Source organism: Crocuta crocuta, unplaced genomic scaffold (assembly GCF_008692635.1).
Source record: "Crocuta crocuta isolate KB4526 unplaced genomic scaffold, BGI_CrCroc_1.0 scaffold3, whole genome shotgun sequence".
NCBI lineage: Eukaryota > Metazoa > Chordata > Mammalia > Carnivora > Hyaenidae > Crocuta > Crocuta crocuta.
In genome coordinates, this window is record NW_027529934.1 from 12,531,426 (window position 1) to 12,637,712 (window position 106,287).

At 38.4% G+C, this 106,287-nt stretch overlaps 1 protein-coding gene and 1 long non-coding RNA gene across 4 annotated transcripts; one reads left to right on the plus strand and one right to left on the minus strand.

Annotated features, from left to right (window-relative positions):
- Nucleotides 1–11,866: 11,866 nt before the first annotated feature.
- On the minus strand, nt 11,867–97,103 carry TDRD5 (tudor domain containing 5). Of its 3 annotated transcripts, none has more exons than XM_077763123.1 (17): nt 96,872–97,103; nt 95,363–95,770; nt 93,138–93,334; nt 80,317–80,400; nt 77,938–77,994; nt 59,840–59,993; nt 49,592–49,800; nt 47,841–48,061; nt 42,562–42,774; nt 41,977–42,043; nt 37,569–37,769; nt 36,909–37,067; nt 33,509–33,667; nt 28,238–28,420; nt 27,372–27,515; nt 19,740–19,875; nt 11,867–12,356 (listed from the first exon to the last, which is right to left on the minus strand). In XM_077763123.1, the coding sequence occupies exons 1-17, from the start codon at nt 97,101–97,103 to the stop codon at nt 12,112–12,114; spliced, it is 3,069 nt and encodes a 1,022-aa protein (XP_077619249.1). In that variant the 3' UTR covers nt 11,867–12,111. The 3 variants fall into 3 exon arrangements, with proteins under 3 accessions (XP_077619249.1, XP_077619248.1, XP_077619250.1); XM_077763122.1 differs by having other exon boundaries at nt 19,740–19,950; XM_077763124.1 differs by lacking the exon at nt 33,509–33,667 and having other exon boundaries at nt 19,740–19,950.
- A 776-nt stretch (nt 97,104–97,879) lies between these two features.
- LOC144230813 (uncharacterized) lies at nt 97,880–104,091 on the plus strand. The gene is made up of 3 exons (XR_013334889.1): nt 97,880–98,265; nt 99,380–99,501; nt 103,825–104,091. It is a non-coding gene; the product is annotated as an uncharacterized LOC144230813 (long non-coding RNA).
- Nucleotides 104,092–106,287: the final 2,196 nt, after the last annotated feature.

Consider the following 106,287-nt stretch of genomic DNA (forward strand, 5'->3'; position numbering starts at 1 on the left):
CGTCATCGGAGACTGACGCCACCCGCTTCCCGCGCTGCTGCAATTTATCTCTGGGAGCCGGGCTCCGGGGTCACAGGGAGGTTAGAGCAGATGCTCTCACTGCTCCTGCTTCAGATTCGCTGGGGTTTCCCCTTAGGGGTTATCAAAGTAGGAAACAAAACAAAACCCTAGGGGGAGATGATCGGCCACACGGGGCATTTGGAGGCTGCCTTGTTTCCTCTGGAAAGGGGCAAACGTGGCCAGTCGGGCCGATTCCCTTTCATTTTACCAGACGGGCAGGAACCTCACTGTAAAGTCCTTCTGGGTAGGAGTTCTGTTGTTTATCCTCGCAGCCTTGGAGTTTTGCATGAGGCCCAGCATATATAAAATAAACGAGGTTTTTGTTAAATGGAAGGCAGTGCTGACGGCGCAGGGACACGGTGACTGCCGAGCAGACAGGCGCGGACAGGCCTGTGCCTTGACGCAGAGCGTCCCGGCATGAAAGAGGGCTGTTGCATGTGGGGTGCGGGTGTGCTCCCCACCTCCGCCGTCCCCTCCTCAGGCTCCACACCCTCCCAGGCTCTTGAAGGATCTGCACTAAGACAGGCTGAAGCGGAGGGGATGTAATGCAGTGCAAAGGGACACGGGCTTTTGCAATCATCCAGTCCTTCAACAAATATTTACCAACAGGAATTGATCACGGACCTGTGTGCTCTCGTTTCAGCCTCCCGGGATACAATCATGAACGAAACAGACAAAAATACCTGCCTTGCGGGAAGTTTACAATCTGGTTGATGGACGTAAACAAAACAGAATGAAAAGGTATAGCCGAGGTTAGAAGTTAGGTGCTACCGGGGAAAAGTAGGGCAGGGTAAAGGGAGCCCTCAGGAGGGTGGGCATTAAGTGGTCACTTTCAAAATGACCACGTTGAGAAGATGCAGACACCGGAGGGAGAGCAGTCAAGGCAGAGCCCAAGGTGGGAGCTGCCCGCTGGTGTTAGAGGAAAGCACGGCCAGCCCCGGGGGACTTGCAGGGAGCCGGGGGGCAGCAGTGTGGGAGATGAGGTCAGAGAGGCAACCGGGCGAGGGGCCTATCACGTGGGGCCTTGCGGGTGCTGTTGGCCGACTTAGCAAATAAAAGCAGGGACTCCCACTTAACTTGAATTTCAGATTCACAGTGAATATTTTGAAAGTATAATTATGTCCCAAATATTGCATGAGACATACTTATACTAAAGAAACTATTCACTGTTTATCTGACAACCAGACTGAACGGGGCATCCGGCTTCTTTTCCGGCAAAACCACCACTTGCGCGCCATTGTAGGGACTTGGAGTAAACCTGGGAGCCCTTGGAGGGTCTTGAGCAGAAGAAGGATTCCAATTAGACTGAGAGTTTGAAGGGTTCCCTCCGGCTATTTTGTGGGGAACAGATGTAAGAGTAATGTAGGAAGCAGGGAAACTAGATGAAGCTGGTGAAGTAACCCAGGCTAAACCCCACGATTGCGGCCAGGTGGTGGGAAGGGCTGCAGATACACTTTGAAAGTATACCCAGTGGGACTTCCTGGCTCATTGGGCACAGGGCAGGAAAGAGAAGAGTTGGTGACAGCTCCAAGGATTTTGGTCTGTGTAGTTAGAGCTGCAACAACTAGTTTACGGAAGGCTCTGTAGATGGCGTGATTTGGGGTACAGGTGGAACAAAGACCGTGAGTGCCATTTTGGACCTGTTAAGTTTGAAATGGCATTTGGGTATCTCGAGTGGAAAGGTCACGTAGGAATTTGAGTATGGAGCTCAGGAGAGAGCTCTGAGCTGGAGGTCTGAACGTGGGCATCGTCAGAGTGTAGATGGTCATTAAAGCCAGGAGCCTGGAGGAATCCAACACGTTCCTTAATGCTGCCCTTCAGCAGTAAGAGGTCAGGGAAAAGGGGAGGAGCCAGAAAAGGAGGCGCGCGGAGGACTGACCAGCGAGTAGGAGGGAACCCTAGAGAAGGTGAGGCCCCTGGACATGTCACATGCTACTGACAGGTCAGACGAGCCGAGGGCTGCGGGCTGAGGACTGACTAGTGAACTCAGCAATACGGAGATCGCTGGCTGCCTTCACAGGAGCCCTGCGGGCAGAGCGTGCAGGGAGAGCTGGAGCGGGTCTGGGACGGAATAGGGGAAGCGTAATAGAAGACACTATAGAGTTCCCGAAGCAATTTACTAGACATGACTTTGGGTAAAATACTTCATCTTCTGAGCTACAAGTGTCTCCTCTTGGAAAAAAAAGAAATAGTAATAAGGATGCTGTGAAAATTAAAATATGTAAAGGGCGCAGCATATAATAAGTACTTAGTAAATTGATACCGACATTGTTATGACACAGTATTAATTCCTGTCACAGTGTAGTAAGATAATCTTTCTGTGCCTCAATTTCCTTGTCTGTAAAGTGGAGGTAATAGTAATACCTACCCCACAGTGTTGTTGTAACAATTAAATGAGATAATCTACAGGCCACTTGGAAGCAAATAGCTTTAGTGCTGCTCAGAAGTGAACAGGGTACAGAACTTACAAAATAATTTCTGGTCTCGGATACTACTCTCCTTGTGGTAATGTGATCTAATCATTGACTATTTTTTGTTGTTTGTTTTTGTTTTTTAAGAAAGAGAGAGCGAGCATGTGCAAACTAGGGAGAGGGAGAGAGGGAGGGAGAGAGAGAAAAAGAGAGAGGGAGAGAACATCTCAATCAGGCTCCATGCTCAGTGCGGAGACCAATGCAGGGCTCGATTCCACAACCCTGGGATCATGACCGGAGCAGAAATCAAGAGTAGGACGCTCAACCGAGACGCCCCTGAACTCATTAACTATTGATGGCAGCTGCATCTGCTGTTTTGCGGTGTGTAAAGCCCGCCGCAAGTGACGGTTATTATAACTGACTCAAGATCACGTTGTGAATTCAAGCCACTCTACACCACTGATCGTTGAGCGCGAAGTCACAAAGGTTAACACTTGTTTTCCATCTCCCCGGAGAACCTGGAAACCAGTCTTATAACACAGGATGCAGAAGTCATGCAGGCATTCTTAATCATTCCTGAGAATCCGAGGAACCTTCTCCTGAACACACACACACACACACACACACACACACACAATTTAATGCCTGGAATAAGAAAATCCCTTTAAAGGCTCAAAATGTGCCTAAATCATAAGAATTTTGCTTTTTTTTTCTACAACAGAAACTTATAAAGGAGTTAAGAACCTGGAAAGCCCAAAATAAAGATGGAAAGGTGAATTTTTTTTCTTTACAATTTTTTTCACTGGAGCAACAGAGAAGAAGTAGCTATTGCATCTAAATATGAGCAAAGGCCTGTTGTGTGTCCCCACCGCCTTCAAGGAATAAAAATAACCATACAGTATTAACTTTAGTATTAAAGTGTAAGTTGTGTAAAAAGGCAGCTTCCTGTAAGGCCAAGTTGGAGAAATTTTAAACTGTGGGAAAGGAAGATGACCCTATGAGAATTCCTCCAAAACCCTTATTTTACTCCCCTCCCCCAATTCACTTATGTCACTTAGCTTGTTTTTTCCAGCAAAAAGGCCGGTTGGACGAAGTGAGCTCCTAGCTCCAACTCAACAATTCTCCATACAGTGCTGTGAAACAAAGTATTCTTTGTTTATACTTTGTTTATACTTTTTGTTTCACAAAAAGAATTTCAAGGAAAGGATTTGGCCCACAAAATGCCTGTCCTCGAACACCACCTGGTGGTGAGGAGAAGGCAGGACCTGCTCTGTAACGAATGCTTTGACTGGGGCGCCGGGGTGGCTTAGTCGGTTAAGCGTCCGACTTTTGCTTAGGTCATGATCTCGCGGTTCGTGGGTTCGAGCCCCGCGTCGGCCTCTGTGCTGACTGCCAGCTCAGAGCCTGGAGCCTATTTCAGAGTCTGTGTCTCCCTCTCTCTCTGACCCTCCCCTGCTCACGCTGTCTCTCTCTCTCTCTCTCTCCTACAAATAAATAAACATTAAAAAAAAACGCTTTGACTATTACAATTTTTTTTTTAATACAGCGTTGGTGAAATATTCCCTTCACCAAATCTACTCTGATAGTAATTCAAGTAGAGAGATCCTAGGTTTATAATCCCTAGGTGAAAACTCTCCCGAGGTTTTCACACACTACCTCTGCCCTGTTTCCGCAGCTGCTCCTGAAAGCTGGGCTGTGTGGAATCTAGAAGGAAAGCTCTCAGCCAGTGCCCCTGTGACTACCAGACCACCCTGGCATCCTACAGACTCCTTCCAAAGACAGCAGGAATTTCAGTTTTATTCAGGTTTCCTGTCAAGGCTCCAAGGTAAACCGACCAATGTCTGGTTAACAATAAAAGGAGAGCGCCCCCCCACCCCCCCCACCTGCTCCACTGTTGGGCGTGCTGCCTGGACACTCTCCAGGCGTCATGACCTTCGGTCCTCGCTGAGAGGGGGAGGTCACCACAATTCACTCACGCACCACCACTCACATTAAACCTCTACGATACTTAGAGGGACAGTGCCATCACAGGACATTAAAGAACACAATAGTCAACTGAAGATCAGTGCGCGGGCAGTGGGGAGTTGCTCATCAGTGGGGTTAAAACTGCAGTAGAAGTTCTAGAGATCCCCTGTACAATGCTGTGCCCTGTCTTGTGTTCTTGAAAATCTGTTGAGAGGGTAAAACCCCATGCTGTGTTCTTACTACCATCCAATAAAATGTGAACAATCACGGTAGTTGTCAACTGCTTCCCACCCCGGGCTGTCCAGGCAGCTCGCTGGGTCAGGGATGCCGGGTGGACGGTGGGCTCCCCGGGCCAGAGGGCAGGGCCTTTGGGGGATGATGGGATGCAAGCAAGTTTCAAGCGCCCCTCCAGGCCACTACCATACAAGGCCAGGCCTGCACACTGCGGCCCTCCCAGCTGCCTTGGCGGTGCTTGGTAACGCGGAGTCAGCATTTTGGCAGTGTGAATCCAGAATTTAACTTTTACCGGCCAACAAATTTAAAGCGAGAGGTAGTTTCCCTGCTCATTTCTTTAGTTGCCTTAGTGATTTTTTTTTAAATCACATTTTCTCACACTACACCGAATTCAAGAGCTTCACAACATTAATCTTCAAAGCCAACATATTCTTTGAAAGAATTGATGGCAGAAAAGCCACCACTAAACCAAAGGCAGAGGGATTCCTGGTAAGGAGAGCAGTCTTCAATTTCTTTCATTTTGCTTTAGCCTCTGGAGTCACGATCTGGCGGTGCCGCCACAGGCCTGCCGCACCCTACGTTACAACTTAATTTAGCCCCAAGCCGAGAAGCCACCAGAAAGTCCACAAAATGCAGTTTGCATCCAAACTACTACATTAACCCTAAAGAGCACTTTTAAATGAATTTTTCATCACAAAACTGGGGTCTGTGGAGCTGAAGGATTGTGACGTCAGAGGTACACTTCCAGGAACAAAGAGCGATAAACTAAAACGAGACAATTTGATAAATCAAACTTTTCTGGAAGGAGGCCAAGAGGCTCATTGCTAAGAAGCTGCAAATTATCAAACTTTTTTGCCATTTTCCTCCACAAACCAAACCAAAAAAATAACCCAGTATGGTTTGTACAGAAGATTAACCTAAGCAAAATATTTGGTCTTTCTACTCTGTTCTCTTACCTGAGCAATGTGTTCTTTATTCAATTCTAAATGCAAAGTTCAAATAGGATGTCTATTCATGTTTGATTAAACTCTTCCCAAATGAAGCCTTCTGTTTCACAGGCATTCAGAACATAGCATTGCAGAAAAAAAGATCAAGATTTTGGTGAACCTTATTTATATCCCATTCCATCCTGTTTACTCATTCACCCAACAAAACTTACTGAACATCTACCCCATGCCAGGAAACACATGGTGGTGGCTTAACCTAAGGTGATGGCAGTAGATATGCAGAAAAATAGGTGAGCTACTGAGATACTTAGCAGGTAGAAATGGACAGAATTTGACAACGGATCAGATGTGGGGGTGAAGGGCCAGGGGTAGTCAAGGATGATTCTACTCCTAGGTTTTTATCTGAGGCAACTAGTGCACGGTGCAGGGAACACTGGAGGGGGAAGGGGGTGATCTTTCCGACTTCTCCTGTTCAAGACAGTGTAGTAGGGTAGGTTACAGCAGTCATGGACTCCTAGAAATTAGGAAACAATTCTGTATGAATGCGTACTTTCTCAGGAAACAGCCCTCAAGATTTGATGTTTTAAGGTTAACAACCCCATAAAAGGTCAGGGATCACTGGTCCATTCTATAGAACTTGGTAATTCTTAAGATATTCATGTCAAAAAGATGATTCTACCAAGCTGCTCAAGCAAATGGTTTTTAATAAGGCTATGTCTCAAAAGCCTTCCATGCTTATGACCCAGTACAAGGACAAAGTAGTGCCAGTGAGCATGGACTTCTTTCAATTTAGCCACAAGACTCGACAGAAATTCCACAGAACTCTAGATCTGATACCACATTAAAAAAAAATTTTTTTTTAATGTTTTTATTTATTTCTGACAGAGAGACAGCATGAGCAGGGAAGGGTCAGAGAGAGAGGGAGACACAGAATCTGAAGCAGGCTCTAGGCTCTGAGCTGTCAGCAAAGAGCTGGATGCGGGGCTTGAACCCATGAACCGGGAGATCATGACCTGAGTTGAAGTAAGACGCTTAACTGACTGAGCCACCCAGGCACCCTGATACCACATGTTGAATGATTTTCTGAATCTGAAAAGATCCTAAGCAAAGCCAATACAGAATGCAAGTTTACTGACAATTAACTACACTGATGTCTGCGACACCTAATTTGGTTCTTATTGAAAAACTCATCATTTCTCTTAAGTCAAACTGTTGAGGCAACTTTGCTGAGCCACATGAATCTGGATAAAGTCCAGGTAATTGGACCAATTCCAAGTAAAACAACATAAAGACCAAAGAGTTTTTGTGGAGTTCCGTTTCTGAATCTAAAAAGTTTAGCAGAAATAAATCTACATCAATTGTAGAAAAAGTTGTTGAAGATCACACTCTACCTCATCATAAACAGATGTTCCAGTGCCGAAAGCATAAGGTATAAAAGGGATGCTATCACTTAATTAGAGCCGAATGTTCCATCTCCCTCCCCTCAAGTTGCTTAACTATCCAACTCCAGATCAGTACAGGAATGTCATTACCTTTAAAATTCAGAAAATAAAGGATAAACTTTAGGCTCTGGCCATATATGTTCACTTAAGTTCCATCTAAGCAAAGGGGAAGAAATAGAGAACAGGGGATACACTTTGCCTAACAGTCAACATCCTAAATGGTACACAGAAAGTCTTATTTGGCCAACAGGTATTTTCCTATATATGGGATTAGAAGACATTTTCATAAGAATAAATGAGGGACAATTGCAATAACTGGATACTTCTGTCAAGGAGTCATTTGGTCCAGTAAGAAACTGACTTTGGTTCCTACATATGGTCCCATCAAATGATAGATTTAAGGATAAGTTTGTACTAAACCACCTGAATGGAGCTTCAGAATAGAAATCATCTGCTCCAGACGGAAGACCTACCCTAGCAAAGGCTCTGAATGTGGAATCAGGAAATCAGGAAAGCAACTGAGAGAGCACTGAATGACAGCTGCAAGTTGAGACTAAATTGGTATCCAGTGCATGGAACAGTCTCAGAGGAGAATTTAAGAACCTGGAACACGGCCTACAAGGGTTTGACATGTTGCTATTAACAAGAGAAATAAAACAAGTCTGAAATGTGGCTGTCAGACACTTAAGAAGGGGCTCTAATGTGAATGAATTTCCAACTTCGTGGAATAAAAGTATCTGCAACATGGCAATGGTCATGAATAAAAAGGTCATGCCAAAAATGAAGACAAATATTTTAATCAAGAAAAGTGTCAAATCTCGGTTTTCATAACTATATACACAACCTTTGTATTGCAGTCAACAAAGTCCTCTGGGTCACACATTTAAATGAAATTTTCATTCCTGCAGATTCATGACAACAAAAACTAGTTAAAAAAAACCTAGACATTTTTTGGCAAAACAAATTCCAACTTCATATAGAATAAACCCAACAAAATGCTGTTACAATCTTCAAAGAGCAGGCCGATCATAATTCCTTAATCCCAGTGACTTCCCAATGGTTCTATAACAACAGTTTAGGTAGCAGAGAAAGAGTCAGAAGTTTGGTTTCCTCATCAAATTATTTATGTAAATTGAGCTAAGAAGTAATAATCAAGTAAACATTGTTTCTCATATTTTTCCACAAATTAAAAAAATTTTAACAGAAATGTAAAACAGAGTTTATATCAAACAGAAAGCTAAAAGCATTTCCTGAAAACTATGCTTATAACCAAGAAAATTTAGCTGTGTATAAATTCTCCAGTCAGTTTTGAAGTGGGTCGATTTCCTGTGAAAAGTGGCAGACAAGCGATTGTGATTCCAAATGTTAGAGAAGACCTTCACTGAGAAGTTAATAATTTGTCTACATGCTTAAAAAATAGCAGAATTTAAAGTATTCTGGTTCCAAGAGGCTAATAACACCGGAACTTTGCTAGGGTGACGGATGACAGAGACAAATGACACCTGTTAGGAAAAGGGCTCTGTTCAAAGACTAGAGCCAGATTGAGGTGATATGAACTTCACTGTCATCTTGGAAAACACCAAGATCTGAATGGGCTTTAGGAAATGAAAACTTTTTAATGTCTTAGTACTGGCTCTTGTAACATTACGAGTAACGTTGTCCATGGCATTGTATATATAAATAAAATGAATATAATTCTGAAAAGGGATCAAAAGTTTGTTAGAAAAGCCTTGCTACACGTGTATAAATATCAATAGGAAGCTTCAGAATGATAGCTCTGTAAGATGTTGGTTTCTCATGGTTACCGCCGTGCTCCCCACCCCATTTAGATTCTTTAGCCATAGAATTGGCCCACTCTTATTTAAGCTATCCACATTCAAGAATACAAGATCTTGTAAATCAATTATTCTCCCCTCCAACACCAGGGGTTTGCCCAGCTATCAGAACCGCTATTCTAGGGGCACCTGGGTGGCTCAGCCAGTTAAGTATCTGACTTCAGCTCAGGTCATGATCTTGTGGTTTGTGGGTTCAAGCCCCGCATCGGGCTCTGTGAGGACAGTTGGGAGCCTGGAACCTGCTTCAGATTCTGTGTCTCCCTCTCTCTCTCTGCCCCTCCCCTGATCACGTACTCTCTCGCTCACTGTCTCTCTCTCTCTCTCAAAAATAGACACCAGAAAACAAAGAATCACCATTCTTTTGGACTTGTCTACCAAACTTTGTCTTCTGGAACCAAATCATTTAAACTACAAAACACAGAGTTGCTCTATTTTCCTTTGGAAAAGGCACTGAACCTAGAAGTCAGCAGATGAGGGAATTTGAGGCATGTGACCATAGACAAGTCAGTCTTTCTAGGCTTCAAATTTCTTCATCTAAGATCAAGATCTAGATCAAAACTCTACAATTCTAAGTCTCCAGGTTAGACAGTCTGACAGTAGGCAGAAGCCTCTAGTTAGCCTCAAACCTTAAGATGGGCAACTGGCATCTCAAATGTGTGCAAGTTAGAGGGCCAGTGCAGGCATGGCTGACTGTGGCTAGGAGGGCCCCTCTTCTGAGATCCCATGGTGTGTTTTTAGATGGGAGACAGCTATTGGCTACGAGCCACTGGTTTTAAAACATGAGCGGCCATTAGTACTACTCCCTCTTCCATCCCTGAAGAGTTTATAACCAAGATTTTCCTTTATGTTCTTATACTCATTTCCTCTCACACATCTCAGGCTCCCACATCCCAGTCAACACTTTTTGGGGACCTCCATCACTTCTAATAGATCTTTAATGACAAAAGTATGGGGGAGTCTGCTCTAAGTATAACACGTGTCAACCAATCTTTAGACAATAAAATATAACCAACTGAACCCTAAACTACAGAGCATCTACCTATCTTTTTAACATTTCTTATTGCTATCCCTGCCCGTATACATAAATCTATTTACTCATGTTCAAATGATCTACTAAATTTTGTTGATGTGTTAGGCTACTTTAGTTCACTACCAAGTAAAATCTACCTTATGGGATAAATTGGCAGATTGGCCGTCCTAGTCAAAGTCAAGTAGTCAAAATATGTACAAGCCTCTCAGAGGCTCATTCTTCACTCTGCTCACTCAGGATGTTAACTATTAATTTCCAAATGGGCTTCTTACAGAGTATATTAACAGTCACTCGTTAGTTAGAGATGCCTCTGTCTAAATACTTATCTGGCCAGTTGCAAAAGGATGGGAGTATGAAAGAGCCTTAGCACAGTGATTCCGTAATCACCATCAGGTCACCCAGTACTGGCAGAGTCCCTCCCGGTAGCTCAGCGTCATTACACAGAGTTACAGTGTAACTGACCAAGCGTGTAACCAAATGTGTAAATATTGCTTCTACCAGATTGACCTCACCCCAAGCCCAATGACTGCCCATCTGGAGAAGTGAAGTATATTATTCAAACTCAGTTTCTTCTTCTTCTTCTTTAAAGGAAGAATTCTAAGAAGTATAATTCCAAAATGAATTTTCTTATTTAGAAACAAGCTGTGGGTAATTACCTAAACCTACAATGAAAATCAGAACTTTTCCAGTTTGTATCACAGTTGAGTACGAAATCATAGTTAACTGCTCATTGACCCTCTGTGTAACTTTTCAACTGTCTTCTCCAATAAAGATGTCTGATTTAAAATCACAAAAGCCCAAATGGGAACTTGTTCTTTCTACTGGGCCAACTGTCAGTGATGTTTCCAGATGATTATTATTTTTTTGTCAATTAGAATATCACTCCTATATAATGGAATTAAAGATGAATCTGGATTTTCAAATTTTATTGCATTAAATATGTTTTCTCTAAGGTTTTTAAACCAAAAGACATCAGTATTTAGAGACTTCAGGTTTAACTTTGTTTCATGATTCTTAATCCTAAGAAGTTTCAGCCAGTAATAGTCTACATTTAAATGCACTTTATATTTACTCTCATCTCATTCTCTTCCTCAGTGGACATCTGGCTGATTAAGTAGTTGAGGAGAAGAGAAATCCTGTACTGTAGAGAGAGAGAAAGGAAGTAGGGGCCAGATCTGCCATTTAATGCTGAAATACGAGGCCAGAAAGAGGGTCTGGAAAGGTGAAAATCTAGTTTTATGTAGCACACCAGTAATTCACAGCTCTTTCTCAAATTTTAATTCTAAGAAATGCTTCTGTATTGGATTTTTTAAAATTTGGGGATAAGTCTAGTATTTTACCACAAAGAATTTAAATTAGCATCACATTCTTTAATTTCACCTTTCAGTCTCTTGTTTTTTTTTTTTAATAGTTCATTCTATGAGCTTAACAATGTCCTATCGTGTTTCCCACAACTTGACTTCAGAGAGCATCGCGTTATACAAACGCTTCAACAGCATCCCTGCCCAACGCCTGCCCCACGCAACAGAGAAAGGTCAGTCCACTAAGTGTGAGCAACCAGTCTCTGGAATGTTGTTAGGAGTCTTCAGGAAACTGCCTGTACTGAACGACAGCTTAATTTTTTTTTAATGTGAAAGTTCTGACATGACCAAAGCCTCAGGATGCAGATTTCTCACTGAGCCTAGCATTTCAAAGAAATGATAATGGTAAGAACTGGAGCCCTGGATTATCTCCATGATCTAGAAAATTTCGAATGAGAAAAAAAAAAAAAAGCAGCCTTACAATTCAGACATCCTTCTTCTGGAGATAAGAATTTGAGATCATTTTTGTCTTACTAAACATGGATCACAAAACATTAGTGTTTCAGTTTTCATTTATCAGTCATGATATATACAAGAAAAACATGTATAGAAACACAGAAAAAAACAAAAATTCCCTTAAACTACATTAAACTGAGGTGAACAAAACTATACAGAAGAAACAATAAAAATTAAAATTAACATGAAATATCAATACTTACACAACAAAGTGGACTGTTAGCATAATAAAGCTAACATACAGTCACACATATAGGCACAGGCATCAACTATCAAAATACTGTTTTGTTTCAATCCGCCTTATTTTGGCCTTGGGAAATCACCGCACCCTAAAGCACCTGGTTTACTGGTTTCTCCCCCACTTGCACCCTCACGCTTCTGTCCCTTTCACACTGGGGTACCAATGTAGGAGGCTCCTGGAGGTGGCTAGCCGCGCAGCCGCTCCTAAGGCAGCAGTGGCCGTGCTCCGGGGGACGTAGAGCTTCTGGGAGGTCTGGTGCTCGGGAGACAAAAGCAAAGACAGCCGGTCCATGGCTCCATGACCCTCGTCTCTGAACACTGTAATGGCACGGCTCCCAGAGAGCTCGTTCTTTAGGCTCTCCGGAGAGCTCTCCACTGAAAAAGAAAGGAAACATGAGTCCTCTCAAGGGGTTCCCATGCTCACCGCCTTCATTCTCCCATTCTAGGTCTTTATTAATGTGTCTTACAGTCATATTGTGTTACAGGGTAACATCTGTTACAATCAGAGAAGATGAACCTTGGAAACCAGTCAACAAATGAGAGAAAAAAAAAAAAAAGAGGATGGGGATTCCTGCAGAGATGAAATAAATCCTTGTCAGAATGAGGGAAGGCAAAGAGAGGCGAACAAATGTAGTTATAGCAGTAAAGGGAAATTTTCTCTCTAGGACATGACAAAAGTAAACTGGATATGATTCCAACTCCAGGGAGGAGTCCTTAAGCTCCCCTACTTCCCTCCGGCAATGAGCACAACTGTGTCCCACGACTGTTTTCTATTGCCCAAGGGACTCCAATCTGAGTCCGTGCCAGTGTAAAAACAAAATTGACCAAGATGTTTGTAAGAAGTTCCAAAAACCAGTTATCAGCCATAAAAAAAATTCCTTAGGAATTAGTCTTAACTAAGAAGAAAGAACCTTTCAAACGAAAAAATTTTCTGGGAACTCCGATGCCAAAGGGTCTGAATAGCCAGGGAAGGGATGCCAGGCGTTGTCACGCGCGTACTGCAGGCCAGTGCGACCGTTTAGCACCTGTCTCCAATGGCAGAAGGCACTCTCAGGCCAGCATCTACGCAAACATGCCGCTTCCTTCAAGAAAGCTCTGCTTCAGTTAAAAAAAAAAAAAAATCTAGGTGAGCTAAACAATGTCTATCATCACAAGCACTTCACAGACTGGCACCAGTAGGATTACATTTTGAAAAGCACCACCCTAGGCCTTAAAAACACAGATTTCAGAAAATCTAGAGAAAACACAGGCATAATCCAATACTTGGTTCATCTGTGCTTCTTAGCATCTAACACAGAAAGAAGCATGTGGTATATGTTCTGTGTGTACATTTGCGGTGAGTTATGTTCAGGGAGAATCTGAAAGTAAAACTCTGATCATAAAGCCATAATTAACGCCTGCTAGAGGGAAGAGCAGGTACATTCTGAGAAAACAAGTGGTTTCACACAAGGTTTTGGTGAGCTCCGATTTTAAAAGGCATAACATACGAAAGCAAGGACACATGACCAAAACCTTGAAGAGGAGCAGAAACTTCTGTTTCCAGACATGAGGTTAATTCAACCGGGATTGAAAAAAACAATCTCTTCTGCCTTAAACAGCTGGAAAACTGGAGAAAATGTATGAAACAGCTGCCTCTATGTGCTGAACAGCAAGCAGGCCGGACTGTAACCCCTGAGAGGAGCAAGCTCCACGAGGGCCTCGGCTCGCTGGGGCCCGGCTCGCTGCGAAGATGATTTCAGGGTTTCGGTGCAAGAAGGGAGAATCCAAACTGAGCCTGCAGATCTTACTGGCAAGACAGAGTTTGGAATTCATGGAGGCCAAGCTGCCTAGAATTTGAGGGAGGAAAGTACCAGAGAAGCAGCAGCTGGAAATCTGCTGAGAGGCCCCTTTGAGTCAGGCTGACTGGAGATCTGGCTCGGGCAGGTGAGGAGACCACAAGGCCAAGGAGGAACCTTCCTGAAAGGAGCAGGCAGAACAATCACTGTAGCTTCTGGGACAAAGTGGCTCTGGTGGTTCCCACCAGACAGAGTGTGAGGAAATCCTAACATACAGGACATCAAGTCCTCTCTCCACCCGCAGAATGGTACTGCCTAAATAGCAGGGCCAGCAGACTAAAGACTTTTTAGGCCTGCCTCATGCAACCTAAAAGAAATGTAAAAGGGGCGCCTGGATGGTTCAGTTGGTTAAGCGTCTGACTTCGGCTCAGGTCATGATCTCGCGGTTCATGAGTTCCAGCCCCACAGCGGGCTCTGTGCTGACAGCTCAGAGCCTGGAGCCTGCTTCAGATTCTGTGTCTCCCTCTCTCTCTGCCCCTCCCCTGCTCACACTCTGTCTCTCTGTCTCTCAAAAATAAATAAATAAATATTAAAAAAAAAAAGAAATGCAAAATAGTAAAACCAATTTCAGGTGATTAAATTGCATCTCCCCCAACATCCCTCCCTGTGGATGGGTGGATAGAGAAAGAGAGAGAGATAGATACACACAAGGAAGGAAGGAGAAAAGGAGGAGGAAAGGGGAGGGGAGGAAAGAGAAGAAAAAGAGGCCTAGCTAATAATGTAAAATTCAGTGTCTGCCATGCAATAAAAAATGACCAGATATGCAGAGAAGACAGAAAAACAGGACCTGTTATCATCAGGAGAAAAAGCAACGGGTAGAAGCCGACTCAGCAATGACACACGGCAGAAATGGTGCCCATGCCAGAATCACAAGGAAAAACTATTAAAATAGCTGTTCTAAGAATACTCCAGGTGTACAAGAAGGCAGAGAAAATATGAGTATGATAAACCAAACCACGAGATGAAAAATATAATTTCCGATATGAAAAATATACTAGGTGGGAAAAGAATAATCACTGAACAAGAAAAGGTGAGCATTCGTAAGAGACAGTAATAGAAACTATCCAAAGACTAGGAAAAAGAAGTATACCAGTACCTGTAAAAAAGTGACCTATCGCATGTGTAATGTGTAAAATCGGAGTTAAAAAAAGAAAAGGATAGGAGGTGACAGGAAAAAATATTTGAAGAATGATTGAAATTTTTTCAGATTTAATGGAAACTATAAACTTGAAGATCCAAGAACTCAATGAAATCCACGCAGAAGAAATACAAAAAGAACACACCAATCCACCTTACAATCAGATTGCTGACAATCAGTGATGTGAGAGAAAATCTTAAAAGCATCCAGAGAAAATAACACATTACAAAGGAACACAAAAATGACAACAGACTTGACATCACAGTGACAAGCAGAGTGACATCTTTTACTGCAGTGAAAACTCTACCAACCCATGACTTTATATCCAGAAAAAAACTTAAAGAAATGAAGTGAAATGAAATTAAAATAAAGGCTTTGTTTAATGTGAAAGAACTTAGAGAAGACATCAGTAGCAGACCAGCACCACAAGATATGTAAGTTCTTCAAGCAAAAAAGAAACTAATGTTAGACAGAAACCTGGATCTACAAAGGCGATGGTAAACAACAGTCTGTGGGCCAAATCCAGGCTACCTACCACCTGTTTTCTAATAAAGTTTTACTGGAAAACAGCTATGCTCCTTCATTTGTATATTATCTACGGCTGCTTTGCTTTCCTAGAAACTCACAAACTACCAAAACTGAAAGAGGAAGAAATAGGAAATTTGAACAGATCTATAGCCAGCAAAGAAACTGAATCAGTAATCAAATATCTCCCAACAAACAGGGCGCCTGGGTGGCTCAGTAGAGTAAGCACTGACTTCAGCTCAGGTCACGATCTCCCAGTTTATGAGTTCGAGCCTGTGTCAGGCTCTGTGCTGACAGTGCAGAACCTGGAGCCTGCTTCAAGTTGTGTCTCCTGCTCTCTCTGCCCCTCTCCCTCTCATGCTGTGTGTGTGTTTCTCTCTCAAAAATAAACATTTTTTAAAAATTAAAAAAAAGTTCCCAATAAACAAAGGGTCCAGGGCCAGATGGCTTCCCAAGGGAATGCTACCATTTAAAGAAGAGTTAATACTTGTCTTCTCAAACTGTTCCAAAACAACGAGAAATGAAGGAAAATGTCCAAACTCATTCTATGAATCATACCTTGACAAACACCTCCCACTAAAAAGGAGAACTACAGGTCAATCTCTCTGATGAACCTGGATGCACAAATTCTCTACAAGATACTAGCAAATTCAATCCACAGTATACATTAAAATAAATTTTCACCGCTCCCAAGTGGGGTTTATTCCTGGGCTATAGGGCTGGTTCAATATTCACAAATCAATCAATATGATACTTCACATTAATAAAAGAAAGGAGAAGAACTATATGATCCTATCAATAAATGCAGAAAAAGCATTCAACAAAACACAGCATCCATTCTTGATAAACACCCTCAACAAGCAGGGATAGATATAACATAGCTCCACATAAAACCCATCTACAGAATACCCACATCTAGTATCACCTCCAATGGGGAAAGACTGAAAGCTTTCCCTCCACGTTCCAGAATGAGACAGGGTAGTCCGCTCTCACCATTACTATTCATCACAGTGCTGTAGGTCTTTGCCTCAGCAACAACACAACAGAAAGAAATAAAAGGCATCCAAATCATCAAAGAAGCCGAACTTTCTCTATTTGCAAGTGACATGAAACCCTATGTAGAAAACTCAAAAGACTCTGCCAAAAAATTGCTAGAATACATGAATTCAGCAAAGTCACAGGATATAAAATCAATATGCAGAAATCTGTTGCATTTCTATACAGCAATAATGAAGCAGTAGAAAAAGAAATTAAGATACCTGGGAATCTAACCAAAGAGGTAAAAGATCTGTACTCTGAAAACTATAGAACACTAAGGAAGAAACTGAAAAGGATACAAAGAAGTGGAAAAACATTCTGTGCTCATGGACTGGAAGAACAAACATTGTTAAAATGTCTGTACTACCCTAGGCAATCCACACATTTAAGGCAATCCCTATCAAAATACCAACAGCATTTTTCACAAAGCTAGAACAAACAACAGTAATATTTATATGGAAACACCAAAAGCCCTGAATAGCCAAAGCAATACTGAAAAAGAAAAGCAAAGCTGAAGACATCACAATTTTGGACTTCAAATTATACCACAAAGCTGCAGTAATCAAAACAGTATGGTACTGGCACAAAAATAGACACATATATCAACAGAACAGAATAGAAAACCCAGAAATGAGCCCACAATTATATGGTCAATTAATTTTCAACAAAGCAGGAAAGAATATTATCAGGAAAAGACAGGCTCTTCAACAGTGTTGGAAAAACTGGATAGCAATATGCAAAACACTGAAACTGCTCACTCTCTTACATCACACACAAAAATAAATTCAAAATGGATGAGAGACCTAAATATGAGACCTGAAACCATAAAAATCCTGGAGAACACAGGCAGTTACCTCTCTGACATCAACCATAGCTCTAGACATGTCTCCAGAGGCAAGGGAAACAAAAGCAAAAATAAACTATTGGGACTTTATCAAAATAAAAAGCTTCTACACAGCAAAGGAAACAATCAAAAAACTAAAAGGCAGCCTGCTGAATGGGAGAAGGCACCTGCAAAGTGATGGGGAGTAAGGAGGGCACTTGTGATGAGCACTGGATGACGTATGCAAGTGTCTAATCACTACATTGTACACCTGAAATATTTCAATGTATGAAAAAAAAATCTCAATAAATTTGTGTAAATTTACATTAATCCTAAAATTCATATGGAAAGGGACTCCTGGGTGGCTCAGTCAGTTAAGTGTCCCACTCTTGATTTCAACTCAGGTTATGATCTCATGGTTCATGGGTTCAAGTCCCACATTGGGCTCTGTACTGACAGCGCAGAGCCTGCCTGCAATTCGGTCTCCCTCTCTCTTCCCCTCCCCCATTTGTGCACGTGCAGCACAACCTCTCTCTCAAAATAAACAAACATTAAAAAAATAATAATGGGGTGCCTGGGTGGCTTAGTCGGTTAAGCGTCCAACTTTCGCTTNTAATTAATAAAATTCATGTGGAAAATGACCTAAAATAGCCAAAACAATTTGATAAAGAACAAAACTGTATGATTTCAAGACTTATAATGCCACACTAATCAAGGCAATGGTACAAAGACATATAGACTACTAAAACATAACAGAAATTTAGAAACAGACCTTCACATATACAGCCTGCTGACTTTTGACAAAGATATCAAGGCAGTTTAAAAGTGAAAGGACAGCCTTTTCTTTTTCTTTTTTAAAGTTTATTTATTTTGAGAGACAGACAGACAGCTGGGAAGGGGCAGAGAGAGAGAGGAGAAGAGAATCCCAAGCAGGCTCAGCACCACCAGCTCAGAGCCCAATGCAGGGCTCGAACTCACAAATCATGAGGTCATGACCTGAGCTGAAATCAAGAGTCTGATGCTTAACTGCCTGAGCCACCCAGACACCCCAGAAAGGACAGCCTTTTCAACAAATGGTGCTAGAAATGAGTATTTATATACAATCAAAATAAACATTAATTCTTACATCACATAATAATAACAGAAACAGTAACTCAAAAATTAACAAACTGGATCACAGATCTAATTATAAGACCTAAAACTATAGAACTTTCATATGAAAAAGAGAAAATCAGTTACTTAGGTTAAAAAAGATTTCTAAACAGGACACAAAAAGGTCAAACTTTATACTAAGAAAAAAATCCATCAGACTTCATCAAAATGAAAACTCTTGCTCTTCCAAAGATGCTGATAAGGAAATTACACACTTGAAAATATTTGTGATATTTATATGTGAAAAAAGCTTTTGTGTCAAGTATAAAGAATTTTTACATATCAATGAAAAGATGATACTCTAATAAAAATGAGCAAATATTTGAACCTGCACCTCACTGAAACAGATATATAGACTGCATATAAGCACATGAAAAGATGGTCAACATCATTGGCAAAGAGGGAAATATAAATTAAAATCACAATAAGAGACCACTACACACGCACTAGAATGGCAAAATTTTAAGACTGATAGTATCATGTGTTGACAAGGAGACAGAGCAATCGGAACTTTCATATATTACTGGTGTGAATAAAAAACGGTACAGCCACTTTGGAAAACATTTTGGGAGGCTTCAAGAAGTTAATCACCCAGCAACTCCACCCCTTGGCATGTACTGAACATGTGCACACAAAGAGCTGTATGTGAACGTTCACAGCTTTCTTCCTAACAGCCCAAATCTGGAAACAATGCAGATGTCTGTCATCTGATGAACAAATAACAGTATATCCACACAAAAGGGTGCTACTTAGCAGTCAATCAGAACAAACTTTTGACAATGGCAACAATATAAATGAATCTCTAAAACATCCTGCTAAGTGAAAAAGGTCAGACTCAAAAACTAAATACTATATGACCCTCTTTCTATGACATTCTACAAAAAGGAAAGTAACATGTCAGAACCAGCAAGCAAGGGGAGTGAATGACTGCAGACGGAAAGACGGATGCAAGGAACTGGTGGAACTGCTCTATATCATGATGGTGGTGGTGGTTACAAGACGGGATACTATGTCAAAACTCACAAAACTGTACCCTTAAAAAGTGGCAAATTTCAGGGTCTGTAAAACTGACTCCCCCCACCAAACAGTTAAAAAAAAAAAAAGAGGAGTGGCAAAATAAAAGGGAAAACGGAGGCCCAGAATAACCTAAGGACTTGAGACAAACGCTAAAATCAGCAATTTTTCAAGTTATGTTCTGAAAAGATAAATGACAAACTACTGTATTTGTCAATTATATGAAAACCTACCTGAACCAGAGTGCTTTTCTGGGGAACCCGTCCCCATGGGGGTTGCGTTGAGGGCTGCCAGAGGCAGCTGGGTCAGCTCTGCCTGCATCTGAGCACTGCTGGACTCAAACTGGCTCCCTTCTTCTGACTGTTGTGACTGGAAAAGAGAGATGTAGAACTCTTCCAATTTGGGCAGTGTGGAAGGGTCCGAAGAACTCTCTGAACTTGGCTGCTGCAGTATGGGAAAAGTAGGGCAAAGGCAGGAAAAGTCATTGTTAGTATAACAGGAAGAATTAACCCTTTTTTGGATCCTTATGTGCAAGACAAATATTTTTCATATCGAATAAATAAAACAACTTACTTTTAAGATCCTAGACTCTCTCTACAAGAAATAAGTCCTTTTCTTACTTAATGACCATCAATTCAAGAAACATTTACTGAACACATATTATAAGCAAACATGGTAGTGAATGCTGCCACACAGAGCTAAGGAAGAGAGGCAGGAAATGAGAGCAGGCACACAGTGGGCACTCACTGTCAGGCCCAGCGTGAAATTATTTGCATGTGCTTCTTCATCTAAACCACAGTACAAGGCACTAGCTTAGGTGTTAGGTCTTCCTTACTATGGGTCCTTTCACTTAACATAATGCTTTTCACAAGAGGCTAAGTTATCCAGTGTCAACAAGGAGACAAAGCAGAGATAAGAACTCAGCCCCGTGCATGTTCTCTCTGCCCCACCTTCCCACCTCCCAGTAAGGTAGGGTCACCTGTCCCTAAGCTCACAGGCCTCAGTTAGGAAATAGTGTATGTGCTGCAGCTAGCCACGAATAGAGCCATTACCTGCATAGAGCATAAAGTAGTTAAAGGGAGGCTCCTCAGAAGAGACAAAATGAAGCATTAAGAATCAGGGTTCTAGAGAAAGAGATGAACATCCCATACGGAGAATAAATGTGGGCTTCAGCGAAGGGAATGTCAAATTTGAACCAGGAGATCCTGCATCCTACCATACAGTCATTGCTGAAGTAGGTACCATCTATGGTAACTTAGCGCTTATCTTCTGTGATGTTAACTGGCATTAATATGACTAAAAGTGAGTCCTATCCAGTCTAGGCTGTAACAAACTGACCTACAGTCTGGGTTCTGCCTTCAGTAAACTGAAGCCCTAATTGTACAGCCTGAAAATGTAGCTGTGTGTGTTCTTCAGGCTCCTGTGTAGTAGACATTTAGTATCAGTTAACATTCCTGTTTTGTTCCAGGACAGGAAAAAGCCTTGCTCATTTTCAAACATGGCTGGCATGAATGTGGCTTATAAAACTATGCGATATACTAACGGCTATGTGTGTAATCTTTCTTTGACAGCAAAAATGAAACTCAAATTCCAGATAGCTACTGGCCACACAATACACAATATGCTAAAGGTCTAGATTCAAAATTTTGCTTGGTTTATGCAATTCACATGTGGGCTTAGTTATCCTGTAAGTTTATGCTCACTTAGAATGAGGCTGAGCATTAGGGAGTTCTTTCAAGAAGCCTCCAAGGATAGGTAAATAATATTAATATGACAAACTTTCAGAGCTGGAAAGATCACTATCTGAATCAGTCTTTGCAGACGGGCAAACTGAGACTCGAAAAGGTAACTTGTTCAAACTGGTAAATTTTAGTTTGTGATAAGGCTAAACCCTTAACTGCAGACCACCCACCAAGTGATTTCTACACTATGTCCTGCTGCCTTTTTTTAAGTTTATTTGAGAGAGAGAAAGCACATGCGCAAGAGAGTGTGTGCACATGTGCAAGTGGGAGAGGGGCAGAGAGAGAGAGACAGACAGAGAGAGAGAGGGAGAGAGAGAATGAATCCCAAGTGGCTCCTCACTGAAGGCATGGAGCCGGATGCGGGGCTCAAACTAATAAACTGGAAGATCATGACCTGAGTCAAAATCAACAGTCAGGCATTCAACCAACTGAGCCACCCAGGTGCCCCCGTGCCTGCTGCCTATTTTTAAGAGCTTAACAAAAATCAAAATCAGAAACAAGTTTTTAAAGTTATATTCTTTTTCTTTCCTCATAAGTGTGGTTTTTGAAGAAAGATACACTGTTAAAGCATATTTAGGATGCACTGTGATAGCTTCTCATTATGAAAAAAAACAAAAAACAAAAAACACGTGAACGAATGCTTTCTAAATTTGTACAGCACTCTGAGATCAAGTTAAGCACTTAGGGACAATGCAATGAAGATTCCTTCTCCACAGAGTGTTGCCCAGCCTTCCTGTTCAAAGTGTGGTCCGTCAAACAGGAGATGCGGCTGTGCCTGGGAGCCTATCAGATACGTACACCCTGTGTCTCTGGACCAATGCCGCCCAATCAGAACCCACATTTTTACCAGACTCTCCAGGCATGTGTAGGCACATTATAGTTTCAGAAGCATTGTTTTACCAAATTTTGCTCTCTGTAGTTAATGACTGACTTCATCATCATCTAAAAATATACCTCATGGAACTAGAGATTAATGATAGACTTTCTTTTTTTTTAATATTTTTATTTATTTCTAGGAGAGAGAGAGAGAGGGGCAGCGTGAGCAGGGGAGGGTCAGAGAGAGAGGGAGACACAGACTCTGAAATAGGCTCCAGGCTCCGCGCTGGCAGTCAGCACACAGCCCGACGTGGGGCTCGAACCCACGAACCGCGAGATCATGACCTAAGCTAAAGTCGGACGCTTAACCAACTAAGCCACCCAGGCGCCCCTAATGATAGACTTTCAAGAAACATGTTCATGATTAACATATGCAATCAAAAGCATAGCCCCAAACCACAATAACATACAATGTCACATCCACAAGGATGGTCATGATAGATACAGATATAACAAGTACTGGCAAAGAAGTGGACAAATGGACACTCTTCTGCTGATGGGAATGCCTCTTTGAGCAAGTCTGGCAATTCTTCAAAATGTTAAACAGACTTAGGATATGACCCAGGAATTCCACTCCTAGATATATACCTCATAAAATTTAAAACACATGTCCACATAAAAATATGTATATGAATGTCAGAGCAGCATTATCCATAATAGCAAAACCCTGAAAACTCAAATGTCAATCAGCTGGTGAATAAACAAAATGTGGTCTATCCTTACAATGGATTATTCAGCCATAAAAAGAAATAAAGTACTGATATATGATCAACCTTGAGAATATTATTCTAAGAAGCCAGACACAAAAGGCCATGGATGTACTGCACTGACTCCAATTAAATGACATTTCCCTAAGAATAAGCAAAATCAATAGAGAGAAAGCAGATGAGTGGTTAACCGGCAGGTGAGAGAGAGGGTATCAGCAAGGGCTGCAGGGCTTCCGTGGGGGATAATGAACACGTTCTAAAATTGCTTGTGGTAATGAATGCACAGTAACTCTCAAAGACTAGTGAATATATTAAATGGCTATTAAACTGCACACTTTCCACAAAATGGAATAAGAATCATATCTTATAAAGCTGAGAAGACAGAGGATGTAGTCTGAGCCCTACCAAGGGTCTCACCTGAGATTCCCCCCGAAGGATCATGCTCTAGAGTAAGAGCCACATCTCAGGAGTAAGGGCAAAAGTGAGATACAGCAGTCCTAACAAAGCCAGAAACCAAACCTCAATGTGCCTATTCAGGTAACTGGCTGGTATCTTCTACACACAGGACAACTTAATACACCTTGGAGGAAGATAACTCATCCAGGGCCTCTATAATTTTTTATCCATAATATCCAATGTTCATTTAAAAAAAAACAAACATGAGGTGTGCTTCCCCACTATCCCCCACCCCCATGCCAAAAACAGGATCACAGAACAAGACCAAATATTGGGGGGGGGGAGAATATACCCAAAGGTGATTCAGATATTGACATTATGTGAAAAAAAAAAACTTTAAAATAACTATGATTAACATGATCCTGAATGTAGAGGAAATGAAAGAAAAAATATGATGAAAATGTGGAGAATTTAAACAGAGGACTGGAATTATTCTAAAAAAGAATCAAATGGACATTCTAAAACTGAAAAATAGTATTTGAAATTAAGACTTCAATGTGTGGGTTTAGTCACAGAATGTATCCCACAGGTGACAGGATTAGTATTGTTTAAGAATCAATCAAAAATCTCTAAACTGAGATGCAGGAAAAAAGAGAAAAAGTATGTAAACATCAGAAAAGACCCCAGAGGCAGGTGAGACTCAGCTCAAACGCCAGCCTGTGTATAAGTGATGCCAGCAGGAGAGCCGTGATGAGGGGAAGCAGGATCTGATTAAATAGGCCAGAATTTCCTAAAACTGAAGGGCATCAACCTTCTTATTTAGTAAGCTCAGTGAACCACAAGCAGGGTAAATCCAAAGGAAATTACATCTAGATATATCATTACCCAAATGCTTAAAGCAAAAGACAGAAAAATCTTCAAAGAAGCCGGAGAAAAAATGACATCACCATCAACGGAACAATGATAGGTGACAGCGGACAATGCAACAGAAGCCAGAACATAATGGTATGGCATTTTCAAAAGGTTGAAGGAAAAAAAAAATTGCCACCCTAGAAGTCAATACTCAGGGAAAATATCCATCAAAAAGGAAGATTAAATTTGGAAATCTGGAAAATTAAACAACATATTCCTGAATAGTCAAGCATCAAAAAAGAAACCATAGAAAACTAGAAAATACCTCGAGACAATTAAAAACAGCATACCAAAATTTACGGGATACAGCAAGAGGAGAACTAAAAGGAAGGTTTATAGCAATAAGTGGCTACATAAAAAAAAAAGAACAATCACACACAACTTAACTTTACACCTTCAGGAACTAAAAAACAACAACAACAAAACAAACAAAGCAAACAAACAAAAAAAACTAAGACCAAAGTTAGAAGGCATGAAATAATAGAAATCAGAGTGAAACTCTATGAAATAATGAAAAGGAAAAAAATATCAATGAAACTAACAGCTAGATTTTTGAAGCTATAAACAAAATTTGCAAACCTTCAGCTAGACTAATAAAAAAAAGAGAACACTCAAATATCAAAATAGAAGAAACATCAAATTTGATGCCACAGAAATAAAAAATGATCTTACTACAATTATGTACAAACTGGATAACTTGGAAGAAATGAATAAATTCCTACAAACATACGACCTACCAAGACTGAATCACAAAGAACTGAAAACTGAATATGTCAATAACAAGTAAGACTGAATTTGTAACCAAACTCCGCCCCTCTCCCCTAAAAGGGATCAGGTAACTTCACTGGTGAATTCTACCAAACATTTAAAGAATTCACTTTCTCAATCTTTCTCAAACTCTTACAAAAAAGTGGAGAACAATTCCAAGCTCATTTTATGAGGTCAGCATTAACTTGATATCAAAGCAAGACAAGACATTATTAGAAAATTAAACTACAGGGGCGCCTGGGTGGCTTAGTCGGTTAAGCGTCCGACTTTTGCTTAGGTCATGATCTCACGGTTCGAGGGTTCGAGCCCTGCGTCGGGCTCTGTGCTGACTGCCAGCTCAGAGCCTGGAGCCTGTTTCAGTCTGTGACTCCCTCTCTGACCCTCCCCTGCTCACGCTGTCTCTTTCTCTCTCTCCTAGAAATAAATAAAACATTTAAAAAAAAAAGAAAATTAAACTACAGGCCAATGACCCTGATGAGTAAAGACATAAAATTTCTCAACAAAATACTAAAACTCTAAATACTACATTAAAAGAATGTGTCATCACCAAATGGGATTTTTCCCTGAGATGCAACATAAAAATCAACTGTGATATACCACATTAACAGAATGAAGTATAAAAATCACATAATCATCTCAATACATGCAGAAAAAAGCACTTGACAGATTTCAATCTTTTCATGATAAAAATTCACAACTGGGACTACAAAAAAATTACAACATAGTAAAGGCCATATATGAAAAGCTCACAGCTACTATCCTAATTTCCTCTAATGCTTTTCTTCTAAGATCAAGAAAAAGGCAAGGAAGTCCACTCTCACCACATCTATTCAACACAATACTAAAGTCCCAGGCAGAGAAATTAGGCAACACAAGAAATAAAGACAACCAAATCACAAAGGAAAATATAAAATAATCTTTATTTACAGATGATATCATCCTATATACAGAAAATAATAAAGACTCCAAAAAACTGTTAGAACTAATCAACAAATTCAGTAAAGTTGGAGAATATAAAATCAACAAACAAATATCAGTTGCATTTCTATATGGCAACAACAAATTCTTTGAAAAGGAAATTAAGGGGCACCTGGCTGGCTCAGTTGGTACAGCTTGCAAGTCTTGATCTTGGGGTTGTGAGTTTGAGCCCCAAGGTGGGTGTAGAGATTACTTGAAAAGAAAATTAAGAAAACAACCTATTTGCAATAGCATCAAAAAGAATAAAATACCAAAGAATAAATTCAACTAAGGAGGTGAAAGATCGGCACACTGAAATCGGCACTGACGGAAGAAGACATAAATAAATGGAAAATACATCAGATGTTCATGAATTGGAAGATTATTAAAATTTCCATACTACCCAAAGTGATTTACAGGTTCAAAGCAATTCCTATCAAAATGTCAATGGCATTTTTTTCTAAAAACTGAAAAACAACCCTAAAATTCATATGAAACTACAAAGGACCTCAGAAGTGGGGATGGTGAAAGGAAGAGACCACCCTTCCTGATTTCAAAATATATTATAAAGTTAACAGTAGTAAAAACATTATGGCACTGGAGTGCCTGGGTGGCTCAGTCGGTTAAGCATCCTACCAGCTCAGGTTATGATCTCATGGTTTGTGAGTTCAAGCCCAATGTCGGGCTCTTGTCCTGACAGCTCAGAGCCGGGAGCCTGCTTAGGATTCTCTGTCTCCCTCTCTCTCTGCCCCACACCTGCTTGCGCACTGTATCTATCTCTCCAAAATGAATAAACGTTTAAAAAAATTTTTTAAAACACAAACATTATGGGACTGGCTTAAAGCAGACATACAGACCAACAGAATAAAATCCAAAGCCCATAAATAAAAATTATGTCAATTAATCTATTTTTTTTTTTTTAGAGAGAAAGAGAAAGAGTGAGCAGGGGAGGGGCAGAGGGAGAAGTAGAGAGAGAATCTTAAGCAGGCACCATGCCCAACACTGAGCCAGATCTCGCGACCATGAGACCATGACCTGAGCTGAAATCAAGAGTGGGACACTTAACCAACTGAGCCACCCAGGTGCCCCTCAACTGATCTTTGGTAATGGTGTCAAGACTACACATTGGGGAAAAAATGGATTTTGTTCCTGAATTAGTGCTGTCTGTCACAGCAACGAGGAAAACAAACAAACAAACAAAGAAAACAGACTAGATGATAGGACAGAGAGAGAGCTTAATATTTCCGGCTAAGTTATATGAAAATATCTGTTTTCTGTATCTCTAACATAGAGGTTAATCAATCTTGCAATTCTAGGCTTATGATTTTCTTTTTAAGAAATAAATATGTTAAATTGACTGAAATTATTTTTAATCAATATACATTTTGTGTATATGTATTCCACCAAATGCTCAGAGTGGGATCATTAGCCAGAATTTTACTTTCAAAAAGTGAAAGCACTTCCCCAAGAGATTCTGCCAAAGTAACATTTACTTTAAGACGTTTACCTTTTGAATTCTGGTTGTGCCAGTATTTTTTTCCTGAGCACTCAGTTCCTCTTGCTTTTGAGCTTCTACTTTCATTCCATTCACAAGGCCTGAAGGCTGCCATGAATCATCCCATGTATCTTTGGGTTTAGAAAAGCACCAATCCTATAGAGAAAAAAACGAAACAATAAATTAAGATATAGTCCACATGATCCAAACAGAGAATAACTTGGGCAAGGTAAAGACAAAGAGGCAAAGTTGATTAAACAAGAAAAAGTGTTTATTAAGTTTCTGAATCAGTGTGACTTTCCTCCCTTATTTTATTGGCCCACACCCGATATCCTGAATTCCTTGGAACACACAGATCTCATAGAAATAAATACAACTCTCGTTTGTAGTATTTTCTTCAATACTGTTTTCATGGCCAGATGACTTCTCATGATCATCTAGTATTTAAATGGCACAAATAATAAAGAACAATTTAACTATAGATATTTCTTCTAATAACCAGTAGGAAATAAATTTTAAGTATATAGTAAGGCCCAATATTAGCTAATATTCTCAATGTGGAGATCCAGAGATTATATTACAAGACAAATGTAATAAAAATAAAATTAGGGAAAACAGTTATTTATAGATCCTAAGGCCAAAGGTTTCTGTGATAAAACAAAAATCCTAACAGCCAAAAGGCAGATGGAACAATAAGCCCATGATCTACTCTCCCCTGTTCCAAGCTGTCCTCTTCCCTATCACTACCATCTTGAGGAAAAAATGAATTCTTGGGAATTATCATCTGACAGATGCTTTTGAGCGTATAGCTTTCTTGAGGAAATTTACATTTCTGTTTTACAGTAATGATTTGCTTTCTGTTGTCCCAAGGATCTAACCTTCTGTGGCATTTCTTTACATGGCGGATGTGGCTTCTTTCCACTAAGAGTTGAGGTAAGTGAGTAGGAGGCAGCATCGCCCCCTTTACCCATTTTAGCCTGCAAAGGCAGCCAGTTCTCATCCCAAACGTCATCACCAATAGTCACTGATTCTAGGCATGGCATTCCAGTGGGGATCTCATCCTAGAATGGATCAGAAAACAAAGTAAAACTTTAATTTACAGTTGCTATACAAGTACATTTTAAAATTTAGGTTTACAATTTTTTTTCCTGACTCCAGGTAAAGACGGCAGTTTGCATACACAACTTATTACTGTCTCTCTCCCAAAACATCCCCAAAACACACAGATTTAAGTCTAAAGAGAACAGAAGAAGAGACAATACCACCTACATTCTAGATACGGGAAAGCAGACAAGTGACAACTTACTAAACAGTCCTGAGAAAGTAGAATCTTGAGGTTGTAGGCAGGAAAAACTGAGAAGCAACCCAAATTTATACCACAGATACTACAAACCCTCAGGCATTGCTAGACAAGGTTTTTGGAAGTGAGAATAGAAAGTGGGAATGAAAATTTGAGCTATGTCACAGAATAGAAGATTGGTATAGAAAGATCAAATGCATTTCTATATACCAGCAATGAGCATGCAAAACTAAAATTTAAAACACATCATTTACAATCATTCCAAATAAAATGAAATAATTAGGTCATACTTAAGGCATGTACAGGACCTATATATTGAAAATTACAAAATGCTGATATAAAGAAAGAAGAATCAAATGTAGAAACATGTTTGTATAAGACTCAACATTGTAAAGATGTCAATTCTTCTCCACTGATGAGTAAGTTTAATGTAATTCCTAGCAAAATCACAGCAAGGTATTTTGTTGAAGTAGACAACTTATTCTAAAATTTATATGGAAAGGCACAGACCTTAAAATAGCTAAAAAATCTTGACAAGGAAAAATAAAGTAGTATGAATCACTCTAGCAGATATTAAAGCGTACTACATAGCTACAGGGATCAGGTAGTATTGGCAGAGAGAGACACACATGGATCAATAAAACAGAACAGAGAACCCAGAAACAGACCAATGCAAATACGCTCAACTGACTTTTTACAAAGGTACATAAACAATTCAATGGAGAAAGGTAGTCTTTTAATCCAATGTTGTTAGAGCAATTGTATATGTGATGCTGAAGTGAGCACTGAGAGCAACTGGATATCAACAGGTGCAATAATAACAGTAATAATAATAATAATAATAATAATAATAATAATAAAGCTTTGACTGGGGTGCCTGGGTGGGTCAGGCAATTGAGCGTCCAACTTTGGTTTTGGTCATGATCTTATGGTTCATGAGTTAAGCCCCACAGGGGGGATCTCAGCTGTCAGTGCAGAGCCCACTTCAGATCCTCTGTACCCCTCTCTCTCTGTCCTTCTCCCACTTGTGGTTTTTCTCTCTCTCTCAAAAATAACCAAGTGTGTGTGTGTGTAACTCCATATATATGCCTTGACTGAAACTTCACATTTTATACAAAAATTAAGGGAACTGATTTATAAGCTACTGAGTAAGTTTTCAGTCTTCACACCAAAATCACAATCCATCAAAAGAAAATCTGATGTGGCACCTGAGTGGCTCAGTCAACTGCATGTTCAACTTTGGCTCAGGTCATAATCTCATGATTTGTGAGTTTAAGCCCTGTGTTGGGCTCTGTACTGACAGCTCAGAGCCTGAAGCCTGCTTTAAATTTTGTGTCTCTCTCTGCCCCTCCCCTGCTCATGCTCCTCTCTCTCACTCAAAAATAAACACTGAGGGGTGCCTGGGTGGCTCAGTCGGTTACGTGGCCGACTTCAGCTCAGATCATGATCTCACAGTCTATGGGTTCGTGCCCCGCATCAGGCTCTGTGCTGTCAACTCAGAGTCTGGAGCCTGCTTTTGATTCTGGGTCTCCCTCTCTCTCTGCTCTTCCCCTGCTTGCTCTCTGTCTCAAAAATAATAAACATTTTTAAAAAAACAAATTGAAAAACAAATCTGATGAAAAGAAAAACAAAGCTGGAAAAATCACAATCCAATTTCAAGTTATACTACAAAACTATGATAATCAAAACTTTATAGTACTGACACAAAAAGAAGCACATAAAACAATGCAATAGAATAGGAAGCCCAGAAATAAACCCACATTTATATGGTCATTTAATCTTTAACAAAGGAGGAAAGAATACACAGTGGGAAAAAAGCCTCTTTGACAAATGGTGTTGGGAAAACTGGACAGCTATATGCAAAAGAATGAAACTGGACCAACACAAATATAAATTCAAAATGGATTAAAGGCCTAAATGGGAGACCTGACACTATAAAAATTATAGAATAGAGCACAGATAGAAATTTCTTTGACACTGGACATAACACATTTTTTCTAGATATTGTCTCCTGAGACAAAGTAAACAAAAGCAAAAATAAACTATTAAGACTACAGCAAAATAAAAATCTCCTACATAGCAAAGGAAACAATAAACAAAACTAAAAGACAACCTACTGAATGGAAGAAGGTATCTGCAAATGACATCTCTGATGAAGGGTTAGCATCCAGAATATATAAAGAACTTATACAACCCAACACTCAAAAAACAAATAATCCAAATTAAAAATGGGCAGAAGACATGAAGACACTTCTCCAAACATGACATAGAGATGGCCAACAGACACATGAAAAGATGTTCAACACTCTTCACCATCAGGGAAATGCAAATCAAAACCACAATGAGGTACCACCTCATACTTGTCAGAATGACTAAAATCAAAAATACAAGAAACAAGTATTTGAGAGGATATGGAGAAAGAGGAGCCTTTGTGCACTGTTGGCAGGAACACAAAATGATGCAGCCACTCTGGATAGAGGGCATGGAGGTTCCTCAAAAGTTAAAAATGGAACTACCCTATGATCCAGTAATCGCACTACTGGGTACTTACCCAAAAACATTCATTCAAAGGGATACATGCACCTGTATGTTAACTGCAGCTTTATATGGAAGCAGCCCAAGTGTCAATCAATAGATGAATGGATAAAGAGGTATGTGTGTATATATATGTATGTATACATATATATATATATAAAATATATATATGTGTATGTGTATGTGTGTGTGTGCATGTGTGTATATATACACACATTGGAATTCTCAAAATTAAAAACTTTTGCTGTATAAAAGACACCATTAAGAGAATATATGACATGTTACAAGAAGGAGAATATATCTGAAAGTCACATATCTGACAAAGCACTTGTATTCAGGATATTTAAAGCATTCTCAAAATTTACTAGCAAGAAAATAAATGACCCAACAAAAAATGGGCAGAACACTTGGACATTTCCCCAAGAACCATGTATTATGGATGGCAAGTAAGCACATGAAAAGATATTCAACAACAGTCATTAGGGAAATGCGAATTAAAATCACACTGTGACACTACTACATATTTGAATAGTGTAAAATAAAAATTATTGATAATACCTAGTGTTCTCAAGATAGGAACAGTTTGGGTACACTTACCATATGATTCCTGATTATGTATGTACAGAAATCTGTACACAAATATTTATAGATGCTCTATTCATAATTACTCAAAACTGAAACAACCCAAATATTCTTCAATGAGGGAGAATGGATATACAAATTATGGTATAACCCTTCAATAAACTACTACTCATCCATCCAAAGAAACAAACTATTGATACATGCAACAATTTTGATAAATCCCAAAGGTACCATTCTAAATTGAAGAAGCCAGTCTCAAAAAGTTACATACTGTATGATCCCACTTATACGACACTCTTAGAAATGTAAAACTATAGTGATGGAAAACAAATCAATGATTTCTAAGAGTTGAGGATGTGGGAAGACTGATTATAAAGGGGCAGCACCAGGGAGGTTTTTCTGGTGATTGAAGCATCCTGTATCCTGATTATAATGGCGGTTACACAAATTTATACATGTACTAAAGATGATAGGACAATACACCAGAAGAATGTCAATTTTACTCTATGCTGATTTAAAAAGAAAGAAATCCTAACACTAGAGAAAATAAATGTCATTCTGGAAAGGAAAAGTTGCCACAGCATACTATCTGACTCTCAATAGCATTCACAGTCATAATAATGTAAATACTGATCTAATGGAAAGTATGCTATAACGACATTAGTAAAATGGACAGGGAGGGGACAGAAAGGATACATATGTGTGTGTGTGGTGGGGTGAAGGGAATAAAGAGAACTTAAATCCTCATCATTCATAGAGGGATATAACACTGAAAACTTCAGAAATAACAACATAAGCATGTTATTTAATGAAAGAAATAAAAGTAAATTCCAAAAGCAGCAACTAAAATAGATGACGTGGTTGCTCTGTGAAATACAAAATGTAGAGGAAGGGATTATAGGTCACTCTAAGCTATGTGTACATAAACAGATGATTAAACTAAAAATAAGGGGGGGGGGGGCGCCTGGGTGGCTCAGGTCATGATCTCATGGTTCATGGGTTCAAGCCTCACGTTGGGCTCTGTGCTGACAGCTAGCTCACAGCCTGGAGACTGCTTCAGATTCTGTATCTCCCTCTCTCTCTGACCCTCCCCTGCTCATGCTCTCTCTCTCTCTCTCTCAGAAATGAATTTTAAAAAAATAAAAAATAATAAAGGGAACCTGGTGGTTCAGTTGGTTGAGTGTCCAACTCTTGATTTCAGCTCAGGTCATGATCTCATGATCTGTGGGATGGGGCCTGTGTCAGGGTCTGTGCTGACAGCATGGAACCTGCTTGGGATTCTCTCACCCCCCTTCTCTTTGTCTTTCCTTCGCTCACGCTAGTGCATACATGTGCACGCATGCGCTCTCTGAAAATAAACATTTAAAAAAATAAGAAAATAAAAATAGAATACATCCTCCAAAAAAGCTGTCAACACTTTTCCTCTTGGGTTTTCCTAATACTGTTTCTCAATACTAGTTTCAGATCATTACATAATTCTTGAAGACCGCCCAAAGCAACAAGATAGAAATGAACACATCAAAGCCAGAGAATGCCTTTCCTTTTTTATGGTCAAGGCTATGTTGCTTCAACCTTGGTGTTGGTGACTGTTGTAGAGAAAATGTAATTCATGTGTGAAAGGTGCTCTGACGGCACTGAAAGCAGAATGTCAAGAGTTCTTTTATTCTGATCCACTTCACTTATAAATTAACTATAGTAATCATATTATCAAAAAGTTCCTTCTTTCTCCTACCTCATTTTCTTCTTTCAGATCCTTTAGGTCTGGCAAGGACCACTGTGGATCTTCTTCACAGCTCTTATCTTGCATTTTCAAAGAACTGAATTCAGAATCCTTTAATGGCTCCTTTATCTCAGATTTAAGGTGACTGAAAGCCTTTTCATCATTAATATTCTGTTGCGAAATATGAAAGAGAAATTATTTTCTATAATAACTATTTTAGAAATTATTAGGGGTGCCTGGGTGGCTCAGTCAGTTAAGCATCTGACTTCAGCTCAGGTCATGATCTCCTAGTCTGTGAGTTCGAGCCCCACGTTGGGCTCTGTGCTGACAGGTCCAAACCTGGAGCCTGTTCGGATTTTGTGTGTGTGTGTGTGTGTGTGTGTGTGCGCGCGTGCGCCTCCCTCTTTGCACCTCCCCCACTTGCACTCTGCCTCTCTCAAAAATAATAAATAATTAAAATAACATTTAAAAAATTAACAAAAAAAGAAATTATTTTCTACAGGGACACCTGGGTGGCTCAGTCAGATAAGCATCTGACTTTGGCTCAGGTCATGACCTCACAGTTTGTGGGTTCAAGACCCGTGTGAGGCACTATACTGACAGCTCAGAGCCTGGAGCCTGAGTCAAATTCTGTGCCTCACTCTCTGCCCCTCTCCCACTCATGTTCTCTGTCTCATAAACAAATAAATGTTAAAAAATTTTTTTTAAATTATTTTCTACACTAATGCAGTTTCTAAAATCTGCATGCCTATACATTCTAGGAGAAATTTTTCACTATGGGTCACACAAATGCTACAATATTTTCTAACTTCATCCACGATCCTACATCTTCCTATCCTGCTAAACTAGTTCAAGCCAACAAGCATTTATTGAGCACACATTATGAAATGTATACAGGGTAGCTCTGTGCATATAGAGACGAGTGAATGCAGCAGGTCCCAGCTCTTAAGGAACTCAAATTACAGCAGGAAGACACACAATCAGACAATCAATGTACAACCTTCAGTGTGGAACCATCACAGAGATATGACCAAAATAATCCTGGGGATTAAGATGCCTGAGAATTGGGGCGCCTGGGTGGCTTAGTCGGTTAAGTGTCCGACTTTTGCTTAGGTCATGACCTCGCGGTTCGTGGGTTCGAGCCCCGCGTCGGGCTCTGTGCTGACTGCCAGCTCAGAGCCTGGAGCCTGTTTCAGTCTGTGACTCCCTCTCTCTCTGACCCTCCCCTGCTCACGCTGTCTCTCTCTCTCCTAGAAATAAATAAAAACATTAAAAAAAAAAAAAAGATGCCTGAGAAGATGCAATGAAAGAGGTAACACAAACTGTCAGGATGCTTAAAAGAAGAGTAGGGATTACAAGGAACCAAGTAGATGGAAGTGGGGAGGGATGGTGGGCAGGTGGCTGGGGAGGGAAATGGGGAGGGTGGCACATGGGAATCTTGACATGTTAAAATATAGGCTGGGGTGGGATATGAGAATTTTAAGTCTTATCTGTTGTGCAGAAAAGATGGCCTTATTTCATTTTCAGGACTGAACTATGATTATTTGAAGACATCAATACAATAATGACAGGACAGTCTAAAAATTGTAAAGGTCGTATTCAAGTCACTATTTAAGAATCAGGAAATATAATTGTTCTAATCAAGTAATAAATATTAAGAAAAATTCAGCATTCAGAAAGTGTTATGAGCCAAACGAGCCTAATAATTTTAACATAAACTAGAAACCTAAAACTCTTACACTGTTTCAAACATGGAGCAATAAACATTCATACATATTTTTCAGAACAGGTTAACCTCTCAGAGGCCAAAGTGGCCTTCCCTTCTTATCTAATAGTTAGTAAATGTCTACTAAAAACATAAGATTATATCCACAATTTTATTTTATAACTCAAATATACAAATCATATTTAAGCAAAATAATATTTTCATATTTTATTCAAAGAAAATAAAAAGGCTTGCTGTGCTCAAAACAACATGTTTGGCTCTCAAATTGAACACACCCTGTATTTTAGGCCCAATACTTGTTGTCATGAGGAATATTAAGACTCAGAGGACATGTTTATTTGTTCAAAAATCATTTAAGTTCTTACTATGTGCTTCACTTTACTTACAACTAAAACAGAGATACTAAAATACCAAGCTGGTAAAGTGATCATGAAGACTAAATTAACCAATACATGTGAGTGCTTAGAAGAGCCCCTCCCAAGTAGTACAAGTTCAATAAGTGTTACTGTTGTTAATTTTTAAAAAAAGTTTTATTTCTACTGTTGGCTGGAATAATACAAAATTATAACAGCAGTAGTAATAATACTAATATTGTTATTACTGTGGATGAGAGTCAGCAAGGTTTACAGAGAAAGTGAGAAATAAAGTGTGAAGAGTCTCAAGTGTGCAGAGGGAAGAACAGAAACTGGCTGAGTGCAGGTCAACTCACAACTGCACCAACTGCACCAAGGCAGCAACAGCACTTCACACATGTAAGAAATCATACTGGAGACAGCGCAACTGAAGCAAAGATTTCTATTTTTTTTTTTTTTTTTTTTTTTTTTTTTTTTTTTTTTTNGAGAGCAGGGGAGAGGAAGAAAGACAGAGAGAGAGAGAGAAAAAGAAAGAGAATTCCAAGCAGGCTCCACACCATCAGCATAGAGCCCCACACAGGGCTTGAACTCATGAACCAGCAGATCATAACCTGAGCTGAAATCAGGAGTTACTCAAATCAAGAGACACTCCACCAACCGAACCACTCAAGCATTCCTGAAGCAAAGGTTGAAACCAGCAAAAAATGAGAAACAAGGTACTGTTAAGATCACTGCATAAAGTTTCCAAACTTCCCTAGGTTTGGAAAACCTCAGATTCCTCATCTATAAAATAAGGATGGGGCGCCTGGGTGACTCAGTCAGTTAATTGTCCAACTCTTGATTTCGCCTTAGGTTATTATCTCATGTCATGAAGCCTGCTTGGGATTCTCTCCCTCCCTCTCTCTCTCCCTCCAACCCCCCAAATAAATAAATACTTTGAAAAATTTTATTTTTATTTTTTATTTTTGAGAGAGACAGTGAGACCGTATGTGAGTGAGAGAGGGTCAGAGAGAGAACAGACACAGAATCCGCAGCAGGCTCCAGGCTCTGAGCTGTCAGCACAGAGCCTGACACAGAGCTGGAATCCATAAACCACAAGATCATGACCTGAGCTGAAGTTGGGTCCTTAACTGACTGAGCCACCCAGGCACCCCCAAAAAATAAACTTTAAAATAAGGACAATTATGGTAATTTTATTACAGGGATTTTGTAAGGATTAAATAATATGTTATGCTGAAAAGTGCTTTTTATAGTGTTTGGCATATAGTAGGTACTCGTTAAATGCTAATAATAGTAAAAAGAATAATAATAATATTTGCAAAAAACCTCTTACCAGGGTATATAATTCACTCTCCTTTGATTGTGGACTTATCTCTCGGTCTTCATTAAGATAGTGCTGCTGGGAAGGGTAACCCAGTTCTGTCAGGACCACGTCCTCTGGTCCTGCACCAGACTTGGTATATAAAGCTAAAGGGTTGAGTTCTCTGAAACCCTGGGATTAAAAAAAGGAAGAGTTTAATTACTTAGAGAAAAAAACGAAAAAGTTAGCACCTCGTAATTTTCAAATGTTGGGGAAATGTATTATCTCCAAAGCCTTAACAGTTAAAAAGTTTTCCATACTGACAATTTTTCCTAGTCACAAAAATTACCAACATCAATCTTAACAGTGATGCAGACATCACTATCAATATTTGTAAAATAAGAGAGTGTTGTCTTGTTTAAAATGACCTCCAAGAAATAGTCTGAGGTAAGATTGAATCCTCAAATCAATTATTTAAAATAAAAGTACTCGCATTTAAAGAATAATAAAGCCAATGTAGCTTTTTGTGGTTATTTGAAAATTAAGAGTGCTCTGCATTAAGGGGGCAGGAATCTCACAGATGTTTCTAAGATTAAAGAATATATCAAATAACCTCCTGCATTAAATTCTCTTACATCGTCAAGGGCTGAGATTAAATAAAATATATTACAAAATACATCCCGCCTGCTCCACCTTAGAAGGGACATTTTCTCGGCATACAATAGCATGGCCCTCTGTTCTCAAGACATGATGGAAGTAGATGTCTTCATTTGAGGATGTATCACATAGAAAAATGTTAAGGATTCCATCTACATATTCATCCACTACCCCCACTAATGGCTTCAAACCACACAACTTCTGGAACTGCAAAATAGCTCTGGATGTCCAGTGTTCCTGAAAGAGAATTGAGACATGAGATGTGGATGACAAATTCAAACATGAATTATAGTAAGCATATACAAAAATAAATTTCTGAAGAACTGGAGATTTTAGTGGAAAAATAAAACCACAGCAGTACTAGAATAACACACTTCAGGACAGTAATGAGTTGGGGATGAAAAAAGTAAGAATAAAGGAAAAATTATGAAAAACGTGACTGTAGAAAATCTTTCAGCATTTATGTGGTGAAATGCTTTTGTTTTCAGAAATGGTTAAATTAAATTATTGAACTAACCGTCCCAAAGAAACAACTAAAATTTCTAGATAAAGTATTTTTTAAATATGTCCATAAGTATCAAAGAACTATCAAGAGTAACAAATTATCAGGACAAAATTGAAGGGAAAGTGGGAACTATTTTGCCTCAAAAAGGAAAAGAAATAAACTAGCCTTCACATGGATTTGTAGTTCAATTTTCACATCACCTGGACGGTACACAAATTCTCAGGTGTTCATTTAATTTAACACGATTCCAGACTTGTAGTATTCCCTAGGCACCTGGCAGGAGCAAATGCAGATCTCCCTAGACGTAGGAGGCCTCAGCCCATATTATTCAAACATTCTTACAAATAATTTTTCAAAGACAATGAATACAAAGGCATACAAAGAAACAAATCACAAATAAGAACAAGGAGAAACAACATAAACCTTCAAAACTTTTAGATATCTGATTTTCTAGGCAATTATAAAACAACTAGACTTACTACACTTAAAGTAACAACAAAAAAGATTTGAAAGCTTTTGCAGGGATCAGCAATCTATAAAAATTCATCTAGCAAAACTACATGTCAAAGAGAACTTTTACAAAGTAACAACATAACCAAAACTTAAAACCTAACAAGTTGATTCAATAGCAGAAAAGGTAGAATTAAATATTAAATCAGTAAAGTGGAAGATAATTTGGGGAAAAAAATACCCAGAATGCAACATGAAAAGACAGAAATATGTAAAATGCAGACGAGAGGTTAAAAAGTATGGAAGATAAATTGAGAAAGTTTAACATATGTTCAATTGTGGTCCCAGAAAAAGAGATGCAAAAACAGACAGATGCAATGTAAATATGAATAATGGGGAAAAAGACAGTAAATAATTGAAGAGATAATGGCTGGGAATTTTCCAGATTTAATAAAAAGTAACAAAACACTGATAAAAGGGAATTCAACGAACTACAAAGTAGGTTGAATAAGAATAAATGCACACATAAAGATACTAACACTGAAACCACAAGCAACCAACAGGAAATCTTAAAAGAGCTAGAAACAAAAAGGACACTGCCTTCAAAGGAACATCCACAGACTGACCACTGACCTTGCCAATAAGGTAATGGAGACCAGAAGCCACTGTGATGAGACTGTCAATGCACTAAACGTATTAGCTGCCAACCTAAAATTCTATACCTAGTGAATTATCTTCCAAAGGAAAGTGCAAAATTAAGTTTCCAGGTAAACATAACTAAGTTTGCCATCAACAAATCCTCACAAAATGAAATCTTAAAGAATACAGTTCATGGGGCGCCTGGGTGGCTCAGTCGGTTAAGCGTACGACTTCGGCTCAGGTCATGATCTCACAGTNTGTTCCCAAAGGGTCTGAGTGGCAAGAATGAAGAGCCAAGAAACTGAGAAATATATGACTAAATCTAAATGCACATTATTTTATGTGGTCAGTTTCTGGAGGGGTTAAAAATAGTAGTAATAATTATACAACAAGAACAGATTGGCAGAGGAGGTTAAAGAAGAAAGTGTTCTAGGGGCGCCTGGGTGGCTCAGTTGGTTCAGCATCCGACTTAGGCTCAGGTCATGATCTCACAGTTCGTGGATTCGAGCCCTGTGTCAGGCTCTGTGCTGACAGCTTAGCTTAGAGCCTGGAGCCTGTTTCAGATTCTGTGTCTCCCTCTCTCTCTGACCCTCCCCTGCTCATGCTGTCTCTCTCTCTCTCAAAAACAAATAAAACATTTTTAAAAAAATTTTTTTAAAAAGAAAGCGTTCTAATGTTCTTGCGTCTTTACATACAGATGTGTTTATGTCCTAGAGGAATCCCTAAAATATAGTGTGTTACTTAGCGGAATGATTTAAAAGCTTTTCAAAATGATGCATACAAGGCGAGAAAAGGAAAGAATAGTTAAGCCAGTGATTTTTCACCAGGGTCCCCAGGTTCTCCCAGCACCTGCAGAGTTTAGTGATCCTATAGACTTTGGCACATTGCCTGCCCTGACTTTGGAACACCCATTCTGAGGCTCCCTCCCTTCCAGCATTTCTCCCTTAACTCTCAGCTGCTTGGCCAGTCCCAGTTCCAAATGATGTCTTCTAAATCTTCATGCCAGCAAGGCTATGAACTGGGGAGTGACCCCAGGATAGAAGCTGAAAATTTCCTCATCTTACCTACTGCACCTTGACCTCCAAGAGTGGCTTTGGATTTTGTGTATGGGAGGAGTCACCCTGCCACACTACTCTACTGCTACTCTGCCATTACCAAGTGCATTAACTATTTTTGAAACCAGAAAAAAGATGTAGAAATACAGTGAGATTCATTCATTTAGTTACAAACATTTATTAAGCACCTACCATGAAATGACCATTCATGAAAGCCCCAGAGGTTCAGTGGTGAAGAGACAATGTCCCTCATCTCAGGAGCTTACACTGTGTATGTGAACAAATTAAGACAATACCAGATGGCATTATAAAAATAAACTGACAAAGAACGAATAAAGTGGAAATGTGTACTTTCAATTGGCACCATGGTCAAGGGAGTTCTTCTTGGGGAAATAACATCTGGGCTTAAATCTGAATGACAAAAAAGGAACCAACTGTGATAATTCTTTAAACAAGCTATTCCAATGATCAGAATTGGCAAAAGCCCTACGGTCAGAAGAATTTCAAGAAGGAAATGAGAAAACAAAAAGAGAAACAAAAATGGAAGCCATCTGGACAATATGAGAATAATGACCACTGCCTATAAGTGGGTCAAATTTAGCCCTGAGCTTCCTGACGGTAGTAGTAAAGAGAAACCTGGTCAAGACTAACATGCACCCTAGAAAACAATCCTGAATACTGACTTGCACAAAAGTCATAACTGCATACATTATTTTCAATACCCTAATATCAGAACAGACTAAATGTCTAACAATAAAGGGATAGTTAATGTAGGATAGACACTTACCTAAGAGATTACTATGAATCTATTTAAATTGAGAACAATAGCAACATATAAATTTATGTTATAATAGTGCTGAGTGAAGAATATGATTACTATTTTATGTAACCCTGGAAACCCTACAAAAACCCTGACCCCCCAACATCCAATTAACTAAGCTGAAAGAAACACACATCAAATTTCTAAATTCAATGTGTTTGAATGGTATAGTAATAGGTCATGTTTTCTTCTTTCCTCTTCATTGTGTTTTCTAGATTAAAAAAAATTTAAGGAATAAGCAAATGATAAGGTAAACAGACAAATGTGGTGTAAGAAGTGTGTATGCCACACATATGTAAGAGTTCTGAGGGAAAAACACAATAGTCCTAATTACACTAACAAGTGTATCTCTGTGGACGAAGACGCCTCCGGCTTCATCCCCCTCCAGTCGTCTCGCACAACTATGTTACTAGAGAATTCCTCAAAAACCCGCGTAACTGAGTATGGCAGTTCCCCAGTACACCCTTCAGTTGCTCCCCCACATCTACAGGACAACACGCAGACCCCCCAACACAGACACGCATGCCCAGCGCAGGGCCCTATTTCTCCGGCACCGCCTGCCATCCGCCAACTCCGGCTCACGTGCTGCCACAGAAGCAAATGGATCCACTTCCCATTTCTCAAATTTGAGATGTTTCATGTTACTTTTCCCTTTGTCTGGAATGTTCTTTTTGTGTCCAGTAATAGTCCTCTCTTCCTTCACAGTTCCACCCCAGTGCCTGCTCTACCACAGGGTCATCCCTGACCAGCCTCAACAGAGAAGCAAGCACAGTCCTCCCTCTGCACGTCTGGCACTTGCCACTACACATCCCTCCAGCCAAGGTGACACAGACAGGACTTCTGCTCCACGTCCATCTCCCAGACTATCTACAACGATTTCTTTTAGGGCCTACTGCAGGTTTTGTTTCTGTATCCTGAGATCCTCGAACCGTCCTCAGCACCAAATGCTTGCTGGTTAAATGGGAACAAGCATACCTGTACTGGTCTCACCCAAGCCAAGGAGCAAGGGATGGCCTGAGCCGGGAGCTTTGTGTAGCAGCACCTGCAAGAGACGACCACATACCCCAATGTTCCATCATGGTTTAAAACTGCATTTATGGACTCTCTAATCCACTATGGATTTTAGTTGTTTACAGCACTTCCAAGTATGTTATTCATGCATTTTTAAATGAATGTCTTATACTTTAAAGCAATCTAAGAAATAAAATTTTAAAACATAATAGTCCTTGAAACCTATACAATTAAAATATAGGTATAAGTAGACCAATCTTCATGCCATACAAATGCAACTCTCAGCATCACCCAAAGAATCATTTTCTTAATAAGAGAATGAAATTTAGAGTCTCATGGTCCATTCAGATTCAGTCATGAGAAAGAAGACATAAGAGATTATAATCCCAACATGAAACTAAGGGACCATATGGCAAGTCCATATGCACTTAAAAAAAAAAAAAAAAAAAGAGGGCTGGAAGAAAAGAAGGCATAAGAGCAATCCTAACCCCATGTAGCTTCAGCATTATGATTCAAAACTTAATAACTTAACCAGATTTGTTAACTCACTTGAGAAATCTTAGGGAGGACTTATGAACAGTTCCAATATTTCCAAAGTCTGGATAGAATACTTCAACCTCCTGTTTCCCAAGGACTTGATGGATAATGACCCGATACCACCACTTATCCTCAGAAATCCTGACACAGCAAAGATGTCCTGGTTGGATAAAATACTCTGGCATGGCATATCGATCAGAAACCAGCTGATTGGAGTAGCAGCGCCTGTAGAATTCCATAAAACAGGGAATTTCAGAAGGGGAGAAAATATTTCTATTGATGCATCAGGAGCAAGAAAGTCTTGGCAAAAAGCAAGGGAAAAAATCCTCACTTTTTCTGATTTGTTAATATTTATTAATACCAATTAATTTTATTTTCCTCTTTCTTACCCAATACCCTTCTCTTCATCAACAAACTTCTTCACGTGGAAAGTTATAGACTCATTTTATCTCATATTCTCTGAAAATTCAATCCAACTTTATTCCTCAGCACTTCCTAAAGTAGCCCCTTAATTCCCAAATCCAACAGCCTGTCTCTCCAGCTTTCAATACACTCGCTTTCTCTGCAACATGACCCTGATTCTATTCTCTTTCAAACTCGATTCTACTTGGCTTCCAAGACACTATTTTCTCCTACTTCTTCCCTGTCAATAACTGGCTCTCTAATATTGGCTCTCTAATTGCCTTTAAAGTCTAGGTTCTCTGGGATCTTATATTTAGGAAGTATAAAATAAGAGCTGGCTTTGGAACCAGTAATATGAGCTCAAATCCTAACTCCATCATTTGCTAGCTGTGTGACTTTATCTTTCTGTGCTTCGGTTTACTTGTTGAGCATGAAGAGGACAATAAAACTTTAGCAAAAATATGTGAATGTTAAGCACAGAATCCAATTACAGTAAGTACCCAGTAACTATTAGTATTCTTGCTGAACATCATCTCATCCATTTTCACGTCTTCACACCACTATAGATAAAATGATTCTCCATCTTGATCTTTAAACTCTGAATCACTTCTGAACTTTAAAACTGTTTCCAGCTATACACAGAAGATGCTAATTGTTGCCCAATTTTCATTCTCTTCTCTTTTTCTCCTAGTAATAGAATCCCAAATTTTAACTGAGTATATAGCCATTCAGGTTTGCCAGGCTCCTTCACATCTAGATGTGAATATTAAGTTCTGAGCAATGAGCTGTGAGAAAAAGTAAAGTGTGCATGATTAGGATAGTAAATTTTATGTGTATCTTACCACAATTTAAAAAAGTAAAAGTATGGAAATTCTAGCTCATGTCTTTCAAAGAAAATGGCACATCTCCAACCTCCTACTTACTTCTCATTCTCCTTCCCACTGGCTGGAATGAGGACCTCATGGATGTGGTGGCGAGCTACATCTGGGATAGCAAGACAGATATCACTGAGTCCCTAACACCAGGGAGCTACACTATCCCGCCTGTACTGCTTACATATGGACTACTATGGGAAGAAGAAATAAACTTATCTTTTTTTAAGATATTGTGGGTAACTTATGTCTCTGTAACAGTGGTTAAACCTAATCCTAACTACTACTGTCCACTTAACACTCAATTCACTACTTCATGGTCACCTTATAGGCACCAGGTGTAAACTTGTAACCCCAGCTCAAATCTACCCAATCTCTAAAGTCAACAAGGCTTCATATTCTCCTTCTTTTCTCCCTCATCCTTCTTGTTACCAAGACCTGGCAACTACTTCCCCAAATTCTCTCCAATTTCTTTCTTTCCACTCTCTCTCTTACCAAGACTAGCATATTAATGGATGCTCTCCTGTTCACTCACCCAACTTCCACACTGCAACTAGAGTTATCCTGCTAAAATACAAACCTGTTAATGCCCCTACCTTCTTAAACCTTCACAGTCTCTGCCCTGTCTACAGAGTAAGTCAGAATTCCTGCCCAAGGTGTTCATACTCCTGCTCTCCCCTAATATTCCAGTTTCACATTCAGTCACTGTCCACTCAACCTCACGCAGTGGTGACTTCATTCCCTATTTGCTGCTCCCAGAACACCATGCTACTCTGCTGTCAATACTGGCCTTGGTGACAGGGATTGGATCCACACATACCCACTCACACTTTCTTGACTGGCAAATTCTTACTTGTTTTTTAAGCCTAGCTCAAGAATCTCTTTTGTGAAGCTTTGTTCCACTGTACACAGGCAGAATTACTGCTTCATGCAATACCCCACTTCTCCCCTACCTATCTCCCCAGATAGTCATGGTGTTCACAAAGGTGAAGACCCTGTCTGTCTTCTCCTCAAACGGCTCATGTCTCAAAATCCCAAGCACACAGATGTGGTATTAGTAACAACAGCAGCCAACAGGTGAACTAGACTCCATTCTAAGTGCTTGAATCTTCCCAACTCTGTGAGGCAGGTACAAGTATTACCCCTACTTTGGAGATACGGAGACTAGGCCCAGAGTTAAAGTAACTTCAAAGCCAAAGAGCCAGTAAGTGTGCTTTAAAATATGTACTAAATCTTATAGGCATACTGGAATGGAATATATGATAATATTTTTACTAAGTGATTATTATGTGACTTACATTTTGCCAGGCATTCTTGGATGAAAGAGGAGTATATAATGCAGTAAATTTAAAAAATGGAATCGTCTTGGAGAGATACATAATAAATACATTATTCTTATATATGACATCAATGTAAAAAACAGACACTATTGTTCATGAATAAATCTAAAATGACTGCAAATGTACATGGTGTTTTACATGATGTTTACTAAAAAGGACATCATTTTTCAGAGAAAAGAGTTTAATTATAGTAGTAGTTCTCCAAGTGCAGTTCACATACCCCTGGGACCCTGATGCCCTTTTAACAAGTCCATAAGGTCAAGGCTATTTTAATATTTTAGTGTTATTATGAAAATAGTTGTTTGCCCTTTTCATTGCATTAACATTTGCACTGAAAAAAACTGTAAAAGCGAGGTGTCTTAGCCAAATCAAGGCAGTGTCACTAAACTTTACTAACAGTCACTTATTTGTCACTGCCATGTACTCACATTAAATAAAAGAAAAAGAAGGAAAAAATAAAGGCCAATGTCACTTAAGAATGTCCTTGATAAACCAATAAAAATTAAGTTTATTACATCTCAGCCACTGAGTAACCTCTTTTCAATATTCTATGTCTTAAGAAAACCAGTTATGCATTTGAGTTAAGAACTGAACTAACTGCTTTTTTTGTGTGTGGCTCACTTTTACTTGGAAGAGGAACTAGACTTTTTTTTCATGGAACATCATTTTTGTTTGAAAGGGCTACTATCAAACTATATTTATTCAGACTTGAGTGTATGGCACACATTTTCTCAAAAATGAAGTGAGCGTGTCACTTCAAGAAAAATACTGACAGTATTTGTCATCAATGTTAAAATTCAAGGCCTTCAAGTGATAATTTGGATTTTGGAAATGTCACATCTACCACGAGTTTGACAGCCTGCTAATAGGTAATACTTCTCTGATGAGATCAGTGGTGATATTAATTACTGTGATTTTTTTATACTGTGTGATGAAATGTGTCCACATCTGGAAGATGTACATAACCCCATGAATCAGTATTTTCCAAATGATCAATGCATGATGTTTTGAAATTATAAATGAAGGTAAAAGATCCTTTCAAGGCTGGTTACTCTAAGTGCCTTATGCTTGCTTTAATGTTCTGCTATTGCTATCTTAAAATACTTAATAATTTTTAAACTTGGAGACTGCATTTTAGTTTTGCACTGGAACCTGCAATAGCATAACCAATCCTGGGTCTGTTCAAGGTACAAAGGAAAACTGGTGAATTTTAACAGCAGGGTATGAAAAGTTCAAATCCCACATTGCAACCAACTTTAAGAAACTACCACTTTTCAAGTTTTGGAATGTTCACAAATTTTCTTAAATATCAAAGATGATTCACAAATTTCTAAAAAGGCTATTAAAATACTCCTTTTCCCATGAGGACAAAGGGGAACCCGCTTGCACTGTAGATGGGAATGCAAACTGGTACAGCCACTCTAGAAAACAGTATGTAGGTTCCTCAGAAAGTTAAAAATAGAACCACCCTACGATCCAGCACTTGCACTACTAGGTATTTACCCAAAGGATACAAAAATACAGATTCAAAGGAGTACACGTACCCTGATATTTATAGCAGCATTATCAGCAAGAGCCAAACTATGGAGAGAGCCCAAATGTCCACTGACTGATAAACAGATAAAGAAGATGTGGTATATATATGCAATGGAATATTGTTCATCCATCAAAAAGAATGAAATCTTGCCTTTTACAATGATGTGGATGGAGCAAAAATATATTACACTAAGCAAAATAAGTACGTCACAGAAAGACAAACACCATATGATTTCACTATGTGGAATTTAAGAAACAAAACAGATGATCATATGGGAAGGGAGAAAAAAAGAGAGAACTGAACAAGAGATTCTTAAATACAGAGAACTGAGGGTTAATAGAGGGATGTGGGTGGGGGATGGGTTCTATGGGGGATGGGTATTAATAAGGGCACTTGTTATGAGCGCTGGGTGTTGTATGTTAAGTGATGAATCGGTGAATTCTACTCCTGAAACCAATATTGCACTGTATGTTTAACTAACTAAAATTCAACTGACATTCAACTCTTCACTTTGGCTCAGGTCATGATCCCAGAGCCATGGGATTAAATCCTACACTGGGCTCTGTGCTGAGCATGGAGCCTGCTCAAGATTTATTCTCTCTCTCTCTCTCTCTCTCTCTCTCCACCCCCTCTCCCTCTCCCCTCTGCCCTTCTCTCTCCCCCACTCACATGTTCTCTAAAATATTTTTTTTTGTAAAAGAAAGAAAATACTCCTTTTCCCAACTATGTATCTGTGTGGTCAAATGTTTTCATACACTTCAACCAAAACAACGTAGCTCAAGACATTAAAGATAAAAGCAGACATTAAAATCAAACTTTCCTTTAAAAAAAAAAAAAAATCAAACTTTCCTATATTAAGACAGATATTAAAGAGATCAGCAAAAATGTAAAATAATGCCACTATTCTAATTTCCAGAAAATAGTTACTTTTCATAGAAATATATTTATGTTCACCCAAATGGACTGTTTTTTTAAACAAAAAATATTTTTTACATGTTGCAGTTTTAATTTCTAAGATAAATATCAGTAAAGAAAAGTTCTCAAGTCCTTAATTTCTAAAAGCTCTAAAAGTAAAATGTTGAGAAGTACTGATTTAGAATGAGATACATGAAAAATACATTGAAAACAACAGATTCCTACCGCATCTCAATCATCATATCTTCAAGTAACTCTGATGAATCCCTGCTATAGATTCGGATGTAGAACTGACTAGGAGAGATGATATACTCCACAAAGACCCCCACGAGGGTGCTGGTATCTAATGGTGGCAGTCTGCATAATTTCTTGTCCCGTACAGCATCTGGTGGGATATCATGGTTTGCAATTGCCAGGTTGAGCTGTGACCTGTTAACTTCTACTTGCTACAAGTTAAAAAAGAAATAAAAGAAATCTTTGGGTGAAATTTCAAACTCTATGACATTCTCAAAATATACTTCATGAGTCATCTTTTTCAGAATCACCTGGGAAATTGTAAAAATAAAGCTTCTTAGGCTTATTCTAGACTGATTCAGAATACCTAGAAGTGGGACCCACAATTATGTATTTTAGAAATTCCCTAGAGGGCGCCTGGGTGGCTCAATCAGTTGAGTGTCTGACCCGGTTTTGGCCCAGGTCATGATCTCATGGTTCGTGACATCGAGCTCCACGCTGAGTGTGGAGCCTGCTTAAGATTTCTCTCTTTCTCCCCCTCTCCCCNGTAAAAGTATGCTATACAACTGCCCCATTCAAAATTGAAAATATGGTACTTTAAATATTCAGACTGAACAAAGACAGACTGTCATCCTACCCAACCCTACCAACAAAGGTAACTCTAAAGAACAGATTAAATATCACACTAATCTTCCAACAAAAATAGGGTTTCTCAGGGTACCTGGGTGGCTCAGTAGGTTGAGTGTCCAACTCTTCATTTCAGCTCAGGTCATGATCTTATAGTTGTGGGATGGAGGCCCACATTGGGCTCAGTGCTGAGCGTGGAGGTTGCTTGGGATTCTCTTTCCCCACCCCCTACCCCACCCCCTGCTCCTCCCCTATTCACATGCTCATTTGNATTCTAAAATCTATTATTTTCCTTTAGACTTTTCTCTCATCCTCTAGAAAATATGTAGCAGGCTCCTGAAACAAAAATGTTTTCCTTCCATCCAAGAAGCCAGGTATAGATGATAGAAGAAAGAAGAGTAAGCAATTAATTTCTTAATAAAAACAAAATAAATGACAGGAGAGGAGAACACAAAAAGGGAGAACTGTGTGTGGAAATGTAATGAAAAAGAAAAACCAAATGCACCCTATAATTGAGGACAGGAACAGGGGCAATTTGCAGCAATTACGGAGACATACAGCTAAAATAAAGCTCCTCAAATCTTCCCCCCTGAAGCCCTCAAGGGTTTCCTGGCCCACATTCTCAAAAATATGGACAGATCATTGGCTGTATTATCTTGAGAAAACTGGCAAATCTTCAAACCCATCTTAAAACATTAAAATTTGACTTGAACAAAAATTAGTTATACAAAAGATTCAAAACCGGAATAAATGCTATAAGGTAACTTCAGACCAAAGCTCTGCTCTCTTCTAAGAAATCATATATCTAGAAATAAAACTTTCCAAAACAGAATTTTAGGGTAAATATTCATTTAGAGGCGCCTGGGTGGCTCAGTCGGTTAAGTGTCTAACTTCAGCTCAGGTCATGATCTCACGGTTCATGAGTTCGAGCCTCACATCAGGGTCTTTGCTATCAGCACAGAGCCCACTTTAGATCCTCCGTCCTCCTCTCTCTCTGCCCCTCCCCTGCTTTCTCTCTCTCTCTCAAAAATAAGTAAAACATAAAAAAAAGAAATATCCATTTAGTTATTTTCCATAATGCTGATCTCCAATGTACAGTCTTTACACCTACTCACCAGCTGTAAAGGCTTTACTACCAGATTAGGCTTTTTGTAAATCTTCCATTCTTGCTCTTTAGGGTTTTTAGGAGGACAATCCCAGGCAGTCTCCTTGAAAACAGCGGTAGACAGTGAATTTCTAGGGGGACTGGAGACACAAGTTTCGACTTCTATTTTCTTTTCTGATTGAACTAAACATGAATTTCTGACCAATGAAATGGGTCCATCTGAAATAATCAACAGAGTAGCCTGTGGATAGCTATTACAAAAATTTGTATAACATATGTATAACTGTTACAAAGCACATTCTATAGGTCAGGCACTGGGCAAATAATGACAAATGAGAGCTATGAACCTGACTTTGTAGACCTTTCAGTATGGAAAGATAAAAAGAAGTTCTAGACAAGAACAAATCTTAAATCACTTACATTGGCAGGAAAAGGGCAAGTCTGATAAAGTTTCTTGAACTTTGGTTAAAGGGTTTTTTCAACATCTTGATTTCAGTTTATTTCTTGTTCAACTTTAGCAGTGAATGGGCATTGTTACTTAATGTATAATGTATGTGACTACTTAATATTCCATAAAACGATGTATTAATTTTTAGGGGATTACTAAATCAGTCACATATTTTGTTCAAATTTACATGTGCATGGTAATTTTAAGGCACTGACGCATTAAAACAGACCCGAGATAGACCTAAAACCATAGTGGCTCCTAAAGAAAAACTAGTAGGTGCATAAAGATGTAGGTACAAGAATGTTTATCACTGGATCTTTTATAATGATAAAAAATGAATACAATCTCTGTCAACAGGAGACTAATTAAATAAATTATGATACAGTCACATGAAAGAATTATATGTATTTAAAAAGGATGAAATAAACTTACATATGCTGATATGGAAAAGCATCCATAATATATGAAGTATAGAAAGAACTTACACAATATTTCTATAACACTGTTTTATGCAAGAAAATTCTACATGTGATAAATAACTATGGTGTATACAAGAGATCCAGAAAAAGGACCTATTAAAACAATTACTAGTTGCCAATCTAACTTACTAGAACTGCTTAAGCAAGTAAATATTGCTTTTATAATTTTTAAAAAATCTATGCTTACATACACATTGAAAAAAATTTGGAAGACCAATAAAAATTCTAACAGCATTTTTCAGGGAAGTAAAATGATGGGAAATGTTCATTTTCAACTTTTCACATTATTAAAATAATGTGAGTTATTTAATATTTTATTAAGTTATTTAATATATTATTTATTAAATAACTCACATTATTTGAAAATCAGAAAAATCAACAAAGATACATTTACACTTTGGAAAAACATTACCATTATCAAAACCACTTTTAGAAACTTATAAAAACACAAGGAGAAGTTGACTCTTGAACACTGTGGTATTTAGGGGCATCAACTCCCAATGCAGTTAAAAATCTGCATATAACTTTTGATTCCCCCAAAACTTAACTATTAACAGCCTACTGCTGACCAGAAGCCTTACTGATAATAGTTGATTAACATATATTTTGTATGTTATATGTATTATATACTATATTCTTATAATAAAGTAAGCTAGAGAAAAGAAAATGTTAAGAAAATCATAAGGAAGAGAAATTACATTTACTATTAAACTGATTTTGCCATAAAAAATCCACATATAAGCTGACCTATACAATTCAAACCCATGTTATTTAAGGGTCAACTGTATCTTATAGTACTATAATTTGTCAACATGTTACCATTGAGGGAACAGAATAAAGAATACATGGCATCTCTCTGTATTTGCTCTTAATAACGGTATATAAGCCTAGAATACTCTCAATAAAAATCCCCAAAAAACAAAAATGAAGTGCCCTAAATGCAGCGTGGTATCCTGAAGTGGATCTAGACACAGAAAAAAAAAATTGTTAGAAAACTGATAAAACCTAAATAAAATCTAGAGTTTAGCTAATAATAATATATCAAAGTTAATTTCCTAGTTTTGATAAATGTATCATAGTAATGTAAGATGTTAACAATAAGAGAAATGGATGAAAGGCACATGAGAACTCTGTAATTTCTTTGCAACCTTTCTGTAAACCTAAGATAATTTTTTATTTGTTCTAGGTTTGAAAAGTTTGTTTACAAACAAACACAAGGCTAGGTTCCAATGCACACTCATTTATTAACAATGTCCTTGTATTTCTAAAAAGCCTTCTGATGCACAACCAGAGTTAACAACCACTGATCTAGCACTTCCCCATCAGATCACTATTTCAGAAAACTGGTGTCTTCTGAGTTATCCAAAAACCTGGATAATGAAGAAAGTATATTTTAAAAAGTTAGATAGACAGTCTTCATTAATAATACCGGTTAGCCTTATTACAAAAATATCATCAGAAAGAAGGTCATCGTATACAAAATGTTTTCAAGGCTATTGTGTAATCTGTCTGGTTGATATGCTTACAATAAAGGATATTACACAATCAGGATTTATTTTCCTTGTCCTTATAGGGACAATTAAAAAATCACATTTGCATCTCCCAGAATACTCCAGGCTCATACACACTTAAGCTACAGACAAAAAATCTGGAAGACTGGGGCACCCACTATGCAGAGTACTCTGGGAACTACCAACCCGCACTCATTTCAGCTCCAGCTGTCCCTCCAGGACACCCTCTGTGTGAAGAGCACCAGGATCCCCTAGTGTGCACCCATTTCAGTTCCAGCCATCCCACCAGAGTGATCCCAGAACACAGCGCCTTGGGACAGCCTGTGCCCGCTAAAGCTCCAGCCAGCCCACCAAAGCTGCCAGACACCACAGTCTACACCGGATATTCCTACACAAGGCAATTCCTTCAAGTCTAGGAGAGGTAGTTGTTCCACCTCATTCACAGAAAAACAGAGAGAGTCAAATAAAATGAGGAGACAGAATAATATACTCCCAAATCAATATACTCCTTTTGAGACAAAACCTCAAAAAGGAACTGAACAAAATGGAGATAAGCAAACTATCTTATAAGGAGTTCAAGATAATGATCATAAAGATGCTCACCTGACTTCAGAGAAGTCCATGAACTCAGTGAAACTTCAACAAAGAGATAATGTAAAAAAGAACCAATCAGAGCTGAAGGATACAGTAAATGAAATGCAAAATACACTAGAGGGAATCAACAGATCAGAGGATGTAAAAGAATGGATCAGTGATCTGGAAAACAGTATTAGAAAGCACCCACACTAGACAGAAAAATTTTTTTCAAATGAGGATAAGTTTAAGAGATCTCTGGGACAATATCAAGCATTCTGACATTCGTATTATTAGGGATCCCAGAGAGAGAGAGAGAAAGAGAGAGAGAGAGAGAGAGAGAGAGAAAGAAAGAAAGAGAAAAAGAGAGAGACAGAGAGAGAGAGAGAGAGACAGAGAGAGAGAGTGCAAGGAAAAAAAATTGAAAAAAATAGTAGCTGAAAACTTCCCTGACCTGGGAAAGAAAACAGACATCCAAGTCCAGGTTTCACAGAGAACCCCAAACAAGGACCCAAGGAGGTCCACACGAACACACATATTAGTTAAAATGTCAAAAATTAAAGATAAAAAGAGAATCTAAAAAGCAGCAAAAGAAAAGCAACAAGTCACGTACAAGGGAAACCCCATTAGGTATATCAGTTCTGATGGGAATGGCATGATATATTCAAACTGATGAAAGGAATGAAAACCAATAATCAAGAATACTCTACCCAGCAAGGTTATCATTCAGAATTTAACTAGAACTAGTTTCTCAGCAAACAAAAGTTAAAGGAGTTCATTATCACTAAAAGACTTTCAAGCAACGTTAAAGGGACTTCGTTAAGTGGAAAATAAAAGGCCATAATTAGAAGAAAATTATAAAAAGAAAAAATTTCACAAGTAAAAGCAAACATACAGTAAAGATAGTAAATCAATCTCTTATATAACTAGTATGAAGGTTAAAAGATACAAGTAGTAAAATCAATTTTATCTAAAAAATTAGTTAAGGGCCTCATGAAATAAAAAGATATAAAATATGACATCATATACACAAAATTTGGAGGGGCTAGTAAAATCTTATGTTTTTAGAATGTGTTCAAACTTAGTTTACCATCAATTGAAAATATAAAATAGACTGCTACATACACAGGATATTATATATGAACCTGATGGTAATCACTAACCAAACACCGCTACCAGATACACAAAAGGTAAGAAGAAAGGAATCCAAGCATAACATTGAAGGAGGTCATCAATCACAAGGAAAGATGGAGAAGAAAAACAGAGAACTATAAAAACAACAAAAACAATGAGAAAACAAAAACAAAATGGCAGTAAGTACATACTTACCAATAATTACTTTAAATGTAAATGCACTAAATGCTCCAATCAAAAGACAAGGGTGACTGAATGGATTTAAAAAAAAAAAAAAAAGACACGTCTATAGCTGCCTACAAGAGACTTACTTTAAGCCTAAAGACATGCAGACTGAAAGTGAAGGCCTGGAAAAACTTCCATGCAAATGGAAGCAAAACAAAAACAAAAACAAAAAACTTAAAAAGCCAGTGTGTAATCATCAGATAACATGGACTTTAAAATAGACTGTAATCTGGCAAATAAAGCTAGTGTATAATGTTAAAGGGATCAATCCAACAAGAAAACATAGCCACTGTAAGTATCTACACACCCAACAAAGAAGCACCTAAATACATTAAGCAAGTATTAAAAGGCACAAAGGGAGAAACTGATATTAACACAGTAATATTAGGGGACTTTAACATTTCACTTACAGCAATGGACAGATCATTCAAACACAAAATCAATAAGGAAACATTGGCTTTGAACAACACATTAAACCAGATAGACTTAAGAAATATACACAGAAGATTCCATCCAAAAACAGCAGAATACATTCTTTTCAAGTTATTTTCATTCTCTAGATCACGTGTTAAGCCACAAAATAAGACTCAATAAGTTTAAGAAAACTAAAATCATAAAAAGCATCTTTTCCAAACACAACAGTATGAAACTAGAAATCAATTACAAGCAAAACTGCAAAAAAACACCAACATGCACAGGCCAAACAACATGCTATAAAACAACCAAGAAATCAATGAAGAAATTAAAGAGTAAACAGAGAAAAATGAAAATGAAAATACAATGGTCCAAAATTTTTGGGTAGCAGGAAAAGCAGCTCTAACAGGGAAGTTTATAGGGGTACAGTCCTCTCTCAAGAAACAAGAAAAAATTGAAGTAAACAATTATTCTTACATCTAAAGGAACTAGAAAAAGAAGAACAAACAATGCCCAAAGTTAGAAGAAGAAAGGAAATAATAAAGGTGAGAACAGAAATAAATGAAATGGAGACTAAAAAATAACAGAGTAGATGAATAATGAAACTGGGTGGCTCAGTCAGTGGTTGTGTCCAACTTCAGCTCAGGTCATGATCTCATGGTTTGTTAAGTTGGAGCCCATCAGTCTCTGTGCTGACAGCTCAGAGCCTGGAGCCCACTTTGGATTCTTGTCTCCCTTTTTCTCTGCTCCCCTGCTCATACTCTCTCTCCTTCAAAAATAAACATTAAACATAATAATAATGAAACCAAGAGCTCTTCTTTGAAAAGAGAAACAAAATTGATAAATCTTTAGCCAGATTCCCAAAGGGAAAAAAAAGAGGTTTCAAACAAGTAATATCAGAATGAAACACAAAATAACCAACACCACAGAAATACAAATGATTATAATACTTCTACAATAAAATTATATGCCAACAAACTGGACAACCCAGAAGACATGGATAAATTCCTGGGAACATACAATCTTCCAAAACTAAATCAGGAAGAAACAGAAAGTATGAACAGACCAATTTCTAGTAACAAAATTGAATAGGTAATTAAAACACTCCCAACAAACAAAAGTCCAGGACCAGATGGCTTCACAGGTGAATTCTATCAAACATATAAAGAATTAACATCCACTCTTTCAAACTATGCCAAAAAATAAAAGAGGAAGGAAAGCTTCCATATTCATTCAATGAGCAAGCATTGCCCTGAAACCAAAAGCAAAGACATTACAAAAAGAAAGAAAGAAAGGAAAAGAAAACTACAGGTCAATAACCCTAATGAACATATAATGCAAAAATATTCAACAAAATATTAAAAAACCAAATTCAACAATATATTAAAAGGATCATTCACCATTGTTCAATATCCACAAATCAATCAACTTTATACATCACATTAACAAAATGAAAGCTAAAAACCACATGGTCATCTCGATACAGAAAATACATTTGACAAAATCTGACATCTGTTCATGATAAATTCTCAACAAAGTGGAAATAGAGGGAACATAATTCAATAAAATAAAGGCCATATATGACAAACACACAGCTAATATCATAATCAATGGTGGAATATTGAAAGCTTTTCTTCTCAGGAATAAGACAAGAATGTCCACTCTTGCCATTTTTATTTAACACAATAATGGACGTCTCAGCTATAGCAATCAGAAAAGAAAAAGGCATCCAAATTGATAAGGAAGAAATAAAACTGTCTCTACTTGCAGATGACATGATACTATATATACAATACCTTTAAAACTCCACCAAAAATCTATTAGAATAAATGAATTCAGTAAAGTTGCAGGATAGAAAATTAATATAAGGAAATTTGTTGCATTTCTGTACAGTAATAATGAAGTAGCTGAAAGAAATTAAGAAAACAACCCCATTTACAATTGCACCAAAAAGAAGAAAACACCTTGGAATAAATGTAACCAAGTGAAAGACCTATACTGGGAAAACGATAAAACACTGATGTAAGAAAAGGAAGATGACACAAATAAAAAGATATACCATATTTATGAATTAGAAGAACCAATATTGCTAAAATGTCCATACTGCCCAAAGCAATTTACAAATTCAATCCAATTCCTATCAAAATACCAATAGGACTTTTCACAGAACTAAAGAAACAATTCTAAAATTAATGCACAACCACAAAAGACTCTAAATAGNAAATAAATGAAATGGAGACTAAAAAATAACAGAGTAGATGAATAATGAAACTGGGTGGCTCAGTCAGTGGTTGTGTCCAACTTCAGCTCAGGTCATGATCTCATGGTTTGTTAAGTTGGAGCCCGTCAGTCTCTGTGCTGACAGCTCAGAGCCTGGAGGCCACTTTGGATTCTTGTCTCCCTTTTTCTCTGCTCCCCTGCTCATACTCTCTCTCCTTCAAAAATAAACATTAAACATAATAATAATGAAACCAAGAGCTCTTCTTTGAAAAGAGAAACAAAATTGATAAATCTTTAGCCAGATTCCCAAAGGGAAAAAAAAGAGGTTTCAAACAAGTAATATCAGAATGAAACACAAAATAACCAACACCACAGAAATACAAATGATTATAATACTTCTACAATAAAATTATATGCCAACAAACTGGACAACCCAGAAGACATGGATAAATTCCTGGGAACATACAATCTTCCAAAACTAAATCAGGAAGAAACAGAAAGTATGAACAGACCAATTTCTAGTAACAAAATTGAATAGGTAATTAAAACACTCCCAACAAACAAAAGTCCAGGACCAGATGGCTTCACAGGTGAATTCTATCAAACATATAAAGAATTAACATCCACTCTTTCAAACTATGCCAAAAAATAAAAGAGGAAGGAAAGCTTCCATATTCATTCAATGAGCAAGCATTGCCCTAAAACCAAAAGCAAAGACATTACAAAAAGAAAGAAAGAAAGAAAGAAAGAAAGGAAAAGAAAACTACAGGTCAATAACCCTAATGAACATATAATGCAAAAATATTCAACAAAATATTAAAAAACCAAATTCAACAATATATTAAAAGGATCATTCACCATTGTTCAATATCCACAAATCAATCAACTTTATACATCACATTAACAAAATGAAAGCTAAAAACCACATGGTCATCTCGATACAGAAAATACATTTGACAAAATCTGACATCTGTTCATGATAAATTCTCAACAAAGTGGAAATAGAGGGAACATAATTCAATATAATAAAGGCCATATATGACAAACACACAGCTAATATCATAATCAATGGTGGAATATTGAAAGCTTTTCTTCTCAGGAATAAGACAAGAATGTCCACTCTTGCCATTTTTATTTAACACAATAATGGACGTCTCAGCTATAGCAATCAGAAAAGAAAAAGGCATCCAAATTGATAAGGAAGAAATAAAACTGTCTCTACTTGCAGATGACATGATACTATATATACAATACCTTTAAAACTCCACCAAAAATCTATTAGAATAAATGAATTCAGTAAAGTTGCAGGATAGAAAATTAATATAAGGAAATTTGTTGCATTTCTGTACAGTAATAATGAAGTAGCTGAAAGAAATTAAGAAAACAACCCCATTTACAATTGCACCAAAAAGAAGAAAACACCTTGGAATAAATGTAACCAAGTGAAAGACCTATACTGGGAAAACGATAAAACACTGATGTAAGAAAAGGAAGATGACACAAATAAAAAGATATACCATATTTATGAATTAGAAGAACCAATATTGCTAAAATGTCCATACTGCCCAAAGCAATTTACAAATTCAATCCAATTCCTATCAAAATACCAATAGGACTTTTCACAGAACTAAAGAAACAATTCTAAAATTAATGCACAACCACAAAAGACTCTAAATAGCCAAAGCAATCTTGAAAAAGAACAAAGCCAGAGGTATCACAATCCCAGATTTCAAGACATACTGTAAAGCTATGGTAATCAAAAGAGTATGGTACCAGCACAAAACCAGACACATAGATCAACAGAACAGAGAGCCTAGAAATAAACCCATGCTTACATGGTCAATTAATCATGGACATAGGGAGCGCAACAATACCCAATACGGAAAAGACAGTCTCTTCAATAAACTGAATAGCTACATGCAAAAGAATGAAAATGGACCACTTTCTTATGCCACATCCAAAAATAAACTCAGGACAGATTAAACACCTAAATATGAGACCTGAAACCATAAAGCTCCTCAAAAAAAACATATGTAGTAATCTCTTGCACATCAGCTTTACCAATGTATTTATGTATAGTGTTTTCTCAAGCAAGAGAAACAAAGGCACAAATAAAATATTGGGACTACATCAAACTAAAATCTTTTGCATAACAAAGGAGACCATCAGCAAAACGAAAAGGCAATCTCCTGGATGGGAGAATATATTTGCAAATGATATACCAAAAGGGATTCATATCCAAAATATATAGATAACTTCGACAATTCAATACCAAGAAAACACAAGTCCAAATAAAAATGGGCAGAAGATCTTAAGAGACATTTTCTCCAAATATGACATACAGTTGGCAAAAGACACATAAAAAATAGACTGAACATCACTAATCATCAGAGAAGTGCAAAAACAAAACCACAGTGAGAAATCACCTTATACCTTTCAGAATGGCTAATATCAAGATAAGAAACAGACAAGTGTTGGCAAGGATGTGGAGAAAAGGGAGCCCTGTACACTGTTGGTAGGAATGTAAATTGGTGCAACCATTGTGAAAAACACTATAAAGTTTCCTTAAAAAAAAATTAAAAATAAAAATAACGTATGATCCAGTATTCCACTACTGGGTATTTACTCTCCCGCAAAAATGAAAGCACCAGTTTAAGAAGATATATGCAACCCTATGTTTGCTGCAGTATTATTTATAATCACCAAGTTATAGAAGCAACCCAAGTTCCACTGATAGATGAATGGATAAAAATGCAGTATATAAACAATTGAATATTACTCAGCTATGAAAAGAATGAAATCTTGACATTTGCGACAACAGGGATGAACCTAGAGGGTAATACACTAAGTAAGACAAGTCAGAAAAAGACAAATACTGTATGATTTCACTTATATGTGGAATCTAAACACCAAAACAAACAAAATGGAAACAGAATCATAAATACAGAGAACTGGTAGTTGCCAGAGGGGAGGGTAATGGGGGGGAAGGGCAAATTAGGTGATGGGTACTAAGAGGTACATACCTCCAGTTATAAATAAGTCACAGGAATGAAATAGAATAGGGAATACAGTCAATAATACTGTGATAACACTGTATAGTGACAGATGGTAACACACTCATCGAGGTGAGCACAGCAAAATGTATGGAATTGTCAAATCACTATGTTGTACCCCTGAAACTAATATAAATGGATGTTAACTATACTTCAATTTTTTAAAAACTCAGGTTTGCATCATATTGTGATTCAACTCACCTGGTGGTGGCGGCTTCGTATCAGCATCAAACACCAGTAAGTCTTGTTCTCCTTCCCTGAACTCAACATGCAGAATGTCACTAAGAGCTCCAACGAGTTCTGTCACATTTAAGAAGCCCAATTTTTTTGGTGAAAGTTGCTCTTTAAAGATCATCTGTCACAAAAGAAATGGAAATAACATAAAACATTAAAGGAATACAACATATACAGATACATACACAGATTACGATACCTTAATTTTGATTTAGTCAAATTAAATTTGTAAGGGTCAGCAATCTCAGGTATTACAGTAAAGGATGGTTTCCATACAGGTATAATCCAAACCCAGACACCTAAACCATAAAGCCTCTAGGCCAGTTTCAATTTCCTTTTAAAGTATATGGTGGGGCACCTGAGTGGCTCTGTCCATTAAGCCCCTGAATCCTGATTTTGGCTCAGGTCATGATCTCAGTTTCATGAGTTCAAGCCCCATGTTGGGCTCTGCACTGGCAGTGCAGAGCCCGCTTGGGATTCTCTTTCCCTCTCCCTCTTCCCTTCCCCTGCTTGCTCTCTGTCTCTCTCAAAATAAATAAATAAAGCATGTGGGACACTGAAGCAAAAATCGGAACATTTTTACCTCTTGTTCTTAACAATGTCTGATTATAAAGCAAAAGACTTAATGGGGGGGTAAGCAAAATACAAAGGTCACAATAAAACTTGGTATTTCTCTGTTTTCAAAGAAAGTATTCACTATCAATTTCAACATGCAATAAAGTAATATGATTTTAAAATATTTCCTTAAAATTCTATGATTTCACCCTAGAAGTTGAGATGAATAAGCAAGTATCAGTGTATCTCCCACAGTGTTTGATTTTCTTGCCTTAGAAAAGAAAAATTATACCAAATATAGAAAAATATATATATATAGGATATATACTAATATGTTTGATTTAAACTGCACAGTGAATTGGAAGTTTGCCCTTTTTAGTAAGATCTCCCATGAAAATGTTCAAATTCTTGAAGCACCGGGGTGGCTCAGTCAATTGAGCATCTGACTCTTGGTTTCAGCTTGGGTGTTGATCTCATGGTTCCTGAGTTCGAGCCCCATACAGGGCTCTGCACAGTGCAGAGCCTGCTTGGGATTCTCTCTCCCTCTGCCCCTCCCCTCTCTCCTCTGTTTGCAGCCTCTCTCTAAAGAGAAAAAAAAATGTTCAAATTGTCAATCTTCTGTCTCCCTAACCAAGGTAAAGAAGTTGAGCTAATCATAGTTCCTTTTCTGTCCCTCCAACTTCAAGTAGGAAATACTCTTGCTCTGATTTAATCACCTAGGGGAAAATCAATAGGAACACAGAAAGCAAACACCCTAAAATAACAGACCTCCAACAGAGGATGGGACTGTATAGCTTCTTGTTGATGGAGGCTGAGACCCAACTCCACTCTTTTTGACTTCTCCCAAGACATTTGAAAAATCAGGGCCCAGCATCAGCCAAGTCATGGTTTTAAAGGGTCATTAATATCACCTCATAGCCAATTGTGAATATACCAAGGGAGAGAAGCTTGGTACAAGGCAGGGGACACATGATGGTGAATGACACTTGTATCTCTACCTTTTTTTTTAAGTTTATTTATTGGGCGGGGGGGTGCGTGCACAGGGGAGGGGCAGAGAGAGGTAGAGAGAGAATCCCAAGCAGGCTCTGCACTGTCAGCACAGAGCTGAACACAGGGCTTGAACTAACAAACCATGACATCGTGACCTAAGCCCAAAAGTGTGGACTTTTGTCCAACACTTAAAACTGACTGAGCCACCCACAAGCCCCTTATGTCTCTACTTCTTTGCACATCACATTATGGCTTCTTTATCTTTTATGTTCATTAGTCTCTTTGATGGTTTCTTTGCCTTGTCTGTTAAGTACCTAGTACTATGAACATGCAAGTCAGTCAAACACAAGACTAGGATGGAAAGGATTTTATTAAAATTTTAATACATGATATTTAGAAGATTTAAAAAAGTAAACAACAAAAACTAAGTTTCTGGCCCACTCCCAACCCTCAGTGGCCCAGGAGATCACTTCCCTAGAGATAACCCTTATTACCAGTTTCTTGCACAAACCAACAGCAACAGTTTCTTAGGCAGCTTTCTAGAAATTGTCAAAATGTGAATACACATCATGCTTCAACATATTTATTGTAACCATTTTTGTTTTCAGTTAATACAGAGATAATTTCACATCAGTACATAAAAAGTTGAGTTTTGCTTTGTGATTCTGAAAATCAGTTTAAGTTAAGTTGGTTCTGTCCACTGATTTGGTAGGTCAGATATATTTTTTCCTAATACCTTTGTTATGCCTCCAGGTTTATACAGACTTCCAACCACAAACAAGGAAGTCATTGATGTATCTCTACTCCTACTTTCCTTCATTCCTCTCTTCCATCTCCAATTTTAGCTATAATATTTCTTCCTTAGAATTTATATTTATGCCTTCAAATATATAAGTATTTCCTATTACCTGATTTCATTTTTGCACCATATGGATTTTGTAGATGATATACTCATAGTACAAACGCTATATTCTGTAAACTGGCAGCTGGATCCAAAAGTTTGGTCAGGCTCCTGCTCCATGACTGTAAGTGATGTTGTGTTTATAAAGAGGCACATAACTTTAGTTGCCATCTTTTTTGGTGGTGTTAGTAGCCATTCCTGGTCAATTCCTAGATCCACTATTTTACTAAGAAAAATTATATAGTGAAATTCTGTCAACTCTTTTTTGTTATTTAGGTGGAACATTTTAGAGACATATGCTCCGCTCATCTGCTGCTTGGTTACCCAGTCATACCAGATTATTTAGCAAAGCCAGGATAAGTGATTGGCTCTATTATTTTTCTAGAAAATAAATTGGTTCTCTATCTTCCTCCAAGATAACCAGTTAGTTTTTAATATCAGAGGAACTCAAAGAATTAAACATATTTGATGGGCTTCAAACCACTGCAAATATTATCCTTATTGAAACCTGAAATAATTCTTCAAGTGGACTCCTAAGCCATCCTGATGTGAACCTAGTCTTTAAAAAACTTCCTTGCTAGTCTGGAATGATAAGACATTACAGATTCTGCTTATGCAACTAGACTATACATACAATAAATATTATTCCATAATTAATCCCACATATTCCATAATTATTAAATTCTATGCACTACACAACAGTCTCAAACTGAATAGTACTAACATTACTACCATCAATATGATTAATAAAAGCAATTAAACTTTTTTGCTTATGCTGACCCCTTCTCGACCATTTTGTGTAACTGTTTTTCACCTACACTGTCAGAATATAGTCATTATATACTGTATTATATCCTTTCTAACCCTCATGTGGTCTTAGTTTTATAAGTAACACAGAATATTAGTTCTTTTGTTGGTATCACTCAACAATTCTGGTTACCTGAAGTTCATTCTCCAGTAGACTCCTTGAGAAGGACTCATTAGAACAACAGATCTTGAATTCTCACATAGTGATAATAGCTTCTCTGGCCCTCTACAGTTCAAGGTCAATTTTGCTAGCTATAAAGTCCTTGACCTACATTTTCTTTCTTTGAGTAAAGGAAATATGTTACTCCCTTTTCTTCTAGTATAAAGCACTGCCTATACCTATAAAATACCTATAACTTAAATTCTGTCTTCCTTTTAAGTCACTTGCTCTTTTGTTTAGATGCCCAAAGGGCTGTTCTTTAAGTCCAATAATCCTGGTGTGGGTCATTCTGGTCAACATTCTCAGATATGTCATGTGTTCTTTCAATATATAGCTTCAAATCTTCCATTTCAGTAAACTTCACTCAAATTACAGTTTTCAGCATGTGTTCTGTTCCATCCTTTGGTTTTATTATTTATATATTGGCTCTTCTTTACATGTTTTCAAAATCTGTTACTTTCTCTTAAATATTTTTCTTTGTTCTTTTTTTTCCCTAGCATTTTTCTTATGAAAATTTTCAAACACAACTAAAGACGAAAGAGTTAGACAGTGAACATCTACCACCTAGATGATGTAATTATTAGTATTCCACTAAATTTGCTTTATCATCTATCCATCCATCCACCTACCAATCCATCTTATCTCTTTTACACATTTCAAAGTAACCTGCAAACATCAATACCCTTCACCCCAAAATAAGTTAGCATGTACATAATTAGCTGAGTTCAAGATCTGTTTATTTTTTAAGGTAAAAATTTACATACAGTGAAATGTTTAAAAGTTAAGCTTACAATTAAATTAGCTTTGAAAAAGTGAAACAGTGCTCAAGATCTAGAACATTTCCATCAGCCCAGTAAGTTCTCCCTTCCCCAGAAACAAACAACATTTTCACTGCAGAATAACTGTGGCTATTCTAGCACTTCAAATGGAACACATCCTATAGAACTCTTGTGTGAGATTTCATTCAACAGCAAGTGTTTCTCAGATTCATCCATGTTGGTTCATGTGTCAGTAGTTTAACTTTTTAAAAAATTTTTAATGTTTACTTTTGAGAGACAAAACACAAGAGGGGGAGGGACAGTGAGAGAGGGAGATACAAAATCTGAAGCAAGAGTAGCTTACCTCTTAATGCTGAATAAGTATTTCATTATAAGAATATATCATAATATCTTTATTCAGTATCCCATTGATGAGTAGTAGTGTTTCCAATTTGGGCTATTAAGTACACAGCTGTTATATTATATACAAGTCTTTGGGGGAGGGGGGAGGCACAGGCTTTGATTTCTCTTGGGTAAACATCTAAGAGTATAGTTCCAGGTCAACATTTCCAAAGGAAATTGGAACATTTTCCAAAGTAATTGTACTGTTTTATACTTGTACCAAAAATGTATGAGAATTTACCATCATTTGTGCTTTGTGCTATTAATCACTCACATATCTGCATCTGTAAAGTGTTCAAATCTTTTTGCAATTCAATGGAGTTGTCTGGCTTTCTGTAATGGAGCTATAGAAGGCTCTTTATGTATTCTAGATTGAAGGTTGTTTTTTTTTTGATGTATGATTTTAAGCATTTATTCCCAGTCTGTAGTCTGTACCTTCTAATTTTTAAATAAACTCTCCTAAAGAGAGTTTTAATAAACGCTCATTATCAATTTTCCTTTAAACAATTATTGTTATGTCCTAAGAAAGAAACTCTATCCCCAAATTGTGATTATCTATTTTCTTCTAGATGTTTTAACTTTTTCATTTGGGTCTATGCTGTATCACAAATTAATTTTTGTACATGGTATGAAGTAGGGGTTGAGGTTTATTTTTTTTCCTTTACGGATATTCAGATGTTCCAGAATCATTTGCTGAGCAGACTTCCCTATCTGCATTTAATTCCTTTGACACCTCTGTCAAAAATCACTTGAGTGCATGTGAGTAGATCTCTTCAAGTATACTCATATATAACAAATCCGTGGGTTTTTCAAGATTTACACATAGCCTGCAGGAATTATGACAGGGAATGTAATGAATCTAGCAATAACAATAGTGAGACTTCTCAGTAACAAACGCATTACAGCTATTTAAATTCTTCTTTGTAGTAGAGGCTAAAGTTTGGGATTGTGATGCCTCCCACTTCGGTTTTCTTTCAATATTCCTTTGGCTATTCCGGGTCTTTTGTGGTTCCATACATATTTTAGGATTGTTTGTTCTAGCTTTGAGAAGAATGCCGGTGCAATTTTGATTGGGATTGCATTGAACGTGTAGATTGCTGGGTAGTATTGACATTTTAACAGTATTTATTCGTCCAATCCGTGAGCATGGAATGTTTTTCCATTTCTTTGTGTCTTCTTCAATTTCCTCCATAAGTTTTCTATAGTTTTCAGCATACAGATCTTTTACATCTTTGGTTAGGTAATCAACAGAATGCAAGAACATATTTGCAAATGACATATCAGATAAAGGGTTAGCATCCAAAATCTATAAAGAACTTACCAAACTCAACACCCAAAAAACCAAATAATCCAGTGAAGAAATAGGCAGAAGACATGAATAGACACTTTTCCAAAGAAGACATCAAGATGGCCAACAGACACATGAAAAGATGTTCAATGGCACTCATCATCAGGGAAATACAAATCAAAACCACACTGAGATACCATCTCACACTGATCGAGTGGCTAAAACTAATGATAACTCAGGAAACAACAGATGCTGGCAAGGATGTAGAGATATGGGCATGCTCTTGCACTGTTGGTGGGAATACAAACTGGTGCAGCTGCTCTGGAAAAGAGTGTGGAGGTTCCTCAAAAAAATTAAAAATAGAATTACCCTACGACCCAACAATAGCACTACTAGGAATTTACCCAAGGCATACAGGAGTGCTGTTGCATAGGAGCACATGTAACCCAATGTTTATAGCAGCACTTTCAATAGCCAAATTATGGAAGGAGACTAAATGTCCATCAACTGATGAGTGGATAAAGAAGATGTGGTTTATCTATACAATGGAATACTATTTGGCAATGACAAAGAATGAAATCATGCCATTTGCAGCAACGTGGATAGAACTGGAGGGTATTATGTTAAGTGAAATAAGTCAGTCAAAGAAGATAGATATCATATGTTTTCACTCACATGTGGAACTTGAGAAACTTAACAGAAGACCATGGGGGAAGGAAAGGGGAAAAAATAGTTACAAACAGAGAGGGAGGGAGGCAAATCCTAAGAGACTCTTAAATACAGAGAAAGAACTGAGGGCTGATGGTGGTGTGGGGCAGAAGAGAGGGGAAAATGGGTGATGGGCATTGAGCAGGGCACTTGTTGGGATGAGCACTGGGTGTTGTATGTAAGCGATGAACCATGGCAATCTACCCCCAAAACGAAGAATACACTGTACAAACTGTATGTTAGCCAATTTGACAATAAAGTATATTTTAAAAATTTTTAAATAAAAATAAATTCTTTTAACATTTTTCTTAGCAACGTTTAGTAGTTTTCAGTGTAGAGGTCTATGTTTCTTAATCTTATTTTCAAGTAATTTAAGTTGATGCTATTGTAAATAGGAATTTCTAAATTTCATTTTCCAATTGTTTTCTGCTTTTATGGGGAAATGTAACAGATTTTTTTAATTTTAAACTTTGTATCTTTGGTCTCAGTAAATTCACTTATTAGTTCTAGTAGATTTTTCTTGGGTTCCTGGATATAGTCTATATAAACAATCATGTTTTCAGCACGCAAATAAAGACAGTTTTATTTCTCCTCTTCAGGTTCAATTTGTACCTTTTACAGAATTTGTCCATTTCATCTAAGTTGTCAAATGACTGGCACAATTTATAATATTCCCTTATTGTCATTTTAGTATCTGTAGGATACTAAATCTATAATAGCAAAATCTCTCATGAAAGAGATTACTACAATCTGTGTAGTAATTTATTACTATAGAAAATAGATTTACTACAATCTGTGTTTTCTCTTTCTCTCCGTAAGTAGTCAGTGGTTCATCAATTTTGGTGAACTTTTAAAGAATCAACATTTGGCTTTCTTAACTTTTTCTTAATTGCTAATTTATTGATTTCTATCTTTAGCTTTATCATTTCCTTCCTCCTACTTGTTTTGAGCTTACTTTGCCCCCCTTTCTCTAGTCTTCTTAAGGCAAACCCCTAGGTCAATGATGATTTTATACATTTCTCCTTTTCTAATTTAGGCAGTTCAGAGCTATAAATTCCCATGTGAGGACTGCTTTGGTTGCATGATAGGTTCCATTTTCATTATTGTTCAGCTGGAAATATTTTCTAACTTCCCTTGTGATTTCTTCTAATAATTATTTAGAAGAATGCTGCTTAATTTCCAAACTATCTGAAGGGCTAAATAAATTCTTAATTTATTGATCTGTAATTTAATTTCTTAATAAGAGAATATACTCTAAGATTCCAATATTTTGAAATTTGTGAAGAATTCATTCTATCGTGGCAAATGTCCCATGAATACTTGGATAGAATGTGTATTCTGCAATTGCTAAGTCTAGTGTTCTATAAAATAGATCAAAATGGTAGAGAAGGTATTTCAGAATTTCTATGTCCTTATTGTTTTTTTTACTATGCCATCAACTGCTGGAAAAAAAATCTATTTGTGGAATTCATTATTCTGTCCATTTTTGGATCATTTATTTTAAAATAATAGGTAAACACACATTTAACTGTTGCATCTTCCTAAATTGATCTTTTACACTTATGAAAAGGTCCTCTGATAATACACATTGCCTTTAACTCCATTTTATCTGGTTTTCTTAAAAATTTTATTTTTTTAAGTAATCTCTACACCCATCATGGGACTCAAACTCACAACCCTGAGATCAAGGGTTGCACACTCCACCAAGTGAGCCAGCCAGGTGCTCTATGTGATTTTTTTTTTAATCAATTCAGTTCTTTTATGCTTACTGCATGTACCTGTATGTCTTACTCATCTTTTACTTTCAGTCTCTGTCTTTTCATTTACAGTGTGTTTCTTGTGGATGGCAGCTAGTTGTACCTTTTCTTTTCATTCTACCTTATAATTTCATTGATCCTAATATTTAGTCTACTTATTTATGAAATTAATATAATTGGATTTACAGCTACAATTTTTCTATTTAATTTTTCTGATACCATCTGAATTCTGTTCTTTTCAAACTTTGGTCCTTCACTGTCTTTCAAACAAGACAGGTGAACAGTAAGCCCTATCTTCCTCTGGGTTTACAGAGTATTTTTATATAATTCCATTTAAATTTGTCTACTGGTTTTATAGCTGTAACCCTGCATTTTTATGGCTGTTTTATATCGCCTTAATTTTTCAGTACTATCGTAATACCTCATATAAATTATAAAGAATCTTGAAACCTATAGCTCCGTCCACTCCATTCATTATGCTAAAGTTTTCACATGTATTACATCTACAGGTTACAAACCCAATTATAGAATAAGTTTTGCTTTAAGCATCATGTATTTAATTGATGAAAGAAAAGTCACATATACCCTGAGCTCTTCAATTCTTCCTGTAGATTTAAGTGCAATCTAGCATCATTTCACTCATCCTGAAGAAAGTTCTTCAGAATTTCTTATAGGACAAGATTGCTTATTATTAATTTTCAATTTTTGATTATTTGAAAATGTCTTTATTTTACTTTCTTTCTTAAAAGATTTATCACTGGATGGGCATCTGGGTCTCTTGCTCAGTCAGTTAAGCATCTCACTCTTGATTTTGGCTCAGGTCATGATCTTACAGTTGTGAAATCCAGCCCTATGTCAGACTCCACACTGAGGGTGGAGCCTGCTTAAGATTCTTTCTCTCTACCCCTCCCTTGAGTGCTCTCTCTCTCAATAAATTTTTTAAAATTAAAAAAGATATTATCACTAGATATAAAATATTGGCCTAACATTTTTCCTTTGAGCTCTTTAAAGATCTATTCCTACTGTCTTCTAGCTGTTACTGTTTCTAATTGAGCAGTCAGCCATCATTTGTTTCATTGTTCCTCTATGTGCATTTCTTAGGCTGCTTTCAGGATTTTCTTTGAAAATCATTTTTCTCTGGCTTCTTTCAGAACTTTATTACCTCTGGTTTTCTGCAGGTGGACTAGGATGTGCCTGTGTAAGGTTTTCTTTGTATTCACCATGTGGAATTATCTAGGCTTCTTAAATCTGTAAACTTCAATAAAATCTGGAGTATTTCCAGGCATATTTTCAAATATTTTTCTCTTTCATTCTCTTGTCACCAATTACACATATGTTACACCACTTGATATTGTTCCAGTAGTCTCTAGGACTCTTTTTTTTTTTAATCTTTACTTTCTCTGTCCTTCAGATTGAATTATTTCTATTGATCTGTCTTGAAGTTCACTGATGGTTTCTTCTGCCATTTCGAATTTAAGATACTGCAGTGAATTTTTTCTAAAATTTTTCCTAAAATTGATATTTCCAATTTTAGAATTTTTCTCCATTAAGATATGTTGTCTGTTCATTCAATATGAACATATATAATTTTAAAAATAGGTAAAAATGTTAGATATCATATTAGTGTACCAGGGATGCTATAACAAAATGCCACAGAATGGGGGGCTTAAACAACAGACATTTATATTTTCTGGGAAGTGCAAGATCAAAGCATCAGCAAGTGTGGTTTCCCCTGAGGCCTCTCCTTGGCTTGCTGACTGCTGCTTTTTCACGGCGCCCTCTTATGGACTTTACTCTGTGCTCATGCACTCCTGGTATCTCTTCCTCTTCGTAAAAGGACACCAGTCTGATTGGATTAGAGCCTCACCTTATGACTTCATTTAACTTTATTTTCTTATTTTAAAAAAAGTTTTTTAAGTTTTCATCAATATTTAATTGTGTAGAAGACAGTGCATGGTTACATGGGAAAATTCAAAAAGATTGTTTTTATCAACTGATTACACATATAAATTTCAGTAAGTTGTTAATTTATACTCCATTTCATAACTATTCAACTTAAAAACATCTTGTAAAGAATACTCAAGATGGTGAAAAATATTACCAATAAATATAACACACTTAAAAATTTTTGGTTTTTTTGTCTTATTGAATGAAGCCACTATAAAATAATTTGCAATTCATATTAGCATTAGCTTCAAAACCTTCCATTCAGCTTTTGTTTTGTCATTACCAAAGGTTTTTGTGTTTTTCAACTAGAAGAATCTTTGAAAAAGTTTAGTGGAGTAATCATAAAATAACTTTGATGTATTAAAATACATTGAAATTCTCCACTAGGAATTCACTCTTACAGGGTAAATAAAATCACTTAATATTCATATCAATGGCAATAAAGTATTTTTTTTAATTTACGTCTAAGTTAGTTACAATATAGTGCAATAATGATTTCAGGAGTAGAATACAGTGATTCATCCCCGACATATAACGCCCAGTGCTCACCCCAGTAAAGTGTCTTCCTTAATGCTCCTTGTCCATTTAGCCCATCCCACCACCCATAACCCCTCCAGCAACCCTCAGTTTGTTCTTTATATTTAAGAGTGTCTTGTCCCCCTCCTGGTTTTTATATTATTTTTGCTTCCCTTCCCTTATGTTCATCTGTTTTGTATCTTAAATTCCACATAAGAATGAAATCCTATGATACTGGTCTTTCTCTAATTTTGCTTAGCATAATACACTATAGTTCCATCCACATTGTGGCAAATGGCAAGACTTCATTGTTTTTTATTGCTGAGTAATACTCCGTGTGTGTGTGTGTGTGTGTGTGTGTGCATGCGTGCGCACTCACGCACGCGTGCACGAGTATCATCTTTACCATTCATCTCTCAATACACATTTGGGCTCTTTCCATACTTTGGCCATTGTCAATAGCACTGCTATAAACATTGGGGTGCATGTGTCCCTTCAAAACAGCACACTGGTATCCTTTGTATAAATGCCTGGTAGTGCAATGGCTGGGTCATAGAGTAGTTCTATTTATAATTTTTTGAGGAACCTCCATACCGTTTTCCAGAGTGGCTACACCAGTTTGCATTCCCACCAAGAGTGCAAAAGGGTTCCTCTTTCTCTGCAACCTTGCCGAAATCTGTTGCTGCCTGAGTTGCAGAATTTTAGCCATTCTGACTGGTGTGACGTGGTATCTCAGTGTGGTTTTGATTTATATTTTCCTGATGATGAGTGACTTTGAGCATCATTTCATGTGTCTGTTGGTCATCTGGATGTCTTCTTTGGAAAAGTGTCTATTCATGTCTTTTGCCCATTTCTCCACTGGATTATTTGTTTTTGGGTACTGAGTTTGAGAACTTCTTTACAGATTTTGGACACTAACCCTTTATCTGGTATGTCACTTGGCAAAATATTTAGTTTTGCTGATTGTTTCCTTCACAGTGCAGAAGCTTTTTATCTTGATGAGTTCCCCAATAGTTCATTCTTGCTTTTATTTCCCTTGCCTCTGAAGACATGTTGCTGCAGCCAAGGTCACAAAGTTTTTTGCCTGATTTCTTCTCTAGGATTTTGATGGCTTCCTTCCTTACATTTAGGTCTTTCATCCATTTCAAGGTTATTTTTGTGTATGGTGTAAGGAAATGGTCCAAGTTCATTTTTTTGCATGTCACTGTCCAGTTTTCCCAATACCATTTGCTAAAGAGACTGTCTTTATTCCATTGGATATTCCTTCCTGTGTCAAAGATTCATTGGCCATATAGTTGTGGGTCCATTTCTGGGTTCTCTATTCTGTTCGATTGATCTAAGTGTCTGTTTTTGTGCCAGTACCATACGGTCTTGATGATTAGAGCTTTGTAATACATCCTGAAGTCCAGAATTGTGATGCCTACAGTTTTGGTTTTCTTTTTCAAGACTGCTTTAGCTATGCAGGGTCTTTTCTGGTTCCATACAAATTTTAGGACTGTTTGTTCTGGCTCTGGGAAGAATGCTGGTATTATTTTGATAGGGACTGCATTGAATATGTAGATTGCTTTAACAATATTTGTTCTTCTAATCCATGAGCATGGAATATTTTTCTATTTTTTTGTGTGTGTGTCTTCTATTTATTTCATAAGCCTTCTATAGTTTTCAGTAAATAGACTTTTCATCTCTTTGGTTAGGTTTATTCCTAGGTATTTTATGGGTTTTGGTGCAACTGTAAATGGGATGGATTCCTTGATTTCTCTTTCTGCTGCTTCATTATTGGTGTATAGAAATGCAACCAATTTCTGTGCATTGATTTTACATCCTATGACTTTGCCGAATTCATGGATTCAGTTCTAGCAATTTTTTACTGGAATCTTTTGAGTTTTCCATATAGAGTATCATGTCAGCTGCGAAGAATGAAAAGTTTTATTAGACTTCTTCCATGATTTGGATGCCTTTTATTTCTTTGTATTGTCTGATTGCTGAGGCTAGGACTTCCAGTACTATGTTGAATAACAGTGGCGAGAGTGGACATCACTGTTGTGTTCCCGACCTTTGCGGGGAAAGCTCTAAGGTTTTCCCCACTGAGGATGATATTAGCAGTGGGTCTTTCATACATGGCTCTGATGATTTCGAGGTATGATCTTTCTATCCCTACTTTCTTGAGAGTTTTTATCAAGAAAGGATGCTATATTTTGTCAAATACTTTCTCCACATCTATTGAGAGGATCTTGAGGTTCTTATTCTTTTTTATTAATGTGATGTATCACATTGATTGACTGCCAGATACTGAACCAGCCCTGCAACCAAGGTATAAATCCCATATGACTGTGGTGAATAATTCTTTAATGTATTGTTGGATCTGGTTGGCTAGTATCCTGTTGAGAATTTTTGCATCCATGTTCATCAGGGAAATTGGTCTGTAGTTCTTTTTAGTGGGATCTTTGTCTGGTTTTGGAATCAAGGTAATGTTGGCAACATGTATTTCTTTATGACCTTTAATGTGACTATAAAAGTTCCTTTAAAATGCTTTTTCTTACTTCAACATCTGCATTACCAGTGTTTCCACTGATTACGTTTTCTCTTCACCAAGGATCACATTTCTTGTTTCTTAATATATTTAGTAATTTGGTTTGTATCCTGAACATCATGAGTGATATAAAGACTTGGGAATCATTAATATTCCTTTTAAGACTACTGCTTTTTGCTTTGTTTTAGCAGGGAATTACTTTGGCTGACCTTAAACTCAAAGTTTGCCTCTTTGTAATAGTCAACAGCTGAAATATATTCAACTCTTTTAGCCTTAGTAGGCTGCTCTGAGTCTACCCAACTATGTGCAGTTGAACTGAGGCTAGAGATTTGGGCAGAATTTATGTGCAGAATTTGGTGCACCTTCTCAGGAGCTCTCTCCATCCTAAACATTTTCATTTATACATAAACACTATCCTTTGGTTCCTCAAGCCAGTAAAAACTTCTGATTTTTTGTCCAAATTCCAAACACTGGATGAGGACCACCATCAGGCCAAAATCTAGGCAAACAAAAGGTGCCAAAACAAAAACAGGGTGGGAACCTTCCCTCTTCCAGATGCAGACTCCTGTCCAGTTTCTGCCTACTTTTAGTGTATGTGCTGCCAAAGCGAGCACTTCTGCCTACTTTTCGATATGAATCTAGTAACTTCAGATAGTGGTTTTCTATACTATGTCCACAATTTATAATACCTTCAAGATTGTTTCAATATAGGCTACTCAGACATAATATTGTCTTATATATTTGCATACCTGAGTTTCTCACTAGATTTCAAAACCTTTACAGACTTTTTTATGCCTGGATGCCCAGTGCTTCCTTCATTTCCTTTCAATTTGCAAAAAAATGTTTAATGTTTTTTTAAAATTTATTTCTGAGAGAGATAGCGTGAGCAGGACAGGGTCAGAGAGAGAGGGAGATACAGAATCTGAAGCAGGCTCCAGGCTCTGAGCTAGCTGTCAGCACAGAGCCCAATGCAGGGCTCGAACCCACAAACCGTGAGATCATGACCTGAGCTGAAGTTGGACGTTTAACTGGCTGAGCCAGCCAGGTGCCCCTCCTTTCGATTTTTAAAATGTTCCTCACAGTTACTTGTTTTTCTGAGAGCGTTATCTGTTGTACTCTTTGCTCCTGCCATCTTTGCAGTTTAGTCTTCATTTTGTAAATGCCTTTTTCTTTCATTTCTCATTCTTTCCACTCTATTATCACCTTATTTCCAAATTCATGTATTTTGGATTTATGTTTTGTATCATGTTTTATATTACTTTCTTAATGTGTCTTTTTGAAAAAGAAGATTCCGTTTTTATCTGTACTAGGGGCGTGTGTTTCTGACATGCTTGCACTACCTATAAATATACTCTTCTTCTCCTTATTCTTTTTCTTAACACAATAAAGAGGTTTGACCCTGATCCTTTTCTGTTGAGTATTTTATGTGAAATTCATTCCCCTAATCTGTAGAACATCACTCTAGAGGGCTTTTCTGCTACACAGAGTTCTTTTTTCTACTATTTTCATATACTGTTAAAAAACATAGCACTGTACTACAACCATTGTAGATGTTCCTCAAAAAATTAAAAATAGAAATACCAGATGATTCAATAATCCCACTATTGGGTAATTTATCCAAAGAAAATGAAAACACTAATTTATGCACCCCTATATTTATTGCAGCATTATTTACAATATCCAAGATATGGAAGCAACTAAGAGTCCATCAGTAGATGAATGGATAAGGAAGATGTGGTACACACACACACACATATACACAGAGAGGACTATTATACAACCATAACAAAGGATGGGATCTTGCCACTTGCAACAACATGGATGGATCTAGAGGATATTATGTTAAGTGAAATAAACCATACTTCGAAACAAATACCATATAATTTCACTCATGTGAATCTAAAAAAAATGAACAAACAAAAAAGCAGAATCAGACTTGTAAACACAGAGAACAAACTAATGGCTTCCAGAAGGCAAGGGATGGGGAGGAGAGGACAAAAAGGTAAAGGGAAGTGGGAGATATAGGCTTCCAGTTATGGAATGAATAAATCACGGGGATAAAGGCACAGCACAAGAAATACAGTCAGTGATATTCTAGTAGTGTACTATGATGTCAGACAGCAGCTACACTTTGAGTAAACACAGCATTATATTTAAACTTATCAAGTTGCTATGCAGTACACCTGAAACTAATGCAACATTGTCAACTACATTCAAATTTAAAAATTAACAGAAATATACATATAGTAGGTTGTTTTTGAAGTGTCCTGGCTCTTTTCCCTGAATCCTGCTTACATCTGGACCATTCTTTTTCTATAGTCCCATCCTGCTCAATTTCTCCCTCATTTCTGGTTTGATCTGGAAAGGCACTTTGGCCTGTCCATTTCAAGAATTCACAGGGAGCTATAATGTTCCAGCCTAATTCAAGCTTTACCATGAAACACTCTCTGCTTTTAGATATATGTGCTTTGCAATCTCTGCTATTAGATACATCAAAATATTATCCAGTCTCAGCTGCTGTTTTCAAAATGGCATGCTGTACTAGTAAGTGAATATCTGATGGTTATTTCATACTTTTTTCTTCCTAGATCCATCAGACTTTGGCTCCTCTGCTTCCCTGTTTTCTCCTGACACAGAGATTGGTATCATGAAGACCTGTGGCTGCTGGTAATTACTCCCCACACAATTGTTCTTGGAAAATATATTACCCAATTTTGTTGTTAAGTATCATCAGTGGAGTTCTGGTTTTGCTATCTCGTTTTCTTGCTTTATGTGGAGCCTCAGGAAAAGCCAAGAACTATGCTCCCACTGCATTACAGTCCCTTCAATTAGCAATTAAACAAGGGATCTTGAACAAATGACAGACTACTCACCAGGTATTTCAAGAGGGCAAAACATAAAAGTAGCTTTTATATCCAACAATAAAAGTTAAGCAAGTGTTTCTATAAGTTAGAACAAAAGTTAAATTAAATCTATACTTAGTATATACTTCTAATCCTGCAGTTGAATTTCTGCCTAACTCTGTTTACTAAGAAGAGCGAAGAGCTCTGCTGTAACATTAAAAGGTTTAATTTCTCCAAGATTGCTGACTTGTAACCTTCATACCCTGAACTTTACAAGCTACATTTGTAGCATAAAACTATTCACTTTGAGTTATGAATCTGGCATAGGAGATTGATTTTATCCATAAGTTTTGTGATAAGTCATATTCTATTACACACTTTATTCTGGAAGTTCATTATTAGATAAGTTAATTTTCTGGTTAATCAAAAAACATCAAGACCCCCTGGTTTAAGTTCATTTGAAATAAACTGTGTGACTCTAAAAGATTCATTTTTTTTAAACAGTGTGAACTTAAGTTTTCTCCATAACTATCCAAGGCATGATGTGTATCTTCACAATCTTTCTTTTTTTCCTAAGAGTTAATATTTATTGAGCAATGGCAGGCATGTTCTAAGTATTTAAATTTTAAGTCATTAAAACTTAAACATAAAACTCTCTAAGTAAATAATGTTATCCTGATTTTACATATCACTTATAAACTAGCATGGGGGCGCCTGGATGGCTCAGTCCGGTGAAGCCTCTGACTTTACCTCAGGTCATAATCTCGTGGTCTGTGAGGTCAAGTCCCGTGTCAGGCTCTGTGCAGACAGCTCAGAGCCTGGCGCCTGCTTCAGATTCTGTATCTCCCTCTCTCTCTGGCCCTCCCCCAATCATGCTCTGCCTCTCTTGGCCTCTCAAAAATAAACATTAAAAAAATTTTTTAACTACCACCTAAAGGTTAATGTATCCTAATTACTATGCTATAGTGTATTATAGTATCTGTGTTTGTATCTACAAACATATGACAGTATTCACGGCACAGTAGTTAAGGTTTAGGATCCTGAAGCCAGGATGCCAGAGGTTCAAATCCTGATCTACCTGTTACTGGCTACCTGACCCTTAGGCGAGTTACTTCCCTGTGCCTCAGTCTGTTGTGGAAGTCAAATGAATTATGTTATGAAAGGCAGTGAGAATGCAGCCTGGCACAGAGCAAACGTATACAAGTCTTAGCATTTTTAAAAATTGCATTTAAGGTAATATCTGAATTATCACTCTAAAACTTGATTTTTTTCACTCAACAGATGGCTCCAAAAATGACCTGCAATGCACAACAAACCTAGTTCATTTTATCTACTGTGGATTATTCCAGTGCATCAATGTCCACTTCAATTTATTTCTCCATCTTCCTACTGACAGTCATTTAATCTGTTTCCAGCTTTTACTCTGCTGCCTTGTGCACGTCTTACCTACTATGCCTGTGCACACATGCAGCAGTTTCTCTAGTGTGTCCATCGGAAGTGGAAAGGCTGGAGCCCTGGGGGTGCAAAACTTCAACTTTACTTGATGCTGACAAAATGCTCTCCAAAGGGGCTCTGTCCCACAAGCAGTGGGGGTCATATTCGTTTTTTCCACATCCTCACTAACTTTTGGTCTTGTCAGACCTTTAAAATAAATTATTTTCCTAGTAATATTATAATTTTAAGTGGTAAAGATATCCTTTCTACATATAATGAAGTACTTACAAAAGGACCATATTCATAACTATTTTAGTTAAGAAAAGGATACCAAAATGCAAAACAAAATATTTAAGTCCTAGAGCACAGACTTGGAGGATCCCAGGAGTGGCAACAAAATTTCTATCCATCACAAGAAGCATAAGCCATCTTAAAAAAAAAAGAACTAGGATTGATGAAAAATACTCACCTCAAACTCTCTAAGCAGTTTAGAAATAAGCAAACCCTCTGGAAATTTGGATACAACCTAACAGAAAATAAAATACAATACAAATAGACACCATTAGGATGCTGCTGACAAAATATTAAATAAAACAGTATAAATAAATAGTAACAAAGGTAAAATAATTATGGCATGAATGAATTAAAAGTCACAATGTTTTAGACCAGTTTCCAGTTTTATAAAAGGTTCTAACCAAGCGAAGGCAGTGACTGTCAATGTTACCGGAGACGAGAAGTCATCCTTGCACAATACTGCAATGCCACAGCTCTCCAGAAATCCCCAAAATTCTCTAGCAAACATATTTAGCTTTAGCTCACATAAAATAAATACCCTATAGCATAATTTCAAGCATTTTAAATGGAAGGAAAAAATGGACACTATAGAAAACTTGGAAAAATACAGTTAAGAAAAAACTATCTATAGTCATTGTTGCCCATATGCACATAAAAAAATCTACATTTAATATAAAAATAAGGTCATTATTTCCATAACAAGGTTTTATTATCATACCATCAGCATCTTTCCATGTCAGTAAACAGAGATCAACATATTTATTGGTTTATAGTATTTTCTAATATATATAATATATATTCACTATATTTCAATTTATTTACTAGATCCTCTCTTTATGGCTATGTCCTGTTTGTTTTATCATCACAAATCTTAATAATCATTCTCATATTTGCATCTTTCACACTTGTCCAATTTTTATGAAAAATTCCTAAAAGCAGACTTACTCTATCCCAATGAAGTATAAAAAGATTTCTTTTCCCAGATTTTTCCAAATATTACATATTTAATTAAAAAGTCTAAATCAACCTTCAGAAAAATATAAAAATGACTCCAAGATGCTGTGACCCAGAGATAGTTGCTGCTGGTTTTCGGAGATCATCCTTTCAGAAACCTTTACATACACACACATTACACATGATTTTAAAGGAAAGGACAACACTAAACATGCCATTCTATAAAACCTGTTTTTAAAGTCCAACACTATGTCGAGGAAATACTTCCATGTAAATTAATTGAGATATACATAAACATTTTTATGAGCCACACGATGTCGTCTAACTTGGGTAGTTAATTTAACCAGTGAATGCTTTACCAGTGAATGCTTAATTTTTCTATTTTTTGTTACCATAAAAAATATTCAACATCCTTAAATAATCATTGGACACATGGTCAAATGACCAAACAAAAAAACCAGGGTTTAAACGCACTATGGTTTTTGTACTTCTCCCAGTAAAATCATGATATGTGAAATGGAATGACTTAAAAAGCAGTAAGAGTTGTAATGGCACTCTGATCGTTCAAATAAGAATAGCTCCTGCCCAAATTTCAAGTGTACATAGTCTTTAGTTTGATACATTACAGCCACAGAGCTTTCACAAGTTAACAACGAAAAAGAGCAAATTAAGCCAAAGACATGAACAAGCAATTCACTTAAGAAATATAAATGGCTACTAAGCATATGAAAAGATGCTCAATGTAAAAAATCAAGAGGTATGAATTACAACAACATAACTGGATAGTAACATTTCACAGTCACTTGGAGTATAAATGGGTTCAAACCTTTTAGGCGGCAATTAAGTATTAATGATCTAAACTAAATCATTCAATACCTTTGACAAGTCTACTTCTAGATACATGTCTGAGGACATTAACTGTAGCATTTTTTAATAGCCAAGGCTACAATAAGCCAAGTTAATTAACTGCATGTCTAATAAATCAAAGACACTAAGTACACATTGACAGAGTAAAATGCCATGTAACATTTAGAATACTTGACACATATATATATAAAACTGATACTGGGAATATCTCGAACTGTTTGCTAACAATAATTTATTGGAGTAAGGGGAAGAACAAAAGGAAGAAAGCATTTCTGGAACTTCAATTCTCTAAATAATTTTTAAAATATTAAAAATTTTTAGGAGTGTGTAATTTTTTTTCTGATCTTAAAAGAACAGCCATTCCATTTGCAGTATATTTGAAAAGATCAGGTGTAAGTGTAAAACTAATAAATACTTGCAGGCAAATTAAATTTAACCATAAATGAGATCTAGATATACAATCGGGGTGCCTGGGTGGCTCAGTTTGTTAAGTGCCAACTTTTCGGCTCAGGTCCTGGTCTCGCTTTGTGAGTGTGAGTCCCATGTCTGTCTCTGTGCTGACAGCTCAGAGCATGGAGCCTGCTGTGGATTCTGTGTCTCCCTCTCTCTCTGCCCCTCCCCGTTCACACTCTCTCTTTCAAAAACAAACATTAAAAATTTTAAAAATGAAATTATATAAATAAATGCACAATCAATCATTCCTATTCATTTCCCAGAAACAGAAAATACTTACAAATTTTATCTTATGTTTTAGTTCTGGATTGATAGTCCCTCCAGGTCCAATTTGTGCAATAACGGATTTGAATGTGTTCTCCAACTATGAAGAAAGGAAAAAAAGTTCAGGTTATAATCCAAAAAGATCAAAGATAAATATGAACAATATGTAAATGGAAATAACTACCACAGGAAATGTGATTCAATCAAATGAGTAAAATATTGTTCTTAAGAGGCACTGTAACATTTCATACCATATAAAACTAAACACTCTGAATCTATAAAACTAAACACTGTGAATTTTTAACATTCTCATTAGCAATTAGATTCTAGAGTATTCAATTTTTCAATCTCCTACTCATACCCAGAAAGGATTCTTGTTACTAATTTTCATTTATAAAAATTCAGTATTTACTAAATATATGCTTAGTGAACGTCAAATGCAAGGAAGAAACTGGATGGTGGAAGGTCCCTGGGAGGCAGGAAAGAATGTGACCCGGAGCAGAAAGGAAAAGTTCTTCCGCTGTAGTAGAAACAAACGCAGAAAGAACCAGGAGATACAGGATACAGAATGAGGGGTCAGAAGGTGGAGTTACACTACCTGATGACTTCAGTATTCTCTGTGAGTTGGGAGCAAGGCCCGTTCCTAAGAGTTAGAGGGAAGGGGGAGAAAGTTCAGGCAGCTGAGATAGTAGAAAAATAAAGGCGAGATTCTAAAGGAAACAGGAGAGGCCTAAGTTAAGACAACAGGGGTCTCAGGACTGTAGCTGAGAGAAGCCAGTGGCACAGAGAGGCCCCAGTGGGGTAGAAGATGAAGTACAGGAAGACTGAGGAACGCAAGCTGGAGGCACGGGCAGGCGCCCACAGCCCGGGCCAGGGAGCAGCCACCACAGCGAGGTCTAAAGTGGAGTGAAAGGTCAGGGACTCATGTTTAAAGACAATGAGTGGAAAAAATATTTGTTGGAAAAGACACAAAGAAATTTGTTAGAAAAACTAACAAATTACCTAAAATCCTATCACATAGACACACTCATTATTAATACTTTTTCTTTCTAAACTTTGCATTTTTAAATCTTTCTTCTTACTGACACTTGGCCTGGCATTAGTTACACACTGTGTAACCTTTTAGGTCTCTATTTCCTCATCTGAAAAGTGAACTTCAGTATTTCATAAGGTTGACAGAAAGAGGGGATGGGGCGAGAGGATGAGATTCCTATGATTCTATCACTAGCTTTCACAAAAAGCCTTGGCCCCTTGGGCCTTTTTTATACACCTTCTGAATCAGCCATGAGACAAGCCCCTAAAGCTCTGCCAGTGAACAGTGAAAGTATCTAAAGGTACTGGATTCTTCACACCCCAACACACTCCCTTCATTTGAACATTCAATACAGCAACTTCTTGGGGCGCCTGGGTGGCTTAGTCGGCTAAGCGTCCAACTTTGGCTCAGGTCATGATCTCACAGTTTGTGGGTTCGAGCCCCGTATCGGGCTCTGTGCTGACAGCCAGCAAAGAGCCTGAAGCCTGCTTCGGATTCTGTGTCTCCCTCTCTCTCTGACCCTCCCCTGCTCACGCTGCCTCTCTCTCTCTCTCTCTCAGAAATAAATAAAACACTTAAAATTTTTTTTAAAATACAGCAACTTCTTGTATTATCACTGTGCTAGGTGTTTCAGGGGACAAAAAAAAAAGTCACCTCAGTGCTATTCTTCTCAAGCCACTTAAAATTAAGTAGGGACATGAGATAAATGGACAAACCACTATAAGCTACGGCTGAGTCTGAGCATCACTAGAGAGGTGCAGAGCTGCACAAGGACACATTATCACGTTAAGTTATAAACAGAGGGAAGGCTTCCTTTGTGAAGGGCCGGGGAGAACATCGCAGAGAAGGGCGGTAGAGAAGGCAATAAAGGTATAAGGAACTTCATGAACACAGATAAAAAGAAAAAAATAATAATTTGCCTGAAGGGAATAAGGAAGGAGTGGAAGAGAACAGCAAAAAAAAAAGAAAAAAAGAGGAGGAAGGACTACAGAGTACCTCAGGCGCCACACTAAGGGGTTTACCTGGTTATGTCAACAGACCCTTATGTTGGAGATTTTCAGCAGGGGAGAGACATCATCAGAAGCGCCACCTGGCAGCAGCAGAAAATGACACTGGGAGGAGGGACAACTAACTGGGAAGCCGCGAAAACTCTCAGGGCAGGAGTCTTCACCGGGGTGCTAAGCGAGTCAGAAAGACTAGACTAGAAAGAGAGGGCATGACAAAGGTGGAACGCGAACCCTGGAAACTAGGAAAGAACACCGTGTCGAGGAGGGAACCGTTGAGGGGTGAATAATAAGAGGCCAGGGAATAGCCTCAAAGACCCTAAGTTTTAGGAGGAAAAAGGTCTTGGGAATACAGAGGTAGGTTTTTGCTAGTTTTCAATCAATTCCAAAAGCCTAGAAACTGGGAGGTAAATGACAGGCTGAGGATTACAAATGTCATTTTTCCCTCTGAACCGTGGCTTGTGACAGGCAAATCACAAGCTAGGAACAGTTTCAACATTTTTAAATAGCTGGGGGAGAAAATAATATTTTGTGACACGTGAAAATTATATGAAGTTCAAATTCTAGTATTAAGTAAAGTTTTAATGGCACATGGCCACACTCACTCATTTACACATCATCCCCGTGACTGCTTTTCACACCACCAGGGCAGAGTCCAGTGTTTACAACAGAGACCATTTGGAATTCAAGCCTCAAATATTTACCATGTGGCCCTTGAGAGAAAACAGTCGCCAAGTCTGGGCTTACAATCTCAAAATGATGGGCTCTTAGCTAGGAACAGAATGCTTCTCAAGAAGGAAAAAAACAAAAAACAAAAAACAGGGACACCTGGGTGGCTCGGTTGGTTAAGTGTCCAACGTCAACTCTGATCATGATCTCAGAGTTCGTGAGTTCAAGTCCCGCACTGGGCTCTGTTCTGACAGGTCTGAGCCTGGAGCCTGCTTCGGATTCTGTATCTCCCTCTCTCTCTGGCCCTCATCCACTAATGCTCTGTCTCTGTCTCTCTCTCTCTCTCAAAAATAAACATTAAAAAAAACTTTTTAAAAAAGTAAAAAAGATGGGTTGGTTTGTTTGGGGTTTTTTGCCTCAAGCTAGATCACTAAATTAAGCTGACTTTTTTTTTTTTTTTTAATGTTTTATTTATTTCTAGGGGAGAGAGAGAGAGACAGCGTGAGCAGGGGAGGGTCACAGAGAGAGGGAGTCACAGAATCCGAAATAGGCTCCAGGCTCTGAGCTGGCAGTCAGCACAGAGCCCGACGCGGGGCTCGAACCCACGAACCGCGAGATCATGACCTAAGCGAAAGTCGGACGCTTAACCGACTAAGCCACCCAGGCGCCCCTAAATTAAGCTGACTTTAAACTGAATGGAGTAGAAGAGATCTTTTAAAGCCCAGTTAATCTCGGGGATATCTATAATTGGAGAGTAACAGGATAGAAATAAACATGGTGGGGGAGAGTAAGAAACAAAGGTAATCAGTGACTGACATGAGGAAAGTAATCAAGAAGGAACTCTGATTTCAATAATGCTCCAGTCTCAGATGCCTAAATACCAAACAAAAACAATGAATAATAAATCAAGTGAATAAAACATTATATTATCAGGGCATAAATAATAGATGGAAAGTGATGGGAAAAAAACACCATATTCAGAGAGGAGCCTCTAAGAGCAAAGAGGCAGAGAAGAGCTTTGAATCAAAAAGATGGGCTCCTCAGAAAAAAAGAATAAAGACATGAATAAGTAATTGATAAATATTATTAAGCAATAAAAGCATCACACTCACAAACAGAAATTAGTCAGATATAGTTACCTGCCTATCAGACTGGAAAATTAATTTTATAGTAATGCCCACTTACTCATTCAACACAAAAGCACTGAACACATCCTAGGCGCTGCCCACTGTACTAAAAAGCCCTGGATATACAGGGGTCAATAAACTAGATATGGTCACGGCCCTCCCGGAACTTAAAGGCTGGTGTGGGGAGACAGACATGAAACCATCATAAATACAAGAGCAATTATGAAAAATATCATGAAAAGACTCACAGAGTGTTATGAAGGGATCATACGCCAGAAGGCATTAGGAAAGCGTCGGGAGATCTAACAGACTGGGTTGGTGGCAAGGGAGAGATCATTTATACTGAGTATCATCAAAGGTACAAGGAAAGAAGCACATTCCTCACACCCCTTATTGCAGTGTTACCTGAAACCTGTATGAGGACAACCTAACTACATAAAAACACACGCTGCTTTTGATGCAGTTAACTGTTGCTCTAGAAATTTACCCTGTGGAGTAGCGGAGATATATGCAAATTTGAACAAGATTTTCATCACAAGGTTATTTTTATTTTTTAACTAGGCTCCACACCCAGTGTGGGGCTTAAACTCATGACCCTGAGATTAAGAGTCACACGCTCTACCAACTGAACCTACCAGGTGCCCCCACAAGGTTATTTTTAATAGCAAACACTAGAAAGAGCCTTAATGCCTAACAAAGGTTAAAAATTAAATAAATTATGGTGCATCCTATTCCCATTTAAAATTATGTTGGTAGGGCACCTGGGTGGCTTAGTTGGCTAAAGCTCTGCCTTTGGCTTAAGTCATGATCTCATGGTTCCTAAGTTTGAGCCCCAAGTTGGGTTCTGTGCTGACAGCTTGGAGCCCGGAGCCTGCTTTGAATTGTGTCTCCCTCTTTCTCTGTTCCTCCACTGCTATCTCTGTCTCCCTCTCTCTCCCTCAAAAATAAACATTAAAAATAATTTAATTATGCTGCATTACAATATCTAATAGTGTGGGAAGTTCATAATTCACAGTTATGACTTAAAAAAGCAGGTCACAAACCTGGACCAGAATGATTCTATTTAAAAAAAGAAAAAGTCACTTAGCATAATACTCAATAGCTCTATGCACATCATTGCAAATGGCAAAATTTCATTCTTTTTTCTGGTTGAGTCATATTCCATTGTATGTATATACCACATCTTCCTTATCCATTCCTCAGTCAATGGACATGGGCTGTTTCCATAATTTGGCTATTGTAGATAATGCTACTATAAATATCAGAGTGTATGTGTCCTTTTTGAAATAAGTCAGGGAAAGAAAAATACCATCTGATTTCACTCATGTGTGTCTTGAAGAAACAAAACAAACAAGCAAAAGGGGGAAAAAGAGGCAAATCAAGAAACAAACTCTAAACTACAGTGAACAAGATGATGATTATGGGGTTGGGGGGGGTTCAATAGGGAGGCACTTGTGATGAGCACCAGGCGTTGTATGTGTTTATATTATACACTTTGTTAACTAACTGGAATTTAAATTTAAAAAACAGAAAAAAATCAGCTTTTCTGGATAATAAAAGTACAGGTGATTTTTATTTTCTTCTGTGCCTTCTTGTATTTCAAATCTTCTACAGTCCATCTATATTACTTTTGTAATAAGAAAAATTTTAAAACAGACACCTGGGTGATATTTATAAACAGGAGGGTGGAAGCACTTTGGAAAGATGTATGAAGTTAAAAGAAGAAAGGAACAGAAGCGGGGCGCCTGGGTGGCTTAGTCGGTTAAGCTTCCGACTTTCGCTTAGGTCATGATCTCGCGGTTTGTGGGTTCGAGCCCCACGTTGGGCTCTGTGCTGACTGCCAGCTCAGAGCCTGGAGCCTGTTTCAGTCTGTGTCTCCCTCTCTCTCTGACCCTCCCCTGCTCACGCTGTCTCTCTATCTCTCTCCCCTAGCAATAAATAAAACATTAAAAAAAAAAAAAAGAAAGAAAGAAAGAAAGGAACAGAAGTGACACCATAGAGGAATATACTGCAGCACTTAGGCTATACAGTAAAACACAAATATATTTCTGATAAAGATCACAAAACTGGCACCAACACACAAACGGAAGCAAAGCTTTCAACTGCTTAAACATTTGTTTGCTGGGTACTTCATCTGACTAAATGCAAGGCAGTGTGGAATGTGACTTGCCATACTAAAAATGTCATCCAAACTCACAAGAAAACAGATAGGGAACAGCTACTTTGAGTTGGCTGGAGAACACAACTTCCAGAGAACTGCACCCGTGAACGCCTGGACGGCTCCTGCCGACAGGAACTGTTTAAAACATCCAGGGGCTTATTGAGGATCCTCATACAGGATGGCTGAGCCAGGTCATCAAGGGAGATGAAGTGTCCTTGCTTATATGCAATAGCAAGCACACCACCTAATTCACAAAGAAACTATCAAATAGTTTGGTTGCAAATTACAAGTTAGGTGCAAACTAACATCCAGCCCTGATTTTTAATTCATTTAAGACCAGATCTTTTTATAATTCCAGGTTTACCTACTTTAAACCTCATGCTGAATGTTACAGTGAAGTTTTCTAATGTGTAAGATGGGGGGGTGGAGTGGGGTAGGGCGGGATAGGGCAGGGCAGGGCAGGATGGGGTGCTCTGATGGCTAGAGAACCTAGAAATGTCAGATTCCTGTTCCTCGACCAGTTTTACAAGCAATGACCTATTCACAGAAACGGTAACACTATGGTTGGCTGAGATCTGGGACTACAAGAGGCTTCATTCACTAGGAAATACAGCCACTCCATTCTCACCCACTCACGTTTTTATTCTCCATCCAAACTTCCCCTCAGTCAATACAAAGGAAATTTAACAGAATGTGGTAAAAAGGTCATTCATATCTTGCAAAACAGGTTTTAAACTGTTCTAACCATTTCCTTTGTGAAATAAAGCATTATAATGGACAAAGGGTAGGATACTAGTGACCATGCCTGACTACTCCTCTTGAAGGTGAAAGATGAAAAAACACTAATTCTCATTTTACTAAGGAGAAATTGATTTCTCTTCTTTTTAACATGTTTTTCTTATTACAAAATAATAGGTGTTCACTGTGGAAAAACATGAAATACAGATGATCAAAAAGAAGTAAATTCATAATTTAAATTTGTTATAGATCTGTTCTTTTCCTATGCTCATAAATACATGTGGAGTTTTGAGCAGGAACACATACCAAACTGATCTAAAATTTTGAAGAAATGAGTATAGCCCGCTAGCAAATTAAAATACATAGTTCAGGATTTAGAGCCAACTCTTTGGAACAAAACTTTACCCAGAAGTGAAATGTCATTATTAGACTGCATCTATGAGGAATTTTTGGAGCTGCAAACAGAGAATGAAACTCAAAGGAAAAGAGATATAGAAGAAGTGTATATACATCTCTCTCACTCCTCTCCCTGGAACCATGCCCGCAGCAAAGACTCTGTTTGCATTTGTTATTCCCTGGTTCTGACGGCTAAAGGCAGAGTCTTCCCACCCAATTCTAGTCTCCAAAAAACATGCTATCATTCTTTAGTATTTTTTCTGGAATTTTTAATCAGTACAATAAATTTGGAAAATGGAAATAACTTCAAACATTGGAAAAAACAAAACAAACAATCAAATTTTAAAATGGGCAGAGGATCTGAATAGACATTTTTTCAAGGAAGACATACAGACCACAAACAAGTATATGAAAAGGTGCTCCACATCACTAATCATCATAAAAATGCAAAGCAAAACTACAATGAAGTATCACCTTATACCTGTTAGAATGGCTATTATCAAAAGGACAGGAAATAATAAGTGCTGGTGAGGATACAGAGAAAAAGGAACGCTGGGGCATGTTGGTGGGAATGTAAATTGAAAACTATACTACCACATGATCCAGCAACTCCACCTCTGGGCATTTATCCCAAGGAAATGAAAACACTAACTCAAAAAAATATCTGAATCCCTCCTTGCAGCATTATTTACAACAGCCGAGACACAGAAACAACCTAAGCATTCATCAGTGGATGGACAAAGATGGTATGATATACATACACATGTACACACACACACACACACACACACACACACACACACACACACTGGATTATTACTAAGCCATAAAAAAGCAAAGAAATCCTATCATTTGTGACAATATGAATGGACCTTGAGGGCATTACACTAAGGAAAATAAGCTAAAGAAAGACAACTGTATGATCGCACATATACACAGAATCTGAAAACCGAAAACCAAAAAAAAATAAAAAATAAAAACTTGAGCTCATAGATATAGAGAACAGATGGATGATAGCCAGAAGCAGGAGTCTTGGAGTGGGTAAAATAGGTGGAGAGGGTCTAAAGGTATAAAATTCCAGTTATAAAATAATTAAGTCCTATATAGCATGTAATGTACAACATGGTAACTATATTTAATGCTGTATGTATTAATAAATATAACAGACTATATCATATAACATACATTATACATAGTAATATATATTATATATAATAGTTACTACAGAAAATTGCTAAGAGTAAATCTTAAAACACCACAAAAAAATTTCTAATTATATATGCTGATGGATGTTTAGACTTACTGTGATCATTTCAGATTATACACATATCAAAGCATCATGTACATCTGAAGCTAATATATCAACCGCATCTTTGATTTTTTTAAAAATCAGTTAAAAAAATTTTTTTAATATAACTCAGAAACAGTGAGATGGAGAAGATGCACACAGCCAGGTAAATGGGGAGAGGCACAGAGCTCCATACCTTCTCCAGGTATGGCACTCTCCCCCAAAACTCTACTGTTCACTAGGCTAAAATCTCTCCAAATCCAGTATTTTGGGTTCTTATGGTGGTTTTACTATAACAGCACAACTGATGGAATCACTGACCTCTAGCGAATGAATCCATCTCTAGCCCCCTTCCTCTCTCAGGAGATTGAGGTAGGACTTTAAAGTTCAGACCCTCAAATCACACCCTTTACTCCAACTGGTAACCAGCCCCCATCCTTAGGTGCTTTCCAAAGCCACTTCATTAGCAACAAAATATACTTTACAGCTCTCATCACTTCAAAAATTCCAAGAATTTTAGAAGCTCTGTGCCAGAAATGAGAAAAGGAATATTTTTTTATATAATAAATCACGATAGCATATCCTATAATCCTCTCAGTGGATGAAGACTATTTCAACATACATTCATGGAAAAAATTCTCAGAATCTAGGAACAGAAGGGAATTTCCTCAAGCTGGTATGCAGCATTTATAAAAATGTTAGATTTAACACCATAGTTAATGATGAAAGACTGAATGTTTTCTCCCCTATAGTCAGGAACAAGACAAGAATTTCCATGCTCACCACTTCTATGCATCATTATACTAGAGAGCCCAGCCTATGTAAGGAAAAAAAAAATGGGGGAGGGGGCATACAGATTGAAAAGGAAGTTAAATGGTCTACTCCCAGATGGTATGATGGTCAATGCAGAAAATCCCAACTCTACAAAATAGCTACTAGAATGATGTGAACTACAGAATGTACCTTGATTCAAGGTCACAAGATGCAAAGTCAAAATACAAAAAAATTTGATTGATTTTCTATGTACTAATAACGATTAACTAGAAAATAAATTGAAAATACTCTTTATAATATCTAAAGTATGAAAAATGGAGAGGGTAAAGTTAAGCAAAATACATGCAGGCCTTGAGTACTTAAAACTATAAAAGAGTACTAAAAATTTAAAGACTTAAATGGAGAAATATATTATACTCATGGATCAGCAGATTCAATACAATTAAGATGTCAATTATCCCCAAACTTACCTCTAGATCCAGTGTAATTCTAATCAAAATCACAAGAGGCATATTTATTTTTGGTAGAAACTGACGAGCTGATTTATATCAAATTAAATTCATATAAAAACGCAAAGAACCTAGATTAGCCAAAGCAACTTGAAAAAGTACAAAGCCACAGGACTTAACTACATAATTTCAAGATACTATAGGGCGCCTGGGTGGCTCAGTCACTGGGTGCATATCTGACTTCAGCTCAGGTCAGGATTTCGCAAATCACCAGTTTGAGCCCCGCATTGGGCTCTATGCTAACAACACAGAGCCTGGAACCTGCTTCCAATTGTCTCTCCCTCTCTCTCTCTCTCTCTCTCTCTCTCTCCGTGTCTCTCCTCCTCCCCCACTTGCTCTCTGTCTCTGTCTCTCAAAAATTAACATTAAAAAATTAAAAATAAAGATATTATAAAGCTATAATAATAAAGAGTATGGCATTGGTAAAAGGACATGTAGAGCAATGGACCAGAATGGACAGTCCTAAAAACAGACCTAAACATACAAGTGGTCAATAGATTTGACAGAGGTGCCAAAGTAATAAGGTAGTTCAGCAAGGAAAAGAGTGTTTTTCAAAAAATAGTGCTAGAGGAATTAGCTACCCATTGTAAAACATTCTGATCCATACTGGTACCTTATATAAGAAATAACTTGAAATCAATAATAGACCTAAGAATTAAAATCGTATAACTTCTGGAAGAAAACATACATTTCTGTGGCTTTGGATTCAACAAAGATTAAGTAGGCAAGAATCAAAAGAAAAATACAAATAAATTAGATTTCATCAAAATTAAAGGCTTCTGCTTCACAAAAGACAGAACTAAGGAAATGAGATAAGCATAGATCAGGAGAAAGCATTTGCAAAACATGTCTCTGGTAAAGGACTTGCACCCATTCACATATAAATAATTCTTCCAACTCAATATAAAAGTCAATTTTTAAGAACGAACAAAGGATGTGAAGAGAAACTTTAAGGAAAATTTACAAATGGAAATATGCATATGAAAAGATGCCCAATATTATTCATTAGAGAAATTTCAACATAATGAAATACTACTACCACTAATTTTTAAAAAAAATTTTTTAAATGTTTATTCATTTTTGAGAGACAGAGAGCACACAAGTTGGGGAGGGGTAGTGAGGGAGGGGGACACAGAATCTGAAGCAGGCTCCAGGCTCTGAGCGGTCAGCACAGAGCCTGACGTGGGGCTCATATCCATGAATCATGAAATGATGACCTGAGCCAAAGTCAGACACTTAACTGACTGAGCCACCCAGGTGCCCCATGCCTAGAAATTTTTAAAATGGCCAATACCAAACGTTAGCAAAGATGCAGCTAGAACTCTCACACGTAGTTTACAGGACTGTGAAATCATATAGCCGCTCTAGAAAACAAGTTTGACAAGACCTTATAAATTAAACATGTACTTACTGAATGACCCAACAATCCTACTCCTAGGTATTTACTCAAGAGAAGTTAAGCCCATGATCAAAGTGTATGCAAATGTTCATAGTGGCTTTATTTATAAAAAATACCCCAAGCAGGAAACAACCCAAATGTCACCTAATGGGAATGGATAACAAATTTAGATATATCAGTACAGTGGAATGATACGTAACAAGAAAAAGTAACAAACTACTGATACTTACTGATGAATCTCAAAAGTACCAGGGTAAGTTAAAGAAGCTAGACACAAAGGCTAGATGTTATTTAATTCCATTTATATGAAATCCTTGAAAACTCAAAATTACAGAAAGCAGTGGTATTTATGTTTGTGTAAAAGATCAACTACAAAGCAGCAAAATGGGAATTTTTGAGAATGATGGAAATGTTTGGTCTCTTGATTTTGAGAGTTACGCAATGAGATATACTTGTCAAAACTCAAACTGTACACTTTAAATTTTTTTAATTTTTTATTTATTTCTAGGAAAGAGACAGCGTGAACAGGGGAGGGTCAGAGAGAGAGGGAGTCACAGACTGAAACAGGCTCCAGGCTCTGAGCTGGCAGTCAGCACAGAGCCCGACGCGGGGCTCGAACCCACGAACCGCAAGATCATGACCTGAGTGAAAGTCGGACGCTTAACCGACTAAGCCACCCAGGCGCCCCTCAAACTGTACACTTTAAATGGGCACACTGTATGTAAGTTATGCTACTAAAGCTAATATTTTTTTAAGTTATAGAGGTAAGGCACTTTTATATCTTTATATAAGGCACTTTATATCTTGCATTTAATTTCCATGTGCTTCTTCTAAGCTCTACTAAAGTTGTCATCTTGCTAATGTAACCAGGCTCTTTGTTGCTTATATTCTAGTAGGTTTTGTTCAAAACTCCTCTGCATACACAGTCAGAAAAGTACCGGAATGTAGTGCTCAGGGCCAGCCATTTGGGTGAAGATATTCATGACGAAGTTGGAAATAGGCTCCTAGGACTTTGGGGAGAAGCTGGAACTACAGACAGCTACAGAAAGTATAGGTAACCCTCGGTTTTCAAAAGTTCATGCTATGCCCTTTCGCTTTTATGAAAGACCTAGGATTAGTTCTCATTTTTGCTAACTCAAAGAAATCTAAAGAGGATTTTCACTTTTACCAATAAGGGCCAAAAGCAAAACTAGCATCCAGCAATCGTTTTGCAGTGAGTGGTCATGGGGCAGTGTGCACTCTGGAGCAGCCAGAACGGCCTCACCAGCCCCTTCCCCAGAACTACACTCGGCGTCAAACCACCACAGTTCTGAATTGTGCTTTACCCCCATTTATTTTGTGCATTCATTAGCAAGATGTGTCCTAAGGTAGAAAATCCATTAGCTACAGGTGTCATAAGATACCAGAAAAGCCTAAGAGAAGTTATTTTTGGGGTCTAAGAATGCTCAAAATTTTTTCTATATAAATTAACGGTGATCGCTTCTTTGCTTTACACAGTTTCAACTAGCAAAAGTTTTCATAGAACATCCTTTTGAATAGTGGGGGAAGCCTGTAACAGAAACCATGGGAGTTGATAAGTTGTACTCTTTCTCACTGCTACCTCTGACTAGCCAATAATGAATACAACCATAGAGAATGCTCAGGTTAAATCTGAAATTAAGCTTTTTCATCTAAGTATTAACCACTGAATTTAAAACACATTTTTGGTTTATTTATACCTGCAAACTCCTATATCTTACCTGGTTTAATTTTTCAGTGTGATTCAGCCTTGAAGTCTCTACCACATTTGACTTAAAAGTCTTCTCCGCGTTCAGTATTTGCTTCGGTGGCTCCAAGTTTGAAGAGGGTTGCGAAAAGCGAGCCTTTGCAACTGGTGAGACTGTAGGGTAGGACCCGTGTTGTTTCATTCTAAAAGTCTGGGTAAACATTCTGTCTCCTTTTGTAAATAAAAGAAGAGAAAAGTCGTCACTAACAATTTCTACTTCATTTTCTGGTGATTCTATATAGAGGCTACTGTGACCTGCCTGCTCTCAACTTAGAAATAACAATTACGGAAAGTAAGCTTACATTTTCATATTGCCAAATAAAATTTACATACAATGGAAGAGATTAGTCCTCTATAAAAGAAAACCAAGAGATCATATGTGTGTTACTGAAACGGTTGGGGCTATCTAAAAACTCCATTTAAGATCATCTGAATATAATTACAGAGGAAGGTTTCAATAGATAAAAACCTAAAAACCTGCTTTAGGAGGCCAAAAAGTCTCCAACTGAGGAATCTGCTTAAAATTTTGCTTCTCAAACTGGGTAATCACCTAGTAGTATGGGAGCAGGAAAGGGGGATAAAAAGCTATAAAATAAAGGATATTATTTTAGAGTACAGGTTTTTTTCTTCAAGATCTATAGAGAGGAAAATACCACTGGCGAGATATATGCTCATGTACAACACGAATGATCACTAGACCTCACTGCAGCCTTTCTTTACCATAAGATCAGGCTCCCTCCACCCAAAAAAAAATTGTTTCCAAGATATCCTGATGATAGAAAGAAGGGTCCACCGATGAGAAACATGAACAATCCAATTACTGAGAAGGGATATCACTGCCCCCATTCACAGCTTGAAGTTGGCAAGCTGCTTCATACACATCAACCTCTTGTACCTTTAATAACATGGGCTTGTCTCCCCAAGAATACTGATATTGCTTATGGTTGAGAGTTATATTCAAAACACTCACTGGCCCCTGCAGTCTTCTCTGACCAGAGCAAGTAAACCCCCTTGGATACCTTCATCAAATTACATTTCCTACCATAGTTTAAGTACTGGCTTCTAAACTGGAGACATTCTTATGGTTTAACCTATATAATCTAAATACAGACTTTAGAGGAAAAGAAAAATTACTGAAATAGGCATAGAGATTCCCAAAATAGGCTCAGTGTATAGATTCCGTATTGTCAAGGGTCTAGTGAGACACTATACAAACAATCACATTGGTCTTCTGAAACTTTAAGAGGGACAGTGATTTAGGGATGAAAGGTATAGCATGCAGCTCATGGCATTGTAATAGCTTGTAGGAACAGATGGTAGCTACGCTGTGGAGCACAGCATAACGTACAAAGTGTCTACATCACTGTGCTGCACACCTGAAACTAATATAACATTGTGTTTCAACTAGTCAACTATACTGCTATATATGTATATAGTAGTGTGTGTGTGTGTGTGTGTGTACATGTATATGTATATGTATAAACATAAAAACAAAAGGGGCAATGACTTGGTAAGAAAAGCACTGGCTGAACAGTATTAAGAGCTGTTTCTAACCCTGGCTGTAGCACCTTTCTAGCCATGTGACTTTGCAAAAGGCATTTAAGTTTCCCGAGCTTTGTCTTCCTTATCCCTAAGATAGGGCCATTTACTCTTCTATGGTGTGGCCAGGAGAATCTAAGGTAAAATGCTATAAAAATGGTTATCGTTACACTATAAAAATTATTGCAGTCCCTACTAGGATACCAAACATCAGTGCCAGCAAAACTCGGATGGCAACTGCTACTAACTAGTATGATTTTTAAACTTTTCATTTTCCCTATCTTCCTTACAGGAACATACATGACTAATGTTCACTCACACTGTTCCAGAAAAAGCAGGTCTTGTATTTTTATAATAATAGCTACCACTTATAATAACCTTACTAAATGCCAGGCACTTTTCAGACCTCATCTCACTTTAACCTCAGCACAACTCCAAAAAGCAAGTATAATTATTCCTATTCTAGAGATGAGGAAACTAGGCTCAGATGTTTTAAGTAACTGGAGTGAGATCACTCAACCAGCAAGTGGTAGATCCAAGATGCAACTTTGACAAACCCTGGGAGCTTAGACATTATGTTCCTCTCTATCTGCCATGACTCCTCCAAAATCTGCTATCCCACAATTACTAGTTACTAGGTACTCATGCTAACATGCTTACCTGCTGGCCATGCTTTCTGCTTTTCCTCTGATATGCTCTTCCTTAGCGTCAACAAAGACCCTGCTCTGGTCTGCTCTACCGAAATGACATCTGAAGCAGCATTAAGTACTTCAAACAGAGAGAGGAATCCATACTGCACATACTGGAATGAACGTCCAAATCGCCTGGCAAATGCCTTTTCAAAATCAGAAAGGAGAACAGGGGATAACGCCAAGAGGTCTTTCAACTCACTCTTCACAACAGCTGGAAGAATGGGGGGCACCCTTCCCCGGTAGGGTACTCGCCGACGGGGGCTCGGCCCAGAGCAAACACTGGTCCTTCCCTTCGGCATGGAATTTCGAACCTTATGGTTGCTCCTCTGTTTTGCAACTAAACTTGCTATTCCTTTGGTGGATTCATCTGGAATGGCTAAGGAGGTGTGAAAAAAGAAATCACAGTTAGATGGAAGCGTACTCCTTTCTTTACCCTTGTATCTGTGCTTATACGATTTTAATTCTCCAAGGAGCATTGTATCTGGGTAGCATGATAAACATGAACCCTTGGTTCCTCCATTTCTTTTACTTTTTTTTTTTCACTTTAGACAACCACTTGTTAGCTCCTCTATCACAAGATGAAGACAGAAAGAACAAGCTCAATATTTATCATTACTGCTGACTCCTGAAATATCGGAAACTCTCAAGATGAACAAACTTCCCTGCAATGTTTCTGTGTGTGTGTGCTTCATGAAATTTAAAACATGATTTCATAGTGAAGAAGTCCCATTGTTACACTTCTCCCAATTTAAGGTGCAATAATCTGAAATCACATGCAAAATGCAGTTCCTGTGAATGCACGTTTTTCTGGAGAAATACTTCTTGATTTTGCTAAAGCTTTAACTCTGCCCATAACTTCAAAGGTATGGGGCGCCTGGGTGGCTCAGTCGGTTAAGTGTTAGACTTCAGCTCAGATCATGATCTCACAGTCCGTGGGTTGGAGCCCCACATTGGGCTCTGTGTTCGAGCCTGTTTCGGATTCTGTGTCTTCCTCTCTCTCTGGCCCTCCCCTGCTCATGCTGGCTGTCTCTGTCTCTCAGAAATAAATAAAACTTTATAAAAAAACAAAACAACAAAAAAAAACACCAAAGGTAACCACTTTCCTCCTCAAAAAATTAAAATCCCCTGCCTGGGGACACCTGGGTCCAGCTTTGTGCTGAGAGCTCAGATCATGAAGCCTGCTTCAGATTCTGTGTCTTCCTTTCTCTGTCCCTCCCCTGCTCATACTGTCTCTCTCTCCTTCAAAAATAATCAACCATTTAAAAAAAAAAATTTTTTTTAATTCCCCTGCCTGGGATGCAGGATAATTGCTATAACAATTCTTTTAAGTTTTTAATCCCAGTTAACATACAGTGTTATATTAGTTTCAGGTGTACAACACAGTGATTCAACAATTCCATACATCACCTATTTACTAGCACAATTCTTTACTAATTAAGTATTACTTAGTTTATAGGCCTTCAAATCCCAAGCTTACCTTTCAGTATTACAGTACCATCCCCACAGGGGCAGACAGTGACAACATCAGGCATGTCCAACACCAGCTCCATAGTGGACCGATACCCAAGGAGTCGGAGCGGCAAATGGCTGCCGACCATCAAAAGGTACTCCTTTTCCAACTGCTGTGGGGTCAAACCATCTTTGGTGGAAATGAGAAGTGACCTGATTTCTTTCCTCAGGCATTCCTGCACACGCTCTTGTTCAGACATTGCAGCCTACCGGATTTAAGATAGAAACATGGCTCCTTAGGAAGGCAGGCAAACCCAAGATGGAGGAAGGGGAGAGTTTAAAAGGATCAATAGTGGAATATAAACAATCGACGTGAGAGTTCTAAACGTGATAAAGCGGAAGCAAAATCGTGACGGTCCTCTGAAAGTTGGCGTTTCACACAACTCAAATTCTAACTCTCAACCTGCGTCGATCCACCCGCACGCGTCTGGAGAAACCGCTGCCCCTGGCTAATGTGTGCTTAGTCCACGTTCCTGGCCCGACTTCGCTGAAGCCCTACTCAGGGATCGTCTGGGGTCTCTACACCGCACACCGCGCATCAGACGGAATCATCGAAGCTGGGAAAAGGCCCGGGAAGGAGGCAAACGCCATATCGCCTTCCCCGGCGCTAGGGGAAGGTAAAGACGCTCGTACCAGCATACCTGGCGCGGCCCAGACCCACCGCGAGGCTGCCCGCTTCCTCTCACCCAAGTCAACGACCCCGTCTGTGCCCGGGAGACGGGTCCCCTGCCCGCCCCAACGTCCCTCCCCGCCCCCGGGCGGAACGGGAAGCTGCCCTTCCCTCAACCTCGGGGACTGTTCACGCCGCGGGGTGCAAAGACCGGCGACGCGGGAAGGCAGGGGGAGCGCCGCCCCTCACCCGTGTCGCCCGCGGTGAGGGCGCTGCCGTTGCGGGGCCCGGAGAGTCAGAGGCGCTCTCTCGCCCAGCCGCCTCGGGGGAGCAGGGCCTNCGGGGGGATCGCCGGCGCCTACCTCGTCCAGCGTGGCTGAGAGAGACTCGAGGTGCGGCCGCGGCTCGAGAACGACTCCCACCACATCCCGGGCCTGGCAGGGGCCAGGGCAGCGGGCCGTCCCGCCCTAGGGACAGGCAGATGGGAAGAGGAGGTGGAGGGGCCCTCGAGGTTCTTGCCTTGGGTGTGCCTCAGAATCACACCCAAGTGGAGCTTGTTTAAGGAGAAAAAGGATACGCAGGTCTGATCGACGGGGGGAAACTACAGGCAATTCTGAAGCTCGGTGTTGAATCCCTGCGGAGCTAGATGCAACTTAGGCTCCAAGAAGAGAGGAATGGGTGGGGCGCGGAGAGCTTCCTGAATGAGTGTGAAGAACTTTCTAGGTGCCACTGGAGACAAACGAGCTGGGAAAGTAAGAAAAGGGAATGTATTTGGGTAAATAACCTGGGGATGTGTTTACTGGATAGCCTGATTTCTAAGGTCCGTAATAACTAGAAAACAGTGCAGAATAGAGAGGCATAAAGACCTTTAACTTTAACAAGTACACTCTAAACAAGGAAAAGGCAAACCAAAACATAACAGGAATTTGAATTAAGAAGGAAAGCTGTGCCCCCACATCTACTTCATTTTCCATCTAAAATCCCATGACCTGTTAAATCCAAAAAAAGTTCTGGGAACAAAATATTCCGTCAATAAGCCAGGTATATTGAGGAATCACTGAACAGAAAATAGAAAAGATTTACGGGCTGGTGTATAGCCAAACGGACAAGGATAAATAGCAAATTAACAAAAAGGAAAATGATATGTGAAAAGTGGATGTAGACATTCCAACATCTGAATGACAAGTGTTACAGAAGCAACAGAAAGAATGGTGGTGAGGTTTGGGAGTTAAAAAAGGACAATATCCCAGATGTGAAGAAAAACACGTTTTCAGATTAAAACGGCCCAGTGACTCCCTAGAATAACTAGAAAAAAGACCCCATCCTAGACAAGCCCAGGAGAAAGGGAATCAAGAGGGTTTTTTTCAAGTTTGTTTATTTTGGGAGAGAATGTTTGGGAGGGGCTGAGAGAGAGAAAGAGAGAGAGAGAATCCCAAGCAGGCTCTGCACCATTAATACAGAGCCCCATTTGGGGCTTGAACTCACAAACCATGGGATCATTACCCAAGTCAAAACCAACAGTTAGATGCTTAACCGACTGAGCCACCCAGGCACCCAAGAGATTTCATATAGAGAAAGAGGTTATAAAGCAATGGACATTAGATGCCTATTGGATTTCTCAGTGGAGCAGTATCTTCAAAGGCGAAACAAATCGTTTACCCAGCTAAACTAGCATTAAGTGCAGGAAAAGTAATTTTCAGACATGTAAGATTCAGAAAGCTTACTTCCCTAAGTAACTTGAGAATGACTCCTGCAAAAGGAAGCATGAATTGAAAAAACATCATCTCAGATTCTCATCCCCAATGATCTAACAGCCACCACACATTGAGCACTTACAAGGTGCTCTTTCACCTAATTTCTTCCCAGTTACTCTGAAGTACAATTATGATCCCCACGTTAAAGTGAAGAAACAGATATACAGACATGAACAAAGATACAACAAAGAGTGATACAAGAAAAACATAAAACTTATGACTGGATCTAGAAAGGTAAGAAAAAAGAGATTTTCAGAAAGCTATTCTGGAGCTAAATCCCAGATCAGTAACTGCAAACCAAGTGTCAGGGGCTGCTTGAATTACTTCAGTAAGGAGACCCATTGAAGAGTAGCTACAATTGGAGTCCTCACGTGCTTGGGTTTACGGTAACGCAAGGTCATTCTCCAAGACCCAGATGTCTTTTGTGGCGACTCACCTGGGAAGTGAATGGGAATGAGGTGGGAGCAATCACACCCCGTGAGTTCATGCCTTGGGATCCTACCATTAATTAACGACAACCAGAGAGTTCTGTGAGTTAGACCAATGTGTGTTTCCGCCCTGCTGCCTATTACGATGATCAGTTAATTCTGGTAATTAACTGTCTCTGGCTGGCCTCCTCCCATCCCTGCTGGCATCTGGGAGTGTATTTCAGTTGCAGCTGCTCCTACCAGCAGCTCTGCCTTAGAAAACAGCCAGGAAAGAGTTTTTGTGTTTTGCTGAAGCTCCTGAAGCTTTAATATATGCCTCATGACAAGAATGAGAGGGTCTTTAGATAAACAGAAGAGGGAGTGGGTGAGTTCAAGCTCATAATAGAACTAATACAACGTTCCTGCCTCCCAGCGCCAGCTTGTTTTTAACGTTATGCCTAATTTGGGACCATTTGATGGTATTGTTCAGTTTTACTTCCCACAACAATTACTCCAACCTTAGCCATCCCTCCTACACTTTTTACCCACTCCTGCCTCACGACTGGAAATTGACTTTGCTTGGACTCCCAGAGAAAATGGAGGCTCTCATGCATGAACCTCCGCAGCTTCCAATCCAGAAACCACTCAACCAGCCCCACTCCCAGCTTCCCTCCGGGTCTCAGCAGGTGTGGAGCCATGTGTTATATCCATCCATCCTACTCTTGAGCCTTTCCCCCCAACTCTTCTAGGACCATGACCTTTGGCTATTATTACTGTCCCGTATATTCAACATCTCTTTACAACTCCTTTCCTAGAACATAAAATTACGCTCTAATCCTTTTAATCTTACACAACACAGACACACACGGGGAGTGGGAGATGTAAAAATACACTTTTGAACTATGCACCTTGGTAGTCATTCCAGTGTAGCCAAGTCCATGCTCATTTTTTCCTCACTTTTTCATCCACCATTCGCTACTCAATCTAAAGCAAGGAGCCTGCTACTCTGGAGAGCTTTCTTAAACTGCTTTTACCAAAATCACCAAGGACAAATCTTGTAACTGACAAATCTTAAGGGCTTTTCAATTCTTCATCTTAGATGATCTCTGATGTTTACTTTTGGTGTCCCCTCCCTTTCTAAAAATCTCTCTCTGATGGGTTTCTATGCTGCTGCACCAGGCCTGGTTCCTAGCTTTCTGCTCTATTTCCTATTTCTGATACGAAATGCCCACGTACCCCAGGGTCTATCCTTGGCCCTTCTCAGTTTTACTCTTTTCCCTCCTCTTGAGTGACCTTTCTCTCTCATAGTTTCAGCTTTGGGGGCTGCCTTCCAAAAAGCAAGTTCATTTAAGCAACAAATACCTTTTTAGCTCCTATTACTTTCCAGGCAGTGTTCCAGAAGATGAGACTAAAACAGCAAAGTAAAGTGCCAGTTCTCCTGGACCTTAACGAGGATAAGCAAAAGGCAGATAAATATGTAATGTCAAGTAATGATCATTGCGTAAGGGAGTGAGAAGGGGCTGCTTTAAATGGGGTATTTAGAAAACTATGTTTGGTTTGGCCTCTATGACAGTGGGTCACAACGTGTGGTTCCGGAGCAACGGCGTCACCTGAAAACTGGTTAGCAAGGCCAGTTCTCGGGCTTCACCCCAGACCTGCTGAATCAGAAGCGGTGTTGGGGTGGAGGGTCCAGCAATGTGGCTTGATAAGCCCTCCAGGTGATTCGATGCACGCAAAGTGAGAACCACCACCCGAGAGCAGGTTCCCACCGCACGTCAGGTGTCCGTTCTAATCCTGATTTTCTCAGCCCGCTGGGGCAGCTTCAGGGTTGGGGGGAAGGCAGGTGCCGGGAGCCCTCCAGCCCAAAGTAGCCCAAAAACCCAGGCTTTTCAGGTGCAAGCAAGTGGGGTCGGCTGCAGTGTCCACAGGCCGCCACGTAGAAACGTAAGGACCGCTCAACACTCACCGGTGGGCTCAGGAAGCTAGGCGCTGAAGGATCTACTTCCGCCTCAGGCCACCCTTGCGGCTGCGCGGCGGATGAAGTTCCCAGCCCGAAAGCAGAGAGTCTGCGCAGCGCAACGCTAGGCCCTCGAGGGGGAGGGGGGAGGTTCGGGCAGCTTCCGCTCTAGCTGCGCTTTGAGCGCTCTTCGTCATGCACCTGGTCCTTAAGGGTTCATCTGATTCTGAAGTAGGCCTATAGAAAAAGGTTGATTTGATTCGAAATCCATTTGCATCATCACAAGAACTATCAAAGTTGCATTTGTTGATGAAAAGATACTCGACTCTCCAGCTGTTACCGAAATTTTTAAGTGGTTGTAAAAATAGTTTTAAAAACTTATTTTTTTTCAGTGTTCATTTATTTTGAGAGAGAATCCCAAGCAGGCTCCGCACTGTCGGTGCAGAACCCAACAGAGGGCTCAATTCCACTAACCGTGAGATCATGACCTGGGCCAAAATCAAGAGTCAGGGGCTTAACTGAGCCACTCAGACATCCCAGTTTTAAACTCTTTTAGGGGTGCCTGGGTGGTTCAGTTGGTTAAGCAGCCGACTTCGGCTCAGGTCACGATCTCATAGTTTGTGGGTTCAAGTCCCGCGTTGGGCTCTGTGCTGACAGCTCAGAGCCTGGAGCCTGCTTGGGATTCTGTCTCCCTCTCTCTCTGCCCCTCCCCTGCTCCTACGCTGTCTCTCTGTCTCTCTCAAAAATAAACATTAAAAAATAAAAATAAAAACTCTTTTAATCACTTCACAATGTATATCAAATCACATTGTAGACCTTAAATATAATTTTTGTCAATTATAACTCACTAAAGCTGGAAAATACATAAATAACTTTTAAAATTGTGTGAACACATTTCGCATCAATGATAGCAAAACTTTTTAAAGCTTATTAAAAAGATTTGATTAGAAATTTTATGTAACAATTTCAAACAGTTTATATTTGTGGGAACAAGCTCACGATTCTTTATTTTTCCTCATTTAAAGTGAAGTTTGATTTTTTAATAAGATCTGACATATAACATGGTTTTGGGTGTACAACATAATGATCTGATACTCGTATATATTGCAAATGAGCACCACAAGAGTTAACATCCATCCCCATGCACAGTTTAGAAAAATTTTTTTCTAGTAATGAGAACTTGTAAGATCTACTCTCTTATGAAATACAGTGCTATTAACTACAGTCACCAGGCTGTACTACATATCTCCATTATTTATTTATTTTATGACTGGAAGCTTGTAACTTTTTACTCCCTTCACAAGGTTCAAGATTGTATTTTAAAATTGAAAATATTTTGGGGCGCCTGGGTGGCTCACTCAGTTAAGTGTCCGACTTTGGCTCAGGTCATGATCTCACAGTTTGTGGGTTCAAGCCCTGCACTGGACTCTGTGCTGACAGCTCAGAGCCCGGAGCCTGCTTCAGGTTCTGTTCCTCTCTTTCTGTTCCTCCCCCGCTCACACTCTGTCTCTCTCTCTCTCTCTCAAAAGTAAATAAAGATTAAAAAAATTTTTTTAGTTGAAAATATTTTATCAGGGTACACCTGGGTGGCTAAATCATTTAAGCATCTGACTCTTGATTTTGGCTTAGGTCATGGTCTCACAGTTTGTGAGTTCAAGCCCCACGTTGGGCTCTGTGCTAGCAGTGCAGAGCCTGCTTGGAATTCTCTCTCCCTCTCTCTCTCTCTGCTTCTCCACCGCTCATGCTTTCACTCTTTGTGAAAAAATATTACTATACAAATCTTCTGATATTGAATCCCTAATACTTTTCATTTTCTTTTTACCATGATTATATATCAAAGATATAATTTTATCACCAAGCTCTTTATAGATACCCTCAAATCCTTTTGTTTGACCCAGTATGCTATTCAAATTCTCTATGTTTGCCATAAGGGGCAAAGATTGGAAGCACTGCTCTAGGATCTCAAGATCTATCTCTCTCCCTCTCCCTCTCTTTCTCTCTTTCTTCCTCCCCATCCATCCCCTCCATAACCCAACACTGAAACAGGTAACATACAAAATAGCATCCTCAGGGTCACACAAGTCACCAGAAATGGGAAATGAATCATCTGCAATGGGAATAAGTTCCGAATTGAAGTATAATGGAGCCAAAGCTGCTCATGATCACTTTTCCACGTGCTCTGTTCTCTTTCAGTGGTTCTCTGTCTTCGCTCCCACTTGGGAACCTGGACTACCTCCTGCTTTGGGATGGAAGATTACCTACAATGAAGGAAAAGCCTTGGGGTGCCTAAGTGGCTCAGTTGGTTAAGTGTCCGCCTCCTGGTTTCCACTCAGGTCGTGATCTCGGGGTTTGTGGGATCAGGCCTGTCATCAGGCTCTGCACTAACAGGACAGAGCCTGCTTGGGGTTCTCTCTCTCCTTATCTCTCTGCCCCTCCCCCCATTCCCTCTCTCAAAATAAATAAATAAACATTAAAAAAAAAAAAAAAGGAACAGCCTTACCCCCGGCTACCCTTCCATCACAACACTTTATTACACCTGTTTACACATCTCTTTCTCCCTGTTAGACTAGAAGTTCCTCAAGGGCATGCACCATGTTTTACCTTTACATCCTCAGAGGTGAGCAGTGCCAAACACACAGTAGGTGCTCACTAAATATCTGTGAAGTGGATAAGTGAGAGAAGAGCCAAGTCAGTCTTATCTCCCCACTGGGCCTGCCAAGCTGACAACTGCCTCTCCAGGCAAAGAAGGTGGGAACACAGATGTTCCAAGTCAGTACAGTTAGGGGAAGCGGGTCTGCCAGAGCTGCCTACCGTTGTGACCAACCGCCCAGCCTGTAAAGGTCGAAATATCCACCTTTCTCAAGTCTTCTATCTCCTCACTGCCTTCCTCACTGAGAAAGTCAAATTTAAGTCCCTATAGTCTCCTCCAGCTCTAGAACGATAAGATCTGCAATTTTATCTAGTGACAATGAAGTCCAGAGTTTCTATTAAATAATTCATATAAATCAATATTCATTCCATTTATCCAAATGGATATAAAATTTCAAAACATTAAACAGGAATAATTATGATAATTTAGGAAGCCTTGAACTCATCCATGACCTTTGATCTTGGAAACAAACTCAAAAGTCAACAACTGTAATTGGTCCTCCCTTCCTAGTAAACCCTCACAGATGCCAGTCTCATAACAAATCCAAACAAGGAGTAAAGTGTAAAGAGTACAAAAATGTGCACATATACTTTCAACAAAGGGCTGACCAGTACTTTCAATTAAAAAGGAATCTAGAAGGAAAACAGCAACATCCTTGTTGTACAGCCAGCCTGAGCTGCCTCAGCACTCCCCAACGCCCCGCCCCCACCTTTCAGAGACGCAGGCTGACCTTTCTACCAAGCAATGTGATGCTCTTTCTCAGCTATTGTCATTGCCATCCATAATCCCGACAGCCTTGTGTCAGAAGCAGGTGCTTTTAATACTGTTATATGTGGATATAGAAAATGAAGTACAGATTATGTAACTTCTCCATGGTCCCCACAGCAAAGGAGATTGAAAACAGGCACCCAACATGGGCTCCAATGCCCAGTAGGGCCTTTTCTCATCAATTTTTCTCCTGCAAGAAATCCTTCTATCTTGTTGGCAGACAGGGTGCAATTTTGAGATTATCATCTGGTCAGATAGCCAGTCAACTCCTGGAGTAAAAAAACTGAGGGTCAAGTTTATTTTAAGATCTATAGCTGGGACCCCAGATCCAATTAATTCATAACAGAATCAAAGGCTGAGAAGAAGAATAAATACTACAATCAGGTTCAGGCTTTTCTTAACAGGGAAATCTCTACAGGATGATAAACGATGTTTAATAGCAACTATTAATTTGAGTGTATATTAGGTAATCATGATACTCTTCCCTCTATGGACCGAATGAAGCTTCAGAATTTTTCTCAGTGTCCTGCGCTAGGCAGGAACTATTAATTGAGGCAGGCACTCAAAAGAAACATTTGCCTCCCTACATAACCCGTGCAAGAATCAGGGTTAGAGAGTAAAAACCAAATCTGTTTATTAATCTTTTAATTATTTTAATCCCAGTGACCCAACTTAGAGTATATGGGAGAAAGACTGGAGTGGTTTTTCCAGAATGATGTGAGGTCCTTCGTGTCTGCATTCTTTCATAAGGTTTTTGACAGGAAAATCTGTGTGAGCTCAATAAATATTGAAAAATAAAAATAAAATTATTTCTGCCATCATGATCTATGGTATTGGAGCAGAATCATCAATCTTGAGTTTGAAGTGTTGCCCATTCAGTGAGCAAGGAATGATTAATAGAGAATAAAAGAGAAATACATCTATCTATTCAATGTTTCAAGTTCCCCAGAAGTGAGTGGGGCAGTTCCCTCTGTTTGCTGCTGGATAGAGCATGGCCAAGGAACCTGAAAAAGTTGAGTCCTGCCTTCACCAAGGAAGCATGGGAAAAGAGCCTAGCAAAGGACAAAAGCATCCCTAAAAGACAAAAAAATCAGATCCCTTCCCTTCTAGGATTCTCCAAGAAGCATTACATCAACAGGCTTTAGCATTATAAACACAATAAGTGAAGAAAAATAAATATATTAGAGTGTGTGTGAGAGAGACAGACAGACACAGAGAGGCAGAAAGGGGCGGGGGGA

What these genes read in the sequence shown, in the direction of transcription:
- TDRD5 (XM_077763122.1), bottom strand. Translation starts at nt 97,103, where the DNA reads ATGTCTGAACAAGAGCGTGTGCAGGAATGCCTGAGGAAAGAAATCAGG. An exon ending in TACGAAGCCGCCACCACCAG is followed by an intron (nt 49,801 to 59,839) that starts GTGAGTTGAATC and finishes TGATTATTTCAG; the next exon opens with ATGGACCCATTTCATTGGTC. An exon ending in GATATGATGATTGAGATGCG is followed by an intron (nt 42,775 to 47,840) that starts GTAGGAATCTGT and finishes GGAATTCTACAG; the next exon opens with GCGCTGCTACTCCAATCAGC.